Below are 144,179 nucleotides of genomic sequence, written 5' to 3' on the forward strand. Positions count from 1 at the left end.
ACCATGGGTAAATCTTCAGTATACCACAGCCACGTCATCGGTTATTGCTGTGTTATGAACTCATTATTGCATACACTGACTTTTTTGTACACGTGCTCCTTTACTATGGACATGACCAGCTGAAATCTATCCTGTAAAGTAATGAAGTGTCTATTACATTTTCAGATGGTGTTTTCTCTTCTTCCCTAGTTACCTCAGCAATGTCAAGCAATCTTCTTAGATGCCTGATTTATAAAAGTTCAAATGTAGTAAATGCATTTGAGGTGTCAGACGTCACTCAGACTGTATGCAGTAAGTAATGTAACAATTGGTACCAGTTTTTGCAATCTGCTTTGATAATTTTTCTTAGCGTGCATTTCAATGTAGGTCTCTGGGCAATAGACTGACATCTGTAACCGTTTTACTTACAACTTCTGCCGTATCCCATACAGTATCTTTGACATAAGTTGCATGCTTTAGTTAAGTATTTCTTTATGGATACCCAGTCTGAAGAATAACAGCACTATTTTTCTTTTTTCTTTTTATTTTATGCATTTGTTAACTTGGTAAACCCACCAGCCACAACTTCCCTTTTCTAAGACAAGCTGAAAGCACCACCTTCCTCCCCTCCATTCTCGACATTCCTGGGGTACTCACCTGGCATGCTACCACCTGCTTACTTCCCATTTTCATCTCCTTCCTATCCTCCCATTTCCAACATCTAATCTTGTCCAAAACTAGATAAAAACAGCCTCCACATCATCACAAGTAACTTATAAACACAAGTAACTATTTCTGTAGTGATCTATCGCATAGTGGCTGACATAGAGCATCATTGCCGGTTATCGATGAGCAGAAGGTAATGGTAGTTGCCATCCTATGGCAGAAAAAAAACAAATCCTACACATGCACCAAGACTTTGTCACTGATCGTGCACCTGAGATGACTGCCAGTGTGTGTGTGTCACTAATCAAATCTGACAGAAATAAAAGTAATATACGGTGATTACATCTTCACTATCTTTTTCCATGGCTCAAAATATTAATGATGTGAGGAATTTATTCTAGTGCACCTATTACCGGTACATAAGAACAAACAAAATAATCAGAGAATCAGGTACAAGAGTCCTTTTTATTTACTTTGACCACTGAAAGTGCTTTAGTTCATGATATACCCTGTTTAACTAACTAATGGGTAACAAATACCAATATTACAGATTCTTCAGAATGTCTTTGGAGGAGTTAGACATGTTTTAATAATGCCAGTGTTTGTGGACTTCTGTATGCATGAACATACATTCTTGCAGGAATGAGTTAAAATGGATTTTGCAATCCTGTTCTTTGTTTAGGGTACCCATAACAAGTTCTGTTGATGTGCAAGTGTCGGTGATAGGGATTTCTACTGTCATTGTCTAATTTTCCATAAAAAAAGGTGTCAAGCCCATTAAAACTCTGCAACAAACAACCCTCTTGACTATGCAATATCATGCTTTGTGGCTACTGCAGTTTCAGCTAAACATTGGCTGCACCTACCCATTGCTATATTAATGTGTCAAGCTTGCTAACACTTTGCACCCTGCAAGTCTCCCGACTGTGGGATATGAACTTTTGCAGATAATGCAATTTCACCTAAACCTTGTCTGCTCCTACCCATTGCTACATTCATTGCTATATTAATGTGTCAAACCCATTAACACTCCGCACCCTGCAAGCCTCCCAACTGTGCAACATCAAGTTTTGTGGCTACTGCAATTTCAGCTAAATTTTGGTTGCTCCCACCCATTGCTGTATTAATGTGTCAAGCTCATTAACATTCTGCCAAAAAATAAAATAATGTCATAAACCAATAAGACTAAACAGATCCGCGACTCTATAAGAACAACAGCTTTTATTCTTAACTAAAAACACACTGACTTCATGCTTTCACCCATAAAATTGGGCTTCTTCAGAGTCAGTTAAACAAAAGCAAATCAGAACATTTATATAAATTTCACAACCAATCAAACCATTAAAAAGCGTCAATAAATATAATTAACCCATTAACACTTTTACACATTTAAACATACCCACTGCTGCAAAAGGCAAAACCTACCATCAAATACCTTATTTAATCCACTTCTAAAACAATATAAAACATTGTAAAAGTTAATAATTAGATATTTCCTATAAACATTTAGATAATGTTTCACAATAATTAATTAACAAATTTGATATACGTATTAAATAAACTAAGATTTGTGTTTCAAAACACTAGCTATGGAAATATTTTCATTGATGCCTGGTGCTGTTGTTGCATCCAGGCATAACTGCCATAAACATTCTCTCATCTCAAGAAAAGTTTTTTTTTTTTTATTTTTTTTTTTTTTATCAAGTAAAGTTTTGACATCACCTCCCATATCTTTTTTAGGCACCCTATCAATTACAAAAAATAAAAACTTTTTATAATTAACACAATTCTTACTGTGACTGAATAGGGCACTTATGGACTTCTTGTTTTTATATCCCTGTTGTGCTCCAAAATGCATAGCCTTAATTTGCGCGTGGCCATTTCCACATAAAATGCCAAACATGATAAACATGTGGCAACATACACCACCATGTCAGTGTTGCAATTAGAGTACCCTGGGCATTTTAATGTGCTTTTATAACTATTAACTTGCATATAGGGCCCATCGTTAATAAATTTGCACAGACTGGCATGTACCACACTTTCCCATCTGTGAGATATTCTGATAAGTGGCCACTGAACCTCTTTGCAACAGATCTTTCAAATTTAAACCCCTACTGTTGATAAACCTCAGACTGGGACCTAATATATCTTTTAACTCTTCTGTGAATACACTATCCCATACTGTCTGAATAATAATCTTAACTTTTATTCCTGTGGGATTGAAATCCAACACCATTCCCATAGAGTTATTTGAACTGGGTGTGTTAATATCACTAACATTAGACAAAGTAACATTTCTACCTACATCCAAAAGAATAGTTCTAAAATCACTACACCTTCTTTTCTCAATATATTTATTAAGCATTGTCAATAAATCTATGGGGTACTCTCTATTTTTAAACATGTCAATAAGCTTCAACAATTCAACTTTAAAACAGTCTTCCTGACTAATAAGTATTAACAGTCAAATCATCTGCCCCTTGACCAAGTTTTTCTTTTGAAAATGGGGGTGACAACTCTCACAATGTAAAAAGGAGTTGCTGTATGTTTTTTATGGAAAATATTCGAATGAATGTGACCATTTTCTTTGTAAAGAATATCCAAAAATTCAATTTTGTCTCTATCAATGTGACTAGTAAACTTTAGAAAAGTAGTCGTGTCTCCCAAATCAATAAACTCTTCCAGGTCATGCTTTGAGCCCTTCCACAAAATCAGTATATCATCCAGGTACAGTAGGTATGTCATGATTTTTGACATATAGACATAATTAAACACATATTGCTGTTCCCATTCTGCTATCACCAGGTTAGCATAAATGGGAGCACACCTGGCACCCATCGCAACCCCAGTCATCTGCTTGCAATGTTCCCCATCAAACAAAATGAAATTGTTGAACAATACCAATTCCAACAAATCCACAAGCAGACCTCTTTTTACTTGCTGCAAAGGGTGGGAGGCTGGCATAATGGTTAAGGTGTTTACCTTATGTACACAAAGTGCAGGGTTTGATTCTCACAGGGGGTAATTGGCTAGGCTTAGAATAACCCACAAGGGCAGTTAGCCTAGTACTAACCTACAAACACCTATGAATTGCTGTACGTAACTAGTCTACTACTAAAAAATTCTAATCCAATATGGATTTTGGAGCACAACAGGGATATAAAAGACAAAAAGTCCACAAGTGCCCTATTCAATCACAGTAAGAATTGTGTTAATTATAAAAAGTTTTTATTTTTTGTCATTGATAGAGTGCCTAAAAAAGATATGGGAGGTGATGTCAAAACTTTACTTGAGATGAAAGAATGTTTATGGCAGTTACGCCTGGATGCAACAACAGCACCAGGCATCAATGAAAATATTTCCATAGCTAGGGTTTTGAAACACAAATCTCAGTTTAATACTTATATCAAATGTGTTAATTAATTAATTATTGTGAAACATTATCTAGATGTTTATAGGAAATATCTAATTTTTTAACTTTTACAATGTTTTATATTATTTTAGAGGTTGACTAAATAAGGTATGTGATGGTAGGCTTTTGTCTTTTGCAGCAGTGGGTATGTTTAAATGTGTAAAATTGTTAATGGGTTCATTATTTTTATTGATGCCTTTTAATTGTTTGATTGGTTGTGAAATTGATATAAATGTTCTGATTTGCTTGTATTTAACTGACTCTGAAGAAGCCCAATTTTATGGGTGTGTTTTTAGTTAAAAATAAAAGCTGTTCTTATCGAGTCGCAGATCTGTTTAGTCTTATTAACATTCTGCACCCCACAAGCCTCCCAACTGTGCAATATCAAGTTTTGTGGCAACTGCAGTTTCAGCTAACCCTTGGCTGCCTCTACCCATTGCTATATTAATGTGTGTGCAACTTTAACTGAGTTTTGCAAAACTTGAGTCTCCTCTGGTCACCTACAGCACATCATCAAAATGCTCTTGTATTCCCCACCCCTTCCTACACTGCTCTAGTATTCTAGTATCTTTCTGTCTCTTTTTTTTATTTTTAGTACCATATGTTTTTAGCTGTAGCAAATAGTTTGGACTCCTGCTTCTTATTGGCCTTTAGCTCTCAGCCACCCCCTATTTGTACCCTTAAGCCATTTCTGTATTATCTTCACCACATGTAGTTTTCTGATTACATAGATGTTACCCTGACACTTAACTCTTTCTGTTATTTATCAACATCTATCTCTTTCCAACACAGTTACCTTGTTGGTGTGCTCTTTTGAAAGTTTTCTTTTGTTCAAACACTCTACCATCTAATTTACTATCTCATCACTTTCCATTGTATATTTGTTTTAGTTAGAGGTTTTACATCCTATATTCTGCTTTGAACAGCTTCATTTTCCAATCAGCCTAGTATGAGAACCTACATGGCAGCATAACTGGAGGTTTTAGTAGCTTCCTGATTGTTCCTGACAGTTGCCTTTAGAGTCCAGGTCCTGCCTCACTCTGTTTGCCTGCATGACCCCTATACTACCCCCAATTCCCACACACCCCAATACTCCTTTACTTAAATCCTTTAACCCCACCCACTTCAAATTAGCCAGTCATATCCAACATATATTTTACTCTCTTCCTATTGACAATTCAACTATTTCTCCAAATGGCTCCGTCCACCTCGCATGTACTTTTCCTATCTCATGCCAAACTACTTCCATTTCTTTTACTACGTCACTCCTCACTCAACTCAACCTTATTTATTACTAAGCATACACCTGTAACCATCTTCCTATCAACTTCATCTGAAAGCTGCTCAGAAATATCACCCAGTCTCTATAAATTAACTCTGCTACTCTTCTTCAAAGTGCTAATTCTCCCTACAAAAAATTATATTCTTTTTATTAATTCAACCCTCTCCCCGTCTTGACACGATCAGCTCAGGCTGACTACAATATTTGTCTCCATTTCACACTACTTTCAGTATCACCCCTCTGTGGTGACATTCACCCTGATCCAGGTCCCACTTCCACCACCCTTCCAACTCCAATAATTCTTGTAAATCATTACATATTGTAACTTTCAACTTATAAAGTATTTACAACAAAACTACTGATCTTCATGCCTGGATAGCTCTTAATAAACCTAATATCATTGATGCCACCAAGACCTGGCTAAAGACAAAAAGGATTCAGAATTCCTCCCTCCTGGCTACAATGCAATAAGAACTGATAGAGCTCACAAAAAAGGAGGTGGTATAGCACTCCTTTTCCCCAATATCTGTAATATATTCTCATATAACAATAGCATTCCACAATTCACCAGTGTTGGAATTCTTGTTTCCATCCTTAAAATAAATAAATCAAAAAAGTATGTATCATAGCACTTTACATGCCCCTGGCAATAATATACTAATACTGGAAGAAATTCCATCCGGGGTCTGTTACACTATTCAAAATGAAACCATAATTTTTTGTGATGTAAACGTCAACTGGTTAAACTTTTGTTCTAAAATTCCAACCATAAATATTAATCTATTTCACTTCTCTCACCTTATCAGCTCTCCAACTAGATTTAATAACAGCACTAAAGAATGTTCCATCCTACACTGGATACTAGTTTTTGACCCTGTTAAAAATTCCTCCATCAGTACTCTCGCTATCGCTATAAGTGATCATCTTCCAGCTTTTGTTCATTGAACAGCACCCTCCTGCCATAAACAGCATCATTAAAAACATATTAGGAATCTTACAAATGTAACCCACAGTCATTCAACAACACTCTGAAAAGTATGAACTGGACTAACTTAAAATGTCTACCCTCTAGATGACACACTAGGGTACTTTAACACTAACTTTTAAAAACATTAGACAGTCTTGCACCCCCAGAGTAAAAAGGGCGAAAGCCAGCTATCCTCCATGGCTAACCAAACCCACTAAATAACTAATGCTAACTAGGGATGGAAACGATGGCAAAAACATAAACAAACTTAGACCTATTGAAATTCAAACAACTCTGTATTCAAGTGAAAAGACATGTATCCAAAGATAAAAAAAAGACTATTACTTAAAACTTCAAACAAATCATCTGAACAATCCTAAAAGATTTTGGTCATCCATAGGATCACTTTTAAACGCTGGCACAAAAAGCAACCCATGCCCATACCTAGACAAAATTCTTGAACAAATAACCATTCTATTCAACTCCTACTTCATAAATTCTATAGCTAATATCACTAACTTTTCACAACACCACTCTACTACAAATTATACCAGTATAGCTATACTATCCCATCTCTCCCAGTTCCTTTCCTCTTCTACCTCACTTTCAGATGAATCTACAGTAAATGCTTCACCCACATTTTCATTCACTACATTCCCAACATCGACTGTAAAAAGGTTACTTCTCAAACTTAAACCCAGCACTAACACAGCAGACAAGCTACCCACTGAATATCTAAAACTTGCTGCAGAAGCCACTGCCTACCCTGTTAGCATACTCATTAACAGATCCATTCAAGAATCTTATATCCCACTACTCTAGAAAAGAGTCTTTATTCTATCACTATACAAAGGTGCCAACTCAACCGATATCTCAAACTTGAGTCCCATAATCATTTTATCTCCCATCTCTAAACTCCTTGAAAAATGCATACATATTCAACTTCTGCACTTCCTGCTCAATCACCAAATCCTGTCTCTGACTTAACATGCATTCAGACCAGGTCATAGTACAACAGCCTTAATATCCTTCATGGGCACAGTCAATAAAGCCCATGACTCGGAGGAATATTGTATCCACCCTATTTATTGACTTAACAAAAGCTTTTGATACAGTCTCTCACTTAATTCCTCTATCTGAACTCTCAAATATTGGTCTATCACTTCCCTCTCTTAGCTGGTTTTCCAGTTATGACAGAGAACAGGCAGTTAAATGGCAAAACTCTCTGTCATGATGTCTTCACACTTCTACTGGAGTTCCCCAAGTTTCTATATTAGGACCACTCCTTTTCAGTATCTTTACTAATAATCTACACTCCTTCAGTCAGGGATCTCTCATACAATATGCAAACAACTCTGCTATTATATACTCTTCTGGCACTATATCAGATCTACAACAAATCACTCATTTGCCATTTACTTCCATAGAAACGTGATTATTCAATAACCATCTGCCACTAAATCTTCACAAAAGCAAACTTATCATATTTATCCCCAAGAAAGGTACTCTCATAAACAGACCTGAGTTCAATATTCTTTCCCAGAGGAACACAAAAAATGAAGCTGTCAGCCACATTAAACTGTTGGGAGTAGCAACTGACAAAAGCCTAAAAGTCAACCTTCACATACAGCACAACATTAATAAAATACACTAAAAACTAGGTATTCTGTACAGGCATAAATATTTCCTCTCTTCTGCCACTAAACAACTACTTGCTACCACTTATCTGTGTCTTATCTATGGTGCCCTCTTGCTTACTAATCTGTTACCTTCCAAAAACAAAACTTGAAATGTGTTATAATAAAATCAAAATGTTCACAATAAATGCCATTCTACACACTACTGCATATCCCTGTACTCATTAAACTGACTTGAGCTCCCACACTACCTCACCTATCTGCAATTAACTACCACCCACAAAATAATTTCTAAACCCTTAGACTGTCATACTTTTAGTTATTTATTTACCCACTATATTCCCAATAGGTTTCCTAGATCTGTAAAACAGTACCTTTTACATGCACACAAGCCAAACCTACCTACAGGGCAATTACAGTACTCTTGTGTGGCAACCCAAGCTTGGAATGCTCTTCCATAATCCAAACCACTCATAGTTATGGCTCTTTCAAACTATCTTTAGAAAACTACCTCTCTGCCAGTGGGATCTGCACCTGCACTATGCCTCCTCCCTCCATAACTTGACTATCTCCTTGTTTATACTCATTTTCCAAATTACTCTATCAGGTAAGTCTTTGTATATACCATATCTGCACTTCCTTAATATACCCTCTTTCACTCTTTTACCTTTTCTGTATCCCTAATATTGCATTTACTCTGCTCACACCAAATTCTTATCTACCTTGCATTTATTGTTGTGTAATTTTACATAGTTCAATGTTCTGTAAATGTTATATTTAATGTAGTTTTGCTTGAGCTATATACTTTTTATGTAAATTCTATATAGTTAATTTTTTTTGTAAAATTTTATTTGTATAACTTTTCATAATGTTAATTCTGTGTTTTCTTTTTTGGAGCTTTTTTCCCAGGGTGTCCACTAAAAATGGGCTCTTAATGGCTCAGTGTTTTATCCTGGTAAACAAGTGCCACTAAATTAATAAATGCATAAGTAAATGAATAATTCTTCAGTAGGTGCAGTTTCTGAAAGGTAACTAGGCACAACTCAGAACTATAATTGTCCCAGATTTGTGGTGGAGTAAATCAACAAAAGAAACCTGCACCGATGAACATAACAGTGCTGATAATGTTGCAGTATCCACTCATCTTCAGCATGTATATTCCACAGTTATGACCTTTGGCCTGTTTCATCACTGTTGTATTATGTTTTCTTCATTCTTCTCACAGCATTCCAGATGCTTCCCTGGTCACCTACACAGAACAGTTTCAAAACAATGTTCTAACTTCCCTTTCTTTTCAATTACTCCATTTCCAGGAATTTGGAAATGACATATTGTCCATGGCTGATAATGACCACTGCCAACAAGGCTTAATGTAAATTGATTTCTGACCATCAGTTTCAAGCCAGAAAGTGGGTGGCCACGATGGTGCAGCGGTTAGCATTGCTGCCTCACAGCAAGAGGTTCTCCAGTTCAATCCTTGGCTGGGGTGCCTTCTGTGCAGAGTCTGCATGTCCTCCCTGTGGTCTCTTGGGTTTCCTCCCACATCCCAAAGAGATGCTGTAGGTGGATTGGACACTCTAAATTAGCCTAGGTGTGAGTGCGTGTGTGTGTGTCTTCTGTGGAAGGCTGCGCGCCGGGCTTGCAACTCAACACTGTAAAACTCCACTACCAATCATGAGCGGACAGGTGATCCGTTGTGGTGACCCCGAACAGGGAAAAGCCAAAAGAAGAAGTTTCAAGCCAGAAAGTGATGGTTGGTGTTACATATTGCCAATGATCACCAGACAACCATTGGCTAACAGCATGAAAAATGGATTTAAATATCTCCACCATTTTAGATAAACATGCATGCAAACACACATGGACACTATTCTCTTTTTATCTAATCATTCATAAACAGCCTTAGACTATAACCATGCCACTCATCTCTTGCCAGTGTACTACTGTTATCAGTTGCAGGCATAAATCTATACTTGGAAACCAAAACATAGCCCCAGAACTAGGTCACGGAAAATATATCCACAGTTAAAACATTCTTCTCAGACACAGATGACCAAAAGTACGAGTCTAAAAAAATGCCTCTATATTTATTAAAACACTGCAAGCAAGTAAAATTAAGTGCTTTCTTCCAAGATAATCAAAGATTTCATCAGAAAAATGCCATGACATCATCAAAGTAATTGATCAATTAATTGACAATAGTCAATTTTAAAAATGTCTTATAATTTAAATTGTTTTAATTTCAAGATTAATTACAGGACACTTAAAATTTTACTTTAAAACACATGTAAACACCTGTACTTAGGAAATGATTGCATTTAATGTGTCCTATTGTCAATTCATTAATTGATCAATTATTTTGATGTCAAACTATTTTTTATATGTAAAACCTAAACTCATCTACATAATTCATTCTGATGAAGTTCTTGATTAAAGCACTTATGGCATGATTTGAAGGCCCTAGGTTCTCTTGGTTAGAAACCTCTGTGATCTCTCCAGTTGCTTCAGGTGTGGTACATACAGAAGGGAGCATTATACTAAATTAGTGGCGTGATAATTGTCAAGTACAGCAGTGCTATAACCTTCCATGTCTTGGAGGCAATAACCTTATTTATGAGATGCTCAATGTAGAATGCTTTTCTTACCACTGTGGATACATGGTGATCAAAGTTCAGATTGCTGGCAACCTGTATCCCAAGTCTCACATCACTGAGTTTGAGCTTAGAGGGGTGTTATCTATATCATAATTAGCAGAAGCCACTTCTTTGCCAAAGGGGATAATGAGGCATTTTTTGTGTTAAGTTTTAGTCTGAGTTTGGCACAAATCATTTGTTTTTATCAGTTCTTTATAGGTTCATAGGTTCATACTAGGCTATCTGCCCAAGGGCATTTATAAGCCTAGCCCATAGTTATTTGGCTTTCGCCACCCCTTTAGTTTGAATAAAACTATGCCTATTATTTTGCTGTGCCTCTGTCAAGCAGTGACACTGAAGTAATCCCTGTGGTATATCATCTGATCCCCATCCATTGGTCAAGATTCCTCTTGAACAAGAGTCTCTGGGTGATGAATCTGTCCCTCCAGCACATTCTATTAATAACTGTCAAGGTTTAAGTCTCCCCTTGTGGTTCTGAGGGATATAGATTTTTGAGGTGAAGCATATTCATCAAATCAGGGTTTGACATGGCCTTATATGTCAGGCACAGGTCACCTCTGAGCGAGACTGAATAGAGCTGAGTTCTTTCAGTTGGGCAGCATAAGACATATTTTGAGACCCTTTATCCTTTTGGTGAGGAACTTTTGGGCCTTTCCAGCTGCTGCAGGTGTCAATCATAGGTCTAATGAGTGATGAGTACAGACGATGACCTCCCTTGATCTAGATGTGAATCCCTTCATGATCAGGTGGGCAATGTAGAAGGTTTTCCTAACCACTTTAGCAACATGAGTGTCAAACAAAGGCTACTGTCAACCTGGGTCCCCAGATCCCTGATGACTTCTTCTGTGCTCAGTGGATTGCCACCTATATGGTAGCTAGGGGTAACCTTGTTTTTCAAGGGTATGACTATGCATTTCTTGGCATTTAACTTTAGGCCATGGCTCTGGCACCAGTTATCCGTTTCTGTGAGGCCCTTCTGAAGGATATCTGTGTCAGATGTGCGACACTATGGGCCCAGTTTGCAGTCATCTGCAAACTTTGTCAGCCATAACCCTCCTATGTTTGCTTGTACTTCAGAAAGTAGATGCTGAACAAGAGTGGACCCAGGACTGAGCCCTGTGGGACACCACTTGTGACAGGCTTTGAGTCTGACATGGCTCCAGCAACTCTGACCCTGTGGGTTCTGTCACTTAGCCAGTTTGCAACCCATCTTGTGATGTATGGGTTTACATTCAAGCTGATGAGTTTTTCGATGATACCTGAAGGCCTTTGCCAGGTCAAGGTAGGCTGTATGGACTGCCTTTCCTCATCAATGGCCTTGGTGACTGTCTCGAAAAAGTCAACCAAGTTTAAAAGGCATGATCTGCCTTTGACAAAGCCAAACTGGGTTGGATCCAAAGTAATATGTAATATATTAATTATATAATATATTATAATATGTAATATATTAACATTGTTGGGGGCCTCTGTGTCTTGACTGCTTCCAGTTTACAGTCGTCTGCAAACTTGGTAGGCCACAGACCATCTACCTTCACCTGGACTTCAGAGAAATAGATTCCAAACAGAGGGCCCAGCACATCCCTTTGTGGTACCCCATTGGTAACCAGTCTACTGCTAGAGGTAGACACCCCAACTTTGACAGTGTGCATTCTGTCAATGAGTCTGCTACCAATCTAGTCATGTATGAGTTAATCCCTAGCTGAGAATAGTTTCTCTATGATACCTGGATGGGGGATTGTGTCAAAGGACTTGGCTAAATAAAAACAGGTGAAATGTACTGTTTTGCCCTCATCCAGGGCTCTGGTGACATTCTCAAAGAAGTCCACTAGGTATAATAAGCAAGATCTACCCTTGATGAAACCAAACTAGGTCAGGTCAAGGATTTGAAGATTTCCTATGTCCTTGTTGAAAAGGTCCGTGATGATTCTTTCCAGGGCCTTGTAGATAAGGCTGGTTAGGCTTATGGGTCGATAGTTCCCAAGGTGAGTTGATGGACCCCTTTATGCAAGGGGATTACTATTTCTGTTCTCCACTCTGCCAGGACAAATCCAGTTTCTCAGGCTATGATTAAAGAGAGTGCCGAGTAGCTCCACTAGGTCTTGGTTTTAGATTGTTTAGTAAGCAGCCTGGGATGTTATATGTTCCCATACAGGCCATGTGTTTGGCCTTGGAGAGAGCTTGTATGACCTGTTCTTCAAAGATGCTCGGTAGAGGACTGGTGTCAGCAATACTTTGTGGTGTGTCTGCTGGGGACAAGGGGGGTGAAGTTATTGCCAAATCTGTCGGATAGCACGTTGGCAATTTTCAAAGGTTAAGTGGGAATGGTACAGTCCACTATAAGTTTGCCACACAGCTGGGCATTCCTTTTTAGGTTTCAGATGTAGCTAAAAACTCCTTATGATTGTCTTTAGCTAGGGATATTCATTTAGAATTGTAGCTAGCCTTAGAGGACTTAACAAGATATCTGATTTGCTTGTTCAAGCTGGGGAGTGTATTCTTCCTCTGGTGACTAAGTTCCCTCCTGTTCTTGGATATCAGTTTATTTCTTTTGACCTATAGCTTATTTATACTTACAGTCCACCAGAGTGGCTTGTTTTTTCAGGAAGACCTGGTTTTGTTCTTTTTGGGTACAGTTGAGTCAATGCATTTGTTTAAGTGGCTGTATAGGGCATTTCTGTATTCCTCTACAGAGGAATCATTGTTGGCTATGTTGACAGGGGCTTTGAATTTTTTTATACCACCACTTTATGGAAAATGGTTTGCTTTGGAGAAATGTTTCAATTTTTTTTTACTCCTGTGGGGGCAACAGGTTTGATCGTTAGTTCAAATGAGTCAGATTTATAGTCTGACCTTAGCAGGCAGGGAAACACAAAGGGGTAGTTTAGTGATCCCCCCCATGTTGCTGAGCATCAGTTCAAGGATATTTGAGCCCCTTGTGAGGGTGGGAACCGATTGTTCCAGGGCATTTGAATTAATAAAGTCCAGGAACTTCATAGTGATTGTGTTTGTGCTCATGTAAGTCACCCAGTCAATGGAAGGATAGTTGAAATCTTCCATGACTAAGGTGTTTTTCTCTATACTGAGTGACTCTAGCAAGTCCAGGTAGGTGGTGTGCTTCCCCTGGTTCATGGCAGGGGACCTGTAGCTAGCTATGATGTGGAGGGATATTTTCCTATAGTTAGATCTGGAGCAGCTCAAAAGAGTCGTACTGTTTCACCGGTCTTGTTGTGTATTTGGATTTAATTAAGATGGATAGATCTCCACCTCTGGTTCATTCATGCTCATTTTGAGGTCTGAATGTGTGAAAGGCATTGTAGCCTTGTATGTCTGGGGTGCTGTCAGTGACCTTGGACCAAGTCCGGTGACTGCACAAACATCAGCATCTTCCAAGGTAAGGAGTGCTTCCAGGGAGTGCAGTTTACTGTTTAAGCTCCTAGCATTAAGAAGTATGACCTTGAGTTTATCTTTAGTGGATTTGTTTATGTCGGAAGTTTTGTTATTTGGATATTGCCTAAAAAAGACAATATGAGAGAGGCACTCATGTTTGCTAGTATCTGAAAGCCTTGAGGGGACAGGTGAATGGCATCTCTGGCAAAGCAGTGTGGACTGTTGACCATGCTTCCCATGCAGACAGATACTGGATCCACCTGGAGTGACACCAGAATGTAAGCCAATTATCGAAATAAATCATTTTTTGTCTGTATTGTGGCATCATCCTAGGTTAAGGTAGAATGCTGCTTAGGGCTAGGGACATACCTGCCTGGGACACAATCTGAGAGTTTGGTCACGTCTCTTCATATAGTCCAGAGAGCAACATCTGAAGTCAATCACACCAATGTGTACTATGACAGGGCCATAATTTCTAATTTTTGCTGAGCAACTTGAGTGCATTTGTTTGTAGGTTGATACGTTCATAGTTGTTTACTAGGCTAACAACCATAAGGGAGTTTTTAAGCTTAGCCATGCATTCCAAATCTCTGACAAGTTCGGATACCCTTGATAAGGGTAAGCGTGGGCCAGGGAGATGAACCATTTACAGGTAACCTGTTTGCTTTAGGACTGGTCTGGGATGTGATTTGACAGATCCTGGCATCTGACCATGATCTTCTCCATGTTCAGTCTGCTGAGGGGGACATCAGTGCGTTTCACTATTGAGTCACCTATGATTAGAACATTAGGTTTTGAGGTGTTTTGCCTTAGGAGCTTAATTGTTGAGACACTGATATTTGTCTTTTTATTTAACATTTGTTGACTGGGAAAGTCCGACTAGGTTCCACAGATCCTGTTTTCAGTGGAGGCCTGGGGAGAAATGCTCCAGAAGCATGTCTTTAGAATGTGGAAGGAAACCGGAGTACCCGGAAAAAACCCACGCGAATGCAGGGAGAACATGCAAACTCCGCACAGAAGGCACCCCAGCCGAGAATCGAACCAGAGAACCTCTTGCTGTGAGGCGACAGCATTAACCGCTGCACCACTGCGCCATCTTGGTATTTATAGTGGTGGGTTCTGTTCATATATCAGTATGTGTATGCCTGCTCTTGGGAGGTCTCTGGTCTTTTGGTAGGGTCTTAGTGAGTACCTCTGCATATGTCTTTGTGTCTTGACCTTATCTTGTGTGAGAGGGGAGATGCATGGGCTGACAACCTGTTGTATGTCTTGTATACTGTTATGTGAGAGAACTGATTCTATTTTCAAGATATAATTACATCTCTCACATCCTGTGTTTGTTTGCTTTAGGAGCAAGTGGTTGTCAATATACTTCAGGCAATTACTACATTGCCTCAGGATGCCCATGTCAATCAGGTTGGCTGGAGAAATGGTGGTAAACTGTCCATCCATTATGAGAGGTACATATATTGTAGTAACTACTGGGATGGACTAGATGGACCAGGGTTTGCTTATGACACTAACAAAGGAGGCTGTTCTGTGTTGGGTTAAGGGTGGTAGACTGTCAATATGTCAGAATACATAACTGAGTTGCTGGCTAGGTAGCAATGCACAACTGGGTTGCCAACAGAGATGCAATGGAGCCAAGGAGGGTACTCTAGCAGATATCAAGGGAAAATTGTCTTTCTAAGCATTTGCATCTATACACTGCAGCACTAAACCTGCAGTGTGGTGTTCAGCTATGCATAAATGTGGGTCTCAAACATAAATGAAGTTAAACAGTTTTAACACAAGTTCCCCTGCCCGGTCTCTATGATATGTAGCTGCCAAATTCAGGTAATAACAGTAAAGATGATACATTAGCATATGAATGAAAGCAGGTACTTTATTGATTGAACGTGTGTGTTTGTATGTACACATGCACTTATCTTAAAATATTTAGATACCATTGTATAATAAGTCAATGTGTCTCATTTCTGAATGCACATGCTTTTATTAACGATGCTATCACATTTACACATTTTCATATCCTATATGCATAATAGACTTTATTTCTTGACTTGTGACAGCAAAATAAGTTTATAGAAAAAAACACCCAGCCTTCCATTTTTTTCAAACCTCACAGAGTCTAACAAACAAGGCAGAAGTTACTTACAAAAGAGTCCAATCCTTCTTTTCTGTTTTGGCAAGAAAGAAGAATAAATGTCCAAAACATGGAGATACTTTCCTTTAAAGTATCTCACTCTGGATTCCTTCTCAGGAAGATGCCCAGGCCTTGCCAGAATAGTCCACAGTGATTTGTCTACACTGTAACAACTTCAAGACCCTGTTTTAGGAAAACATTCCCCCAGTATGACAGAGCAACTGTAGTACTTTTGTACTTGGTAGGGGTACAGCCCAGTCCTTTATGCACTGTTTAATTACATGGACTGAAAAACAAACCACCAATAATCATTCACAGAAAATATTTATAGTAAACTCAGTCTCATGAAAATGAAAATGATGTTATCAGTGATGCTATAAGATCATATAACCAAACACATAAAAATACAACAATAAAAATGAATAAAATATTACAAGTAAAAAATAACTTTAAATTTCAGAACTGTATATAGAGATAAAATAATTAAAATTACGTATTTTCCTGTGCTGAGTCTTATTTGCCAAATCAGTTGTCTGAACTCAGGTTTTAAAATAGAGAACAGCTAAGTTATGAGTTATTTTATATCTATTTATTTTAATTTCTCTATATTTGGATATTTGTTTATGTGATTATTTTTACATAAAGGTTCTGCATCTGGAAATTTGGTAGCACAGTCCACAGTGATTAGTACACACTGAAATCCATTTTAGGGTTTTACTAATGGTCCCATGATGACTGCAGATTTAAATAAATTACTTAAATGATAAATGATAAAATAAACAAAAGAAATGCTTACCACCACCATGATGGCCACTACGACTGCCACCAAGATCTAATTGTCTCATAGCCGTTTTCAGAAAACCTAGAATCATAAACAAAAATAGATTTATTGATAAAATAAGACAATTTAAATTTAATAAAATTTTATATTCTGGATATTTTCTGATCTCTTGCAATGTAAGAGTATACATTTAAGTCTAGCAGGAGATAAACAAAGAAGATAAGGTAATAATATTTTTGCTCCAGTCCACCACTGGTTATTGAGCTTTCCTTCTAACCTGCTTTATTTTCCAGGTCACTCGCTCTGGGCAGGAGGCCCATGGGTTATTCATTCCCTGTAGATGACAATAAAAGGGTGAAGTATACCAAGATAGATGCCACCATTCTGTGTTTTAGTTGCATCACTGATGCCCCATGAGTGTTCACTAGTAGCCAAGACACTGCTGTGCAATGTGCCCTTGAGTTGCATACATCGCCATGTGATATTAATTAGCTCTGCCCAGTTGTAAACATACACCTCAGTATGATGATTCCTGATCAAATCCAATCATTCTAGCATGCCAACTGTGACAAAAAGCACCTTCCCCTGCCCCAAAGAGAGGTGAGCAGGCTTAAGTTTCATAATTCTTCATTTCATTGTGGTAGGTTTAACAAACCACCCAAGGTACTGCTCAAACTTGGGTCACCTGGGTCCTAGTCAAGGCTTCACCTCTCTGCACAACGTACCTGCAAAATTCAGGTAATAATACAAGAGATGTTACATAAGCACATGACTGAAAGAAGGTACTGTATTGTGTGTGTATGTTTGTGTACACACATGCACTTATGATACAATATTTAGATACCGTGGTATACTAAGTCAATGTGTCCCATTTCAGAATGCACGTTTTTATTTATGATGCTATCACACTTTCACATTTTCCGATACTAGATGCATAATAAATTTGATTTCCTGACTTGCGGCACCAAAACAATTTTATGAAAAAAATGGAAAAAAAAACACATAGACTTCCATTTATTCAAACCTCATAGAGTCCACAAACAAGGCAGCAGTTACTTACAAACTAGTCCAGTCCTTCTTTTTGTGTTGGTAAGAAGCAGGAATAAAAGACCAAAGCATGCAGATACTTTCCTTTAAAGTATCTCACTCTGGATTCCTTCTTAGGAAGATGCCCAGGCCTTGCCAGAATAGTCCACAGTGATTTGCCTGTACTGTAACATAACTCCAAGACCCTACTGTATGTGTAAGTAACCATTCCCCGCTGTATGAGATGTCAGCTGTAGTACTTTTGTACTCAGTAGGGCTATAGTCCAGTCTTTTATTTAATTACATAGACTGAAAAACAAATCTCCAATAATCATTCAAAGAAAATATTTACAGGAAAACTCAGCCTCACGAAAATGAAAATGATGTTATCAGTGATAGTATAAGATCACATAACCAAACAGACAAAAATATACAAATAAAAATGAATAAAATATAACAGGTAAAATTAAAATATTTCTTATCTGCTCTAAATTTCAAAACCATATATAGAGATAAAATAATTAAAATTAGGTATTTTTCTGTGCTGAGTCTTAGTTGCCAAATCATTTCTCTAAACTCAGGTTTTAAAATAGAGAACAGCTAAGTTATGAGTTATTTTATATCTATTTATTTTCAGTGTTCTATATTTTGATACTTATGTGTTTATTTTTGCATAAAGGTACTGCCTCAGGAAATTTGGTAGCACAGTCCACTGTGACTAGTATGCACTGAAATCCATTCTGGAGTTTTACTAATGGTCCCATGATGGCTACAGAAATAAATGAATTACTTAAATGATAAATAATGAAAGCAAATAAAATAAATACTTACTACCCCCAGTAACTGCACGAAAACTGCCACCAGCACCTAGTTGGCTTATATCCCTTTTCTTCAGAAAAACTAGAATCATAAACAAAAATAGACTTGTTGATAAAACAGGACATTAAGTTAAATTTAATAACACGTTTTATATTCTGAAATTTTTCTGATCTCTTGCAATATAAGAGAATAAATTTAAGTCTAGCAGCAGATAATCAGATGAGATGAGGTAATATTTTTTCTTCTAGTCCCCCACTGGTTATTGAGCTTTCCTTCTAATTTCCAGTTCACTCCCTCTGGGCAGGAGTCCCATGGCCTACTTATTCCCTGTGGATGAGAATAAAATGGTCAAGTGTAGCAGGAGAGGTGTCACTATTCTGAATGTGTGCAGGATTTTTGGTTGCAGCCCTGATCACCTGTGCATGTGTATTAGCATCCAAGGAGTTGGCATGCAATGAGCCTTTGTGATCTATACGATTCCATATGAAGTCATTAATTGGGCCTTTCAAATTGTTGACCTGCACCTGCATGTGATTCCTAGTCTTCTCCATGGATTCTAGCACGGTAAGCCTGTCCACAGGCACACACCCACCACAAAGAGAAGTGATCAGGCTTAAGCTTCTTCACTTATCTCCTCCTTTTGCCAGCTCCTACAGTATCCAAGCCACTTGCTGAACTTGGGTCACTTGGTTCGTAGTCAGGGTTTCATCCCTCTATGCTAATGTAGCTGCACAGATCATCTAATATTAGTGAAGCTGATATATTGTCACATGATTGAAAGCAGGTACTGTGTGTGTGTGTGTGTGCGCTCACGTGCATGTGAATGGACACATATCTTAAACTACTTAGACACTTTAGTACAGTAACAAAATCAATGTATGCCGTTTCTTCATGTACAGGTTTTCATTTCTGATGTCATTACAGTTTGTTTGTTTTTTTCACATCCTACGTACAGATTTAACTTGTGGCACCAAAATAAGTATATGAAATAAAAACATATAGTGTTTCTTTTTTAAAAGTCCAAGAGCCCAACAAACAGGGCATTGGTTACTTATAAAAGAGTCCAGTCCTTCCTTTCTGTGTTGCAAAGAAGTAAAAACAAAAGTCCAAAGCATGGAGGTACTTTCCTTTAAAGTATCGCACTCTGGATTTCTTCTCAGGAAGTTGCTCAGGCCTTGTCAGAGTAGTCCACAGGGATTTGTCTATACTGTAACATAACTCTAAACATTAGGTTCCAGACAACTGTTTCCCTGTATAACTACTCAACAGTAGTAGTTTGGTAGGATTACAGTCCATGCTTTTATGCACCATTTAATTACATAATCTTAAAAACAAACCACCAATAATCATCCACAGAAAATGTTTATTGAAACTTAAGTGCATTTATCCTTTACTGTGGACTACATCAGAAAAAGTGGGAACCAGTGAACAAATAAAATTTATAGGAAAACTCAGTCTGATGAAAATGCTGCAATGAAATCACACAACCAAACATACAAAATGCAACTAAAAATAAATAAAATATAATAAATAAAAACAACTCATAACTTATTTGTTCTAAATTCAACTTACTGAGTAAATTGTAAAACACTGCATATTGAGAAAATCATTCAGCGCAGGTGTTTTTCCTGTGCTGAGTCTCATTTACCAAATCAGTTCTCTTAACTCAGGTTTTAAAATTAAGAACAGCTAACTAATGATTTTTTTTTCATTTTTATTTATTTTTATTTTTGTATTTTTTATGTTTGGCCATATGACAATATATGTATAAATGTACTGTCTCTGGAGATTGGGTGGGACAGCCTGTTATGACTATTACATTCTGATATCCATTTCTGGGTTTTATTAATGGCCCCAAGATGCTATAGAAATATGTTCACTTGGTACATCTATGGCACATATAGACATTCTGATTCTTTTATGTCCAGGGTGAGGTGCTGTCTTCTGGCATTCTGTACAGGGAGCATAGTTGTCTTTCTCTTTCTTTATGGCTGGTCATTAAAATTTGGCTGATAATATTCCCTTAGTTCTATCCTCCCCAAGGTAATTGCCTATAATCTCTATAGACTGGCTTCATTACTAATGTCTTGTAAGGTTTTAGTAGTAGTAACAGATGCAACATGTCTTTCCATTCTTTACTTACTTAATGTAAGACGTTAATGTTTACTCAGATAGGATTAAGAAGTTACTGGAATATCTTGTTCACTATCTTTCTCTACAAATTCAGTTATATTTCTATTGCCCTAGTAAAATATAATTTTCTCAATGTGCCCTTAAGGTATAGCTCCTGCCTCTCAAAAACTGGCCTTGCAGCTTCTGCATTCCCTCTGTAAAGGGTCACTCCAAACAAAAAGTAATTTTCTTCTTTACTTTCCTCGCTGTTAGTACAAGCCTCTTGAATAGGATGTTTTATTTTAGGTTGTTCTCCCTCTGCCTTATTGTGAATGTAAGGCAATCTCACACTTTCTTTTCCTTCCTTATGTTACCCTTTCACTACAAAGAGTATTCAGGAATAGTTTTCCCATCAGTTTTACTTCTTTCCTGTATTGCAGTACTTGTGAAAAGTCTGCCTTTGCTTGCAGTAATATATTAGCTGAAATAGGCACAGAATTCTGTATTCCCATGCTTGTCTCAAATTCTGTTCTCACTTTGTCCTGGAAATCCTAACTCAGATGCCTCTCTCTATTTTTATGTTCCCATTCCTGTGCTAACACTTCTCATAAGTCTCAGTGACTAGATCTGTCTTGCAATTACAGTTATTTTAGTTTCCTACCAGTTCAACTCTAGTTTTTCTCCTGGTTTATAGGATTATTGAGTCATGCTTCAGGTAACATGCAGGATCCTTTTTACTGTCTAACCATAAGAAAACAGCAGCTTTGTAGTTTCGGTGCCAAGTTCTTCAAATGATCCTGGTTCCAGGTCTCTTTAGGAATGTCACTGTCTTGTGCTTCCCCAACATATACTGGCTGGTTTATCTGACCTTCCTCTTTCTTATCAATGGGATCTCCATCCGCTCACATTTTCCATAGTGTTTTGAAATTAAGAAAGTATCCTAATATTATATTATTAATTTTATCTTGGGTTGAAACTGCAGGATTCAGTTGTTTTCCCTGAAGTCTGTGACTTTATACATGTGTAAGGTGGTACACATTTCTATCACCATGACTGCCTATTACTTCTACTTTCTGGTGAATAGTAACCCTGTGTTTACAAGACAGGGGACGTTTATCAAGGGGAATCATGCTTCCAGAATCTAATAGTCCTTACATCTCCCTTAATTGTAAAATACATTACATTTTACTAGTGCAATTGTAAATCAGTTATGCAAGGTTGACTCAATTATCCTAGTTGTTGGCCAAACTCACATAAAGCCTACATTTCAGTTTTGACCATGGCCTTCTCTTTGGTAGCACAGCCATGGTGGTGCAGCGGTTAGCATTGTTGCTTCACAACAACAGGTTCTCCTGTTCGATTCTCACCTGGAGTGCCTTCTGTGTGAAGTCTGCATGTCCTCCCCACGGTCGAGTGACATTAAAGACATGCAGGTAGGTGTGAGCGTGAATGGGTGTGCCTTTGTTGAAGGTTGGGCAGCAGGCTGGCAACTTGGCACTTAAAAATCAACTGCCAATCATGAGCGGACCGGAGTTCCACTGTGGTGACCCCTAACCGGGAAAAGCTGAAAGTCTCTTATTCTCTTTAGCAGTACACAACATTGCAGTGTGATCCTGACCCATTCTTTCAACATTTTATTTTACAGAAGAAGGTTAATTTCTTAGGGAAGTTTTAGCCTTAAGAGTAAAGAATTCCTTTTTAAGCATTGTGTTGGATTCATAAAGGTTACATGAAAGTGTACACCTTGAGGTAACATTTTACAATTCAGAGACAGCTCTAACATGGTGCTTTTCATGAAAACATACAGCATCACATCAGGCTATCTCTGTGCCCATGCTGTGTACTAATGACGGAATCAGGAGAGACGCATATGCTAATTATTTATGTGCTCTCCCCCAAACAACTTCCTTGAAGTCATCTAATTGGTTAGACATCTAACTTCTTGCCCATGTAGTTTACCATGTATGATAATTGCATGTTGTGGTAGTGAACATGGCTAAAAGGTTATGTTTAATCATCATGGTAGAAGTAAGTACTAGAGAGTTTAGTGGTAAGGTAGGGCTAATAGGTACATGAATGAGCGCATGCAAGGGGATGCATGTGTGAGTGTGCGTCTGCCTGGGAGGTGTAGCAGCTGAGGGGTGGCGTAGGGTTACATTAGTGTGTGTGTGTGTGTGTGTGTGTGTGTGTGTGTGTGTCTATTTATGTGTCTGTGTGTCTCTGGTTTGATGAGTGAGTGTGTGAGTAAATGCCTAAATTGCTTTAAACTTTTTTTAAAATAATGCCTTCAGTTCTGTCCCACTATACATTGCCAATATTCTTGACAATAAATGCAGTGCCATCTTCACCCCTGAGAATTTTTCCCAAAACCCTAAACTGCCAAAATCCTTTATTCCCCTGATTATCTCTAAAGATCATTTATTAAAATTGCTAACCATGACCAAAAATACTTCCACAGGACCTGGCAACATACCTACTAGCTTAGTTAACAGTGTTAAATGTACTCTTGTAGATCCTTTTCTTAAACTGTGTAACCAACGTATAGCTACTTCTTGGATCCCTAATGTGCGACATACTGCAGTTCTGATGCCTTTCCATAAGAATGGCCTTATGACCAACCCAGGTAATTACAAACTTGCAAGCCTCATCTGTAAATTCATGGTATATATTATAACTGTCACAGACTACAATATCAAAAATCTTATTCTACTTGACTCCCAACAGTTTGGCTTTGCAAAAGGTAGACCTTATGATATGAATCTGATAAACTTCTTTTAAAGGGTTACAGAGTCTGTAGATGGTGGCCATTTGATGCACATGGCATATCATGACATGGCCAAGCCTTTCACCACCACTCACTACACTAGAATCACACAGAAGCTAAAGGAGATAAAAACAGACCCCCCCCCCCACTGAAAAAGGGCCACTTGCCCAGCTGGACATCCCTGATAAGCAACGGTAAAGTAAATATCTAGTAAAATGGAAAGCAAACTGGCTGATAAACAGAACCCACGCAGTGTCAGTTGCAGAAGCCTGATCAGAATGTATGGATGTGACCAGTGGTATCCCCCATGGCTCAGTGCTGGCACCTCTCCATTTTGTCCTTAACTTCTGATAGCTCCATGCAAACTGAGTGTTGTTAAGTCACCAACTGAGACACAAACCTTCCAGTAGGAACTCTGCATAGTAAACTCCTGTTATTGTAAAAATGGGCTCAAAGTAAATGCTAAAAAGAAATGTCTTGTAACATTCTTGGCACACAACCCCTGCTTTCCTTATACTGTATGGACAACATATCATTACAAAATTAAAATGTGATCAGAGACCTAGGAACTTGGGTTGATACCCCCCTCACTTTTAATCTTGTGTCATTGGTTTTCAGAGAATCATTTTATTTAGCATAAAAGCAGAAGCATTGTTGTCTTATCTACCACCTTGTGCTGACCCCATGACCTTGATTCACACACCCCTCATCTTCAAGTGAAGAACAAAAAAAGGACTTGTGCTTACAGCAACTAATCCATGTGCCCCCATCCCCAGCTGTTCAACTGATGAGCAAAAAAAGTCAGTCAATCCAGCAATCACACCCCACAAAATCCAGGTCCACCCTGATCTCGACCATAAAGCATTGGCTACTTATAATACAGAAGTCAAGACAAGCTGCCCCAGATAAAAAGAAAAAAAACTCAAGTGACTTACTGGCATTTCTGTATAGAAAACTACTGCACAGTTCTCAGTTGTGTCCCCTAACACATTGCACATGGGGCAATTTCCCCTTCACCCCACCCTTACTATGTTACTGCATAAAAGGAATATCTTCTTGGTCTAAAGAGGTAATAACTCCCTTATACTCAGCATTGATCAGACCAGTTAATGAATATAATGCTGCCTTTGAGATAATCTCACTAATTGTATTCAACAATAACAAAGACCTCAAAAGTTCAAAACTGAAAAGATCACATGCTTAAAGTCCTTGAGTTGTCAAGAATGACTGGAAGATGTATCATTTTATTTAGAGTTTTATAGACTTTTTAGGGGAGATCTGTTATTTTTACCACTCCATCTGAGACTCAGTTGTCTTGGGCTTCTGCCCGTATTATGTACACACACACACACACACGTATGGTATAAAAATATATGCACATAATACATACAGACAAACACACATACACTATATATATATATATATATATATATATATATATATATATATATAAATATATGTATATATATATATATATATATATATATATGTATATATGTATATATATATATATATATATATATATATATATATATATATATATATATATATAGGTATAGATATTGATATAAATGGGTACAAACTACTTCTAATCTCTTCCCTACCTGACATCACCCATTTTCCTTTATGAAATCTTTAATTTATTTCTCACATCCATTTATAGAACCAAAAATAGCATACCCCATATTATCTCATTTACCTGTACATGAAATCCTATAAGGAAAGCTATCATTTTTTTCAGTGCCCAAATTCTTTTTTTATTTACACTTATACCACAGCTCTCTTCCCCCCTTTTTGCATCCAAACCTAATGTTAATTATCTCTACTTTTTTCAATCATATTTTTCCTTTAAAGAATATATTTATCTATTCACTATAATTTCTTGTGCTGTATATTCCCTATCCTCGTTGCTATCATAAATCCCACAATCCCATTTTTCATGCGGTCTTTACACATCTCATTCACTTACATACTTTCCCTTCATTTTTTTTTTCCTCCCTTACTTGCTTCGTCATTCTTTTCAACTACATTATTCTACTGCCTCCTTTTCCATTTAAGTAGATTCCATCTGCATCCCGTACTGACTCATCTCTCATAACCAGCTTATCACTACCATTGTGGGATCTGATATGTGAGCCTGCCACCCCGGCTATCTGGAATTTTATAAATAATCATATGTCATTTGTGAATATTAATATGATCCATAAGCTTGTCTTACAAATGTAAGAGAACTATATGTTATGTGGATATTAAACTACTGGTGCAGAAGTGTGTGCTGAACTGTATGTTATGTACTGAGCTTCAAGAATGTAACCACAGTGACTCGCCCTAAAAAAGAGCAGAAATGTGTATAAACTATATACCTGTGCCGATGTGTGTTTTAATGGTAGAAGCTGAAACATACAGAGTTAACTTGCAAAACTTCAAGAAAATAAGTTAAAAGTGTTTTATGATGTGCTACAAAAGTTAGTTTCAAGGCGGCAAGGAGAATGTCTAGAGCTAGGAATTTTTTTTCTATTGTCTTGAAACAGAAATAATTAATAGGTTTAAAATGTAAATGTGTTTAACTGTTTTACGACTTCCATTTCTAGGCAAAATCCTGAGAGATATGTACTTCTCATACAGAGATGCTAAAAATTCTATTGGTATCTGTTATCCTGGGAACTGATGACAGGTGACAAATAGTGATGTCATACAGCTTAACCAGCAGTAATGTTTTGATATTAATTTGGGAACTCTCTCAGAGACTGTGCATTTTGTATTTGTCTTTGGACCTTGAAACATCCATCTTCAGCACTTCTGCATTGCTAATAGTAAGCAACTAGGGAAAAGTATATTTTAGATATAGATGGGAATATAGTAAAGATTAGTTTAGATGTTTTCTGTATTTATTTGAGACTGTCCTGCAATGTTTTAAAATATTTCCTGTGATTCTGAACTCTGTAGACATTGTGCAGAGTTATTGAATATTGTCTTGTTCTTTTACTGTTTAGCATTAAATATATTTAAACATTGTAATTGTGGCTGGTTTGCTTAGAGATATTTAAGCTCTTAGACTACTTGCATATGTGTTTGGTGACACTGTATAGGCGACTCCTTAATAGCCTTGGCCTTGGCCACACTTACCATTTGGATAATAGTAACATCACACAGTAGGATTGGTCACCCTTTGTGAAGGGCCTTATATTAGCTGATAAAGAGCTGGTTGGTGTCAGTGATAACTACATTTTAGTCTGGACAGAAGGTGCATAGCTAGTAAACCTGTGCCAGCCTTTCCCAGGAGTGTGTGTGTGTGTGTGTTTATAAATCAAATCTCAGTGTGTTTGTCAGCTACTTGGGCAGGGACACGAAGCAGTGTTTGGACAGAGAAGGTGCTGGAGGTTTTGGCTTGACCACTTGGTTGAGATCTTAACCCTATAGCTGTGCCAGTGTGGAGTCTTATTGGGAGTCTGGAGAAAGAGGGAGAAACCAGCCCCAGACTCACTGCGATCGCTGTGTTCTTAAGGGAAATTGTACTTTCCTGTGTGTGTGGACTTGTCATCCTCCCAATGTGTATGTCCTTCACTAGTGCTAGTGGTGAGGACTGAGGCTCAATGATTACTCAGCTTCTTTGCGAACTCATACAAGCCAAAAGAAGTCACAAAGGCTGACCTCTCCCTCTCTAGCACTGGGAGTCAAGGGCACCTGCCAGTAACCCTTGGTAAGATACTTAGCCCCATTCAGCTGCTCTAGGGCTTCATCTGTTCCAGGCATGGGGTAAGTATCTGACTCTGTTTGACTATTTAATTTCCTGTAGTCCACACAGAACCTGGTGCTGCCATCCTTCTTTGGTACCAGCACCACTGGAGAGACCCAGAGACTGCTGGACTCTTGAATTACCACTAGTTCCAACATTTCCTGTATCTCCTCCCTCAGAATCTGTTTGACTTTCTCAGGCACCCTATAAGGGGCCTGCTTAATAGGCCTTTGGGGTCCTGGGTGGGGGATATCTGCTGGGACATTGCTACCCCTTCCGCTGAGGTGTCAGTCCGAGCCTCGCTGAGAAGATTAGTCACCAGATCCCCCTCAGACTTCTACTGCAAATAATCAACAGAAGGGTCTCCCAATCATGGTAAGGATTTATAATGTTATCATAGTACAATTTCTGCCCCTGCTTCCTTCCTAGCAGTTCTACCATATAGTTAACATCACTGATCTTCCTTGCAACCTTGTAGGGTTTCTCCCAAGCTGACTGCAGCTTGTTGTGTCTGACAGGAATGAGAACCATTACCTGTTTTCCTACAGCATACTGTCTAGCTCAAGTATTCCTGTCATACCAGACCTTTTTCTGCAGTTGGGCTTCTACCAGGTACTGCTGGGCCAAGCCTATGGGCTCCCTGAGCCTTGTCCTGAGCTTTAGGACATATGCCACAACAGACTCCTTGTTGGATTCACACACCCTCCCTCTCATCTTGAATCAAATCTAGAGGTCCCTTCACCCTATGCTATAGCTATAACTCAAAGGTTGAAGAAGGGTATGACCTTCTTTCCTTGTTCACATTTGGATGTTGCTAGAACTTTGATGAATTTGAAACGGTTTACTAGACAAATGAACTTAAAGGTGTTTTTTAAAGACAGAAATGTACAACAGTCTGAATGTTTGTCTCTTAGTCAGAAAAGTACTTTTATACCTCCAAACAATATTGAAATTGGTATGTTTGAAAGACTATGTGAAAAACGTATACATACATAGATTTTTAACAAAAACAATGACAATAAAAATTCAAACAAAAGTACAGTTAGCCATAATTTGAGCAAGGGTGAAAAATCAACTTTTGCGGTCTTTGGCTATGGATAAAAACCTTAGAATTATGACCCCAGATAAAGGAGGGGACATAGTTATTATACGTCATATTGATTATGTAGCCAGGATGGAGCAGTTATTAAATGAATAGTCTACATATGTAAGGGCATCTAGACACGAAGGTAACAGGGCATATTCTTGGATAGATATAGTTTTATCACAGGAGCATTTAGAAGGACGTATTACTGACAAAGAAAAATAATTTTTAACTGTAGAAAAAATGGGTTTTACCAACGGTTTTTGGTATTCCTAAAACTAATAAATCCATTTCCGATCCTCCTTTTAGGCCAATAGTGTCTGTGAGGGGTTCAAAAACTGAACCCCTATCAGCTTGGATTGATAATAAATTGAAATACCTGTTAAATAAAGTTGACCATGTTATAAAAGATTCATGACATTGTGTGAGCAGGTTGGCTAGATTTAGGAATTTAGAAGAATTAGATTAGTTTTCTGACAACTGATGTTGTCAATTTTTCTGTGATCCCACATGAAAAGGGTACCGAAATGTTTCAGAAGAGTATTGCCAGTTTGGGGGTAACGGATATGGCAACACTTGAACTATTGGTTGATTTTATGGAGATTGTCTTAAAGAACAATTTTCTTACATTTGAGGGTGAAATTTTTCATCAGATAGCTGGTGCAGCGATGGGGGCCAAATGCGCCCCCATTTTCACCAACCTTGCGCTATTAGACTGGGAAAAAGAATGTATTTTTAAAACGTGTTATAATCAAATAATTTTGTCCTATGGTAGATTTCTTGATGACATCCTTATTCTGTGTAAGAGGGAAGAGCAGGAAGCTATTGAATTTGTGGAATATCTTAGCAGAACCACTGATTTCCTAAAATTTACTAGTACCTGGGATAAAAACCAGATAAATTATTTGGACATTTGTTTAACAAAGAAAGTTAACATTTTACATAGTACTATTTACAGGAAGGCTTCCTATTCAAACACCTTGTTGCATTTCACCAGCAACCATCCACACTTCCAAAAACAAAGTGCGGTTAAAGGACAGATGGTAAGGGTGTCAAGACTTACCAGTAATGATGAACTTTTTCACAGGGAAATTTATAATTTAATTGGAATATTTTTGGAAATGGGGTAACCCTTGAAACTATTAATAAACATTAAAAAAAGAGGTTATTAAAAAGAGGGGATCCACTTGTATACCAATTCTATCATCTAACTGGCGGCCTAAAAGTAAAGATATGATTCATGACAGTAGCAAGACCAGTGCCATGGTCTTAGAATACAATGGGGCTAGTTCAAAAGTTGTAGATATTGTCAACCAGTGCTGAGAACTTTGTTTCCAAAAGGAGATGTTAGCTATTCTAGGATTAAAACCTCAGGTAGTTTTTATTAGGGGAAGGAATGTTAAAAACATTCTTGAAAAGAAAAGCAACACTCCAATTTATAAATCCTGTATGTCCAAATGTGGAAGTTGCAATTTATGTAGATATATAAATGATGGTCCCTATCTTTACATTCGAGGGAATGATATTTCTATTCCATGTCCTGGTAGATGCAACTGCTGTACTACACATGTTGTGTATGTGGCTACTTGTTTATCCTGTCCCTGCTTCTATGTAGGTAAAACTATTCAGAGGTTAAGGGACAGGATAAGTGAACATGTTAGGGCTATAAAGAACAAGGACATTCACAATGCCCTTTATATACATTCAGACAAATGCATACATTTTAAAAAGTTTGTATTTTTTGTGATAGACAGGGCTTCTACTGATGAGCGAGGAGGTGACATGAATTTAAAGTTAGAAAGTAAAGAATCCCTCTGACAATTAAGGTTAAATGCATCCGTGGACCCTGGTTTGAATGATTTTATTTCCATCAAGCCATTTTTGAAAATCAGGCATAATCAAATTGTTTAAACATATTAAATAGTATATTAACATTTTGAATGAATTTTTCAATTCAGCAATTCATAATTCTTTTTTATATAATATCTTTTTACAAATGTTATTCATTAATTGGTATGTTAGTAAGTATTTGATCATGCATTAAGGTACTGTCTTTTTAAGAAAGTATACACGTTTAATATGGAGGGTAGGTGTTTGTATTTTAAATCTGATTTGTAATAAAAAAGCAGTATGGGTAGAATGTTTGAACAACTCTGAAGAAGCCTTTGGTTATTTTGGCAAAAGCGCTTAGTTGTTTGATCTGAAAATAAACAGTCCACTTCACTGGTTTTGGTACATGTGTTTGTTATTTTATCATCAAACACACCTAACTGCTAATTTCCTTTTCCACCCTCCCAGTCAAGGTGAACCCTAGCCAGTGGTATTTGGAATGGCGTCCCTCCTAAAGCTCTGACTGGAGTAGACTGCACAAGCAAGTAGTGCTCCTCTGTAACCATTGCAGGCTTCACAATGGTTAGGTCAGAGGCTGTGTCTCTCTTAGCCATGGCCTCTTTCCCATTTGCTAAGATAGGATATAACCCCTTGTGATAGTTTGGTACACTTGTTGTCTCAAGATAACCTGCTGTTGGTATTTTGTCATTCCCACTTACTGGCTCTCCCACCTTTTCTTCCCCACCTTGCCTAGATCGACATCTATATGTTACATGGCCCAACTGGTTGCATTTAAAACCTTTAACCCTTGGTCCTGGACATGTACCTGGAATAGTCCTCTTAGACCCATGAGCAGCACTGGGTGTGTCCCTTTCCTGTGCAGTGATGCCCTGTTTGCTAGGTATAGGTCTCCCTTCTTTCCCAACTCATCTGCAGTAGTGCATTGTATTGTAACCAATGCAGAAATTCTTATCTCCAAACTTCTTATTAACAATGCCAAATCCATCTATATCATTTGTATATATCTACCTCCTGGTAATAACATAGCAACCATGGAAAATATACTTTGCTGGCTATCCCAAAACCTGCCTCAAGAAACCATCATTCTAGGTGACACAAATATTGACTGGACCTGCTTCTGCAGCAACCTCCCCTCAAGCCATATAAACCTATATGGGTATTCCCAAACTGTTACCTCCCCTACAAGGATAAATAAATCCAACAAGAAATCAAGCTTATGAGACTGGATTCTCATTAACCATCTTCCTCATACTTATGACTCAGGAACCCTCCCTGATGATTTAAGTGACCACTCTCTTACCTATATCATCAGACATAAAACCAACTTTCCCTCTCCAACATCCATTAAAACATCAGATCTAAAAGAACTTTAACCCTGAACTTTTCCAGATGGAACTAAAAGCATGTAACTGGTCACCCTTACAAAACCTACCTTTAGATGAAGCCGTTAGTTACTTTAACTCCAACTTCCTTGCCATCCTGAACCACCATGCCCCTACCAGACAAATCAGAGCTAAAAACAAACATGCTCCATGGCTCTCTAAAGAAACCAAACAAAAAAATCAATGCTAGAAACAAACATTGGGCAAAATGGAGAAAAACTCAAAACCCTATACACCAACAAACCTTTAGACAACTAAGAAACCAAACTAAAAAAGCTATAAATATCTGACAAAAAAACCTACTACCTCCTATCCCAACAAGCCAGTCAAAACAAGCCAAAGAAATTTTGGTCTAGTATCAACCAACTACTTCATCCAGGGCAATCCACCACTCCTAACCCTCAAAACACTGAACACAAAACACCAATAAATATAGCCAATGATTTTAATACCTTTTTCACTGACACTATACAAATACTAGCTAGTCAGCTCTCACCTAACAACTTTACTTTACCTACTAATAAAGCAACCTCTCCTCCTTCTTTTCACTTTCAACCCATCCCAACATCATATATACTACCCCTTCTTCAGAAATTGAAACCATGCTCTCCCTCAGCAGACCAACTACCTGCTGAATTCCTACAACTAGCCGCTAAAGCTATTGCCTATCCAATATCTATCCTGATCAATAGAACTATTACCGAAAGTTATATCCCTACTTTATGGAAAATTTCCCATATTATCCCCCTCCACAAAGGTGAGCAATCCACTGAACTCTCCAACTATCGTCCCATTGCCCTCCTCTCACCTCTGGCAAAGATCATGGAAAAATGCATTCACAGACAACTACTTCACCATCTAACACAAAATAATTTACTAGCCAACTGTCAGCATGGTTTTAGACCTTCACATAGCACCACTACTGCCCAGATAGTATCAACAAACACCGCAATCTAAACAAACTCTCTTCTGCCCTATTTATTTACCTGTCTAAAGCTTTTGACATGGTAAATCACCAAATTCTCATCACAATACTAAAATCCCTGTCACTTAATACATCCTCAATAAAGTGGTTCCAGTCTTACCTTGACAAAGGACAACAGGCCATACTATGGCACAAGTCTTTCTCTACTCACTTGCCAGTCAACCTTGGTGTCCCCCAAGGATCCATCCTTGGACCTCTACTTTTTTCCATTTTCATCAATGACCTTCACCTTGCCATCCCCCAAGCCACATGCATACAATATGCAGATGACTCCACACTGATATGCTCAGCCCCCTCCTCTTCTGAACTTCTCTACCTTACCCAACAAGTCTTTAACACAGTTGAGCAATGGTTCACACATAGATGCCTTCTCTTAAACCCCAAAAAGACTAAACTCCTCCTTTTCTCTCCTACTAGAAACCCCCCCCCCACTGGATTTCTCAGTTAACTCTACCAATAAAACTATTATATCCCCTGAATCTACCACCAAACTATTAGGAGTCACCATTGACAATAATCTAAACTTTGATATCCATATAAACAATACTATAAAAACTGTCAACAAAAAGTTAGGCTCTCTATATAGGATAAAATAATTTCTCTTACCTTCAGCTCGAACCACAATAGCACACACTCATCTAATCTCTCCTCTTCTATATGCCTCACCTATTTTTACTAAACTATCTAAAAATAATCTCAGCAAACTGGAAATGTCCTACAATAACATCGCCAGATTTGCAACAGGTAACCCATTTAGAACCCATCACTGCCTTAATATAAAACAGCTACGATGGCTTGAACTACAAAATCTAATTAAATACCATCAACTAACTATAGCTCACAACACCCTTTACACACCTTCCAAAACACCTATTCTTTCCACACTAATCATTCCCTATAAAAACCTAGATTCCTTAAGGTCTTCTCAGAAACTCCTAGCACATACTACTAAAACAAACAACAAGGCTGGTGACTCACTCTTTTCTAATATAGTTGGAAAAGCCTGGAATCTCCTACCAAACGAACTCTCCACACTTCCCTCACTTTCCTGTTTCAAAAACAATCTGAAAGTGCATCTCAAAACTCACTGGCTATGCCCATGCTCTAAACCTGACTAGCTCAAGAGTCACTAAATACTCTGTTCTTCCCATCCCATCTACTCTTCTAAAGAAACTTCTTCCTTATAAAACTAGTTATACTAACTATCTCTAGAACACCTAATCTATATTACTTTCATTTGCTATGACTGTATTCTACACTGTAAATTTTGGGATTTTAACTGCATCCTTTGTTATGCCTGTATTCTACACTGTTATTTTTTTATTTTTTTACTATGATAACCTGTAATTGGCACTGTAAATCGATTTATTTGTCTTCTATATCCGTAGGTAGAATTTTGTTAAATTCATTGTCTTACCTAGGAGCTTATCTCCCCGGGCCTCTACTGAAAATGGACATGTATACAGTTAAACTAGCCTGGTAAACAAATGTAAAATATATAAATAAAATAAATTGGCTATCAGCTAACCAGATTCTCATCTCCTCAGACAAAGTGTTAAGTGCTTGTTCCCCCACCAAAAGGTCTACCAGCCTTCAAACATGGTGACCTGACATCCACTCACCCACCTATGAAAATAAGTGCTTAGTTCCGCAATATATTCACGCGCACTTTCATCTGCCTTGCATCTATGCTCGCAAAACATTTTCCAATAAGCTTCATCAAAAATATAGTACTTCAATATGTGGTTTATAACAGATTGAATGCAACATAAGTCTTTTGTTGATTAATTCATTTGTAAGAATAAAGTGTAACATATTTAAATCCACCACGGAGTCTATCCGAACGGATATAAAGTTAAAGGATGTTGTAATTCTTTAGCTTATATTTGTAACTATTTGATATATTTATACAGAATGTCGTTGTTTAAAAATTTTTAAAGAGTTTTTATCACAGGAAATGCCCTCCATATAAGGGTTAGATTCTAACTACCAGTGACAATTGATGATTCTTAATGGTTAATTGATAATCTTCCCGCTGAATTCTTAATTAATTGGATGTATAAACTAATATATAAGATGAATCTATGTCATTTACAATTTGTAACCTGATGAAGCGCATTGTTAGATGCGTGAAAGCGCTTGTTTTGTCTCAATAAAATAATATTTACTGCTATCGTGGAGGTTTTGGTGATTTGTTGAACCAATAAGCTTCATGTGTTATCTTAAAAAATTCTAGCAAACACTTCTTTACAACATTACAATGTATACAGTCAGTATCAGGAAGTTTGAAAATAACAGTTACAGCTTTACCATGGAGTAAGGGGGTCAGAAACCATACCCAGAGCTCTTGGTTAACATTATACTCTTTACACACCCTCTCAAGCATATGAATGAAACTATCAAAATTCTACCCCTCTGTAAATTGTGGAACAAATTTACTGACATTTGTTGCTTCTGGGATTCGGTTACTCCCTTCTCCATTACCTTCATGACTCTGGTGAAGAGTCAACATCTTGTTTTCATGTTGCCTCTTCCTGTCACTCTCCCCAGCCTGCAGATGTCACAGTTTATCATTTTCCTCAACCTCCAGATGTCTTGGTCTCTGCTGCTTCTATTTCCAAATGCTTGGCCTCCAACTCAAGTCTCTTTAATTCCAGATGGATTTTTTTAAGTCCTCTGTGGAAAGTTTGAGCTGTCCATTTTCTGAGAGTTGTACATCTCCACAGTCAGTCTGATTGTCCTCCTGATTGCTATTCTGTGATGCAGCTGTGACTAAGGCTGCAATCTTGTCTGCTTTAGTCAGGTGGAATGCACCAGTCCTTTAGCATGGCACATCTCAGCCAAATGGCTCCTTGTCAGCTTGCCATACTCCTCTGCTGACGTGCTTTCCTGCTCTCCCTGACTAAGCTAACAAAAAAATAAAACAATTGTGATATGAGCTCTGAATATTCACAGCATGGCTGATGAGAGTAGAAACACCTTCAGTGACCACTGTACACAGGCTACAGGAATTCAATATCCACACCACTACAAGCCAATTAATATGTGATGTGGCTAACTCACCACTGCTAATCAATTATTATGCGATACCCATGCACTGGCCCAGTAATCAAGAAGCCTCTGTCCTCACTACTAGCACCAGTAAGGAATGCACACATTGACAGGATGTCAAGTACACATACAGTAAAGTACAATTTCCCTTAAGAGCACACAGAGATCAGTCAGTCTGGGATTGGTTTCTCCCTCTTTCTCCAGGTCCCCAATAAGACTCTCCACTGGCACAGCTATAAGGTTAAGATCTCAGCTGAGTGGTCAAGCCAAAACCTCCAGCCCCCTCTCTGTCCAACCAGTGCTTTGAGATTTGATTTATATGCAAACACACATTCCTGGGAAAGGCTGGCACAGGTTTACTAGCTATGCCCCTTTCTGCCCAGACTGAAAGGTAGTTATCACTGACACCAACCAACTCTTTATCAGCTACTATAAGGCCCTTCACAAAGGGTGACTATTATCCAAATGGTAAGTGTGACCAAGGCTTTAGCTATTTAGGAGTGGCCTATACGGTGTCACCAAATACATATGCGAGTACTCTCAGTGCTTAAATATCTCTAAACAAACCTGCAACAATTGAAAGTTTTAAATATATTTAATAATAAATAATAAAAGAACAAGACAATATTCAATAACTCAGCACAGTGACTACAGAGTTTAAAATCACAGAAAATATTTTACAACAACATTGCAGGACAGTCTCAAATAAATACAGAAAACATCTAAACTAATCTTTACTATATTCCTATCTATATCTAAAAGATACTTTCCCTAGTTATTTACTATTAGCAAGGCAGAAGTGCTGAAGATGGATGTTTCCAGGTGCAAAGACAAATACAGAATTCCCAAATTAATATCAAAACATTACAGGTGGGTCAGCTGGATGACATCACTATTTGCTACCTGCCTTCAGTTCCTAGGCTAACAGACACCAACAGAATTTTTAGCATCTCTGTGTGTGAGGTACATATTTCTCAGAATTTTGCCCAGAACTGGAAGTTGTAAAACAGTTAAACACGTTTACATTTTAAACCTAGTAATTATTTCTGTTTCAAGATAATAGAAAGAATCTCCTAGCTCTAGATATCCAGTCTCCTTGCTGCCTTGAAACTAATTTGTATAGCACATTGTAAAACACTTAACTTATTTTCTTTAAGTTTTGCAATTTAACTCTGTATGTTCCAACTTCTACCATTAAAACACACATCTGCACAGGTATATTGTTTATACACATATCTACTCTTTTCCAGCAGGGGACCTGTGCTTACATTCTTGAAGCTCAGGACATATCATACAGTTCAACATACACTTCTGTACCAGTAGTTTAATATCCACATACTATATAGTTCTCTTACATTTGTAAGACAAGCCTATGGATCATATTAATATTCACAAATGACATATGATTTACAAAATTCCAAATAGCCGGCCTGGCAGCCTCACATAGTAATATCCTTTCAAAAATATCTACTCCTTCTAGCTGCCCCAACTCTTACATCATGAACTAAAATTCTGTCCAATCTACTGCCTTGGTTGTATTCATCTCTGGAAAAGGTACATCCCCTTTCTTCCCATATTTTTCCCACATATCAAGAATACATAACTCCTCCAAACCTCTCTGCAGAAACCTTTGGTTCATTTTATGAGACCTTGCTACTGTAAACAATCTGTCCATTCTAGTTTCCAGTACCATAGATGTCTCATCCCAAATTATCCTGTCTCCTTCCTTATTTCTTTCACATGTTTCATCCAAACATGCTCTTAAAACCCATTCTTTGGCTTCGATGGTCTCATAATACAATCAGTATCCCTCTCTCACATACTATACTTACACACCACCCACATACATTTTTGTCTAACAAACATCATTTACAGTCACATCCCAGATCACAGATTGGTTTTAAACATTGAACTGCCTTGACTGTTTCCCATCATTCACATGCTACCCAGCCCACCCGTATTGTATCCTTCTGAAATTTATTTACTCCTTAGCCTTTAATTTCATTTTGTGCATCATATCCATACCTGCATCCCCTCTCAAAGCTTCACAAGTATTGTTTCTCTTTAATTGGAATGATCATTTTCTTAGGTGGCATTTCCTATTATTGACAGATGTGAAAAACTGAAAGACTGCCAGCCTAGCTGGATAGAATTTTGTAGATAATTGTATGTCACTGTAAATATTAATAAAATCTACAGACCATTTCACAAATGTAAAGAAAATTGTGTTAAATGTTGAACTTCAAAAATGTAAACTGTGCATTGTGTTGGAAGAAAGCTGATAAAGTATAGCATTTTATGACTGTTTGATCTCAAAGCTTGGAGATAGAATGTCTGGACTAAGGAATTCATTTTATTGTTTTGAGATCAGAGTTAATTGCTAGATTTTGTATGTATAATGTCTTATATTGCTTTGGTTTCCTGGCCAGATGCAAAACTCTGAGTTTCTGTCAGCATGAGAACCAGAGAAGAATGTTGTAATCTAAAATGAGTCAGCAGTGATGTATTACCAATTTAAGAGATCTCGGAGAGAAAGAGAAAGCATTTTGGATTTTGTCTGAAGAGCATCCACTCACCAGTGGTCTGCATTTGCTCTGTATGTAAGTATGATCTTAGACTTTAGTGTTTCTCTTAGAAATAGATAGAAAATAGTAAGTTTAGTCTAGCTGTTTTCCATATTTGTCAGACTATTCTACAGTATTATTTTAAGCATTTTCCTGTGATCTCTGAACTCTTGACTAGCACTGTGTTGAATTGAGGAGATTTGTCTTGTGTTTTTATTATTTATTATTAAATATGTTAAACCTTTCATATGTGGCTGTTTTGTGTAGAGATAATTTAAGCTCTAGAGTACATTGCATGTATATAGTGATACTGTACAAAGCCACTCCAATAACCCTTAAAAGTTCTGGTGACACTAATTGGATAATATTGCACAGTAAAATTGGACACCCATTGTGAAGGGCCTTATTGGTAGCTGATAAATAGGGGTTCTGGTGGCAGTGGATTACTACCTAATAGCCTGGACAGAAGGTGCACATCTAGTGAACCTGTGCCAGCCTTCCCCAGGAGTGTCTGTGTGGTTGTATATAAATCATATCTCAAAGGGTGTGTGTGTGTGTGTGTGTGTGTGTGTGTGTGTGTCTGTGTGTGTGTCAGCTACTTGGGCAGGTACACAGAGCACTGGTTGGACACAGGGAGTGCTGGGAGGACTTGGCTTGGAACCCTGGCTAAAGACTCCACTCTATAGCTTTGCCAGTGGGGGGACTTATTGGGCATTTGGAGAGAAAGGGATAAATCAGCCCCAGACTGACTGTGATCTCTGTGTGCTCCTAAGGGAAATAGTACTTTACTGTGTGTGTACTTGTTATCCTTCCCAATGTGGACACCCCTGACTGATGTTAGTGGTGAGGATTGATTACTGGAACAGAGCACGGACATCACATATTAATTGTTTGGCAATGGTGGGATATCCACATCAGATATTAATTGGTTGGCAGTGGTGGGATACCCACACCACATATTAATTTGTTGGCAATTGGCTTGTAGTGGTGTGGATAGTGAATTCCTGTAGTTTGTCTACAGTGATCACTGAGGGTGTTTTTGCACTCTAAATCAGCCATGCAGTGAAGATTCAGAGTTCAGATTACAATTGTTTTATTTCTTTTGTTAGCTTAGTCAGGGAGAGTAGGCAAACATGTCAACAGAGGAGTATGGCAAGCTGACAAGGAGCCAGTTGGCTGAGATGTGCCAGGCTAAGAGACTGGTGCATGGAGACCTGACTAAGGCAGACATGATTGCAGCTTTGATCACAGCTGCAACAGAAAGCAGCAATCAGGAGGAGTATCAGACCGGCCGTGGAGATGTACAACACTCAAAGAATGGTCAGCTCAATCTTTCTGCAGAGGACTTAAAAATCCATCTGGAGCTAAAAAGACTTGAGTTGGAGGCCAGGCATTTGGAAACGGAAGCATCAGAGAGACGGAGATGTCTACACTGCTTAACACTGCTGAGGAGAATGAGAAACTGCTATGCCTGGAAGCTGAGGAGAAGGAGAGGCAGAGGCAGCATGAAAAGGAGATGCTGACTCTTCACCAGAGTCATGGAGGTAATGGGGTAGGGAGTAACTGGACCCCAGAAGCACAAAGGTCAGTAAATTTCTTCTGCAGTTTAGAGGGGGACAATTTAATAGTTTCATTCATATGTTTGAGAGGGTATGTAAACAGTATAATGTTGACCAAAGGCTCTGGGTATGGTTCCTCACCCTCTATTATCTGATCATGATTTTTTTTTATTATACTGCTAAGAATTGTTTGTTAGAATTTTTTAAGCTAACACCTGAAGCTTATAGGAAAATGTTTCATGAGCATAGACGCAAGACAGAGGAAAGTCTGTGTGAATATGTTTCTGAACTGAACACTTATTTTCATAGGTGGATGAGTGGATGTCATGTCACCACTTTTGAAGTGCTGGCAGACCTTTTAGTGAGGGAACAAGCCCTTAGCACTTTGCCTGAGGACATGAGGATTTGATTAGCTGATAGACAATGTACTACTTCAGATGAGTTGGAGAAGAAGGGAGACCAATACCTAGCAAGCAGGGCATCACTGCACAGGAAATGGACACCCAGTGCTGATGAGGGGTCTAAAGGAACCTATGGTGGGTAGCCAAGGCAGCCCATACAGAATCTGACAGTAGTAGTGGAAGCCACTAGTCCAGTTACACATCCAGGACCTAAGGTTAAATGTTCTGAATACGTGGGGCCATGTAGCATACAGATGTCCACTGAGGCAAGGTGGGGAACAAAAGGTGAGAGGCGCAGTAATTGGGAAGACAAAATGCCAATAGGAGGTTGTCTTAAGACAACAAGGATACCGAACTACCATCCTGTAGATGTCCTAATAGGGAAGGATTTTGATGAGGCAGTACCATGTGTTAATACATTTACACACAGTCAGGCTAGGAGACAAGCATGCGAGTCTGGTAGCATGGGGACACCCAGACAGACCGCACACTTGCTGCCAGGAATGGTGAGGTGGTTACTTTAGTGAGGGAGCTACACTGCAGGAGTGAGACTGAAGGTGAGCCACAGCTGCTTTGGGGTACTGATGGTCCCTTGGACAGAGTGACTGCAAAGGTAGAGGTGAGTAGTAGTAGTACCCAGGCTGATAGAGAGGCACTGCTTTCAGAGTATGCCAGACTTCCTGTGGAAGGGGAGCTGGGAGGGGTTACAAAGGGATAGTTGAGACAGGCTCAGCTCTTAGACCCTACATTGCAAGGCCTGAGGCAGGTAGCTAGTGATGCACCTGATTCTCAAGGGAAGGGGGATATGTATACTGGGATAAAGGGTTACTGTATAGAGAGCAGACCCCTGAGGGAGGGCTAGAAGGTGGGAGAATACAGCAGTTGGTAGTGCCTAGAGCCTACCATCTAATGCTTCTAGCCATAGCCCATGATATTTCCTTAGCAGGTCATATGGGCATAAAATGTACAGAGAGCCATATTATGCAGAACTTCTATTGACCTGGAATTTCCAGAGATGTAACAGGGTACTGCAGGACCTGTGACCAGAGCCAAGAGGTAGGCAAGGCAAAAGATAAGGTGAGAACTCCTTTGATGCCTTTGCCCGTGATTGAGGAGCCATTTCAGAGGGTAGCTATCGATATTGTGCGGCCTCTGAATACCCCAAGTTGCACAGGGAAAAGTTATATCCTAGTGGTAGTATATTATGCTACAAGATACCCTGGGCAGTGACTTTGTCCTCCATTGAGGCAGAAAAGCTGGCAAATGCTTTGTTAGAGATTTTCAGCAGGGTGGGCTTTCCAAAAGAAATACTGACTGACAGAGGTGCCAATTTCATGTCAGAGCTGCTGGCTTGTCTGTGGAAGTATTGTGGGGTGAAGCACCTGAATACCACCCTCTACAATCCTGAGACTAATGTTCTTGTTGAGAGGTTAAACTCTACAATCAAGTCCATGCTACAGGCATTTGCAGACCAGTTTAAGAGGGAATAGGACAAATATTTTCCTTATCTGTTTGCTTACAGAGAGTTTCCCCAGGAATACACAGGTTTTTTACCCTTAGAGTTGTTATATGGGCAAAGAGTGAGGGGCCCTCTGTATTTAATTCAAGATGAGTGGGAAGGTGAGTGTGAATCCTACAAGGAGTCTGTTGTGGCATATGTCCTAAAACTCAGGACAAGGCTTAATGAACTCATGGGCTTGGCCCAGGAGAACCTGGCAGAGGCCCAACAGCAGAAAAAGGTCTGGTATGACAGGAATGCTCAAACTGGAGAGTATGCTGTAGGCAGTAGGTAATGGTACTCATTCCTGTCGGACACAAGCTGCAAGCAGCCTGGGAGGGACCCTACAACATGGTAAGAAATGTAAGTAATGTTAACTACCTGGTAGAACTGCTAGGCAGGAGGCAAGGGCACAAATTGTACTATAATAACATGATGAAACCTTACCATGATAGGGAGGCCCTTGTGCCGAGTATTTGCAGTGGATTGCAGGAGGAATCTGACGGAGATCTGATGTCTGATCTCCTCAGTGAGACTTGACTGCCACCTCAGCGGAATGGGTGGCAGTATCCCGGCAGCTATCTCCTACCCAGGTTCGAGAAATCCGAGCAGTGTTACGTTAGTTTGGGGACATGTTCACTAGGAAACCAGGTTGCACACACCTGGTGCAGCACCAGGTGGATACATGACCCTAAAGGCCTATTAGGCAAGCCCCTTATAGGGTGCCTGAGAGCGTCAAACAGACGCTGAGGGAAGAGATACAGGAGATGTTGGAACTAGGGGTAATTCAAGATTCCAACAGTCCCTGAGTCTCCACAGTGGTGTTGGTGCCAAAGACGGATGGCAGCACCAGGTTCTGTGTGGACTACAGGAAACTAAATAATCACAGAGTTAGATGCTTACCCCATACCTAGGACATATGAAGCCCTTGAGCAGCTGGGTGGAGCTAAGTATCTTACCACCATTGATCTTACCAAAGGTTAATGTCAGGTGCCCTTGACTCCCAGTGCTAGAGAGAGGGGTCAGCCTTTGTGACTCCTTTTGGCTTGTATGAGTTCACAAAGATGCCCTTTGGGATGAAAAATGCCCCAGCAACTTTCCAGAGGCTGGTAGATCATATCCTAGCAAGAGCAGGAGGGTTTGCCCTTGCTTACCTAGGTAATATTACCATCTACAGCCATTCCTGGCAAGACCACCTTCAACATGTCACAGAGGTGCTGGGCAGACTACACAGGAGAGGGTTGACCATTAAGCCCACCAAGTGTCAGGTGGGTATGGCAGAGGTCTCCTACCTGGGACATAGAGTGGGGAGTGGTAAGATCAGGCCACAACCTGCCAAAGTGGAAGCCTTTCAAGCATGGCCTGCACATGTTACCAAAAAGTAGGTGAGGGCATTCTTAGGGACAGCAGGGTAATACAGTAAGTTTGTCCCCAGTTATAGTACCATAGCTGCTACCCTCACAGACCTGACAAGAAAAAACAGGCCAGATAAGGTAGTGTGGACCACAGCATGTGAGCAGGCATTCCAGAAGCTTAAAGAAGCGTTGGGGGGACCCCCTGTGCTAGCCAGTCCTGATAACAGCAAATAATTTGTTGTGCAGGTGGATGATTCAAACCATGGGGTTGGGGCTGTACTTAGCCAGATTTCTTCAGAGGGAGAAGAACACTGAGTGGTTTATCTCAGTCATAGGCTCCAACCCAGGGATGAATGCTATTCAGCTGTAGAAAAGGAATGTCTAGCTATAGTGTGGGCACTGCAGAAACTTCAGCCTTATCTGCATGGAAGAAAAGTCACTGTAGTTACAGATCACAATCCCCTAACATGGTTACACTGAGCCAGCCAGCAAAATGCCAAGTTTCTAAGATGGAGCCAAGGGTTGCAAGCATATATGTCAGTGCAGCACTGCAGTGGGGTTAGCAAAGCCAATGCAGATGGGCTCTCAAGACAGGGAATGGAATAAGGTATACTCAGACAGACCTAACCCTCTCAAGCAATGTTTCTCAAGGGACACTTTGAAAACTAGCTTGAGTTCTCAGGGGGAGGAAATATGAAAAACTGAAAGGCTGCCAATGCTGCTAGATAGAATTTGATAGGTAATTCTATGTCATTGTAACTATTAACAAAATCCACAGGCTGTTTCACAAATGTAAAGAAAACTATGTTAAATGTTGAACTTCAAAAAATTAACTACAGTGCATGCTGCTGGAAGAAACCTGACAAAGTAAAGCATGTTATGACTGTCTGATCTCAAAGCTCAGAGACAGAATGTCTGAACTAAGGAATTCCTTCTATTGTTTTGAGACCAGAGTTAATTGCTAGATTTTACATGTATAATGTATCTTATTGCTGTGGTTTCCTGGCCAGTTGCAAGATCGAAGAAATGTTAAAACCCTGAGTTTCTGTTAGCCTGGGAACCACAGCAGAATGATGTAATCTGAAATGAGTCAGCAGTGATGTATTACCAGTTTAAGAGATCTCAGAGAGAAAGCAAAAGCATTTTGGATTTTGTCTGAAGAACCTCCACTCACCAGTACTCGGCGTTTGCTCTGTATGTAAGTAGGATCTTAGACTTTAGTGTTTCTCTTAGAAATAGATAGAAACTAGTAAGTTTAGTCTAGCTGTTTTCTATATTTAAGTCAGACTATTCTACAGTATTATTTTAAGCATTTTCCTGTGATCACTGAACTCTTGACTAGCACTGTGTTGAATTGAGCAGATTTGTCTTGTGTTTTTATTTATTATTAAATATTTGAAACCTTTCAACTGTGACTGTTTTGTGTAGAGATAATTTAAGCTCTAGAGTACATTGCATGTATATAGTGATACTCTACAAAGCCACTCCAATAAGCCTTAAAAGTTCTGGTCACACTCACTAATTGGATAATAATATTGCACAGTAAAATTGGACACACTTTGTGAATGGCCTTATTGGTAGCTGATAAATAGGGGTTCTGGTGGCAGTGGATTAGTACCTTATAGCCTGGACAGAAGGGCCACAGCTAGTGAACCTGTGCCAACCTTCCCCAGGAGTGTCTGTGTGGTTGTATATAAATCATATCTCAGTGTGTGTGTGTGTGTGTGTGTGTGTGTGTGTGTGTGTGTGTGTGTGTGTGTGTGTGAGCTACTTGGGCAGGGACATAAAGCACTGCTTGGACAGAGGGAGTGCTGGGAGGACTTGACTTAGAACCCTGGATAAGGACTCCACTCTATAGCTGTGCCAGTGGGGAGTCTTACTGGGGATCTGAAGAGAAAGGGAGAAACTAGCTGCAGACTGACTGTGATCTCTGTGTGTTCTTAAGGGAAATTGTACTTGTATGTGTACTTGTTATCCTTCCCAATGTGGACGCTCCTCACTGGTGTTAGTGGTGAGGATTGAGATTCCTTGTTTACTGGGTCAGGGCAAGGGCATCACAACAGATACTCTAAGAAAGTTTGTCCTCCTTCCTCCCACCTCCAGCTACATATATGAGACAGAAAATTCCTCCCACTCCTGTAGTTTATAATGTGTGCGGACAGAGAAGTTGACTGAGAAAAAGAACCTACTAAAACATTTGATGCATTCAGACTAAGTGCCATGTTGTGAAGAAAGTTGTCTTCATTTTAATATTAAACTGCTAAGATCTGAGCCTCTTCTTTGTGGCTTTCTACTATCTCAATTTATTGGTGTCTTGCCTATACCAGTAACAACTTTACAAGCTGGTATGGCTTCTTAGTGGAGAATGTCTTTCACTCTCTCTCTCTGAAGCATAAAATGTTAAACAGCAGGAAGAGTTCCACAGATATCCTTTTGACCTTCTCACACTGCAGAGTTCAGCTTATTTAGTTATTATAGATGTATTCACAAACCTGACATTCAGGTGCTCCCATGCTCAGCTGCTGGAATTGCTTCTTTTACTTCATGAAGTTCAACACAACCAGCATACATTTTACCACTTTATGAATAAAACATATGGCAGGAGGGTGTGTCTAAAAGCTAGAATTTCAGCTACATGTCTCTGCAGCATCTCAGCACTTGAATAAACCCTCCTCTGCATTCTGCTGTTCAAAATGGAGAAATCATGTTCCACAAACATTCTGGATTCTAAAATTATAAGGTCATTACTAGACTTCCATAAAAATGAAGTTCTCCTTGAATTTTGTACATGTAAATCTAGTCAGGATCAGTCTAAATCACCTCTCAGCACCCCCTGGTTCCCTGTTAGAAAGTCAGAAATTAACACTCTCCAATTTGAACTCATCGGGGGAATTCTTACTCACTTGTCCAGGAAATCTAATAGGAAAGCCACACAGCCTCTGCATCCAGTTTTTTCTAGAGATCCACAGAAATGTATAATTTTCCTTTTAGCCTGATGTACCTATTCAGTTAATTTTTCTTGTAGCATCTCAGTCCTGGCCTTGACAGCTATAATCCTGATTTTCTGTTCAGTTAACTGCATAGTAATTACCGAACATCTGACTGCTCAGATTGCCTGACTCCTATTTGAAATGATAAATTCCTCAAAGCAAGTATTCATTTTAACAGACTTGTTTAGTGTTTTATTCATTTTGGATACTTGATTTCAGAAGGTAGATTGCTCACTACATGGTCTAGCAAGGAACTATCTTTAATTAACTTAGATTTTGTTTTTATCTTTCCTTTTGTGGTTGACTTGCACCTCAACCCTTAGGTCTGAAGTCAGTGGAGGTACTTATCACATGAATACAAATGTTTTTAATTATAAATACTAAGTGACTTGCAGAATTATGTTCTTGAGACATAAAGCTATGAGGAGGCTATGCTATCACTGTAGCACCATCAGAGGTTCATGGTGGCATCCCCTAATCTGGCACTCCCCAAAAGATCCTTGAACTTGTATTACAAAAGATCTAAAATGGTTCAGTTCAGACTACAAATACAAAATAAAAAAATAAATAAAGAAATAAGGCTCTTCTTTCAATTTCAACTGTAGCAAACTGCTTCCTACATTTTTAACAAGCAACTGCTATAGTCTATGCCAAACACAGAGCACTAAAGTGTTTCAGTTCAGTTGGCAAATGCAATACCAGCATTCATTTCTGAATACCATTAATGCACTGGAGATTGATCGGTATCTGCCAATCCTCACCCATAACACTAAAACTTTGGACCTGGGGCAGCTCCCACTTTGCCCACTCTAGCCTCTGGGTGCCATAAGTTTTGACTGAATTAAAATTGTACTCCCCCAGTTGTCTAGATCTTCTCTTGTTGCTAGTTATTATTTGTAATAAGACATTTTCCTTCTCTGTAGCAGGCATCTCATGCTGTATGGATCCTATGTCCATTTTGCAGTTATCAAGTTTATATATTATTATAACAGATCTTCATTCATCCTGATTCTAACAGACTGCACAAAAGCAACATTTAAAAGTACTAATCAGGCAAGCATTATATGCTCATCAGACAGTCTGCTGGGCTCTGTGTTGTGGCAGTTTCTGTTCTGGGGTGCCATCTGTACTCATTTTGAAATAATATGTACACTGCAGTAGTAAGTGTACATTTTAGATTTCAGTTATAAATGGTCTACTCAGGGAAGAATTATGTGCTCGTGGTAAATTTGCTGTACATTGTAGAGGTCTGTGCCCTACTATGCCAACTGCTTGTACTTATCTTTAAATGATATGCATACATCAGTCTTGGCCTTGAGAGCTACACAACAGAGGTGCATACCAGACTACAAAGTTAACTTGCAAACTTTCAAGAAAATGGCAGTTTCAGATACCAGCTATAATTGTCCTAATCAATTAGATATCATGAGCTCTACATTATAGTGGCCTGACTTCTACTATGGCAGCAACTTGAAGTGCCTTTAGCCCAAATGAGGAAGGCTTTCGTGGGTGCTCATATACTCAGCTCAGTCTTGGATTGCCTTATATTTGACAAGCCACATCTTATGATTCAGATTTCAAATTTCCTTCTACAGAGAGGCAGGTGGACTCATAAACAATGTGCCTTGGTAGCAGGTAACATCACCATGAACAGTCAAAACCAGCTTTCGTGGTTCTGATTGGAATGAGTCATGTTAAGGTCTAATGAGAGGCAGAAGGTGAACTAAGCAGGTCATGTGAGCATGAAGAAGTCTGTTCCTGTAGTTAAAGATTATGCTGCTCAAGGCAGACCTGCACTTGAGGTAGGCCATTGGTCATCTATGGGATGAATATTTGGTGGAGAGTTTACAGGAATGGTATTACATGCACAGTTAAGTTTCATAGTTTGGTACTAGGCTATCTGCTCTGGGGCATTTATAAGCCTAGCCATAGTGATGTGGCTTTCGCCACCCCATGTAATGGTACAAAAGTGTACAGTATAGATTTAGAATACTGTGCCTCTGTCTAGTAGTGACACAGTGAAGACCCCCTTACATAATAGAATTGGTTTACTGTGCCTCTGTCTAGTAGTGACACAGAGATGACCCCTGGGGTAAACCTACGATCTCCCATCCACTCGTCAAGATTTCTCTTGAAGAGAGTCAGTGAGGGGCTCTGCCTAACATGAACTGGGACTCTGTTCCAGAGTATGGCAAGCCTCTGAGTTATGAATCTGTCCCTCCAGCATGTCCTATTCATATTTGTGCTGAGGTTTAATCTTTAGCTCTCGTGGTTCTGATGGATTTGGATTTTTTGAGGTGGAGCATGTCCATCAGTTCCTGATTGGACATGGCCTTGTACATCAGGCACAGATCACCTCTGAGCAGGCGGTATGCTACTGAATAGAGCTGGAGTTTCTTTAGTCTGGCAGCATATGACATATGTTGGAGACACTTGATCCTCTTGGTGAGGTACTTTTGGGGTTTCTCTAGCTGTTGCACGTGCCGGGTGAGGTACATACCAAATGGGGCATTGTACTCAATCATGGGCCTGATAAGGGAGGAGTATAGGGCTACAATGACCTCCTTTGATCTGGATGTGAATCCCTTCATGATAAGGTGGGCAAGGTAGAAAGTCTTTCTAACCACTTTGGCAATGTGGGTGTCAAATGAGAGGTCACTATCGACTTGGGTCCCCAGGTCTCTGATTCCTTTTTCTGTACTCAGTGGGTTACTGTCTATGTGATAATTTGTGGGTACTTTGTTTTTCCCAAAGGGGATGACTATACATTTTTTGGCATTTAGTTTAAGGCCATGACTCCGGCACCAGTTGTCCGTTTCAGTGAAGCCTTTCTGTAGGATGTATGTGTCAGCTGGTGTATCGACTATAGCGCCTAGTTTGCAGTCATCTGCAAACTTTGTCAGCCACAACCCTCCCATGTTTGCTTTCACATCTGAGAAATAAATGCCGAACAAGAGGGGTCCCAGGACAGAGCCCTGTGGGGCACCACTTGTGACTGGCTTTGAGTCTGACATGGCTCCAGCGATTTTGACTATGGGTTCTATCCTTTAGCCAGTTTGCCACCCATCTTGTGACATATGGATTTACATTTAAGCTGTTGAGCTTGTCTATGATGCCAGAGTGGGGTATTGTGTCGAAAGCTGTAGCCAAGTCCAGGTAGGCTGTATGGACTTCTTTGCCCTCATCAATGGCTCTAGTGACCGTTTCGAAAAAGTCAACCAGGTTCAAAAGGCATGATCTGCCCTTTACAAAGCCGAACTGGGTGGGATCAAGTGTCTGTAAGTCCCCAATGTCTCTGTTTGAGTTCCATAATGATTCTATCCATAGCTTTTCAGACCAGGCTGGTTAAGCTTATGGGGCGGTAGTTACCAGGGTCTGTAGAGGTGCCTCTTTTGTGGAGTGGGACTACTGTTGCTGTACGGCAGTGTTCAGGTACATATCCTGTAGTAAGGCTAAGGTTAAGTAGCATTTTTACGTGCGGGTTTAGCTCCTCTTGGAGTTCACGTAGCACGCAACCCGGGATACCGTCGGGTCCCATTGATGCTGTGTTTTTAGCTTTGCTGAGGGTGGTTCTCACCTGGACATCTGAGAAGACAGGGAGGTTACATTCAGCTGGGATAAGTATTTCTTCTTTTGGGGGTGAGGGAGGGGAGAAATTTGCAATGAACCTGTCTGCCAGAATGTTGGCAATATCTGTGGGTTCAGTGTATTTTTTGTCATTGTGAACTAACTCTGAACATATCTGAGGGTTTCCACCCAGGTTTCTAACATAGCTGAGGAAGGCCTTGTGGTTATCTTTAGTGTCCATAGCGATTTTTCTCTCAAAGTTGGCCTTTGTTTTTATGAGAGAACGTAGCTTTCTACTAGTGCTGATCAGAGATGCCTTCTCTTTATGGGATTTTGCTTTGTCGTGCAGTAGCTTCCTTCTTTTGTTATACAATTTTATGGCTGGGGTCCACCAGACAGGACGCCTGCCCTTGGTGGAGAGAGTCTTGGTTTTATTTGGGATTGCATGATCCATGCATTCTTGGAGATGTCCGTAGAAAGCGATTCTGCATTATGGGATGTGGTTTCCACTGGCCCAGTGGGCTTAAAGGATACCATCTCAGTTTTAAGAAGTGTAAAGTCGGCTTTTGAGAAGTTTTTCACTGTAGTCTTTTGTGTTGGGGGTGGAGGTGGGATATGTATATCCAGGATGATTAGTTTGTGGTCAGATCTCACTAGTGAGGGGTATACGTCCGGTGTGGAGCACTTTGTCCCCATGTTTGTGATCAGGTCTAGTATATTATCTCCCCTTGTGGGAGAGGTGACTAGCTGTTCCATTGCATTTGAATTTATGAATTCCAGGAACCTTTGGGCTAGGGTGTTTGGGCTAGAATAATGCACCCAGTCTATGTTAGGGTAGTTGAAGTCTCCCAATATGATGGTGTTTGGTGAGACATTCATATCCTCCAATGTCTTCAGGAAGGCTGAGTGGGGTTCCTGAGATTGGGAGGGTGGTCTGTAACATGCTACCAGTTGTATAGCAGTTTTGCCTACGGTTAGTTGCACCTGGATGGTCTCTGATGCTTCATGTGTTGCCACTAACCTGGAGGTGTGGGTGTCCTTGATGAATATGGACACTCCCCCTCACTTTTTGGTTTTGCCCGAGTTTTGGGGCCGAAAAGCATGATACGAGGTATAGCCTGGTAGCGTTGGGGTGCTCTCAGGAGCCTTGAACCAGGTTTCAGTTACTGCACAGACATCGATGTTCTCCATACTGAGGAGTGCTTAGAGAGCCTGCATCTTGAGATTTAGACTTCTGGCATTGAGCAGCATTACCCTTAATTTGTTTCCATTTTTGTTTTCTAAGGAGGTGGGTTTGTCTTTTGAGCCTTGCCTAAAAAAGGCATTATGGGGGAGGCAAGAGCCTTAGCCAATATCCAGAAGCCCAGTGGTGACAGATGCAAGCCATCCCTTTTGAAGCAGCGTGGCTTGTCCAGCATGTCATCCCAAGCAGACAGACATTGGATCCCCCTAGAATGACACCAGTATTTGAGCCAATTATTAAAGCTGATCATCTTGTCTTTGTATTGTGGCATCATTCTTGGTGAGGGCAAGATGTTGCTCAGGGTCAGGGTCATACCAGCCTGGGCTACATAATCAGAGAGCTCCTCTATGTCTCTTTTCATGTAGTCCAGTGAGGTACGTCTCAGGTCATTCACGCCGGCATGGACAATGATGGAGTCATATTTGTACTTGCTTTGGAGTGACCTGAGTGTGTGTGTTATGTGGCGGATCCTAGCTCCCGATAAGCAGCTCACCGTTACCCTCTCCTTGTTCAGCCTGGTAAGCGGAACATCAGTGTGTCTGACTATAGAGTCACCTATTACTAGTGTATCAGGCATGGTGTTTGGCCTTAAGGGCTGTGATTGTTTGCCACACTGATTTATTGACGTATGTGTTGCATGTGTTATGTTTTGACGTGGTGGATTTTTGGGTGTCTGCTTTGGGAGCCTCTGTTGTTTTGATAGGTTTTTTATTAGAGCCTCAGAGTATGTCTTTGTGTTATTATGTGTTTGCTTTGCAGTTGTGGTAGGTCTATGTGGGACTGGGTTTGGTATGTGTGTGGTTACCTTCTCCTCCTGTCTGGTCTTGCCAGTCCTGAGTTGAGAGAGTTCAGCCTCCAGTTTGGCTATATAGTTGCATCTCTCACATGTATTTGTGTTTGTTGGGAGGAGGAGAGGGTTGTCTGTGTACATGAGACAATTGTAGCATTGTCTCAAGATTCCCAGATTAACCAGCTGAACCGGAGAGGATGCTAGTAATCTACCACTCGACATGCTAGAATATTATAAGGGAGTGCTGTGCCTTTAAGGGAAGTGGGTACTCACAGGGAAGGTGGGTGGATGTAGTGCTTACTTTAGTTAGCGAGTGTTGTATCCTGTCCACACATATTCACGTGTTCACTAGATGTGGGCACACATAAACAGACACACACACACACACACACACACACACACACACACACACACACACACACACACACACACTCTGGCAGACTAGCACTTGCAAAGCTTGGTACATTCAAAATGATATCACATGCACTGAAATTAAAATATAAGCAGTTTCTTAACTGTAATTAGTGAGAGTGTTGATTTTGTTTCTGCAGTTCTGCAAAACTCTGTCAGATTGTCAGTGTGAGAGGCATCAAAGTGGATGATATTATTTTTCTCACCTTTCTGTCTAAATTATATTATTTTAATTAGCATTATAGGTTTTCTGGCGTACCTTCTGTGCGGAGTCTGCATGTCATCCCTGCAGCCGAGTGAGTTTTAAAGTCATGCAGTAGGTGTGTGTGTGTGTGTGTGTGTGTGTGTGTGTGTGTGTGTGTGTGTGTGTGTGTGTGTGTGTGTGTGTGTGTGTGTGTGTGTGTTTTCTGTGAAGGCTGGGTACCAGGCTGGCAACTCAACACCGTAAAACCTCCACTGCCAATCAATCTGCAGACCGGTGATTTGCCATGGTGACCCCTAATGGGAGAAGCTGAAAGGGCACTGGAGGTTTGCTTTGCTCCAGTTGTATATTTAAGATGTTTTAAGGAAATGGTTAGATGCAGAACTTGACAAGTCAGTGTTTTGGTCCATCCATTTTATAATGATCTATATATCTCTCTGACAAATACAGAAAACAAGCAAAAACAAACAAAAAATTATTTACCATGATTAGGGGCATCTACAAAAAACACAAATACTTCTCTGGAAGTGACCTTCAATCACAGAAAGTATACATTATTAAGAAATTTAAAGCAAAATAAACTAATTCAGTGTGTTGCAAATTCTATCATGTTCTGTAACCAAAGAATTCATAAACACAATCAGAGCAACAACATATTTTCAATAAAACAAAAAGTATGATACTGCAAGTAACAAATTACCACACCGCAATGATCGATATCTGAAGAAGATTGATGGATAATACCTACCTACCTTGCCAGAATGCACTGTATCCTGCTTAGGAATGCTAGGATGTTTGGAGATACAGGTCTGCATTTCTGTTACTTCTACAAATTACTGATGCCCCCCTGATTAGTACAGTAGGAACTGACCATCTGCAGCTGTTAATGTCATTGCTAATATGTAGAATAGTGCAGGTAATGAGCTACTTTATAGTGGCAACTGAGCGACTCCCTCAGAGACACAGGGTACATACAAAGAAATGAAGCAATTATATCCAGACACCTGGGATGATATTTCATCAAGCTGAAACTCTAGGTTTGCTTCTCATTTTGATAAGTTCAGTTGGTATGTTCTTTGAGACACTGATAGCCTGAATCTGTAGCTTCTTGAAATCAACAATCAACTGCTTGTATTTTGAAAAGTCATTTGCTAAAATCTTATATTTTATTTATGGTGGGGGTTATTCTATTGGGATTTTATTCTGCAGTTGTTATTCAAATGGCATGTCTGAAGAAATATGTGCAGGTGGTTGTCAGGAAGGTTTTGAGTAAAGACATCTGTCTCAGCCTCTGTCGTGTGTTCCAGTTTTAAATAGGAGGACCAAAAACATTTTGGATAAAGCTCTTACAGATACTGCCTTTACCTATGTCATTCATTATTAGAATGGAATGGTAGTTGAGAAATCCATAAACTAAAGATACATTTCATTTCATAGGTTCATCATTTCATAGCTTTATGGGGCGGCCACGGTGGTGCAGCGGTTAGCATTGCCACCTCACAGCAAGAGGTTCTCTGGTTCGATCCTCAGCTGGGGTGCCTTCTGTGCGGAGTCTGCATGTCCTCCCTGTGGTTATGTGGGTTTCCTCCAGGAGCTCCAGTTTCATCCCAAAGACATGCTGTAGGTTGATTGTACTCTCTAAATTGGCCCTAGGTGTGAGTGTATGTGTTTGTGTCCTTCTGTGGAAGGTTGGGCACTGGGCTGACAAGTCGATCCTGTAAAACTCCACTGCCAATCATGAGCAGACAGGTGATCTGCTGTGGCGACGCCTAACCAGGAAAAAGCCAAAAGAAGAAGATCATTCCATAGATTTGATAGTTAATCTTATGACCTGCTGGGCTCCAAAAACCCTGGATTCTGCAGCTCCATGTTGATATTTTCTATTTCCCAGATACTTATCAAGATCCATTTGAAGGAAGTTAATGATGGACTTCTGATTGTAAGGAGAATTTTTGTTTTAAAATCATATAAGGAATTTTGAAATTTATTTGCCAACCTTTTCTGTAATTGATATTTATATTTAGAATTAGGTTCCTGATCTGGCTTTAGCTTCCCAGAGTGCATTCCAGACATACATTTTCAAACACAGATATCCTGTATACCAAACAAAGGTCATCTTTTAGCAACATGAAAGAAAGAGAATATAATGTCAGCTCCTGAATGCTTTCTGAATAGTTCAAATTTCCCACCCTATGATTTTTCTTTTGAGGAATCACTGAACCTTTTCAAGGTAATGCAGGTAATTTCAGAAAGCTACAAACTGCAGAACTGTGCTACAATGATCTCCTTTGTAGTGACCATGTGCCTTTGGCTGCAAAATATACTTTTCCTCAGTCTGCTGAGATATTATAGAAACCTTCAAAATTCTTTCCACATAAAACAACTAGAGATGAGTTCTGATTTCTCAGTTGTATATAACCTGAAAAGGGCTGTAGCTTCCCAGTTCAGCCATGAATCTTTACACACAAGGTAATACTCTAGTCCATGTTTAATCATTGTAGTATGACTTTTGCTGACGAATAATGTATAATTAATTGTATGACTGCACAATCCATGACCCTTTGTAAGTTTTCTATATTACTGATTATGAACAAAAGTATACCAAGGATTCTCAATCAAAACGGACCCAGCTCAGACATAACTCCCAGCATATCAGAATACTTTTATTGCAGGTAATCACATCCTTCAAAGCAGGGATTGAAGGCTGTACCCCTACAAATCCTGTAATTTAAACAGTTAAACTTAGAAAATGTATTGTCAGTAATGCAGGCAACTTGCGTATTATCTATGAATTAAACAATTAATTCATTTTATTTTCCAGATTATACTGATTGAGACAAAAAGTCTTTTTGCAAAGACTCCCACAGTCAGAAAAAAAAGCTAAAGCTTATGCGTAATTATATAGATTATGCTAAGTCATACTTCACTGAGACAGCAGTGCATGGTGTGAAATATTTCAGCAGCAAAACCATAACTTACTCTAGGAATAAAAAGAAAAAAAAATATTTGAAACTATAAGAAATAAATGAAAGATTTTAAACAATACTTCAGACTTTGTAAGAATTGTAGATAAGCAACCTAGATTCACTTTTAAGAATAAGAAATATCTGAAAAGGTTAGTATGTTCTTAACACTGCACACCCAAGAAAACAATATATGGGGTAGGAAGGACACCATTTTAGTAGGACTTCTCCTATGTGCAAACATGCTAACATCAATGACTGCTTTGCTTATCCAATAAATGAGAATTCCATAAACATAACTTTTAAATAAATAAATGTCCATCTTTAAAACAGTAAACCACAGTCCCTTCCCCCATGACACATTTATGGCTTGTCCAGCTATATGTAGACCCTTGTAGTGCATGTTACATATGGCTGATGCAATATTGTCCATCAGTTATCCCTTCCTCTGTGGCACAGTGATGGCTGTTGCAGTTACTGATGGCTAATGCAGTGCTGTCCCTCAATTACTCGTAATCCCTTTCTATGTGACACACTGATGACAAGTGAGCTAAGTGCAGACACCTCTCCTGCCATGCACTGATGGCTGATACAGTAATACCCATCAGTTACCCATAATCTCTTCCTCTGTGACAGTGGTGGATACTGCTTCTATGTACAGAAACCTCTTCTGTCATGTTACTCATAGGTGGTGTACTTTCTGTAATAAATTACCCATAATCCCTTCCTCTGTGACAGTGGTGGACAGTACAGAAACCTCTTCTGCCATGTTACTGATGGGTGGTGCAGTATTTTCTGTCAGTTACCCATACTTCCTTCCTTTGTGGCACAATGGTGGCCAGTGCACCTATGTAGAGACACCTTTCTTGTCATGCACTGATGGCTGATACAGTATTGTCCATCAGTTACCCATAATCCCTTCCTCTATCATAGTGGTGGATAATGCTTCTATGTACCTCTTCTGTCATGTTTCTGGTGGCTGGTGTAGTTCATATATTCATAGGTAGGTAGGTACTAGGCTATTGGCCCTAGGGCCTATATAAGCCTAGCCAAAAAGGTACCCTGACTTTCGCCACCCAAGAAAACTATTTTCCTGTATCCCTGTTGAGCAGAGCCACAGAAGTGATCCCCGGAGTTAATTTCCTATCTCCCATCCAATCATCAAGATTTTTCTTGGAGTGCTTATGAGGAGCTTTGTTTGATATAGATAGTTACTTTGTTCCAGAGTATGGGAGGTGTCTGGGACAGGAATCAATCCCTCCAGCATGTTCTGTTTATTGTGTTGACAAGATTTAGGTCCCTAGAGCTTGTAGCTCTGAGGGAATGGGATTTCTTTAAGTGGAGCATGTCCAACAGCTCTGAGTTTGACATAGCTTTGTATGTTAGGCAGAGATTGCCTTTGAGTGGGCGATATGCGACGGAGTAAAGCTGGAGTTTTTTGAGACGGTCTGCATACGGCATCTGTTTGAGGGTGGTAATCCTCCTTGTGAGGTATTTCTGTAGCCTTTCCAGTTGTTGTAGATATCTTGTGAGGTACATACCAAAAGGGGTGCTGTATTCTATAATGCATCTAATGAGTGACGAGTAGAGGGGAACAATGACCTCTTTTTTCGTGGATGAGAAACCTTTTGTGATGAGGTGTGCCACGCAGAAGGATTTCCTGACTACTGTAGCAATGTGATTATCAAAGGAGATACTACTGTCCACCTGCGTCCCAAGGTCTCTTATCGCACTTTCAGTGTTAAGTAGACTACAACCTATGTGGTAGTTCATGGATACAAAGTTTTTACCAAAAGAGATGACAAATCACTTTTTGGCATTGAGCTTGAGGCCATGGCTTTGACACCAGGCATCTATCTCAGTGAGGCCCTTTTGTAGGATGTCCACATCGTTAGGAGTTTCAATTATGGCTCCTAGTTTGCAGTCATCTGTGAACTTCATTAGCCAAAGACCTTCTGTGTTAGCCTGTGCTTCTGAGAAGTAGATACCAAACAGGAGAGAATCCAGGACTTGAACCCTGTGGTACTCCACTTGTCACTGGTGTGAAGTCAAATTTGGAGTCTGCTACTTTCACAGTGTGGGTTCTGTCAGTAAGCTAGTTGGCAACCCATCTTGAGACAGGGATTTATACCTAGTTTAGTGAGTGTATTGATAATTCCAGAGTGGGGGATGGTGTCAAAAGCCTTGACGAGATCTAGATAGGCTGTGTGAACCACCTTACCCTCCTCTACAGCTTTGGTGACCACTTCAAAGAAGTCTATCAGGCTTAGGAGACATGATCTGCCTTTTACAAACCTGAACTGGGTGGGGGCCAGAGTTTGAAGATTACCAATGTCATTGTTTAGAAGTTCCATGATGATACATTCCATAGCCTTGCAGACCAGGCTCATCAGGCTAATAGGGCAGTAGTTCCCAGGGTCCCTGGTGGCTCCCCCTTTGTGGAGTGGAATAACAGTCGCTGTGCACCATTCAGTGGCACAAAGCCTGAGGTGAGGCTATGACTGAACATGGTACTTATGTGGGGTGCCAGTTTGTTCTGTAGTTCGTGTAGAACGCAGCCTGGGATGTTGTCAGGTCCCATGGATGCTGTGTTCTTGGCTTTGTAGAGTGTTTTTTTTCCTGTGCAGCCATGATTACAGGAACTTTGCATTCTTCCGGTATAGAGATGGGCCCTTTAGGGGGTGAGAGGGTGGTAAAGTTAGCACTGAATCTATCTGCCAGGATATCAGTACTATGGAATACAGTAGGATGTATGAATGTAAGCATATGCTGGCAAACCCTCTGTGATTCAACTTACAGCTTTCAAGTGGGTAAACATCCAAAGGTCTACATGACCCTCATATTTTATATATATATATATATATATATATATATATATATATATACATAAAAGGATCTTTACATTCTATGTTCTGTATTAATTAACTTTCACATTTCTAATCATGTTATCACACAGTTGATACAAATGTTTTCTTTCCTCTTTTTTCCTATTTTCCACTATTAAATATGGAGACTATGATGGAACAAATATATTCATGAGACAAACTATCCTATATGAGAAATAAAAGAACAAACAGGAAAGTACTTAACTGCATTATGAGACAAATAAACAGTTACCTCTATGAGAAATAAAAGAACTAACAGGAAACTACTTCCCTGGCTCAGGCATCACAAAGTCAACACATCCTTCCCTCTTTTGTATGTTTTCTATGGATTTGAAAAATAAAATGTAACAACACATATGTTGTCCTTTTTCTATAACATTAGAGTTTATAAACTTAAGCCCGACAGTGATGCAATCTGTTTCAAATACAGGAGAAACCGTGAGGATAATGAGTCAACACACTGAGAAAGGAAGTTCCTTCTAGTATGTATGTATATGTATATGTATATGTATATATATATATATATATATATATATATATATATATATATATATATGTATGTGTGTATGTATATATATGTATATATGTATATATATATATATATATATATATATATATATATATATATATATATATATATATATATATATATATATAATATATACATATATGTGTGTGTGTGTGTGTGTGTGTGTGTATCTATATATATATATATATATATATATATACATATACATATATGTGTGTGTGTGTGTGTATCTATATATATATATATATATATATATATATATATATATATATATATATATGTGTGTATCTATATATATATCTCACATCGATAGTTACAAGGCTTTTATAGTCCAGAGGGCTTTCGAGTAACCTAATCCATATTCCCAGTTTCTCTAAACAATGTCAGGTTAATGTTGTTTGTCTTTTGGCTTTTCTCAGTTAGGGATCGCCACAGCGGAACTCCGGTCCGCTAATGATTGGCAGTAGATTTTCACGTATGCAGAGGTGCCAGCTCGACGTCCAACCTTCAACGAAGGCACGCCCATTTACGCATATCTTTCGAACGCCCACCCAACCGCGGGGAGGACATGCAGACTCCACACAGAAGGCACTCCCTGCATTCCAGCCGAGAATCAAACGGGACAACCTCTTGCTGTGAGGGAACAACACTACCGCTGCACCACCGCAGATGATAAGCGATGTCTAGCTTAAATCAAGGTCACAGCAAGCATGTGAGGAAATCAAACACTGGTCTAAAGGAACTACAGCCACAGCCTTAAATCTCTGTGCTAACTGGCAGACAGTTTTTTAAAGATTTCTGTACCATACTACCACCACGCAGAATAAGTAGCTGTTTTTTGCTCAGTGGCATAGAGGTAAAAATACTTAATTATGGTGAAGACAAAAAGAGCTTGGTTGTTTGTAAAAGCTGGCCAGGGATGATGGGAACATGTGACTGCTACCAGGTGCTCATCCTGTGTAAAGAAGGAGACTCTTTCTTTGGCTGACACGTTGTGGTAGAACTGGGTTCTGCAACCTGCCTCTTGTGGAACTCAGAGATGACCGAGTCCACACAGTTCAGGTACATCTGCATTTGTACTGTTAACTAGCAGAAATCAATGTGTGGAGAAATATCTGTATGCAGAAGGCAGCAAGAGCAAGGGTTTGAAGAGCTGCTAATGAGGGAGGGGGTCTTCACAGGGGAAGCATATAGAGCACTTCAAAGGATCATCAGGCTGCCCCAGTACTGAACACCCAACAGAGAGATGATTGGGTTTTCTGGACAGGAAGGAAAGGGCTGTAATGCTCTCATCTAGCCAAGGGATAACTCACTCCCATCACCACAGAATAAATGGGTCATGTGGGCGCAGGCAGAAGAGCTATTGGTTAACCTGCTGCAGTAAGCAAAAGGAGAAATAATTGCAACCTTCCTTATCAGGTCTTCAGTTGTAATGATTATGACTTGTAATATGTACAGAGATCTTGTCTTGTACTTAATTAAACACACACACATGCACACTCAATTAAAGTTTAACTACACATGGATACTTCTGTCACACAAAACTGTCTAATGTGTGTTGTCTAGTAGGAGACACACACACACACACACACACACACACACACACACACACACACACACACACACACACACACACACACACACACACGTGCATGCACACAAACACACATACAGTAAAAGACTTACTACACATGGATACTTCTGTTGTCACACAGAACTCTCTAATGTGTGTTGTCTGTTAGGAGATACACACACACACAAACACATGCACACACTCACACACACACATCGACTCGCACTCACCTAGCAAAACCAAATGAATTGATTTGACACTTTAAATTCTTGTTTGCTAGCCTGGTTTATAGAAGAGAAAAGGCCACAAAAGATCAGTTCACCTACCAGATTGGCACAAATAAAAATGAAATAATGTAAATATTTTATTATCATGCTGTTCTGATCTACTGGGATACAGTGCAGATCTGGGTTCACTCTACTTTCCTGACTAACATGTTAAATAACAAACGTTATAACATAAATAAAACAAGAATACAGCTACTCACCAGGAGCTGGCTGTGAGGAAGCTAAAATTAAAAAGAAAAAGCATTACAACTGCACAAAATAAATCAGACTAAAATAATACAATATGCAAGGAATACATCATTAATAACAGCAGCATAGGAGATTATAAGATTAACCTTCACTGTGTGATAACAACACATTTCAAATGAATGGGTACTTTTCAGGATGACAAATTAACAGTCATTTGAAGGAGGCTGTCTGGCATGTTTTTGGGTTTATAATTTTTGTATCATACCACAAAACAAGCTCTGATGAAAGCAGTTTGATTAAGACAGCCTACAGTTTATTACTTCTAGAAGCTTCTAGTGGCACTGAATATGTATGTTGTTGCCTGGGGCTATTAATGAATGTTTGATAATGGGCTGAAGGTACAAGGATACCCTGCTGGACAACTTTATTTTCCAAAAGCGTTTTAATGTAAATGTAAAGTCCATTAAAAATGTCCACCACTTCATGACAACATATTAAAACACTGTGAAGCTTGCATAAATAAAAATATGTTCTCTGTCTTCCAATGCTTACTCAATGCAGCTGAAATGCCAGGGCAGTTAATGTGAAAAAAATAATAAATAAAAAAGGAGGATTAATAAAAGTAAATGCAACAGTAGTTACAGAGACCTGCTATTTCCCTTCTCCACATCAAATGTGGCTCTCTGAGTAGGGATTATCCTATGTGTAAACATGCTAACGTCAGTGATGCCTTTGTTTATCCACTAAAGTGGGCAGCACAGTGGTGCAGTGGTTAACATTGTCACCTCACAGCAAGAGGTTCTCCGGTTCGATTCTCGGCTGGAGTGCCTTCTGTGTGGAGTTTGCATGTTCTCCCTGTGTTTGCGTGGGTTTTCTCCGGGTACTCCGGTTTCCTCCCACATTTCAAAGACATGCATCTGGAGCATTTTTCCCCGGGCCTCCGCTGAAAACAGGCTCTGTGGAACCTAGTCGGACATTCCCAGTCAACAAATGTTAAATAAATAAAAATAAATGGGAAATACAGGGATTGAAAAGGGAAATAATTGCAACCTTTTCAGCGGGACTTATGATTTTGACTTGTAGTATGTACAATCATCTTGTATTGTTGTTACACACAAACACGCACACACACACACACACACACACACACACACACACACACACACTAAAATACATACTACACATGGCTACTTTTTCTGTCACCCAGAACACTGTAATATGAGCATTTGTAAGGGGACACACACACACACACACACACACACACACACACACACTAGTTTGCCACCCATCCTGTTTTCAGCACAACACTCATGGGTTGAGTTACCTCATCCCACTGCCCATTTTGTAAAGCAGTTGGACTTTAAAAGTCTTGCTTTTCAATCTCACCAAATCGCCATGGAAAACTTACAAATACTACCATTGTTTTCCATGGCAATTCAGTTTCAGTTACTTACGTCACCAATGATGACCAACCTGGACCCACAGACAGAGCTATTCCCTGTTAGGTCTGGATGTTGTAGATTGTGCAGCAATTGGTTGCAGTTCATGAAAGGGCTGGAGATTGAGCCAGGAAGAGTCCTACAAAGGTCGTGGCTGTAGAGCATTGTTTTTTTACCTGTACTTTTACAATCACTAGAAGACTGGGATGGGATTTGTCTTTTCTTTTTTACAGCCAGAACCAGCAAGCTAGCCACTGAGCTACTCCAACAGGCAGGAAACCAGCCAGCCACTCCAACAGGCAGGAATCTAGACAGCTAGCCACTCCAGCAGGCAAGCACTCAGGTACTCCAGCAGGCAGAAAGCCAGCTAACCACTTCAGCAGGCAGGAAGCCAGCCAGTTAGCCCCTCCAGCAGGCAACCACTCAGCTACTCCAGCAGGCATAAAGCCAGCTAGCTACTCCAGAAGGAAGAAAGGCAGCCAGCCAGCCACTCCAGCAGGCAGGAAGCCAACCAGTCAGCCACTTAACCAGGCATAAAGCCAGCCAGCCACTCCAGCAAGCAGGAAGCTGGCCAGCCATTCCAGCTGGAAAGCCGGCTAGCCCAGAAAAGAATGTGAAAAAGTACAAAGAGTATTAGTATTTTGTGGCTCTAGTTTTTTAAAATGGGAATATGTTTTATTTCAGTTTAACTTTTTAATGTTTAGAGGTAAATGGGGTGCACTGTATAGTATTTAAATGTGTGTTGTGGTTACTTTGATATTTGCAAGTAGTACTTTTGAAAGGTATAGAAGTGTGTGCATGTGTAATTTAATATATAATTGTGGTTGTTTTGGGATGATTTTGAAGCATTAATTTTTAAAGGTTAAAATGTGTCTGCAGAAGTTTTATTTTCTGGTAGGGGCAGTCATCAAGGATAAACGTAGTGTGATATAATTCTATTGTTATTGTGGCTTTTTCAGGGTATTTTGTGTTTACAGATGGAAATGTTTCAGGACAGTTTGTACCTTTTGTGTGGAAATGTATGCAATTTATTTTTTAATGCTGTCTTCAAGAAGTTAAGATATACTGCTTTGGGTATTTTTATAGTGTTAGTTCTTGGAAGTCATCACTAAACAACTTTTAAAAGAGAAAATGTGTATGTGTGTAACTTTTTATTTTTTGAGGGGACATGTTCATAGGTAAACATATGCATTTGGTATTCTACTAGATGCATGTTGTCATGGCTTTTTCAAGATAGTTTGCTTTTATAAGTCGAAATGTGTGTTTATTTTTTATGTTGTATGTTTGAAATATACTGCCTTGTTTATACTGTGAATATGGACATGCTGCTACTACTTGGGCCTGTTCTTCATTGCATCATTGTGTTGGTTAAATTACTGTTATAGGTTTAATTTTACTTTTATTAATTGCTGTGTTTGGAGGTAAATGGGGTCTACTGTGCATTGTAATTTATTTTAGACTAGCTCTTAAATGTTGTCTTATAAGAAGTACTTTTAAAAGGGAAAATGATTGCTTAACTTTATTTTTTTGTGGGGGAGGCATGTTCAAAAGTTAATGGACTGTATTTGGAATTGTGTTAAAACGTGTCATCCTTGTCTTAGGATACTTATTTTTATAAGTGGAAAGTGTGTGTTTTGTTTTTAATGCTGGCTTCGATAAATTTAAAATGTACTGCTTGGATTATAATACAATTATGGCTGGGGCTGCTGTTGGGCCTCTTCTTTATTGCATTGTTGTGCTGGGTAAATTACTGCTACAGTTCATAGGTTCATAGGTGTGTACTAGGCTAATGGCCCTGGAGCCTTTACAAGCCTAGCCCATAAGATTACCCTGGCATTGTGCCACCCAACTTTATTTTCCAGTGCCTCTGAGTAGAGCCACTGGAGTGACCCCAGGGGTGAACTTTCTATTTCCCATCCACTCATCAAGATTTCTATTGAAGACGGCTAGTGAGGTGCTCTGCTTGACATGTATAGGAAGTCTATTCCATAGCATGGGAAGTCTCTGAGTTATGAACCTGTCCTTCCAGCATGTTCTGTTGATTGTAGTAATGAGGTTGAGGTCTCTGGAGCATGTGGTGTGGAGGGATTGGGATTTCTTTAGATGTAGCATTTCTAACAGAGCTGGGTCAGACATGGCTTTGTAAGTCAAGCAGAGATCATCTCTAAGTAGGTGATATGAGACAGAGAATAGTTGGAGTTTTTTTAGTCTGTTCATATAGGACAAGTCTTTAAGGCCTAAGATCCTCTTTGTGAGGTACTTTTGCAGCCTCTCCAGTTGTTGTAGGTGTCTAGTGAGCTACATGCCAAATGGGGCATTGTACTCAATGATTGGCCTAATGAGGGAAGAGTAGATGGAGACAATGACCTCTTTCTTCCTGGATGAAAAGCCTTTAGTAATGAGATGTGCCACATAGAAGGACCTTCTGACCACACTGGCAATGTAGTGCTCAAAAGAGAGGTTGTTGTCAACCTGTGTTCCTAGATCTCTTATAATGCCTTCTGTGTTCAGTGGACTACCATCAATGTGGTAATTCAAGGGAACTGGGTTTTCCCAAGGGGATGACAACACATTTTTTTGGCCTTGAGTTATTTCTATTTTTCTTATAGATTGTTGTGTTCAGAGGTAAATGGGGTCCATGGGGTCTACTGTGCATTTTATTTTATTTTAGACTAGCTGTTTAGTGATGTCTTATAAGAAGTACTTCTAAAAGGGTAAAATGTTAGCTTAACTTTATTTTGGGGGGGGGGGCATGTTCAGAAGTTAACGCAGAGCATTTGGAATTGTGCTAAAACATTTCATCATTGTTTCAAGATAGTTTGTTTTTAATGCTGTCTTCAGTAAGCTTAAACGTACTGCTTTGCGTAGTGTTAATATGGCTGTGCTGCTGTTGGACCTGTTTTTTATTTCATAGTTGTGCTGGGTAAATTAGTGCTGTAGGCTTATTTATTTTTTGTGTGCTTGTGTGTTTTATGTAGATGTTTTAGTTTTCTTGTTTCAGAATAGTCTTGGTTAGTGTAATATGTAGAATTTGAGTTTTTTACTTTTTAACTAAACGATTATCTGTTTAATATGGGCAGTGCTTTTTTCTCTAAAGTTTGCTTAATGTTTAATTTGTGTTTTTGCAGTAATGCTTCACTTTTACTGTTAAAGATTCATGATTTAAATGGTTTGTAATATTTCAGTGTGCTGTAATAACTTCACACTGTTGTACCCATAACTCCATCTCCTTCACCACTCCTGTGGCGATGTCATGGTAAGGGGTCTGGTCAGGGTTGTGACACAAGGGGAATACTGCCAGCCCAGCTTGCTGGAATTTGTAAATAATTATATGTCAGTTGAGAATATTAATATGATTTACATAGAAATGTGACAAAAAGAGACACTGCCAGTCCAGCTATCTTGAAATTTGTAAATAGTTCTATGTCATTTGTGAATACCAGCATGATGCAATTGCTTGTGTTACCAAATGTATTAGAACTATATGTTGTGTATATTAAACTACTGGTACAGAAGTGTGTGTTGAAGAGGGTTTGTATAGTACTGAGCTTCAGGGATGTCTCCACAGTGTACTCTACTAGAAAAGAACAGAAATGTATATAAACTATATACCTGTGCAAATGTATATGTTTTAATAGTAGAAACAGGAACATACAGACTTAACTTGCAAAATGTCAAGAAAATAAGTTGAAATTAAATTGTTTTACGACTGTGCTAAAAATGTTAGTTATAATGCAGCAAGGAGACAGGATGTCTAGAACTAGGGTGTCGTCTGCATTGTTTTGTAAGGATTTTATTGTTTTATATCTTCTAGCAACTGCAAATATCTGAGAGATGTGTATTTTTCACAGAGATGCTAAAAATGCTTGCACTTTCCGACAATGGGGTAGCTTGGGAACTAAAGTCAGGTGACAAAAAGTGATGTTATCCAAGCTAACCCAGCAGTAATATTTGATATTAATTTAAGAACTTTATCAGAGAGAGAGATTATGTATTTTGCCATTGACCTAACAAGAACCTCCACCCATCACATCTGTACTTGCCTTTCTGTAAGTTAGTTTGAGGCATAGTAACTCTTTTAGATATAGTTAGGAATATAGTAAAGATTAGTTTAGATGCTTTCTGTATTTATTTGAGACTGTCCTGCAATGTTGTTTTAAATATTCCCTGTGATTTTGAACTCTGAAGATATTGTGCTGATTGAGTATTGTCTTGTTCTTTTATTTATTTTTAAATATATTTAAACCTATCTTTGTGGCTGATATTTGTGAGACATATTTAAGCTCCTAGAGTACTTGCATATGTATTTGGTGGCGCTGTATAGGCCACTCCTAAATAGTCTTGCTCTTTGTCAGACTACCATTTGGATTAATAGTAACATTACACAGTAGGATTGGACACCCTTTGTAAGGGCCTTATAGTAGCTGATAAGGAGAGGCTGGTGGCAGTGGAAACTACCTTATAGTCTGGGCAGAAGAGGGCATAGCTATTAACCTGTGTCAGCCTTTCCAAGGTGTGTGTGTGTGTGTATGTGTCAGCTACTTGAGCAGGGACACGAAGCAGTGGTTGGAAAGAGAGGGTGCTGGAGGTCTTGGCTAGGCCCCTAAGCTGACATCTTAACCCTATAGCTGTGCCAATGGGGAGTGTTATTGGGGATCTGGAGAAAGACGGAGAAACCAGCCCCAGACTAACTGTGATCTGTGTGTGCTCTCAAGGGATATTGACTTTACTATGCTTGTACTTGTCATCTCCCATTGTGTATGTCTCTCACTGTTGCCGGTGGTAAGGATTGAGGCTCCTTGATTACTGGGCCAGTGTTGGGGTGTCACAAGGGTCATATTCGCCACACCCATGTCCCACTGTGGTCTGCATAAAAGGTGTCAACCCTAATACACACACACATACACACTTCCAATTCCAGGATAGCCAGTCCTGACTAATATATCCAAGTGGAGTGGGATTGTGGTTATGCATTAAGTTGTAGATGAACAGTAGTTCGTAAATGTAACAAAGCTGCACTTTTATGCATTTAGTTTGAAACCTTTCTGTGTACACCAGAAATAAGGAGTTAATAATTCTCCTGGTCCACTGATTGCTGGTTAGAACACAACTGGATAGTAGCATCTCCTAGGGTTACAGGCTCCCTTCTCCTGGTCCACTGATTGCCAGTTAGAGAACAACTGGATAGTATCATCTCTGAGAGTTACAGGCTCCAGAATATTGAGGTAATAATTCTCCTGGTCCACTGATTACCGGTTAGAGAACAACTGGATAGTATCATTTCTGAGGGTTACAGGCTCCAGAATAAGGAGGCAATAATTATCCTGGTCTACTGATTGCCTGGTAGAGCACAACTGAATGGTATCTCTGAGGGTTACAGACTCCAGAGTATTGAGGTAATAATTCTCTTGATCTGTAGCTCACTGGTGAGGAACCACCTTTAATGCAGTGTTGGATTCTGGAGTGGGCAGTGAAAGTTTTACAGAAGGTAAAGCTGTAGGGTACCAAGGAGATGAATGGATGAAGGGGAGGACATATGAAAAGATACTTGGCTACAAAGAAGAAAGAGAGGAACATGGGAGCATATCCTGGATTTGCAATACTATTCAATGAGCTCATAAAGAATCAATGAAAAAAAGGAAAAACAGATGGATAAGTAGAGCTACAATCTCCAGATAAAGGGAGCAAACTTCAACTTAGTTGTGAGGAAATACTATTTTCCTATCAGCTAGGTGAGAAATGTAATAGCCTTACAGAATTGTTTGAAGGGTAAATCAGTGCAGGCAAGCAAGAATTTCTGAATAAACAAAGCAAAGAAAGGAGTGAAATGAAATGCACAGAGTGCACCCCAACATATGACCAGACTAGGATGAACAATAGACTTCATGAGCCCACATTTTTATGGCTTTACATTCTCCAACATTCAGTGGATATTGAAATCCATACACTTCATGCTCAAAGCTAACAACTAAGGCATTTCTCACATAGGTTTCAGTTTATTGGTTCACCTTAGCTTTTGTTTCATCAGCCAAAAGGCACTAAAACTATCATGTAAAGTGCTAAATTAATACTCTTCTCACCGAGTTCAGATTGCAAACTGTTCATTGCTGATTTCTGCCCTGGACTAAAGAATGAGTATGATTACAATAAACAGCTGTAAGCATTTGCCTTTCAGGCAACAGGTATATTACTTGTTTATATACTTGACTAGGGCACCTTCTCCTTCTGAAATCTCCTGTTGCTGTTTCCCCATCCTACTCTCCCTTGACTTCACTGTTTCAGCATTAAATAAAATAAATATAAAATGTGTTTTTCTATTTAAAATGAAATACATATGCAATTCCAAAAAAGAAAGAAAGATGGAAGCTGATGCTGAGAAACATTTATACAACTGTAGGATATGTCAAAGCAATGGTAGCACATTTTTAGTTATTCTTAGTGGCTCAACCCTCCCCCACGTTATAATATATTTTTGTAGAAAATATTTGGAAATATTTTCTTTACTTTATCAAGGCAATAATTATGAGGTTCAGTCTCCAAACTGCCTTAGGGGGTATATAAAAAGTTCATCTGATACCCAGTCTTATCTGGCGTATGACCGACCTAATCTAACATATAGTTTTCATATCCACGATGAGGTAGAAACAATCTGGCAGCAGGTTTGGGAATATATAAGAATAAGAAATGGCCTCACAAAATAAAAGCATCATATTTTGTACCTGCAAGCCTGCATTCAGACAATTTTGATTTACAAAGTACGAGAAAGGACTTTATTTCTATACACTGAAAGCTATAACCTCAAAGCATGTGCACCCAGATATTCCTTTAGCTGTTTGCTGAAATAAAACAGTTAATGAAGTTTTGAAAGTCAAATTAATATCGATAAAATTTAGTAAATTAATTGCCAGAATCAATAAATGTGGGTTGGTGGTTTGGGTCTTCAATTTGCAACACGAGAAATATTCCTATCTTGAAGACTGATAGCAAATGTTTAGGACCCATCTCTAATGTCTGTCTGTCCATTGTATCTCCTAACTAACTAGAAACTTCCAATCTTTGTATTTTTAGACGAGGGATTGATCTGCTCTGTTTTTTTTCTGTGCACTGATATTTCTGATTCCTACAAAGCGTTAATCCTGTTACTTTTATCCAAGTTGAGAGAATAAATTCAGAATTTACTTCATCTTTTGTTTCACAAAATGAGCTGATGTGAGCAAACATTTACCAGTTTCAAGACATCTGCAGCATTCCTACTCCCCACAATTTGTTTCATTTTTATTTACTTCACGCTATATTTCAAGTCCTGATTTATTATTAATTGTTTTGCAGTCAATGATTTCCTTGCACATGTGGAAAATATAGTTAGTATATACTTGGTTAAGCTCTCTGCCTCACTGCTGCAAGTCACTCTTAGAGTTAAGTTCTCATGTTCTTCCTTTCCTGTGTAGATTTTCACAGTTTTCATCCAACCTACCAAAACCGCACTGGACTGAGTTTTATTAGTCTTAATATTATATATGTCATGCTTCAAATCTAATGTTCTGTTAACTTTGTAAGTGGACTAGGGAATTATGCAAGTTTGCTATTGGTGTCTAGAGTTCCCCCCATACATCTTTCGGGTCTATATTAGATAAACAAACTTTTGAAAGTTCGACTGTCATATGGTCGACACCATATGATCGAACTTGCAAAAGTTCAAATATCTAATAAAAATAAATTACACAAAACACCTACCTGAACATTTTAAGCAGGTGGGCAAGCACCTCTGCAGCCCACACCCCCCACTATTTAAATATACCAACTCCGACCATTCCATGATGTATAGAGATCTATATTACAATGTTCTAACATTCAAAAATCCAGTCATATGGTGTCGACCATTTGACACTCGGAATTTTGAATGTTTGAATATTTAGTATAGAACCACATCTCTCATGCTGCACAACTTGTTCTATTTATATTTGGAGTAACTTAGGGCATATATTTAACTGCCCCTGGTGTCTGCCTCCCCCATACATCTCTCATGCTGCACAACTTGTTGCTCTATTAATATCTGGAGTGACTTGGGGAATATATTTAACTGCCCCTGGTGTCACGTGTTCCCCCATACAGCTCTCATACTGCACAACTTGTTGTTTTATTAATATCTGGAGTAACTTAGGGAATATATTTAATTGCCCCTGATGTCTTGTGTTCCCCATACATCTCTCATGCTGCACAACTTATTTTCTATTAATATCTGGAGTAACTTAGGGAATATATTTAACTGTCCTTGGTGTCTAGTGTTCCCCCATAAATTTCTCATTCTGCACAACTCGCTGTTCTGTTAACATTTGGAGTGACTTAGGTATATTTAACTGTCCCTGGTGTCTAATGTCTCCCAGTATTACAGGATTTGCTGATTAGTGAAGGGGAGTTTAGGTATGGCAGCCACATCCCTCTCACCCAATTACACTCACACACTCTCCCACCCATTCACCTATATACACACACACACACACACACACACACACACACACACACACACACACACACACCCCTACCATATATAAACACACACCTACCATATATAAACACACACACACACACACAAACACACACACACACAAACACACACACACACACACACACACACACACACACACACACACACACACACACACACACACACACTACATTTTTTTGGGAGATGGTTGTATGTTTTCTCCCATAAGACAGGTCAAGATCAGCAAGTTATACAAACATTTTAGTGTGATGACTATGGGTGCTAAAATATAATGATTTTATACCCCATATGTAATGGATTTCTCAGTAAAATTATGGCTTGACTAATTAAATTAAGGTCTCCAATGGTAGCCTAAGTGGCACCCAATAAATGTTTAAAACTTGAAAGGATTTACAGACTTTCATGTCACATTTATAAAATACATTGGAATGTTTGAAAATATAATTAAGATGATGTTCTTTACAAAATGGTGGACAGAGACTGCAGACGTAAAATATGCAGTGTTGTATTCCCTAGCAGAATATTCAGTAAAAACACAGCTTAGTTTGAAAAAAGGTCTACATCACTGGAGGAAAAACAATATGCTATAACAGGTGAAATATAACTCTTAACAAAGCAAAGGTTTTACTTGAGATGAGTGCACATGCCAGTGAGATACTACAGACTATAACTATTTTTCTTACATTCCTGAACGCCATTCTTTATTCTTTGTTTTCTTAACAATAAATGATGACTGCTGAAAACTAAAAGCATTCCTGGAAAATCATTTGAGAGTACTTCAAGTACAACACAATTCTTCATTATTACATACGCATATGTTGCACTTAACAGGATCATAATAGTTGCAATGTAAATGAGCTGTAAGGCCTTTTCCTGCTTGCCGTCCCCTCCCTTCCTTTTCAGGGAACAATTTTATAAATACCCAAAAGGCAGACAATGTCTCACACTGCTTAACTTGAAGAGGATCCTGCCTTTTGAACCTGGTTGACTTTTTCAAAACAGTCACTAGAGCCATTGATGAGGGCAAGGCAGTCCATACAGTCTACCTGGACTTGGCTAAAGCTTTCAACACAATACCCCACTCTGGCATCATAAAGAAGCTCAACAGCTTAAATGTAAATCCATATGTCACAAGATGGGTGGCAAACTGGCTAAAGGATAGAACCCATAAAGTCAAAATTGCTGGAGCCATGTCAGACTCAAAGCCAGTCACAAGTGGTGTCCCACAGGGCTCTGTCCTGGGACCCCTCTTGTTCGGCATTTATTTCTCAGATGTGAAAGCAAACATGGAAGGGTTGTGGCTGACAAAGTTCGCAGATGACTGCAAACTAGGTGCCATAGTCGATACACCAGCTGACACATACATCCTACAGAAAGGCCTCACTGAAACAGACAACTGGTGCCGGAGTCATGGCCTTAATCTAAATGCCAAAAAATGTATAGTCATCCCCTTTGGGAAAAACAAAGTATCCACAAATTATCACATAGACAGTAACCTACTGAGTATGGAAAAAGTAATCAGAGACCTGGGGACCCAAGTCAATAGTGACCTCTCATTTGACACCCACGTTGCCAAAGTGGTTAGAAAGACTTTCTACCTTGCCCACCTTATCATGAAGGGATTCACATCCAGATCAAAGGAGGTCATTGTACCCCTATACTCCTCCCTTATCAGGCCCATGATTGAGTACAATGCCCCATTTGGTATGTACCTCACCCGACACTTGCAACAGCTAGAGAGACCCCAAAAGTACCTCACCAAGAGGATCAAGGGTCTCCAACATATGTCATATGCTGCCAGACTAAAGAAACTCCAGCTCTATTCAGTACCATACCGCCTACTCAGAGGTGATCTGTGCCTGACGTACAAGGCCATGTCCAATCAGGAATTGATGGACATGCTCCACCTCAAAAAATCCAAATCCATCAGAACCACGAGAGCTAAAGATTTAAACCTCAGCACAAATATGAATAGGACATGCTGGAGGGACAGATTCATAACTCAGAGGCTTCCCATACACTGGAACAGAATTCCAGTTCATGTTAGGCAGAGCCCCTCACTGACTCTCTTCAAGAGAAATCTTGACGAGTGGATGGGAGATCGTAGGTTTACCCCAGGAGTCATCTCTGTGTCACTACTAGACAGAGGCACAGTAAACTAATTCTATTATGTAAGGGGGTCTTCACTGTGTCACTACTAGACAGAGGCACAGTATTCTAACTCTATTCTGTACACTTTTGTACCATTGCATGGGATGGCGAAAGCCACATTACTATGGCTAGGCTTATAAATGCCCCAGGGCAGATAGCCTAGTACTAAACTATGAAACTAAACTATGAATGTAAACTCACATATTTGTTATGATTCTTCTGTGTCCTTGTGCTGTGATTGAAATGGGTTGCTCTCAATCAGTAGACTACTATAGTTAACAGACTTAAATAAATACATAAATACTTACATACATAAACTAACAAATAAATGATCACCCAGCTGCAGGGTAGGAAACACACACACAAAATTAAAAGAGTACAAAAGAGACTGAGATATAACATAAAATAAAATGTTAAATTCAGTCAAGGAACTTACCAACTGCAAAAAGCAGGGAAGCCACAAGAACTGCCAGAAGAAGCCTCATTGTCAGGGACTGTTTGTTGGCAGGGTACTAGGACTACTACGTACACTTGACGAAACTTCAACTGATATCCAAGAGAATTTTCAGTCTCAAGGGGATCTTACCCTTGGGTACAACAGTCAACAGTCTGAAAAAGACAACAAAACAGATTTGGCAGAATAAATTTACACATAGTTCATAGGAATAGTTCATAGGTTAGTACTAAGCTAACTGCCCTTGCGAGCCATTTTAAGCTTACCCACCCTCCCAACATGTGTATATATATATATATATATATATATATATATATATATATATATATATTCACTTCGGAAGCTCGAAATACTGAAATCTCGAATTTCAGTATCTCGAGCCCAAGAAGGTGAATCCACAAAACAACGAAAACTGAAAACTGCAAAATTCAAAACCTCGAATACCGGAGGTTTTGAATTTCGTGGTTTTACTACATACACAGACACACCATCCACCACACAAACACACAATCACTCTACTGCACCCCCCCCAATTAAATATTCTCACTCTGAGGTCGCACTACATACAAACACACACAAAACACCATCACACAATCTACTTTCTCTTCGCACACACACATCACAGAAACAAACACACTGACAAACACTACAGCCCCTACCCAAACCTCTTAACACACACTTACCTCAATACATGTCCATAGTGGAACTTTAGAAGCGCGAAATTCAAAACCTACGGTATTCGAGGTTTTGAATTTCGTGCTTCTAAACTTTCGCTATTATGTGGATTCGGCTTCTTGGGCTCGAGATACTGAAATTCGAGATTTCAGTATTTCGAGCTTCTGAAGTGAATATATATATATATATATATATATATATATATATATATATATATATATGTATGTGTGTATGTCTGTATATACCAGTTACTGAGTGACACAGTCTGTCTAGTTCATCCATTACATATTCTAGTTCTCTTATAATGAAGTACCATTTCAGTATGAGCCATATAAGGTAGGTACTCTTACCTGTGCTAGTAGGTAGATGCACTGAGTTTTTCCATAACCACATGCTATATTTATATGTGAACAAATTGTATGCAATTGTATAACTCCTTGTCACGTGGCTTACTCATAATGGATTATAGACCTAATTATTGAAGACTTTATTTGTTTGAGTAAATAACGTACAGCTATGTTAATGGAAGGAAAAGAGACAACTATTAGCCAAACCTCTATTGTGTTTGGCTTCTCAGAATCTCAAAACCATTAACTATGACAAAGAACTGTCACTAATTATACTATATTATAAAAAATAAATAAGTGAAGCCCGTCTCTTAGGGAACACTATCTGTTTGTCTGATAGACAAAGGTACTCATTATTTTGAATAACCCAGAACTCTTTAAGCTCAAAGAAGTATTGCTTCTTGTTTTTATTGCTTGATTCTGAGAATGTCTACTGTGCTTAGCTGACTGTCTTTAAAATACCTACAAAAATACAGCACTGGATTACTTCAAACAAAGAGTGTTTTCATTTTGTTTTTACTTTTTGGTCCTGGGGAGAACCCGACACTCCACAGGGTTTGAAGAGGGTATAAGGGACCTACTGCATGATAGGTAGCTTATATTTTGTATTGTTATCCCTTAGGGAACAGGGTCTTGTACTAAAAAGTGAAATCAGACAACAGCAAGAAGACTTCGGGGTATCCTACCCATTGTCTATTTGGCATCTATGCTTCTTCATTTTATATTTATCTTCAGAATGTTAGTGTTCCAAGTAAGATTTTACTGAGAGCATGTTATTCATACAGTTTTCTCAGACATTGTTTATGACCTATGTTGAGCCAAACTCATACAGATGTTTGTTGAGTGATCACTGAAATGAGAATTTTCACTGTTAATAAGCAGCTGAGAGAGCTCTTTAGAGAACATGTGGAAGGGCCAGTCAGTTTTTTACTGAATGTAGTAATGAACTCTGATGTATTACTTATATTTTTGTTGCACACCAGAGATAACCCCTGTCAGGATAGAAGAAGCCCCCCTCCCCCTCTTGCTGTGATCCTTTCCTTGCACAATCCATTGATTTGTAAATCTACTGATATTTAGAGCTTTCACCTTATGTGTAATAATGTTGAATGCTTTAACACAATCAAGATAAGTGTTATACATTTTCAATCTTTGATAAATTGCTGTTATTCCCTCTCCACAAATGTAACAAGAGGAAAAAACATCTTACCATAGGTATCTAAAAGAAATAAGACTTCTGTGTTGGTTCAAATTAGCTCTGCAACGACAAGTCATTTTTATTTTCAAGCAAATAAAAATATTGCAGATACAACATAATCTAACTTCTAATTCATAAACAGCTATATACATATATTTGGCCTGCAGGAAAAATCAATAAATGAAACATGTTTGATTCAAAATACATAGACCAACATCACTTATGTAAAGCATTTACAGTAATCGGAGAGAGGCACAGTCCACTTGTAGATTGTCAGTAAGATTTAGTACCTTTCTCCAGTGATTATTTGTTAATGTGTTAGGATAGCTTCTTAGTTCTTTAATCTTGATCTCTTTCTGTGCTGTGTCTTTCATTAAATGTAAAAAAAATTCCATGGACAGTGGTGAAGTGGAGTTCCATTTCTGCATTATGCACTTTCTAGCAACTGCTGGAATGATCCACAATAAATAAAGATTGTCTGTCTTCAAATTAGGACCTTCATTTATACTCAGTAAAACTAAAGCTTTAAATAATATAAACAAAGCTGTGAATAGAGCTTGGAAAATTATTAATACCATTTCAGAATTGTTTTAAACTAGTACACTCATAAAAATATGTATCCAGTCTGCTCTGCACACTTGAGAACATCTCCAACATAAAGCATTATTAGAAGTACTAAACTTTGGCTATTTTATATGGTGTTAGGAATGTTCTATGGAGAAATTTCCAGGTATAAATTATCCAATGTTGTGACCAAAAGGTTAATTTAACATAAAACAAGAGATTATTTTTAATTTCTGTAGTTGAAGATAAGGAATGCCCCTTTGTAATATAATTCCAATATTTTTCTTGAGGTTTTGTTTAATATTGTTTGCTTGATGTGATCAGGTACATCTACAAATTGTTGCCAATGGGGATTAGATAGGGTTTCCTTCACTCTGTGTAGAAACATCATTTCATTCTATATTGATACTGTTACATTTATAAAACCTTCCATTCTATTTTGTACTGTAATTAAAGAATATTTCATTCCTGTGTTTAACTATTGAAACAAAGATGGGGTCATAGCAAAATCTAGCAGCTTTGATAATGTTGTCTCCTAACAGAATTACCTTGGCTGCTGGGAACAGCATCCCGGCCTGTTTTTATGAGTATGTGATTTGCTGCATCATCAATTCCATTGGTAAAGTCTAGGAATAAGGATTTACTTATGATTAAGTTTCACTTTAATCTTAATTAAATATGATGGGTTTGTGATCTATGCTAATTATGGAGGGTTAACCTATGGAAATTCAGGAGAAAGATCCTAGATTTGTCTGTATGATAACCCTGATGTTACAAGCCATTGCAGGAGTTTGTACTACCTGTTTCAAAGTAGTTTGATTAACATAGTCAATTAATATTCAGTACATTTATTTTACATTGAATAATTAATTTATTCAGTAAATGGGTAGTTAAAATCCTTCATATAGACTATATTTTCATTGATTTTAGATTATGGAGTTCAACCCCTCATGTCTGTATGTGACATAGTGTACAGTAAATTCCTATAATGCATTATGTCTCACTGGTGTTAGTTATTCTGTACAACTGAAATTAGTTATTACATTTCTCCCTCAGAATAAAACTTGTAGGCATTATAACTTAAAATGCAGCTATTCTTACCACCATGTTAACCCTGCTGCTTTAGTAGCTTAATGAGAGCTGGTTGCCTCTGGACCTGAAGTCCATGTTTTAGCTGTGCATGAAATGATTATACCTCAACAAAAAGTGAGGTTAGAAGAGTAAACAGGTAGAGATTTGATTCTGGGGTTGTGAACCCTGAAACAGAATGGGGAGGGAATGAAGATTCTTATAAAAAGTATAGATGGATACATGATTTTGCTCTGTAATTCTTGGAATCAGGAAAAAATAAAGTGTTGCATGACAAGCTTTTGAGGATGGGAGATAACAATAAAGTGGGCATAGATGAGACATAGTTATACATCTCTAAGGTAAGAGAGGATGTAGGCATCTAAGGTGGGTAACAGTGTATATAAGTGATAAAAGAATGGGGTAGTTTAGCCTGGAATGAGGTAACAGTGTAAGTAAGGGATGAGAATTCAGGTTGTGTAGCATTTCTCATAAGGGTAGTTTGAGATATGAGCCAGAGGAGAATAGTTGGCTGCTGTTAAGGAATACTGAAGTATGGGGTGCCTGACATTTGGTGGATTCATGCAGTGTACAGGCCTCATGGCACTGGTTAAGATAAGAATGAGATGGTGGCTACTAGATTAAGAGATAAAGAAGGAAAAGGAGATGGTTATCTGTTACTGATTTGAATCTGACAGAGACTACCCAGTCAATTCTAAGTCCAAGGAAGGATATAGACAGAGATCAGACTGAGATATCACACACAAGGTTTTGTCATCTGGTGAAGCAGTACAAGAAATGGCAAACCAGTGGATGTGGTGTTGTAAAGGATTAAAGGGTGAGGGGAAGTAGGGTAACAGCCCCAGTAACAAATAGTGCTTAAATAACATTTGTTAAGTTAGAGTTTTAACTGATTTGTCCTTTTCTGAATATCGGAGCATAATCAGCTCACTCCATGCAGAACATTGCATTTAGCGACCCTCTGTTTCTGTTTTGTGTTGCAGTTAAAGAATACGTCATTACTGTGTTCAGCCTTTGAGACTAAGCTGCATTTGTAACTATATGTAGAACAATTACTGATGAAACACTAAAGTAGTAATAGTCCAGGCTTAAATAAGATGAAAAAACTATTTCACATGTTAACTCTTTTACATCTTTTTTTTCTTTAAATTCACTGGCAGTTTGTCAAGGTGCACTATAAAGTTTTTAATATTACATTATAAATCCTGCCCAATCAGAGTGAACTAAAGAGAATAAGCTATATAGGAAATTGACCTTTAGTAATTCTTGCATTCATGCTAATCATACTCAGCCTATGTTTATTAGAAAAATATAACTGGGGATTGGCAGGTCAAGGATCCGGGCTGTTGTTTAATGATCAGGATTTTGAACAAGTGCTGATCACATTAAGAAACATGTTTTTGGATGGGGGATAAACATTGCCTACTTTAAGTAGAATATCTGATAATGTTAAGGAACTAAGTACCTTGTGCATCTGTTAACAAATACACATACCAGATATTGATAGTGAAATAATAAAATAATAAGCAGACATTCACCAAAATGTTTCCCTTGACTTTTCAGCTGATACTTGCATGATAAAGACAGTCTATTTACAATACCTGGAATATTTTACAAGACCAACAACAAGTTTTTGACTAAATAGGAGCAATCTGTATATAAACACAGGACATGCTTTCTTGCCATTTTTCAAAGCAATTGGAAAGCAACTTTTGGGGGTCAGAATCTTGCAAGTAAAAGAATAATTTCACTTGCAAACATTGTAAATATTTGGATAACAACCCTTTATTTGTATTTATTTTATTTATTTTATATTTGTTGACCGGGCTAGTCTAGCAGGATATATGTCCATTTTCAGTAGAGGCCCAGGAAGAAAAGCTCCAAGGGTAAGATTACAAGTATAAAACAGACATAAACAATGGTAACACAAGTTTTACAAAGAAAGCAACTAAGTAGGCAACAATGATTTCAACATAGCAAACCAAATATAATGTATATATAAGAAAAAAATGGTTAATATATATATATATTTTTCCTTTTTTTAGCCAAAAAGTATTCATACCCATACACCAAAGTGCACAGTTATAATGCAAGTTTAGATTCTAGTAAACATTTTGGTTGTTTAATTTATGTGGTCTGGCTGGTTGAGTGTTTGAAGCTGCTGCTACTTACACTACTTTACATGTGGTGAAACCATCTAGAAACTATCACAAGGTGTGTATCCACATCCATACCCTTTAAAAGCAAAAACAAGAAAAACACCGTTAACACTGTAAAAGATTTCCAGCAGGCTTCAATAAAATCTGTGTAGGCTCCATCTGGAGCCTACATAGAATGTACCCATGTACACAGCCACAGTTCCCCTCGGCAATGGACCATGCACATTTATCATGGCATGGCTGCCAAGGGAGATCACAGTAACACAGATATTGAATCTGTGCAAGTAGTAGTATAGAGGATGTTCTGTACATGTGGTCTGTCCAGAAAAATCCTGGACAGATGGTATGCACAGGACAATAATCTTTTAAATGTCCTCCACTACTGTATAAATAATGTTTTAATTTTTTTTAATCTCCATGTTTGCGAGGCACCGTGCAGTGCTTAGTAATGCCAGTCTGGGCTTATACATACAAAGCTGACATCTGACATAAATCTAAAAATAGAAATTGGATGTAATCCATTAATGTTTTTTAAATCTCTGTTTGCATGGTACAGCGTGTTGCTTAGAGATGCTGATCTGTGATTGCACATACATAGTTGATACCTGCCATAAATCTAACAATAGAAACAGGATGCATTCAATTTGTTTTTTTCTTCTTTCTATATACACTGCCTATTTGCATGGTGCTGCATGGTGCTTAGCAAGGCTAACAGGCACCTTAGTAATATATGTAAAGGTAGACCGGCTGTCTTACTATGCAACTGGCTAAATAGGTTGAGTCATGACCTATAGTGTAACAGGTCCTGGGTTTGAGTCCTCAGCAGTCATACATTTTTACTTTTATTGCTGTAAAAATGTGTGAGGTGACCTAAAGGGAGATTTAATTCAAACCTCAAAATTGTTACATTTAGAAAATCTGACCGATGCTAAGTACCTTAAACATGGTCAATGTCTATTCCTGTTTGTGAGTTGCTAAGCTCTGTTTAACCACAGTTTTGTGAATTTGTGCAATGTGCAGCTTTGGTAAAATGATTTGAGCGATGCTAAGCAATGCAGCACGTTTTTGAAAGTTACAGTATGACGTGTAAGGGCAGAAAAGCAGCCATATTAAGGCCAATAGGTGGGAATTCCACACCATTCATTGGAGTTCTCACTTGGCTATTGATATGCCTTTTGGTTTTGGAGAGGGACCATGCTTTTGGGTTCAGAGGTGGGATGTGCAGGAATACAGAGCATTTGTTGGACTCCTGGTGAAAAACTACAAACCCAAGCTACTGCAGGGTGATTTCCAGGGCTTGGAATGTAAATCTAAGGCCTGGGATCAGTTGGCTAGAGAACTTACCAGTGCTACTGGTATCCCCCACACTGGTGAGCAGTGTCATCACCACTACAGGGACCTGAAGACTAGGTAACTTACCAGTGCTACTGGTATCCCCCACACTGGTGAGCAGTGTCATCACCACTACAGGGACCTTTAGACTAGGTAACTTACCAGTGCTACTGGCATCCCCCACACTGGTGAGCAGTGTCATCACCACTACAGGGACCTGAAGACTAGGTAACTTACCAGTGCTACTGGCATCCCCCACACTGGTGAGCAGTGTCATCACCACTACAGGGACCTGAAGTCTAGGTAACTTACCAGTGCTACTGGTATCCCCCACACTGGTGAGCAGTGTCATCACCACTACAGGGACCTGAAGACTAGGTAACTTACCAGTGCTACTGGTATCCCCCACACTGGTGGGCAGTGTCATCACCACTACAGGGACCTGAAGACTAGGTAACTTACCAGTGCTACTGGTATCCCTCACACTGGTGGGCAGTGTCATCACCACTACAGGGACCTGAAGACTAGGTAACTTACCAGTGATACTGGTATCCCCCATACTGGTGGGCAGTGTCATTACCACTACAGGGACCTGAAGACTAGGTAAGTTACCAGTGCTACTGGCATCCCCCACACTGGTGAGCAGTGTCATCACCACTACAGGGACCTGAAGACTAGGTAACTTACCAGTGCTACTGGTATCCCCCACACTGGGGAGCAGTGTCATCACCACTACAGGGACCTGAAGACTAGGTAACATACCAGTGCTACTGGTATCCCCCACACTGGGGAGCAGTGTCATCACCACTACAGGGACCTGAAGACTAGGTAACTTACCAGTGCTACTGGTATCCCCCACACTGGGGGGCAGTGTCATCACCACTACAGGGACCTGAAGACTAGGTAACTTACCAGTGCTACCGGCATCCCCCACACTGGGGGGCAGTGTCATCACCACTACAGGGACCTGAAGACTAGGTAACTTACCAGTGCTACTGGCATCCCCCACACTGGGGGGCAGTGTCATCACCACTACAGGGACCTGAAGACTAGGTAACTTACCAGTGCTACTGGCATCCCCCACACTGGGGGGCAGTGTCATCACCACTACAGGCACCTGAAGACTAGGTAACTTACCAGTGCTACTGGTATCCCCCACACTGGTGGGCAGTGTCATCACCACTACAGGCACCTGAAGACTAGGTAACTTACCAGTGCTATTGGCATCCCCCACACTGGTGACCAGTGTCATCACCACTACAGGGACCTGAAGACTAGGTAACTTACCAGTGCTACTGGCATCCCCCACACTGGTGACCAGTGTCATCACCACTACAGGGACCTGAAGACTAGGTAACTTACCAGTGCTACTGGTATCCCCCACACTGGTGAGCAGTGTTGTCACCACTACAGGGACCTGAAGACTAGGTAACTTACCAGTGCTACTGGTATCCCCCACACTGGTGAGCAGTGTCGTCACCACTACAGAGACCTGAAGACAAGGTAACTTACCAGTGCTACTGGTATCCCCCACACTGGTGAGCAGTGTCGTCACCACTACAGGGACCTGAAGACTAGGTAACTTACCAGTGCTACTGGTATCCCCCACACTGGTGAGCAGTGTCATCACCAATACAGGGACCTGAAGACTAGGTAACTTACCAGTGCTACTGGTATCCCCCACACTGGTGATCAGTGTCATCACCACTACAGGGACCTGAAGACTAGGTAACTTACCAGTGCTACTGGCATCCCCCACACTGGGGAGCAGTGGCATCACCACGACAGGGACCTGAAGACTAGGTAACTTACCAGTGCTACTGGTATCACCAACACTGGGGAGCAGTGGCATCACCACTACAGGGACCTGAAGACTAGGTAACTTACCAGTGCTACTGGTATTCCCACACTGGGGAGCAGTGGCATCACCACTACAGGGACCTGAAGACTAGGTAACTTACCAGTGCTACTGGTATCCCCCACACTGGGGAGCAGTGGCATCACCACTACAGGGACCTGAAGACTAGGTAACTTACCAGTGCTACTGGTATCCCCCACACTGGGGAGCAGTGGCATCACCACTACAGGGACCTGAAGACTAGGTAACTTACCAGTGCTACTGGTATCCCCCACATTGGTGATCAGTGTCATCACCACTACAGGGACCTGAAGACTAGGTAACTTACCAGTGCTACTGGTATCCCCCACACTGGTGAGCAGTGTCATCACCACTACAGGGACCTGAAGACTAGGTAACTTACCAGTGCTACTGGCATCCCCCACACTGGTGAGCAGTGTCATTACCACTACAGGGACCTGAAGACTAGGTAACTTACCAGTGCTACTGGCATCCCCCACAGTGGTGAGCAGTGTCATCACCACTACAGGGACCTGAAGACTAGGTAACTTACCAGTGCTACTGGCATCCCCAGCACTGGTGAGCAGTGTCATCACCACTACAGGGACCTGAAGACTAGGTAACTTACCAGTGCTACTGGTATCCCCAGCACTGGTGAGCAGTGTCATCACCACTACAGGGACCTGAAGACTAGGTAACTTACCAGTGCTACTGGTATCCCCCGCACTGGTGAGCAGTGTCATCACCACTACAGGGACCTGAAGACTAGGTAACTTACCAGTGCTACTGGTATCCCCCACACTGGTGGAGCAGTGTCATCACCACTACAGGGACCTGAACACTAGGTAACTTACCAGTGCTACTGGTATCCCCCACACTGGAGAGCAGTGTCATCACCACTACAGGGACCTGAAGACGAGGTAACTTTCCAGTGCTACTGGTATCCCCCACACTGGAGAGCAGTGTCATCACCACTACAGGGACCTGAAGACTAGGTAACTTTCCAGTGCTACTGGTATCCCCCACACTGGAGAGCAGTGTCGTCACCACTACAGGGACCTGAAGACTAGGTAACTTTCCAGTGCTACTGGTATCCCCCACACTGGTGAGCAGTGTCGTCACCACTACAGGGACCTGAAGACTAGGTAACTTTCCAGTGCTACTGGTATCCCCCACACTGGTGAGCAGTGTCGTCACCACTACAGGGACCTGAAGACTAGGTAACTTTCCAGTGCTACTGGCATCCCCCACTGGTGAGCAGTGTCGTCACCACTACAGGGACCTGAAGACTAGGTAACTTTCCAGTGCTACTGGCATCCCCCACACTGGTGAGCAGTGTCTTCACCACTACAGGGACCTGAAGACTAGGTAACTTACCAGTGCTACTGGTATCCCCCACACTGGTGAGCAGTGTCTTCACCACTACAGGGACCTGAAGACTAGGTAACTTACCAGTGCTACTGGCATCCCCCACACTGGTGAGCAGTGTCTTCACCACTACAGGGACCTGAAGACTAGGTAACTTACCAGTGCTACTGGCATCCCGCGCACTGGTGAGCAGTGTCATCACCACTACAGGGACCTGAAGACTAGGTAACATACCAGTGCTACTGGCATCCCACACACTGGTGAGCAGTGTCATCACCACTACAGGGACCTGAAGACTAGGTAACTTACCAGTGCTACTGGCACCCCCCACACTGGTGAGCGGTGTCATCACCACTGCAGGGACATGAAGACTAGGTAACTTACCAGTGCTACTGGCACCCCCCCCCCACACTGGTGAGCGGTGTCATCACCACTGCAGGGACCTGAAGACTAGGTAACTTACCAGTGCTACTGACATCCCCCACACTGGTGAGTGGTGTCATCACCACTACAGGGACCTGAAGACTAGGTAACTTACCAGTGCTACTGGTATCCCCCACACTGGTGAGCAGTGTCATCACCACTACAGGGACCTGAAGACTAGGTAACTTACCAGTGCTACTGGTATCCCCCACACTGGTGAGCAGTGTCATCACCACTACAGGGACCTGAAGACTAGGTAACTTACCAGTGCTACTGGCATCCCCCACACCGGTGAGCAGTGTCATCACCACTACAGGGACCTGAAGACTAGGTAACTTACCAGTGCTACTGGCATCCCCCACACCAGTGAGTAGTGTCATCACCACTACAGGGACCTGAAGACTAGGTAACTTACCAGTGCTACTGGTATCCCCCACACTGGTGAGCAGTGTTGTCACCACTACAGGGACCTGAAGACTAGGTAACTTACCAGTGCTACTGGTATCCCCCACACTGGTGAGCAGTGTTGTCACCACTACAGGGACCTGAAGACTAGGTAACTTACCAGTGCTACTGGTATCTCCCACACTGATGAGCAGTGTCGTCACCACTACAGGGACCTGAAGACAAGGTAACTTACCAGTGCTACTGGTATCCCCCACACTGGTGAGCAGTGTCGTCACCACTACAGGGACCTGAAGACTAGGTAACTTACCAGTGCTACTGGTATCCCCCACACTGGTGAGCAGTGTCATCACCAATACAGGGACCTGAAGACTAGGTAACTTACCAGTGCTACTGGTATCCCCCACATTGGTGATCAGTGTCATCACCCCTACAGGGACCTGAAGACTAGGTAACTTATCAGTGCAACTGGCATCCCCCACACTGGTGAGCAGTGTCATCACCACTACAGGGACCTGAAGACTAGGTAACTTACCAGTGCTACTGGTATCACCCACACTGGGGAGCAGTGGCATCACCACTACAGGGACCTGAAGACTAGGTAACTTACCAGTGCTACTGGTATCACCCACACTGGGGAGCAGTGGCATCACCACTACAGGGACCTGAAGACTAGGTAACTTACCAGTGCTACTGGTATCCCTCACACTGGGGAGCAGTGGCATCACCACTACAGGGACCTGAAGACTAGGTAACTTACCAGTGCTACTGGTATCCCTCACACTGGGAGCAGTGGCATCACCACTACAGGGACCTGAAGACTAGGTAACTTACCAGTGCTACTGGCATCCCCACACTGGTGAGCAGTGTCATCACCACTACAGGGACCTGAAGACTAGGTAACTTACCAGTGCTACTGGCATCCCCCACACTGGTGAGCAGTGTCATCACCACTACAGGGACCTGAAGACTAGGTAACTTACCAGTGCTACTGGCATCCCCCACACTGGTGAGCAGTGTCATCACCACTACAGGGACCTGAAGACTAGGTAACTTACCAGTGCTACTGGCATCCCCCACACTGGTGAGCAGTGTCATCACCACTACAGGGACCTGAAGACTAGGTAACTTACCAGTGCTACTGGCATCCCCAGCACTGGTGAGCAGTGTCATCACCACTACAGGGACCTGAAGACTAGGTAACTTAACAGTGCTACTGGTATCCCCAGCACTGGTGAGCAGTGTCATCACCACTACAGGGACCTGAAGACTAGGTAACTTACCAGTGCTACTGGTATCCCCCGCACTGGTGAGCAGTGTCATCACCACTACAGGGACCTGAAGACTAGGTAACTTACCAGTGCTACTGGTATCCCCCACACTGGTGGAGCAGTGTCATCACCACTACAGGGACCTGAAGACTAGGTAACTTACCAGTGCTACTGGTATCCCCACACTGGAGAGCAGTGTCATCACCACTACAGGGACCTGAAGACGAGGTAACTTACCAGTGCTACTGGTATCCCCCACACTGGAGAGCAGTGTCATCACCACTACAGGGACCTGAAGACTAGGTAACTTTCCAGTGCTACTGGTATCCCCCACACTGGAGAGCAGTGTCGTCACCACTACAGGGACCTGAAGACTAGGTAACTTTCCAGTGCTACTGGCATCCCCCACACTGGTGAGCAGTGTCTTCACCACTACAGGGACCTGAAGACTAGGTAACTTACCAGTGCTACTGGCATCCCCCACACTGGTGAGCAGTGTCTTCACCACTACAGGGACCTGAAGACTAGGTAACTTACCAGTGCTACTGGCATCCCCCACACTGGTGAGCAGTGTCTTCACCACTACCGGGACCTGAAGACTAGGTAACTTACCAGTGCTACTGGCATCCCGCACACTGGTGAGCAGTGTCATCACCACTACAGGGACCTGAAGACTAGGTAACATACCAGTGCTACTGGCATCCCGCACACTGGTGAGCAGTGTCATCACCACTACAGGGACCTGAAGACTAGGTAACTTACCAGTGCTACTGGCACCCCCCACACTGGTGAGCGGTGTCATCACCACTGCAGGGACATGAAGACTAGGTAACTTACCAGTGCTACTGGCACCCCCCACACTGGTGAGTGGTGTCATCACCACTGCAGGGACCTGAAGACTAGGTAACTTACCAGTGCTACTGACATCCCCCACACTGGTGAGCGGTGTCATCACCACTACAGGGACCTGAAGACTAGGTAACTTACCAGTGCTACTGGTATCCCCCACACTGGTGAGCAGTGTCATCACCACTACAGGGACCTGAAGACTAGGTAACTTACCAGTGCTACTGGTATCCCCCACACTGGTGAGCAGTGTCATCACCACTACAGGGACCTGAAGACTAGGTAACTTACCAGTGCTACTGGCATCCCCCACACCGGTGAGTAGTGTCGTCACCACTACAGGGACCTGAAGACTAGGTAACTTACCAGTGCTACTGGCATCCCCACACCGGTGAGCAGTGTCGTCACCACTACAGGGACCTGAAGACTAGGTAACTTACCAGTGCTACTGGCATCCCCCACACCGGTGAGCAATGTCGTCACCACTACAGGGACCTGAAGACTAGGTAACTTACCAGTGCTACTGGCATCCCCCACACCGGTGAGCAGTGTCGTCACCACTACAGGGACCTGAAGACTATGTAACTTACCAGTGCTACTGGCATCCCCCACACCGGTGAGCAGTGTCGTCACCACTACAGGGACCTGAAGACTAGGTAACTTACCAGTGCTACTGGTATCCCCCACACTGGTGAGCAGTGTCATCACCACTACAGGGACCTGAAGACTAGGTAACTTACCAGTGCTACTGGTATCCCCCACACTGGTGAGCAGTGTCATCACCACTACAGGGACCTGAAGACTAGGTAACTTACCAGTGCTACTGGTATCCCCCACACTGGTGAGCAGTGTCATCACCACTACAGGGACCTGAAGACTAGGTAACTTACCAGTGCTACTGGTATCCCCCACACTGGTGAGCAGTGTCATCACCACTACAGGGACCTGAAGACTAGGTAACTTACCAGTGCTACTGGTATCCCCACACTGGTGAGCAGTGTCATCACCACTACAGGGACCTGAAGACTAGGTAACTTACCAGTGCTACTGGTATCCCCACACTGGTGAGCAGTGTCATCACCACTACAGGGACCTGAAGACTAGGTAACTTACCAGTGCTACTGGTATCCCCCACACTGGTGAGCAGTGTCATCACCACTACAGGGACCTGAAGACTAGGTAGCTTACCAGTGCTACTGGCATCCCCCACACTGGTGAGCAGTGTCATCACCACAACAGCGACCTGAAGACTAGGTAACTTACCAGTGCTACTGGCATCCCCCACACTGGTGAGCAGTGTCATCACCACTACAGCGACCTGAAGACTAGGTAACTTACCAGTGCTACTGGTTTCTCCCACACTGGTGAGCAGTGTCATCGCCACTAAAGGGACCTGAAGACTAGGTAACTTACCAGTGCTACTGGTATCCCCCACACTGGTGAGCAGTGTCATCACCACTACAGGGACCTGAAGACTAGGTAACTTACCAGTGCTACTGGTATGCCCCACAGTGGTGAGCAGTGTCATGACCGGGACAGGGACCTGAAGACTAGGTAACTTACCAGTGCTACTGGTATCCCCACACTGGTGAGCAGTGTCATCACCACTACAGGGACCTGAAGACTAGGTAACTTACCAGTGCTACTGGTATCCCCACACTGGTGACCAGTGTCGTCACCACTACAGGGACCTGAAGACTAGGTAACTTACCAGAGCTACTGGTATCCCCCACACTGGTGACCAGTGTCGTCACCACTCCAGGGACCTGAAGACTAGGTAACTTACCAGTGCTACTGGTATCCCCCACACTGATGAGCAGTGTCTTCACCACTACAGGGACCTGAAGACTAGGTAACTTACCAGTGCTACTGGTATCCCCCGCACTGGTGAGCAGTGTCATCACCACTACAGGGACCTGAAGACTAGGTAACTTACCAGTGCTACTGGTATCCCCCACACTGGTGGAGCAGTGTCATCACCACTACAGGGACCTGAAGACTAGGTAACTTACCAGTGCTACTGGAATCCCCCACACTGGAGAGCAGTGTCATCACCACTACAGGGACCTGAAGATGAGGTAACTTACCAGTGCTACTGGTATCCCCCACACTGGAGAGCAGTGTCATCACCACTACAGGGACCTGAAGACTAGGTAACTTTCCAGTGCTACTGGTATCCCCCACACTGGAGAGCAGTGTCGTCACCACTACAGGGACCTGAAGACTAGGTAACTTTCCAGTGCTACTGGCATCCCCCACACTGGTGAGCAGTGTCTTCACCACTACAGGGACCTGAAGACTAGGTAACTTACCAGTGCTACTGGCATCCCCCACACTGGTGAGCAGTGTCTTCACCACTACAGGGACCTGAAGACTAGGTAACTTACCAGTGCTACTGGCATCCCCCACACTGGTGAGCAGTGTCTTCACCACTACAGGGACCTGAAGACTAGGTAACTTACCAGTGCTACTGGCATCCCCCACAGTGGTGAGCAGTGTCATCACCACTACAGGGACCTGAAGACTAGGTAACTTACCAGTGCTACTGGCATCCCCAGCACTGGTGAGCAGTGTCATCACCACTACAGGGACCTGAAGACTAGGTAACTTACCAGTGCTACTGGTATCCCCAGCACTGGTGAGCAGTGTCATCACCACTACAGGGACCTGAAGACTAGGTAACTTACCAGTGCTACTGGTATCCCCCGCACTGGTGAGCAGTGTCATCACCACTACAGGGACCTGAAGACTAGGTAACTTACCAGTGCTACTGGTATCCCCCACACTGGTGGAGCAGTGTCATCACCACTACAGGGACCTGAACACTAGGTAACTTACCAGTGCTACTGGTATCCCCACACTGGAGAGCAGTGTCATCACCACTACAGGGACCTGAAGACGAGGTAACTTTCCAGTGCTACTGGTATCCCACACACTGGAGAGCAGTGTCATCACCACTACAGGGACCTGAAGACTAGGTAACTTTCCAGTGCTACTGGTATCCCCCACACTGGAGAGCAGTGTCGTCACCACTACAGGGACCTGAAGACTAGGTAACTTTCCAGTGCTACTGGTATCCCCCACACTGGTGAGCAGTGTCGTCACCACTACAGGGACCTGAAGACTAGGTAACTTTCCAGTGCTACTGGTATCCCCAACACTGGTGAGCAGTGTCGTCACCACTACAGGGACCTGAAGACTAGGTAACTTTCCAGTGCTACTGGTATCCCCCACACTGGTGAGCAGTGTCGTCACCACTACAGGGACCTGAAGACTAGGTAACTTTCCAGTGCTACTGGCATCCCCCACACTGGTGAGCAGTGTCGTCACCACTACAGGGACCTGAAGACTAGGTAACTTACCAGTGCTACTGGTATCCCCCACACTGGTGAGCAGTGTCTTCACCACTACAGGGACCTGAAGACTAGGTAACTTACCAGTGCTACTGGCATCCCCCACACTGGTGAGCAGTGTCTTCACCACTACAGGGACCTGAAGACTAGGTAACTTACCAGTGCTACTGGCATCCCGCGCACTGGTGAGCAGTGTCATCACCACTACAGGGACCTGAAGACTAGGTAACATACCAGTGCTACTGGCATCCCACACACTGGTGAGCAGTGTCATCACCACTACAGGGACCTGAAGACTAGGTAACTTACCAGTGCTACTGGCACCCCCCACACTGGTGAGCGGTGTCATCACCACTGCAGGGACATGAAGACTAGGTAACTTACCAGTGCTACTGGCACCCCCCCCCCACACTGGTGAGCGGTGTCATCACCACTGCAGGGACCTGAAGACTAGGTAACTTACCAGTGCTACTGGTATCCCCACACTGGTGAGCAGTGTCATCACCACTACAGGGACCTGAAGACTAGGTAACTTACCAGTGCTACTGGTATCCCCACACTGGTGAGCAGTGTCATCACCACTACAGGGACCAGAAGACTAGGTAACTTACCAGTGCTACTGGCATCCCCACACGGTGAGCAGTGTCATCACCACTACAGGGACCTGAAGACTAGGTAACTTACCAGTGCTACTGGCATCCCCCACACCAGTGAGTAGTGTCATCACCACTACAGGGACCTGAAGACTAGGTAACTTACCAGTGCTACTGGTATCCCCCACACTGGTGAGCAGTGTTGTCACCACTACAGGGACCTGAAGACTAGGTAACTTACCAGTGCTACTGGTATCTCCCACACTGGTGAGCAGTGTTGTCACCACTACAGGGACCTGAAGACTAGGTAACTTACCAGTGCTACTGGTATCTCCCACACTGATGAGCAGTGTCGTCACCACTACAGGAACCTGAAGACAAGGTAACTTACCAGTGCTACTGGTATCCCCCACACTGGTGAGCAGTGTCGTCACCACTACAGGGACCTGAAGACTAGGTAACTTACCAGTGCTACTGGTATCCCCCACACTGGTGAGCAGTGTCATCACCAATACAGGGACCTGAAGACTAGGTAACTTACCAGTGCTACTGGTATCCCCCACATTGGTGATCAGTGTCATCACCCCTACAGGGACCTGAAGACTAGGTAACTTACCAGTGCTACTGGTATCCCCCACACTGGTGATCAGTGTCATCACCACTACAGGGACCTGAAGACTAGGTAACTTACCAGTGCAACTGGCATCCCCCACACTGGTGAGCAGTGTCATCACCACTACAGGGACCTGAAGACTAGGTAACTTACCAGTGCTACTGGTATCACCCACACTGGGGAGCAGTGGCATCACCACTACAGGGACCTGAAGACTAGGTAACTTACCAGTGCTACTGGTATCACCCACACTGGGGAGCAGTGGCATCACCACTACAGGGACCTGAAGACTAGGTAACTTACCAGTGCTACTGGTATCCCCCACACTGGGGAGCAGTGGCATCACCACTACAGGGACCTGAAGACTAGGTAACTTACCAGTGCTACTGGTATCCCTCACACTGGGGAGCAGTGGCATCACCACTACAGGGACCTGAAGACTAGGTAACTTACCAGTGCTACTGGTATCCCCCACACTGGGGAGCAGTGGCATCACCACTACAGGGACCTGAAGACTAGGTAACTTACCAGTGCTACTGGCATCCCCCACACTGGTGAGCAGTGTCATCACCACTACAGGGACCTGAAGACTAGGTAACTTACCAGTGCTACTGGCATCCCCCACACTGGTGAGCAGTGTCATCACCACTACAGGGACCTGAAGACTAGGTAACTTACCAGTGCTACTGGCATCCCCCACACTGGTGAGCAGTGTCATCACCACTACAGGGACCTGAAGACTAGGTAACTTACCAGTGCTACTGGCATCCCCACACTGGTGAGCAGTGTCATCACCACTACAGGGACCTGAAGACTAGGTAACTTACCAGTGCTACTGGCATCCCCAGCACTGGTGAGCAGTGTCATCACCACTACAGGGACCTGAAGACTAGGTAACTTAACAGTGCTACTGGTATCCCCAGCACTGGTGAGCAGTGTCATCACCACTACAGGGACCTGAAGACTAGGTAACTTACCAGTGCTACTGGTATCCCCCGCACTGGTGAGCAGTGTCATCACCACTACAGGGACCTGAAGACTAGGTAGCTTACCAGTGCTACTGGTATCCCCCACACTGGTGGAGCAGTGTCATCACCACTACAGGGACCTGAAGACTAGGTAACTTACCAGTGCTACTGGTATCCCCCACACTGGAGAGCAGTGTCATCACCACTACAGGGACCTGAAGACGAGGTAACTTACCAGTGCTACTGGTATCCCCCACACTGGAGAGCAGTGTCATCACCACTACAGGGACCTGAAGACTAGGTAACTTTCCAGTGCTACTGGTATCCCCCACACTGGAGAGCAGTGTCGTCACCACTACAGGGACCTGAAGACTAGGTAACTTTCCAGTGCTACTGGCATCCCCCACACTGGTGAGCAGTGTCTTCACCACTACAGGGACCTGAAGACTAGGTAACTTACCAGTGCTACTGGCATCCCCCACACTGGTGAGCAGTGTCTTCACCACTACAGGGACCTGAAGACTAGGTAACTTACCAGTGCTACTGGCATCCCCACACTGGTGAGCAGTGTCTTCACCACTACCGGGACCTGAAGACTAGGTAACTTACCAGTGCTACTGGCATCCGCACTGGTGAGCAGTGTCATCACCACTACAGGGACCTGAAGACTAGGTAACATACCAGTGCTACTGGCATCCCGCACACTGGTGAGCAGTGTCATCACCACTACAGGGACCTGAAGACTAGGTAACTTACCAGTGCTACTGGCACCCCCACACTGGTGAGCGGTGTCATCACCACTGCAGGGACATGAAGACTAGGTAACTTACCAGTGCTACTGGCACCCCCCACACTGGTGAGTGGTGTCATCACCAGTGCAGGGACCTGAAGACTAGGTAACTTACCAGTGCTACTGACATCCCCACACTGGTGGCGGTGTCATCACCACTACAGGGACCTGAAGACTAGGTAACTTACCAGTGCTACTGGTATCCCCCACACTGGTGAGCAGTGTCATCACCACTACAGGGACCTGAAGACTAGGTAACTTACCAGTGCTACTGGTATCCCCCACACTGGTGAGCAGTGTCATCACCACTACAGGGACCTGAAGACTAGGTAACTTACCAGTGCTACTGGCATCCCCCACACCGGTGAGTAGTGTCGTCACCACTACAGGGACCTGAAGACTAGGTAACTTACCAGTGCTACTGGCATCCCCCACACCGGTGAGCAGTGTCGTCACCACTACAGGGACCTGAAGACTAGGTAACTTACCAGTGCTACTGGCATCCCCCACACCGGTGAGCAATGTCGTCACCACTACAGGGACCTGAAGACTAGGTAACTTACCAGTGCTACTGGCATCCCCCACACCGGTGAGCAGTGTCGTCACCACTACAGGGACCTGAAGACTAGGTAACTTACCAGTGCTACTGGCATCCCCCACACCGGTGAGCAGTGTCGTCACCACTACAGGGACCTGAAGACTAGGTAACTTACCTGTGCTACTGGTATCCCCCACACTGGTGAGCAGTGTCATCACCACTACAGGGACCTGAAGACTAGGTAACTTACCAGTGCTACTGGTATCCCCCACACTGGTGAGCAGTGTCATCACCACTACAGGGACCTGAAGACTAGGTAACTTACCAGTGCTACTGGTATCCCCACACTGGTGAGCAGTGTCATCACCACTACAGGGACCTGAAGACTAGGTAACTTACCAGTGCTACTGGTATCCCCTGCACTGGTGAGCAGTGTCATCACCACTACAGGGACCTGAAGACTAGGTAACTTACCAGTGCTACTGGTATCCCCAGCACTGGTGAGCAGTGTCATCACCACTACAGGGACCTGAAGACTAGGTAACTTACCAGTGCTACTGGTATCCCCCACACTGGTGAGCAGTGTCATCACCACTACAGGGACCTGAAGACTAGGTAACTTACCAGTGCTACTGGTATCCCCCACACTGGTGAGCAGTGTCATCACCATAACAGGGACCTGAAGACTAGGTAACTTACCAGTGCTACTGGCATCCCCCACACTGGTGAGCAGTGTCATCACCACTACAGCGACCTGAAGACTAGGTAACTTACCAGTGCTACTGGCATCCCCCACACTGGTGAGCAGTGTCATCACCATTACAGCGACCTGAAGACTAGGTAACTTACCAGTGCTACTGGTTTCTCCCACACTGGTGAGCAGTGTCATCACCACTAAAGGGACCTGAAGACTAGGTAACTTACCAGTGCTACTGGTATCCCCCACACTGGTGAGCAGTGTCATCACCACTACAGGGACCTGAAGACTAGGTAACTTACCAGTGCTACTGGTATCCCCCACACTGGTGAGCAGTGTCATCACCACTACAGGGACCTGAAGACTAGGTAACTTACCAGTGCTACTGGTATCCCCCACACTGGTGAGCAGTGTCATCACCACTACAGGGACCTGAAGACTAGGTAACTTACCAGTGCTACTGGTATCCCCCACACTGGTGACCAGTGTCGTCACCACTACAGGGACCTGAAGACTAGGTAACTTACCAGAGCTACTGGTATCCCCCACACTGGTGACCAGTGTCGTCACCACTCCAGGGACCTGAAGACTAGGTAACTTACCAGTGCTACTGGTATCCCCCACACTGATGAGCAGTGTCTTCACCACTACAGGGACCTGAAGACTAGGTAACTTACCAGTGCTACTGGTATCCCCCGCACTGGTGAGCAGTGTCATCACCACTACAGGGACCTGAAGACTAGGTAACTTACCAGTGCTACTGGTATCCCCCACACTGGTGGAGCAGTGTCATCACCACTACAGGGACCTGAAGACTAGGTAACTTACCAGTGCTACTGGTATCCCCCACACTGGAGAGCAGTGTCATCACCACTACAGGGACCTGAAGATGAGGTAACTTACCAGTGCTACTGGTATCCCCCACACTGGAGAGCAGTGTCATCACCACTACAGGGACCTGAAGACTAGGTAACTTTCCAGTGCTACTGGTATCCCCCACACTGGAGAGCAGTGTCGTCACCACTACAGGGACCTGAAGACTAGGTAACTTTCCAGTGCTACTGGCATCCCCCACACTGGTGAGCAGTGTCTTCACCACTACAGGGACCTGAAGACTAGGTAACTTACCAGTGCTACTGGCATCCCCCACACTGGTGAGCAGTGTCTTCACCACTACAGGGACCTGAAGACTAGGTAACTTACCAGTGCTACTGGCATCCCCCACACTGGTGAGCAGTGTCTTCACCACTACAGGGACCTGAAGACTAGGTAACTTACCAGTGCTACTGGCATCCCGCACACTGGTGAGCAGTGTCATCACCACTACAGGGACCTGAAGACTAGGTAACATACCAGTGCTACTGGCATCCCGCACACTGGTGAGCAGTGTCATCACCACTACAGGGACCTGAAGACTAGGTAACTTACCAGTGCTACTGGCACCCCCCACACTGGTGAGCGGTGTCATCACCACTGCAGGGACATGAAGACTAGGTAACTTACCAGTGCTACTGGCACCCCCCACACTGGTGAGTGGTGTCATCACCACTGCAGGGACCTGAAGACTAGGTAACTTACCAGTGCTACTGACATCCCCCACACTGGTGAGCGGTGTCATCACCACTACAGGGACCTGAAGACTAGGTAACTTACCAGTGCTACTGGTATCCCCCACACTGGTGAGCAGTGTCATCACCACTACAGGGACCTGAAGACTAGGTAACTTACCAGTGCTACTGGTATCCCCCACACTGGTGAGCAGTGTCATCACCACTACAGGGACCTGAAGACTAGGTAACTTACCAGTGCTACTGGCATCCCCCACACCGGTGAGTAGTGTCGTCACCACTACAGGGACCTGAAGACTAGGTAACTTACCAGTGCTACTGGCATCCCCCACACCGGTGAGCAGTGTCGTCACCACTACAGGGACCTGAAGACTAGGTAACTTACCAGTGCTACTGGCATCCCCCACACCGGTGAGCAGTGTCGTCACCACTACAGGGACCTGAAGACTAGGTAACTTACCAGTGCTACTGGCATCCCCCACACCGGTGAGCAGTGTCGTCACCACTACAGGGACCTGAAGACTAGGTAACTTACCAGTGCTACTGGCATCCCCCACGGTGAGCAGTGTCGTCACCACTACAGGGACCTGAAGACTAGGTAACTTACCAGTGCTACTGGTATCCCCACACTGGTGAGCAGTGTCATCACCACTACAGGGACCTGAAGACTAGGTAACTTACCAGTGCTACTGGTATCCCCCACACTGGTGAGCAGTGTCATCACCACTACAGGGACCTGAAGACTAGGTAACTTACCAGTGCTACTGGTATCCCCACACTGGTGAGCAGTGTCATCACCACTACAGGGACCTGAAGACTAGGTAACTTACCAGTGCTACTGGTATCCCCCACACTGGTGAGCAGTGTCATCACCACTACAGGGACCTGAAGACTAGGTAACTTACCAGTGCTACTGGTATCCCCACACTGGTGAGCAGTGTCATCACCACTACAGGGACCTGAAGACTAGGTAACTTACCAGTGCTACTGGTATCCCCCACACTGGTGAGCAGTGTCATCACCACTACAGGGACCTGAAGACTAGGTAACTTACCAGTGCTACTGGCACCCCCACACTGGTGACCAGTGTCATCACCACTACAGGGACCTGAAGACTAGGTAACTTACCAGTGCTACTGGTATCCCCCACACTGGTGAGCAGTGTCATCACCACTACAGGGACCTGAATACTAGGTAACTTACCAGTGCTACTGGTATCCCCCACACTGGTGAGCAGTGTCATCACCACTACAGGGACCTGAAGACTAGGTAACTTACCAGTGCTACTGGTATCCCCCACACTGGTGACCAGTGTCGTCACCACTACAGGGACCTGAAGACTAGGTAACTTACCAGTGCTACTGGTATCCCCCACACTGGTGACCAGTGTCGTCACCACTCCAGGGACCTGAAGACTAGGTAACTTACCAGTGCTACTGGTATCCCCCACACTGGTGAGCAGTGTCTTCACCACTACAGGGACCTGAAGACTAGGTAACTTACCAGTGCTACTGGTATCCCCCACACTGGTGAGCAGTGTCATCACCCCTACAGGGGCCTGAAGACTAGGTAACTTACCAGTGCTACTGGTATCCCCCACACTGGTGAGCAGTGTCATCACCACTACAGGGGCCTGAAGACTCGGTAACTTACCAGTGCTACTGGTATCCCCCACACTGGTGAGCAGTGTCATCACCACTACAGGGGCCTGAAGACTAGGTAACTTACCAGTGCTACTGGTATCCCCAACACTGGAGAGCAGTGTCATCACCACTACAGAGGCCTGAAGACTAGGTAACTTACCAGTGCTACTGGTATCCCCCACACTGGTGAGCAGTGTCATCACCACTACAGGGATCTGAAGACTAGGTAACTTACCAGTGCTACTGGTATCCCCCACACTGGTGAGCAGTGTCATCACCACTACAGGGACCTGAAGAATAGGTAACTTACCAGTGCTACTGGCATCCCCCACACTGGTGAGCAGTGCCATCACTACTACAGGGACATGAAGACTAGGTAACTTACCAGTGCTACTGGCATCCCCCACACTGGTGAGCAGTGCCATCACCACTACAGGGACCTGAAGACTAGGTAACTTACCAGTGATACTGGCATCCCCCACACTGGTGAGCAGTGCCATCACCTCTACAGGGACCTGAAGACTAGGTAACTTACCAGTGATACTGGTATCCCCCACACTGGGGAGCAGTGCCATCACCACTACAGGGACCTGAAGACTAGGTAACTTACCAGTGCTACTGGCATCCCCCACACTGGTGAGCAGTGTCATCACCACTACAGGGACCTGAAGACTAGGTAACTTACCAGTGCTACTGGCACCCCCCACACTGGGGAGCAGTGTCATCACCACTACAGGGACCTGAAGACTAGGTAACTTACCAGTGCTACTGGCACCCCCCACACTGGGGAGCAGTGTCATCACCACTACAGGGACCTGAAGACTAGGTAACTTACCAGTGCTACTGGCACCCCCCACACTGGGGAGCAGTATCATCACCACTACAGGGACCTGAAGACTAGGTAACTTACCAGTGCTACTGGCATCCCCCGCACTGGGGAGCAGTGCCATCACCACTACAGGGACCTGTAGACTAGGTAACTTTCCAGTGATACTGGTATCCCCCACACTGGTGAGCAGTGTCATCACCACTACAGAGACCTGAAGACTAGGTAACTTACCAGTGCTACTGGCATCCCCCACACTGGTGAGCAGTGTCATCACCACTACAGGGACCTGAAGACTAGGTAACTTACCAGTGCTACTGGCACCCCCCACACTGGGGAGCAGTGTCATCACCACTACAGGGACCTGAAGACTAGGTAACTTACCAGTGCTACTGGCACCCCCCACACTGGGGAGCAGTGTCATCACCACTACAGGAACCTGAAGACTAGGTAACTTACCAGTGCTACTGGTATCCCCCACACTGGGGAGCAGTGTCATCACCACTACAGGGACCTGAAGACTAGTTAACTTACCAGTGCTACTGGTATCCCCCGCACTGGGGAGCAGTGTCATCACCACTACAGGGACCTGAAGACTAGGTAACTTACCAGTGCTACTGGCATCCCCCACACTGGTGAGCAGTGTCATCACCACTACAGGGACCTGTAGACTAGGTAACTTACCAGTGCAACTGGTATCCCCCGCACTGGTGAGCAGTGTCATCACCACTACAGGGACCTGTAGACTAGGTAACTTACCAGTGCTACTGGTATCCCCCGCACTGGTGAGCAGTGTCATCACCACTACAGGGACCTGTAGACTAGGTATCTTACCAGTGCTACTGGTATCCCCCACACTGGTGAGCAGTGTCATCACCACTACAGGGACCTGAAGACTAGGTAACTTACCAGTGCTACTGGCATCCCCCACACTGGTGAGCAGTGTCATCACCACTACAGGGACCTGAAGACTAGGTAACTTACCAGAGCTACTGGCATCCCCCACACTGGTGAGCAGTGTCATCACCACTACAGGGACCTGAAGACTAGGTAACTTACCAGTGCTACTGGCATCCCCCACACTGGTGAGCAGTGTCATCACCACTACAGGGACCTGAAGACTAGGTAACTTACCAGTGCTACTGGCATCCCCCACACTGGTGAGCAGTGTCATCACCACTACAGGGACCTGAAGACTAGGTAACTTACCAGTGCTACTGGCATCCCCCACACTGGTGAGCAGTGTCATCACCACTACAGGGACCTGGAGACTAGGTAACTTACCAGTGCTACTGGTATCCCCCACACTGGTGAGCAGTGTCATCACCACTACAGGGACCTGGAGACTAGGTAACTTACCAGTGCTACTGGTATCCCCTACACTGGTGAGCAGTGTCATCACCACTACAGGGACCTGAAGACTAGGTAACTTACCTGTGCTACCGGCATCCCCCACACTGGTGAGCAGTGTCATCACCACTACAGGGACCTGAAGACTAGGTAACTTACCAGTGCTACTGGTATCCCCCACACTGGTGAGCAGTGTCATCACCACTACAGGGACCTGAAGACTAGGTAACTTACCAGTGCTACTGGTATCCCCCACACTGGTGAGCAGTGTCATCACCACTACAGTGACCTGAAGACTAGGTAACTTACCAGTGTTACTGGCACCCCCCACACTGGTGAGCAGTGTCATCACCACTACAGGGACCTGAAGACTAGGTAACTTACCAATGCTACTGGCATCCCCCACACTGGGGAGCAGTGTCATCACCACTATGATGACCTGAATCGCAGGAAGAGGGGAACCTTGGACACCTGGGTCCAAGAAGCTGAGGCTGGGCAGATCCCACAGATATGCAAGTATGTTTGTCAGTACTTTACCAGCTGAAAATTTGCAAATCTGGTATGCATAAAGGTTTGCTTCTCTTTCAACAGCTACTGATGAGAGGGCTTGCAATGTCCAGTCCCATGTAGGACACCTGGTAAGAATGAGGTATGTGTGTGGTAAGAAGGGGAACATCAAAGTAAAAATGTATTGCATAATGTAATTTTATAATAAATTAGGGACAGAGTTTGCAGTCTTAACAGATGAGAGGGCATACCTGGGAAATATAACATGTGTAGTAATGTGTCATTGTATACCTGAAATGGTAAAGCAAGTTAAATCAAGTAAACATGCATTACTGTGTAGTATAGCTTCCAAACAGCAGGTGATGTTGGGGTCTACTCACATTAGCAGTCACTGTTCTGCTCATTGTGTGAAATATGCTGTAGGTTGCACTCAAGTAATGTCAAGGATATATGGGTTATGTCGTAGACACTCAAGTAGTGATGAGGATATATGGGTTGTTGTAGACACGCAAGTAATGAGGATATATGGGTTATGTCATTGACACTCAAGTAATGAGGATATATGGGTTATGTCCTAGACCCTCATGTAATGGTGAGGATATATGGGTTATGTCATAGACCCACAAGTAATGACGAGGATATATGGGTTATGTCGTAGACCCACAAGTAATGACAAGGATATATGGGCTATGTCATAGACCCACAAGTAATGACGAGGATATATGAGATATGTCATAGACACTCAAGTAATGATGAGGATATATGGGTTATGTCGTAGACACTCAAGTAATGATGAGGATATATGGGTTATGTCATAGACACTCTAGTAATGATGAGGCTATATGGGTTATGTCATAGACACTCAAGTAATGATGAGGATATATGTGTTATGTCATAGACACTCAAGTAATGACGAGGATATATGGGTTATGTCATAGACCCACAAGTAATGACGAGGATATATGGGTTATGTCATAGTCACTCAAGTAATGACGAGGATATATGGGTTATGTCATAGTCACTCAAGTAATGACGAGGATATATGGGTTATGTCATAGTCACTCAAGTAATGACGAGGATATGTAGGTTATGTCGTAGACCCTCATGTAATGACGAGGATATATGGGTTATGTCGTAGACACTCAAGTAATGATGAGGATATATGGATTGTGTCGTAGAAACTCAAGTAATGAGGACATATGGGTTATGTCGTAGATACTCAAGTAATGACGAGTATATATGGGTTATGCAGACCTCCCAACCATTCTGAATTACTCATTTTTACTGAGTTTTGGGTCCAAATGAAGGGGTGCCACGATTCTCATTTCCGATTTTTCTTTAAGAATTTTTGCACTGTCTGAGCTGACATCATCGCATGTGCAATGACGTCAGTTCCATCAGGCTACCAGCCAGTCGGAATTGAGCTCAAGGAGCTCGCATCATAATTTCCAGCTGGCTGGTTGTTAAGTTAACAGCGGGAATTAACCATGAAGCTGATACAGCACAACAACATGGGGACGTGGATACAGCGAGCCCTGAAACAGATGGCAGCAGCATGTGGGGAACAGAGCGTTGGGACATGGATACAGCGAGCCAAACGGATGGCAACAGAGCCGGGATTAATGAATTGCGGCAGCGGGATACAGCCAGCAGCATGAGGAACAGAAGAGGCCAAGCACTACTCAGGGTAAGTGTGTGTGAAAATGCCCCCATATAATACACTTGGTGGCTAGAGGTATTCAGGCTCAATTCCTGTACCTTTAGTACAGGGTAAAAAGAGTCTACTATCCCTAGCCACCACCATTTCTGACTGAGAGCTATGATGAGAAGTAAGAACACTTTTTTTTTTTTGCTAAGAGTTTACAGCTATGATAAGAAGATGACTGAGTTGATAGCTATGATAAGTAAGAACACTTTTTTTTGTGCTAAGAGTTTAGAGTTATGATAAGAAGTGAGCACACGATTTGTATTCCCCTAGTATTGTTTTTATGCTAATAGTTCAGAGATATGGTGATTGAGAAGTGAGAACTGAATTTGTATTCTCCCATTATTGGCTTTGTTCATGTTTTTTGTGTTGAGGTTAAGAGCTATGTTGAGAAGTGAGAAATGAATTCACTAAATAAATGATGGATATTAAGTTTCAGTCTTCCTATTTTTCAGGCAGCTGCTGATGTGGGATAGTGGTATGTTCTGAATGTAGTGCATAGAGTCCTGGGTTCAAAACCTGCCAGTGAAATGCATGATGGTAGCGCAACATTTTATTCTAGCAACTTTACAAAATTATACAAGCAATGTTTAAAATGTGTCCCTGGTTTTTGACCTTTTGCCCCCCCCCAAAAAAAAAATGAAATTGAAAATAAGTGTGAAACGCTGTTCAAGATGCCTATGGCTTACACTACTGTCATTCTATTTATAGTGTGGGTGTGGAAGCAGACTTTTATGATGGAAAAGTTCTGAATTAGGCAGTTTTGTCATTATTGGTTCATGTGTTTTGTTTCATTGCCTATAGTACAGATTACTGGTAAAATGTTCAAACAATAAATATAAAATGGGCTCTAACATGTGTGTTGCATTATACAAGGAATATAATTTAAAGTCAGGAAGGTGTATAAAGAAAAGAACACAAGTATGTTTCTTGTTTTGCGTGCAAGGGGCCAATGATTTGAAAATAGCCCAAAGGTAATTTTTTTATCCACCACTGGCCAGATGCATTTTCTTTGGATGTGGTGTGGGTTTCAATGCTGTTTCAATGAATGTGAGTTTCAAGGGCAAAGTTTAATGTCAAGCCTATTTTCATTGTGAGACAGTATTGCTTTGTTTACCAGATGATGTCTTTTAGTGTTTCTGCATTGTTGTGCTGTAAAATGTAAAAATAAAATTCAAATCCTTGTAGAAGTAAAGCAGTATGCATACATTAGTGTTTATGGTAAATGGGGCAAAATAGCCAGGTAACAGGACACTGGAATGGCTGCAGGGGGACTCTGGTCTGGTGCCATGTTTTGGTTGTCTGTTCTTTAATTTGCGTTCGAAAGTTGGTATCCCACAATTCCATTGGAGTGGGTGGGGTTGCATAATTATGTATGCAAATTATATGTTAATCAGCATACAGATTTGTACCTATTTTTCATGGGCCTTGTCCAGATTTTTGATATTTCCAGGTTGAGAGGTATGGGGTTATGTCATAGACACTCAAGTAATGACAAGAAGATATGGGTTATGTCATAGACACTCAATGACGAGGATATATGGGTTATGTCGTAGACACTCAAATAATGATGAGGATATATGGGTTTTGTCATAGACCCTCAAGTAACGACGAGGATATATGGGTTATGTCATACACACTCAAGTAATGACAAGGATATATGGTTATGTCATAGACACTCAAGTAATGATGAGGATATATGGGTTATGTCATAGACACTCAAGTAATGATGAGGATATATAGGTTATGTCGTAGACACTTAAGTAATGAGGATATATGGGTTATGTCGTAGACACTCAAGTAATGACAAGGATATATGGGCTATGTCGTAGACACTCAAGTAATGATGAGGATATATGGGGTATGTCATAGACACTCGGGTAATGACAAGGATATATGGGCTGTGTCATAGACACTCAAGTAATGACGAGGATATATGTGTTATGTCATAGACACAAGTAATAATGAGGATATATATGTTATGTCATAGACACTCAAGTAATGACGAGGATATATGTGTTATGTCATAGACACTCAAGTAATAATGAGGATATATATGTTATGTCATAGACACTCAAGTAATGACGAGGATATATGGGTTATGTCATAGACACTCAAGTAATGATGAGGATATATATGTTATGTCATAGACACTCAAGTAATGACGAGGATATATGGGTTATGTCATAGACCTTCAAGTAATGCCGAGGATATATGGGTTATGTCATAGACCCTCAAGTAATAATGAGGATATATGAGTTATGTCATAGACACTCAAGTAATGATGATGATATATGTGTTATGTCATAGACACTCAAGTAATGACGAGGATATATGGGTTATGTCATAGACACTCAAGTAATGACGAGGATATATGGGTTATGTCATAGACCCTCAAGTAATGATGAGGATATATGGGTTATGTCGTAGACACGCAAGTAATGATGAGGATATATGGGTTATGTCATAGACACGCAAGTAATGATGAGGATATATGGGTTATGTCATAGACACGCAAGTAATGATGAGGATATATGGGTTATGTCATAGACACGCAAGTAATGATGAGGATATATGGGTTATGTCATAGACCCTCAAGTAATGAGGCTATATGGGTTATGTCGTAGACACTCGAGTAATGATGAGGATATATGGGTTATGTCATAGACCCTCAAGTAATGACGAGGATATATGGGTTATGTCCTAGAAACTCAAGTAATGACGAGGATATATGGGTTATGTCATAGACACTCAAGTATAATGAGGATATATGGATTGTGTCGTAGACACTCAGGTAATGACGAGGATATATGGGTTTGTCATAGACCCTCAAGTAATGATGAGGATATATGGGTTATGTTGTAGACACGCAAGTAATGACGAGGATATATGGGTTATGTTGTAGACACGCAAGTAATGAGGATATATGGGTTATGTCATTGACACTCAAGTAATGAGGATATATGGGTTATGTTGTAGACACTCAAGTAATGATGAGGGCATATGGGTTATGGCGTAGACCCTCAAGTAATGAGGATATATGGGTTATTTCATAGACACTCAAGTAATGATGACGATATATGGGTTATGTCATACACACTCAAGTAATGACGAGGATATATGAGTTATGTCGCAGACCTTCAAGTAATGATGAGGATATATGGGTTATGTCGTAGACACTCAAGTAATGAGCATATATGGGTTATGTCATACACACTCAAATAATGATGAGGATATATGGGTTATGTCCTTGACACTCAAGTAATGACGAGGATATGTGGGTTATGTCATAGACCCTCATGTAATGACGAGGATATATGGGTTATGTCATAGACCCTCATGTAATGATGAGGATATATGTGTTATGTCATAGACACTCAAGTAATGACGAGGATATATGGGTTATGTCATAGACACTCAAGTAATGACGAGGATATATGGGTTATGTCATAGACACTCAAGTAATGATGAGGATATATGGGTTATGTCATAGACCCTCATGTAATGATGAGGATATATGTGTTATGTCATAGACACTCAAGTAATGATGAGGATATATGGGTTATGTCATAGACACTCAAGTAATGATGAGGATATATGGGTTATGTCATAGATGTCTGACTAAGCTATCCATGATGTACATGCCAGACTTGAAGGAACAGTAATCAGTAGAATTCAAAGAGTGATGGTGCTGTGATATGCAATGGTTTCACACAAATAACTGCTCACTATTCATTTATTCACTGCATGTATGTTCTAATCTGAGTCCAGTCAACTGTAAAAAATGAAATGAATAAAGAATACAGAAATAATTACAACCACAGAGTAACAATGAAAAAAGAAGCAACAAAAGTATCCACCACACGATTTATTATATCTCTCTGACGTCTCGGCCACAGCCTTCAAGGAGTACAAAAAGACATACAAATGCATCTCTATATATACATATATCAATGAATCTGTTGACTCAATCAATCTATTATTTAAAACAAACAATTAACTAATTTAGCAGCATTTTCCAATTAAAATCTTCATTCAAGCCTTCAGGGCACAAAGTTTTAAATTTAAGAATATATACAGCTTCTTTATCTAGCAATTGTTGTTTGATATTTAAGTCACCATATTTATCACATTTAATTTGTTCTAATACACAGCCTTTCAAACCTTTAGCATCACTATTATGAAAGTTCAAAAAATGCATGGCCACTGGGCTCTCCATTTTTTTATTATATATATCTCTTACATGTTCAAGCAGTCTGGTTTTAAATAACCTTTTTGTTTCACCAATGTAGAATTTTCCGCAGGGGCAACTAAGTGCATAGATTACACCTTCTGAGTTGCAACAAAAACTCTCTTTCACTCTAAAGGGCATATTATTAATATGTGGAAAAGATGCAATTACAAACTGACATGCTTTGCATCTGCCACACTGTTGTGTTCCAATGTTAGCCAACTGTTTAGAAATATTCGGTAGGGGAGGGCTAAATTTACTTTTAACTAGAAAGTCTTTAATATTCTTTCCCCTTCTATAGGAAAATTGTAAATTAACATTTAACCAAGACTGAACACTATTAAGGGAACAGAAATATTCCCAAAACTGAGTAAATATCTTCTTAAATTCTGGTGTAAAATACAGAAATAATTGTCTGATAAGTGTAGTGCAATACCCACAGTAAGGGTCAAGCCTTTGTTATAGTCATTTTTAGCCATATAATGCTGTCTATTCCTCCAACTCCAGGAACCAGGTATATGGATAAAGGTAGGCCATGTTCTGGGCAGATATCCCTATGTATAAGTGGCAGATAGTAAGGAACAATATCAGTAAAGTTTAAAGCATGATTGTGCTATGATATATCTGTTCAAATAACTGTGCAGTTTGGCTGTATTCACTGAATGTGTGTTCTAATCTGACACCAGTCAACTGTTAAATTAAGTACACATTTTCCCTGGAGTCACAGCTTGTGAGCTCTATTCCCATGGCAGCCAACTAAGACATCACTGGCTACCTAGTCTATATAATATACATGAACATACCTCTCAACTGTCATGCTTTTTCAGAATGTAATGACTAGTTCCCCATATATCTGGTCCATGATTAGCAGATAAATAGCATTACTTGGAATGCAAGATATTAGCAAGTCTGTTTACAGAACAACTTGGTAGTAATGTATGAGCATACTATGTGAAACAGTTCCTGTAGTTGTGTACCTGCATTTGTTAGAGCTTAACCCATACTGTCCCATGCTAACAGATTGAGAGGTATGTAAGTGAAACATCATCTATACAAGAACTGGAGTCACTGTACTCAAAACTGACACTGCACACCTGTAGAACTATATATTATTAGTCTTTGTAGTAATATCACCTGCAAGGTCACTAATGGTATGTTTTTCTCTCTCTCTCCCCACCCCTTATCTTCTTTAATTTATTAATGTTATTCATTATTATGATTTGATATTAATAGTCTGTTAAACTAACTGTTATCTTGGCCTTATGGGTTATTTCATAGTGGTTTGCTGTTAACATACTTACTGTTATGTAATTTATTATTGTATTCCTCATAATATACCTAAATATGTATTTTGATGAATCAAAATTATCTTCCATTATGTTAATACTAGCATTTGTTTGGTTATTACTTATCTTACCATATGATTATATTTAATTCACTACAGTGGGAAAAGGTAGGCTCGTTCCATGAGATCCACCTAACTTGGCTCCCCTGTCCATGGCATCAGGGTCCAGCACATCTAGACCTCAGCCTGGTGGTGGCCCCTCTGCAGTCCCTGCACTACCTGTGGTGTCAGGTAGTTCTGCCCCACAGGCCGGGGATGGGCACCCCTCTGGTAGTGGAGGTGGAGGGGTGATTTTGTCACCCATCAAGAACTGCCAGGAATGGTGCACAAGGTGCTCCATTGAACTGTTGATGCACGGCTGCACTAGATGGAGAGCATGCTCACCATCCTGGTGGGGCAACCTCTCCTTGGATGACAGCCTCCACCACTGCCACTACAGGGGCAGTGAAGGAGCAGTGCTGACAGTCCCATGGGTAAGGACTTCAGCTACACTGCTACAGTATGGATGCTCATGAGACTGGATTCCACAGCACCCTCCCCATACAAGGTGTTCACCCAACTCGTATCACACACCAACCCTGTCTGCTGTCTTGTCTGTCTGCAAAAGCTTCTTCACCTTCCCAACGTACCTCCCCGACATGTACCTATGTCCCTTTCCCAGCATTCAACTCTCACCTTAATAATAAAAAAAAGGGGCACCTGTCTCAAAACAAAAATGTCATCCCATATATAGCTCTCCATTTTGCACATTTCCACTGGGCACACTTAACTTGGTCCAATTCGCTTGACAACACAGTTAGGTTGTCATCACCCCTCTCTGAGGGTGACAGTCCAAATACAGCTAAAAAAAATCTGTGACAGTGCACAGTTGTTGCTGATGAATAAATGGATAGCTATGGTTCTTTCCTATATCCATCCTGTACATCCCTACCTGCTTTTCACTGTTTTTTCTCCCTGCTTGCATCCCTTTTCACCACTGTCCTATCTGCCATTTTTCTTTTCTTTGAGGATATTTTGCAAGACACAGCACTGCGCCCATTGCTTAGCTATGCTAAATATTGCTATACTTGTATATGCTTTTGTAACAATATTAATCACATTCAAAAAGTGCACCTGCACCCTATTTTGGGCCAACGACCATTGCACCTGTAGCACAGTAGATCAGCCCACTAAGCCACACAGCTGCAAACAAAAACAGTGTTTTAAGAAAAACATACTAATGCTGCAGTTCCCCTCACTAAGCATGTTTAAACAGTGCTCTGCATACTGCCATACCACACAAATCAGCTAAGAGATTAATACAAAAATAGTACTGTAATAAGCACTCTAGTACACAAATACATCACTATAAATGCTCACACATAAGCTTAGATGCAATTGAGGTATTTAATAGCAGGTAACCCTGCAATTATGTCTATAACATGTGAGAACACACTTGCTAAAACATTAATGGAAAAGAAATAACTGGGACTCTGGTATACATATGCAGCACTCTAAAGCCATAGACATAATAGATTTAAGTGCGGTATTTAACAGCAGATAACTGTGGAATGATAACTAGAGCATGTAAAACGTCAGCTAATATAGCAGTGACTCTGTAGCTGAGTCTGTAAAATGCATTGAAAGCATAACTTCTTGGTACACATGGTACTGGGTTCAAGTACAGCTGCATCTACCAATGAAAATACATGCATGTGGCCAGCAATATATATATATATATATATATATATATATATATATATATATATATATATCTGTCTCATCACCTATTTATCCACGCAAAGCAGCACATTTGGAATTTCTGCATCTATATTATAGAGGGTAAAGGCCTACAGATAGGACCACTCTCACTTACTCCTAGTACAACACTATAAAATGCAGAGAATATCAGGTAATGCAGTAGCCTGGATTCCCAAAGGATGTTAAAGTGTGTACTGAAATAGTTGCCCAGTAATATCACATGGCAGCCCACAATGTTTTGTTGGTAATTTCAGACAACCACAGCTGCACAAGTAACATACATATATGGATGTTGAGCTAGATGCAAGGGTTGCCAGCGCACACTCAAAAGGGGTATACCATGATATAACACATTTATTTATTTTATTTATTTATTTTACATTTGTTGACCGGGATAGTCCGACTGGATATATGTCCATTTTCAGCAGAGTCCCGGGGAGAAAAGCTCCGACAGGGTTAACAATGACAGATAGTTACAAAGACATATAGACAATTTACATAGTTTACAATGAAAAAAAATTTTTACAGTAGCAACTACAATTGGTTACAGTTCATTATATTCACGATAATTAGCAATTAGTAGAGTAGGACAAAATGGCCTAGTCTAACACATGACACATGACTTTGCTGTTGTCCAACTGTGTGACATAATGGTTAATGCACACCTACCTGTTATCTAGGACACACAAAGCATTTTGCCTTGCATTGTTTTACTGATACCATTGACTGACGGACTTACCTGACACACATACCTTACTTCTCAGTGGGATGGATACACTAAATATGGCTCTGCCTATACAACAAGGCTACCACGTGTCCCACACTTGTTGTCCTGCAAAGTGTTCACTCTTTCTGCCTATGCCAATTCTCTGCAGCATCACTTTCAGCTTTAGCCTGTAGCACACACATTTGTATGTAAATAGTAGCTACTGACATTTTGTCTGCCATGACTTAATGTCTGTCCCCCATTGTTTTCCAACCCAACATAGAGAAAGGGGTTGTAATCTACATTAAGGCCTTATATCTTGTTCACTAGTTGCATGGGATTGGCTGATTATACTGCAAATCAGCTGTGGTGGCTGCAATTAGCATTTCAGAAGCACAGATTGCCTCACTTGCTAATAGAGATCCATGTTAAAAAGGCAAACAGCTAGCTAGGGAAAACATTATGTATGAGCATTACTTTGCATGGTCAACCCATTGGCACATTTATATATCTGTACCGTTTAACAGAGGAGAATTTTACTGCATCAGGTATGTAACCATTTTGTTTCCAACATGATGCATTTGTGTCCATGTACTTAAGAGGAATGGGGATTACAGCAGTGTCTTCCGTGGAACTGTACTACTGACATCCCATCACTCTACAGAGGGGTTACACCTACAGAGGAACTAGAGTACAGTATGAGTAGAATGTTCTTTGTTCAATAGGTATAACACTGTCCTGGAAATTTCATGTTGATAGAGGTGGTAATACTGCACTGCTATTTGTGTGGCACTGTTTGTTTTAGATATTGTAAGGGGGGATTACAGATGGGATTACAGATTCAGGTCACAACTTAATGGACTTTTGTGTTGGTTGTGTGACCATACAACAGTATCTGTCATGGCACAAGCAGGAATAGATGACTACTGCTACTATCCTACTCACATCTACACCCTCACTATGTTTACATGGTGTCAGATATGAGATGTCTAACCAAGCAGTGACTACTGGTAGCCATCTATTATTGCTGTATCTCAACATGCTATACTCCCACGTATGTGATCCTGATGTATGTTCCCATTTTCTTGTCTTTCAGGAGATACGTATGTATCCCCAGTGCCAGGGCCCTTTTACAGAGGCAGAAAAATGAAACTATCCTGGATGGCCTGCATCAACACTACCAACGTCCGCTGTCCAGGGGGAAGACAAGCAGGGAAGAGTGGGCAGCATAGTTGGCTGACCTGGTTCGCAATGCCAATGCAACTGGGCATCAGAGCAGGACATATGAGCAGGTGCAACACCATGGTACTGATATTATAAATGCCACCCACAGAAGAGCAGCATATGTGGCCAGGGATTGTGGTGTCACTGGTGGAGGGCCTGCAGTGGAACAACTACTGTCAGCCACTGTGGAATTCCTGGCAAACATAGAAACACAGGACAGCTCCCAGACATCCATCGCACAGTATGTCATGGATGTGCGTGCCACTGTTCCCACACAAGAGGAGCATCCAGATATGCTTAGTTGGATAAGCATTAGAATACTGTAGCACTCAGTGTGTTATGGTGTACATACTTTTATGTGGGTGGCAGGCATTTTTATGGGGGGGGGTTAGTTGCAGCATGAATCTCATTCCCAGATTGTGACCAACACACTAATTAACATAGTATGTACTGTAAATGTGAGATATTTGGACATGTTAGCCTGTCATAGTGCAACATGGGTTGCTGTTTACATTACCTCTCCCTCAAATTTCACAGAACCATCTAGAATCAGACACAGCAATGGTCCTGCTCCTGGTAAGCATAACACTGTTGTCTTACAGATGTAGATTGGTGCATTGTATTCACTAAAGTGTCATCCCAAGCCTGCTGGCTGGGTTGATGTACTGTCTGCATTAATGCCAACTTCTCATTGTTTTACCAATGGAACACAGTTTATAGTCATACCTATGCCGTGTAGTTGTGGCCACACTGACACATTTGCAGTATTTGCAGGAATGTACAGATTGTCTTGTGTGTCAACTGTGTAGAATTTTGACAAGTGTCAACAGTGTACATAACTGTTGCTCATGAGATTTACAAGCAACTACAGAGGTTTTTTTTAGAAAATCATGTCCTCAGGTCCTGGTATATGAGGTTGGGGATTAAACAAGTCTGTAATACTGACAGCATTGCATACAGGTGAACATATATTGCAAGATAGTACTGTAAAGCACAGTAGTGCATGTATTAATGTACCGCTTTTCCCTTTTTATCAGAGGTAACCATAGGGGGGGGGTTGGTCTCTGTCCCCTTCACAACCTGATGTCAGTGTGTCTTCAGACTGATGATGATGGTGGCCAAAGTGAGGCTCAGGTGGGGGTTTCAGAAACTGAATCTGTCAAAGAGGCTGATATCCTTCTGCCCTCATTATCACCATTCACAGTCAGCATGCCTACACATACCCAATCTCCTGAGACCACAAATATTGGACAGTCAGTGTGTGGGGATATTGAACAGGAATGTGTGGGTACTATGGCTACTGTGACTGATACTGGTCATAACCAAAGAGATGGGGAGGTTCCACACAGGTAAATTGATAGGGGTGCTAATAGCAGGCCTGCTGTCCTTCCACCACCTGTTGCAGGTGTCTCGTCACATGTCACTCAGCATATGTTTAGGGCCATCATGGAGGCACAGACACTTTCCAAAATGACCTCCAGATGAATGTTCAGGGTTATGGAAGCAGCACAGTCTGACATCATTGATTGCCTCCACCAGGTTCCTGATACCCTGGATGGGTTGACTGATCCAGTGGAAAGAAAGTGGTCATAGAGAGATTGCAGAATATCTCTCTTGGTAAGTTCATTGTCTGTGATGGAACATCTAGTTGGAGTCAGCCAGACTTGTGGTCATAGGTCACCAGCTACATCTGCTGAGGGTCCATGTGGCCATGCTCACTCACGTTCCTGTAGTGGCACTACCATCCAGAGCCTCAGAAGCAAGTGTGCTGTACACACCAACATGTGGCAAGCTATGGGCTCATGGTCCTGGGTGTTCCCATGGAGGGCATAGTCTCAGCAGACAGCAGTCACCCTCAGGTAGTAGTGCCACTTCTGACCTTGGGCATAGAGGTGCCAGTGCAACTCTTGTCAGAGGCAGTTCCTGTGTTCAGGGGTGGAGATGGTGAATTGTCAGCTCAACCATGCACAGTTGGCATGCACAGTTCATATATGTCCAACATACAGTCACTTAAGGCTAGCACTGTGCTTGACTGTGTTCCTGCAGACACTCACACACCACTGTCACAATAAGGTCATCTGCAAACACACATGGCACATTCCATGGTCCATCTTGCCTACTTTCCTTTCTGACTCACACACACTTCCCAATCTATTGGGTCAGCCTAGGCCTCCTGCACCATTACATAACACCCTGTGAAAGTGATGAAACCTGTGCCACATCCCTGTCATCCTTGTCATTGATGGAGGAAATTTAAGCTATGTGTTGGAAGCACAGGGTGACTACCTAAATTGCTATGCATTTCTTTAATCCACTGTTGCCTTTCACATGCCACTTGTACTGGTCACTGACAGATATTGTCTGCTGCCAGTTGTAATGAGTAAGCCACATTATGTTGTGTAGATTAGGTTGGATGATGTTGCAATGGCTGTATACTTACACAATTAATGGTGTCTCATAGAACTGTTTGTTTCAGATTCAGAATTGTTTGGGACACACCTATGGGTACACTGCTACAATAAACCAGTAAACATCAGAGCACAGGAAGGAATGTCAGCACAGACGCAAAATGTCTTCACAAACGTAAAACAGTATAGGTGCATGGCTCCATAGGTTCATATGTGTATCACAGGCTAACAGGGACAATGACTTCATGCAGCCTACTCCTACATCCATATTCTCTTTCATGGTGTGGTTCCCTTGATAAGTGTAAGCAAGGTTCTGGGAGATGACACATCTACAAGTTGTGGCATAGGAGATCCACCAACTACAAACCTGTGTCCATCACAGATATTTGTCCTAAACCAGTTACGATTGCCTTGTTCCACATCCCATTGTGTAGCTTCCACATGATGTGCATTACAACAGAAGTGTGCTTCACATGGATGGGAAGCCTGTTACATGTAGTGTGTAGTGTCACAGTTACATACCTATTTCTCCAGCATGCCCTATTTATACCACAATCAAGGTACAGCTGTGTAGAACAAGTATGTCTTGTGCTAGCCCTTTCTTAGATGTGAAGGTGGTACATAGTGGGATCTGACACATCCCTGTATGGCAGCCATACACCTCCCCTCCAAAGCATGTAGGAGACAGAATACACAGTTATGGCCTTGACACAGTCTGCATTGGACATGTTATGTACACTGTGTATTGGGTTACTGTGGGACTCCACTGGCTGTTACAGGTGTCAGATATGCCTGTGTACTTACATACCAAAGGTGGCATTGCACTCGATGATAGGTGTGAAGAGTGACACATACAGCGTAATAATGACATTCTGGGATTTACATGCCATACCTTTCTCTATAGGTTGTGCAACAGTGCATGAAGCCCCACATGTTACTGACCAGTGAAAGTCAAAGGCTAGATCACTGTAGGTGTCCATAAGTCCCTGCCCAATGGGTCAACTGTTGGAGGTGTGCTGACAAAATGATATTGTCCAGAGGGTGGATGACTGCCAAAAGTATACTATTGTGCATACCTTGGCATGTAGTGTTTATCAATGGCTCTAACAACAACTGAATGTGTCTGTCAGCCCATCCTGGGCAACTGTTGGTTCTGTGTGGGAAACATTGACAGTTTCTTATTTGCAGTCATCTGAAAATGTAGTCAGTCTGAGGTCAGTGACAATGTCCATGACTGCAGAGAAGGGAATGGCTAGGAGGGGTAGTCCCAGGAATGTTGTGTGTGGGTAATCCACTGTTGACTGGCCTCATTGTAGCACTGGTCTACACAATTCTACCTTCTGAGATAATGACTATCAGACACTTGGCTATCCAACAGCTGACATACGAGTTTGTAGATAACCTCTACAGTGTGTCCACAATGTCTGATGGCCTAATCTAGTCAAATGCCTTCTCAAGCCATGGTAGGTGGAGTGAGTCATTTTCCCGTCGTCCATCACATACTATAACAATCAATTTGGTCCAATGCTTAGGGTATGGTATGATCTGACCTTGAACAAAACAAACTGGGTTTGGGCCAGTGTCTGCAGATGCACTACATTGTTAATGATCATTTCCATGATAACTCTTTTCACGGCTGTGATTGTAACACTACTGAGACATCTGGGGACATGGCTTGTGACTGCATGCTACTTGTTCTGTGTGCAACCATGTATTGACTTTAATTCCATCATGGTTTCCAAGAAGTTAGTCTGCCAACATGTCTGTCTGTAGAAAGTAAAGGTAAGCAGTGGGTGGTGAAAGTCATACGTACACCCTGAGAAAGGTAAGGAGGGAGTCTTTACACAGTTATCCTGAAGTTGCACACCACTCAAGCAGTGCACTGTGATGATAAAATTACCTTGTGAGGAATGCTAATAAGAGGAGAGTCCCCTGAATTGGTGGTGCCTGACTGTTACAACTGCTGGTCTCGGTACAACCACCCTCACCTGGGATACCATGCTCCAACACTTTGTCTCTCACTAAAAGCAAAACCTTAGTACCAAACTCCAAATGAGGAGCAGGCCACAGCCTGTTTGTTCATCCACATAGTTGTCCCACTTCATGTAAGGCTCGGAAGCCTTGACATACCCTTTTCCAGGTAGATGCCTTGAGTAGCTATCAGAGCAATCATTGCAGTGTGGCATGTATTATGCCTAGTATTCCAGGATTTTTAGGATTTCAGTAGGGTAATGAGTGGATTGTGAGTCAGAGAACAGCTGCAGTGTCACACTATGATGTACAATGTCCGGTTACATAAATGTGCAAGGTTGCATAAAGTATATATTATATGGTTTACTATAGTTTGTGTGAACAGCAGTCTGTCAGCAGCACTGCTGCTGAAATCAGAATGTCGTGCACAAAACATAAATGGATGGCATAGTCAAACACATGTATGCAAATGCGACTATCTGCATGGAGATCACAACACAGTGGGGATTGGAAATTCATCCATATACCCACTGTAGTGCGATCTTGGAGTTCGAATATATTAGTGGGGGTATGGGGGTTGAAGGGGGCTTGCCCCAATGCAAAAACATGATATGTCATATAGGAGTCTGATTTACATCAGCTCCTATATGGCTTTCACGTGATGATTTCGGCCACAATGTCGACTCAAATGTGTTGATCATTTGGGTCGACATTGTGGCCGGTCGGAATGTTTGTTTTTGGGTTTACTTTTCATTGTTTTGAATGGCAAATATTTTGCCATTCGAACAACAATAGTAAACCATATTATATGTGTGTGTGTGTGTGTGTGTGTGTGTGTGTGTGTATATATATATATATATATATATATATATATATATATATATATATATATATGTAGAGCTACATATAGTTGTACTGATGTAGATAAAAATACCCAAATCCTGACATTAACAAAGTTGACACTGAAAGATCATCTTTGCAATGCTGACACACTACTATGCATGCATCAATTGACAATATCTGTGCACACAAAAAGTTGAACAGATGAAAATATAATTTTTATTGAGGGGGATGCACCCCCACATTCCCTGTTAATTATAGATACCATGTCAAAGATTTCACAATTTCAGGAATACAGCATATTTCCCTACTCCTAGACTTGCATGATCTCACACTCCTGTCAATCATATTTAGTTGGTCTATTTTTATTAGCTAAATAGATGTTGACCTAAGGTCGAATCAACTATATATATATATATATATATATATATATATATAAAATATATATAGATATATATATATATATATAGATATATATAGATATATATATAAAATAAATATATATATATATATATATATATATATATACATATATATATTTGTGTGTGTGTATGTGCATAGGTGTACTAAATTTAATTGAAAGACCCCAAACATTGAAATTCAAAAATGTCAGCATGCTTCTTTACACATGCCAGTGAATAACTGCAATACATGCAAAACAAAAATGTGATAAAACAGAAAAAAAATTATTTTTTGCAAGAGAGCAAGTCCACCTCCACATCTCATGGGCGGTGGGGGGGTGGGGTTGCACTCTGAGATCATACAACGCTGGGGAAAGGGTATTTTCCCAACTGCAATCATTATGCAAGCCTCACATACCTCCACTAAGATGCCATACATTCAGGTCTGCAAGCTGTACTCACCACCAACTTAACAAGGATGACCCAATGAAACAAACATTAGGAACAAAAGATAAAAAAACGACACCGCATTGATAATCAAGCAGCTGTTTATTAAATATCTAAGCACTTTCATCCTTTTAAAATGAACACAGAAGCTCATCAGAGATAAAACTGAGAAATCACTTCCTTATATAACTTAGCAACAGGAAGTGCTGACATCTGTAAAACATTTAAACATTTAAAGTGACAGTGCATTATTAAATAGACAAAATGCAAAATCAATCTGTTATACATAAACATTAATACACTGATCAATAAACAAACTAAATTAATTAGCACTAAAAGATTATACAGCATAACCTATAGATTTCAGTTTTAATATGGGTGATATAGAGAGAGCATTACTGAGATCACTGAGTCCAGCAGCATCTAATGAAACCTGCCAAAATACCTCTTTCATCTCTAACTTGTATTTCCATTGTCCTCCCCTTATGTCTGGTGCCACAATATCCAAACCAAACAACTGAAGTATATGGCCATCATTCTGCAGGATATGCTTCCAAAGAGTATTAGTCTGGTTCTGTTTTTTAACTGCATACATGTGCTCGTATATCCTCTCTTTAAAACATGTCTCTGTCCTACATAAAATTTGGAAGTCATCTGACATGTAATAATATAGACAACCCCTTTGAAATTATGGTTGACATAGATATCTAATTTAACATAACCATAGACCTTTACTTTCAAAACATCAGATTCTAATATAAGTGAACAGTGGGAACATCTAAAAGTCCCTTTCCTATTAGTACTATATTGTAGATTGGTACTTGTGGCCCCCATTCTTTCAGTGTAGTTTCTGAGATATCCCAATTCATTCAGTGTAGTTTTTGAGATACCAACCCCTCCTAAAAACAAAATGGGCTTGTTACCTACTGCCTCCTTATTAATCTACTGGAGTTCAAAAATCTTCCAGTTTCGTCTAAGGATTTGAGAAATGGTCTCACTGTCCCCATTATAAGTTACCACTAAACTGTGATTTAAATCAGTCATTTTATTACTATTGTTCAGGTCACCATTGGGGGGGGGATACACCTCCTAAAAGAGGAAAATACAACTGATTCTATTTTTTTTGTCCCAACCTCCATAAAAATAGTCCCTAAAAATCTTCAGGGTAACCTCTTCTTTGGATCATACACAAAAGTTTGTCAGTTTCTTGTTGTAATAGAATGGGGTCCAAAATCATATAGCATAACCTCACCAATTGCCCTTTAACCAGGGCTTCCTTTTGGTGCTAAGGGTGATAACTATCGAAATGTAGTAAGGTGTTCGAATAGATGGGATTTCTATAAATGTTCGATACAAATCCCTTTTTAACAACATCCTTAGTGCTCTGGACATCCAAATAGTTTAGAGGTGTTAGAATACTCCATGGTAAATATAACGAATTAAGGGGTAGTGCTGATTACTCAAAGAATTCCATTAATTTTTCTTTGGTGTACTTCAAAAAAAATGACCAAATCACTAAGATAACAACCATACATGGTCCATACCTCCTTGTATCTCAAGTTCAAAACAAAACAATGCTCCCCATAGGCCATTACAATGTTTGCAAACAGTGGAGCATAACTAGAGCCCATAGTGACACCATTCTTCTGTTTGTAAATAATCCCATTGAAAAACAAAAAATGGTTATCTAAAATAATTTAACTTCGAGTACATCAATCAACTTACTGTCTATAGATTTGTTTTCTATAGGATAATTCAAAAACCATTCAGTTCCCAAATCATGTGGAATAACCCAAAAAAGATCTTTAACATCAGTTGTTATCCAGATCAAATCAGCCAAATAAAATTCTCGTCAAACATTCTTATGAAACTCACACAAATCCAAATATATATATATATATATATATATATATATATATATATATATATATATATATATATACATATACATACATAATATTTATTTATTTATTTATTTTACATTTGTTGACCAGGATTGCCTGACTAAGCTGAAGAACTCTTTTTTAGCAGAGGCCCGGGGAGAAAAGCTCCAACATATTAAACAATTTTCATTTTAATTAGCATTAAACAGCAATGTTACAGGATTATTACAAGGCATTAAGTAGCAACACAGTGTTATGCAGTGTCAATAATCAGGAGTATAGCAAAACCATTTCAAGATGAATAAAAATAAATGTCATTAAGATGAATGTAGTTTTTGGGGTAAGCGGTTACAAAAGCCCAGTTTTATCATAATGTAGTTGCATGAAGGCAAGACAATTACAACAGACTGTTTCTCTGAGGTGATTTGCTTAATAGATTTTAGAAGACAGTAGAGAGAGTAGTCAAGGAAGATTAGAGAGAGCTAGTGAGAAGAGTGAGTTAAGGGCAGAAAGTAGATTAAGGTATGAGAAGGAGGGGATGTTAAGGAGGGACAGTGCAGTGGCAGGACCAGTGACTTTTAAAGTGCTCTCTGGTGGCTATTTTAAATTGCTTAGGATGTGTAAGGGTCCTGATTTGTAGTGGGAGCCTATTTCAAGCAATAGTGGGGTGATAACTGTACATGTTGCGTCCAACTTTAGACTTGGGTTTGTAGATTTGTAGTAGGTCTTGGTTAGAGCTTTGGAGATGTCTGGAGGGAAAATAATGGAAGATGAGAGGTGATAGTGCTGGGCAGTAGGAAGGCTGGTATAGGATAGAATGGATGATCTGGAGCTGAGAGAGAAGCTGGTGGGGTAATTCATGCCAGTTTTGGTGTTTGAGAGAGAGACAGTGATGGGACTTGTAGGTTTGATGGGCAGCAAATTTAACAACCTTGTTGTAGGTCGATTCAAGTTTGGTCAGAAGTGCTGAGTTTAAGATTTGTGAGAATTTGAGAATAGTACATTAGACTAGGTAGAAGGTAGGTGAGAGAGAGAGAGAGAGTAATCGTGGCTTCAGTGGTAAGGAATTACCTGTTACAGTAAAGGATCCCTAGTTTTGAATGAGTCTTTTTGATACAGTTATTAACATGCAAGTCAAATTTAAGCTGATCATCGATGGTTACGCCTAAGAGCTTAGTGCTGGATTCTACCTGAATGGGAGTGTTATTAAGGGACTTTATGGAGAAGGAGGGTTTAATATTGTTGAACGTTTTAGGTAGGAAGAATAACAGCTTTTTTTTAGGGTTAAGGATGAGCTGGTTGCTGTAGAGCCATGTTGCAACTAAGTTAAAAGATGCTTGAGTAGCTGAAAAGAGACTGCAGAGTCATCTGCGTATTGCACTAAAGATGACTGAGGACAGGAGGTATAGAGCTGATTAGTAAATATATTAAAAAGTAAAGGCCCTAGGATAGACCCTTGAGGTGCACCCATTTTTACAGGGAGAGGAGGGGAGAGTGCAGAGTGCCATCTCACTGATTGAGATCTATCAGTGAGATAGCTGGAGAACCATGCAACAGTATCAGAGGAGTAGTTAAGGTTATGCAGTTTGTGTAGCAGAAGAGAGTGTGAGACAGTGTTGAAAGCTTTTGAGAGGTCCAAGAATAGGAATTAAATAAGTTTATGGTCGTCCATGGCTATAGAGACCGTGTTGAAGGATAATAGAGCTGTAGTGGTGCTATGTTTGGGTCTGAAGCCATGCTGAGAGGGTGTAAGCAGATTTTCCTGTATTAGATACTGCATAACTTTGTTTAGGAATACATTTTTCTAGTACTTTAGAGAGAGTGAAAGGATGGCGATAGGTCTAAAGTTGGAGATATCAGAGGAGTTACCTCATTTGTGTATAGATGGAGTATACCATTGTTTCTAGATGGAAGGGACTTTAGATTCAGCGGTAGAGCGATTGATTAGGATAGATACAGGGAGAGCAAGAGAGTCAGCTGCTAATATAATAAAAGTGGAAGGAATATTGTCAGCTGATGCTGAGCTTGGTTTTAACAAACACCAATCACAACCAAAGTGTCACACAGTTCACAACACCAGTGTGCTACCCAGCAACAGCCCCTAAGGCAAGACAACGTACCTAACACTTTAGTCATAGGTGACTCTATAGTCTGGCACACTGATGTCCCACTCACCAGGTTGAACAAGGAGAAAATTACAGTCAGCTGCCTGTCGGGTGCCAGGATTTGCCACATAACGCATGCACTCAAGTCACTCCACAACAAGTACAAATATGACTCTGTCATTGTCCATGATGGAGTGAATGACTTGAGACATACCTCCCTGGACTACATGAAAAGAGACATGGAAGAGCTCTCGGATCATGTAGCTCAGGCAAGTATGACACTAGCCCTGAGTAGCATCCTGCCTTTGCCCAGAACGATACCACAATATAAGGACAAAATGATTGACTTCAACAATTGGCTAAGCTTCTGGTGTCATTCAAAGGGGATCCAGTATCTGTCTGCCTGGGATGACATGATTGACAGACCACGATGCTTTGACATAGATGGTCTGCATCTGTCGCCCCTGGGATTCAGGTTAACTGGCTAAAGCTCTTGCCACCCCTATAGTGCCTTTTTTAGGCAAAGTTCAAAGGACAAAACCACCACTGTAACAGGTACAAGCATGCAAAATCTGAAGGTAAGGCATCTCAATGTTAGAAGCCTAAACCTCAAAATGCACTCTCTCTAGGCACTCTTAAAAATGGAGACCATCGATATCTGTGCAGTAACTGAGACCTGATTCAAGGCTCCAGAGAGCACCCTTGCAATACCAGGCTACAACTCTTATCACACTTTTCAGCCACCAAACCAGGGCAGAAACACTAAAGGTGGAGGAGTGTCACTATTCACCAAGGATATTCAAACCACCAGGCTAGTTGCCCAACACAATGCATCTGAATTCTGAATTTCTCCAGGTGCAACTAACACTAGTTAAGACTGCTGCAATCCAAATTGTAGCTTGCTACAGATCCCCCAGCATACCCCAAGATTCTCACTACACCTTTCTAAACATATTGGAAAATATTAAGATAAAACCAAATACCCTAATACTGTATGATTTTAACTACCCCTCCATTAACTGAAAAAACTAATCATGTACCAATGGTTCTTGGAATTCATAAATTCCAATGCACTGGATCAACTAATCCATAGTCCCACCAGGAGCTCCAGTATCCTAGACCTGGTCATTACCAACATGTGAAATTGATGCTCCACACCTATGGTCACCCCCTCGTTAGTCAAGTCTGACCATAAGCTAATCACCCTTAACATCCACATCCCACCCCCACCCCCCAGTAAGGAAACCTCCATAAAAAAATTCTTCAAAGCCAACTTCATGCTACTCAAGACAGAAGTGACAAACTTCATGACACCCATGCAGATGGGAACTGAAAGTTCAACTGCTGAATCCTATACTAAGGCACTGTATGAGCACATCCACTCATGCATGAATTGTGCCATCCTAAATAAAACCAAAATGCTCTCATCCTAAAAAAGGAAGCCAATCTGGTGGTCCCCTGCCATATACAAACTTTACAACAAAAGGAAGAAACTGTTGCAGAAAAGAGGAAAATCCCAGGATGCAAAAAACTCCCTTACCAGCCTCAGTAAGAAACTGAGATCCCACATAAAAACCTCCAAAGCTAGTTACGAAAATAAAATTGCCAAAGATTCCAAAAACAACCACAAGGCATTCTATAACTATATCAAGAATCTAAATGGCAATGCTCAGATTTGCTCTAAGCTAAAACAGAATGGAATTAAATGTACTGATCCCAAGGATATTGCCAATATTCTGGCAAATCAATTCAGTGCCAACTTCACCACCCTCTCACCCTCTAAATGGCCCATCTCAATACTGGAAGATTGTCAAATTCTGGTAATAACGGCCACACAGGTAAAAAACACACTCTCCAAAGCTAAGAATACAGCATCCATGGGACCAGATGACATCCCCGGCTGTGTACTACATGAACTACGATATGAACTGGCACCTCACCTAAGTGTCATGTTTAATCATAGCCTCACCTCAGGTTTCGTGCCCAGTGAGTGGCGCAGAGCTACAATTATCCCACTCCACAAGGGAGGATCCACCTTGGATCCTGGAAACTATGGTCCCATTAGTCTGATGAGCCTTATCTGCAAGGCCATGGAACATATTATCATCGAACTTATAAACAAAGACATTGGCAACCTTCAAACACTGGACCCCACCCAGTTTGGGTTCGTGAAGGGCCAATCCTGTCTCCTGAACCTGATTGATTTCTTCAAATCAATCTCCAGAGCAATGGACAAGGGTAAGGTGGTCCACACAGCCTATCTAGACCTTGCCAAGGCCTTTGACACCATCCCCCACTCTGGAATCATAGATAAACTTACTAAGCTGGGCATTAATCCCTATGTCACCCAATGGGTTGCTAACTGGCTTACTGATAGAACCCACACTGTAAAAGTAGCCGACTCCAAATCCAGCTCCAGACAAGTGGAGTACCTCAGGGTTCAGTCCTGGGACTGCTCTTGTTTGGCATCTACTTCTGTGAAGTACAGGCCAACACTAAGGGACTCTGGCTAACAAAGTTTGAGGATGACTGCAAACTGCGAGCCATTATTGAATCCCCAAATTATGTGGATACTCTACAAAAGGGCCCTACAGAAACAGATGCTTGGTGCCAGATCCATGGGCTCAAGCTCAATGCCAAGAAATGTATAGTTATCCCCTTTGGGGAAAAACATGTATCCGTGAATTACCATATAGGTGGCAGTACATTAAACACCGAAAGTGTGATAAGAGACTTAGGGACACAGGTTGACAGTGGTCTTACCTTCGATAACCACATTGCCACAACAGTCAGAAAATCCTTCTATGTGGCACACCTCATCACTAAGGGCTTTTCATCCAGAGAAAAGGAGGTCATTGTCCCACTGTACTCACCCCTCATTAGACCCATTATAGAATACAATGCCCCATTTGGTATGTACCTCTCAAGACATCTTCAACAACTGGAAAGGCTGCAGAAATGCCTCACTAAAAGAATCACAGGCCTAAAGCAGATGCCCTACACTGACCACCTTAAAAAAACTCCAGCTATACTCTGTCGCATATCATCTACTCAGAGGCGATCTCTGCTTAACATCCAAGGCCATGTCAAACCCAGAGCTGTTGGACATGCTACACTTAAAGAAATCCCAATCCCTCAGAGCCACATGCTCCAGGGATCTAAACCTTGTCATCACAATAAACAAAACATGCTGGAGGGATAGGTTCCTGACCCAGAGACTCCACAGACTCTGGAATAGATTGCCCATACATGTCAAGCAGAGTGCCTCTTGGCCCTCTTCAAAAGGAACCTTGATGACTGGATGGGAGAAAGGAAATTCACCCCGGGATCATGTCAGTCACCCTGCTAGACAGGGGTCCAGGGAAGTAAATAGTGTGTAAACTGGCTATACAATAGAGCACAGGCGTAATATATTTGCTGTGAAGGAAAGGTTAGTTTGCTTTTTATTTGTATTTTGTATTACTTTATTGCCCTTTTCTGTTTTTCTATACTGTGATTTGTTTTCTTTACACTGTGTTTTACTTGTATTCTGCTTTAAAATGCACATTAAAATTTGAAAAGAGACCACAGCTCTGTCTCTTGTGAGTCAGACAGACATTAGTACAGTCAATTAAGGAGTCACACATAAGCTAGAACAGGTCAATTAATGTTAACCATCTGTGAACTGATGGGGTGCAGCTAGGAACTAAACCTTCTTTTTAAGGGATAATTAGAAGATTTCAGAGCTTTACTGGAAAGGGTCACCCAGACTCTGCTATAGTTTGCTGTGAAGGAAAGGTTAGTTTGCTTTTTATTTGTTGTATTTTGTATTACTTTGTTGACTATTTCTATTTTGTATACTGTGCTTTGTTTTCTTTGCACTGTGTTTTACTTGTATTCTGCTTTTAATTGCATATTAAAACTTGAAAAGAGACCACAGCTCTGTCTCTTGTGAGTCAGACAGAATTTTTTCCCAGCATCCCACCTGGTTACTGTTGTGTTCTTAAATACCACTGCCTTTCTACTTGCCTGCCCCTTATGTTAATTTTACCATATATTTCTCTTCCTCTCTGCTTTTTCTGGCTGGTGTGAGTAAGCACAACATTCTAATTTTATGAAATCACTCCCCTTCAACTATTTAAATTTATTGGCCAACCTACTGTATTCTATAGTACCTGAATACAAAAGTGGCCACCCCCTTTCAATCTATCTTGCTTTTTTAAAAACAGTGATTCTCCGCTAAAACTTAACTTTTTAGACAGGTAAAACGTAAGTTACCTACTTTCACATCTAACTCCTCTAGTGCACACTGCAGTGTTTAGGATAAACCATTTTTTCATCTTACCTTTAAGCATCTATTGCAAGACCACCCGTTATTGGAGAGCCCATATTTTGCCTCTCAGTACTCATCTTGGGATTAGTGCTTCTGTTTTCTTCTGGTGAGAGAAGGAGTGCAGTTACATTATTTCCTGAAGACTGCTAATCTCCAGAAAGCTTAATAACTGCTTTATAGGTGACAGCTTGGAATCTGTGCATATATTCTGATCCTGGTGAGAGTAGAAGCAGAATGCATTGATTCCTGACTCTTTCTGGTTGGATAGTGAGTGTCTGTGCTTAAAGTACCTGATTGGTCTGGTTGCTATTCGATGCATCTACCAGAAAAAGGCTACACACCTGTAGATCCTTGCATCATCTGGGACAAGACTGTAGATCACCAAACAGACCGTGGCCTGCTTCTCTTCTTGGGATTGGTGCTAACATTTTGCTTCTGGTGTGACAAGAAGCAAAGGAGTATTGTATCCCAACAGAGTGAAGCTGTGCTGAGACCAGCATTAGTAGTAGCCAGGCAGTATCCATTCATACGACTTCCCTCTTTTCATAATTTCTTGACAAGCTAATTCTTTATTTTTCAGTAAGTACTGCTTGATTTCTTTCTAACTTCAGAATATCTGCCTAAATTCTTCATCCTTAAATTTTGAGGGTCTGCATATTAGTTTCCCCTCAAGCGTTTGGAAGTTCCCTTAACAGACTCGGACACCTTGCATGACATTTTCCTTTAAAAGGAATATATAAGGAAACAGCTCCAGTACTTAGTAATAATGACCGTCCCTCCTAGCATGTCTAAAGGTTATTTCCCTTGCTTTCTCCTATTAACCTGGTGAACATGGGCATTCTGAGGCAGTGTAGCAACTGCCTCATGTACACAGACAACCCTCAACTCTTATCTCCCAATACTCAGACTTGTGAGAGATGCACTTATATATCCAAATTGGAAGCCATGCACTCTCAAGCCAAGACCGGAATAGCTGGTCAAGAGGAGGTCAACACCTGCACCACACCACATGCAACACATAGCCCTCCAGAATACCCACCATCACAGCTCTCACATAGAATCACAAACCACACACCCAGCTTCATTGAGGCTCTCAGTAGAAATCTACCCAGACAGTAGAAACCACCAAGGCAGAAACGCACTCTACCACCACAACAAAGCACAAACCACAAGACACATAGCTCACCTACACAGTGTGCCCCTCAACCTAAGCTCCTAAGGCAAAACAGCTTGCTCAATACACTAATCATAGGTGACTCTATAGTGAGGCACACTGATGTCCCACTCACTAGGCTGAATAAGGAGAAGGTAACAGTCAGCTGTCAATCAGGTGCCAGAATCCGACACAACACATGCACTCAGGTCACTTCATAAGTACAAGTATGATTCTGTCAGTGTCCATGTGGGTGTGAATGATCTGAGACGCACCTCCCTGGACTACATGAAGAGACATGGAGGAGCTCTCTGATTATGTGACCCAGGCAGGTATGACCCTAACCCTGAGCAGCATCCTACCATCACTAAGAATGATACTGCAGTGCAAGCAGAAAATAATTGACTTCAACAATTGGCTAAGTTTCTGGTGTCATTCTGAGTGGATCCAGTATCTCTCTGCTTGGGATGACATGATTGACAGACCTCGATGCTTTGCCAGAGATGGTTTGTATCCGTCACCCCTGGGTTACCCCTATAGTGCCTTTTTTAGGTGATGTTCCAAAGACCAAATTACCACCATAACAGTTATAAATAAATGCAGTCTGAGGGTCATGCTGCTGAACAGCAGAAGTCTAAATCTCAAGATGCACTTGCTCGAAGCACTCCTCAAAATGGAGAACATTGACATTTGTGCCGTAACAGAGACCTGGTTTAAAGCAACAGAAAAAACCACTGTGCTACCATGCTATAACTCATTCCACACCTTTCGGCCCCAGAACATAGACCAAAGCTCCAAAGGCGGTGATGTCTCCATATTCATAAAGGATATGCACATCTCTAGACTAGTAGCCCAGTATTACACATCTGAGATACTTCAGGTACAACTAACATTGGGTAAGATGGCGATTCAGGTTGTAGCCTGCTATAGGCCCCCAACCATGTCCCAAGACTCTCACTCATGTTCCAAAGCACCCTGGAAACTATTAGGGTCCAGCCCAACCTCTCATACTAGGTGACTTCAACTACCCCTCCATCAACTGGGAAAACTACTCATGCACCAATTCACTGGCCCAATGCTTCCTGGAATTCATCAATTCCAATGCCCTGAACCAGCTCATTCTTACCCCCACTAGTAGAAGCAATATCCTTGACCTAGTTATTACTAACAAGGGCAACCATTGCACTACAACAATAGTCAGTTCTTCCCTGGTTAGATCCGACCACAAACTAAGCACCATGGAAAGCCACATCTCACCCACACCCCCCCGCAAAGGTAACCACCATGAAAAATTTCTCCAAAGCTGACTTTGGGCTCCTAAAAACAAAGGTGGCTAACTTCACAGCATCCATGTCAATGGAAATTAGATGCATGACTGCTGAATCATGCACTGGTGCACTGTACGAACATGTACATAAATGCATGGAACTAGCCATACCCAACAGAACCAAGACTCTCTCCTCCAAAAAAAGGAAGCCAATCTGGTGGTCCACTGCCATTAATAAACTCTACAACAGAAGGAAGAAACTGTTGCAGAAAAATGTGAAGTCCGAAGACTGGAAAAACTCAACTTATTAGCCTCAACAAAATTGCTGCAGACACTAAAAACAAACACAAAGCCTTCTTTAGTTTTATCAAGAATCTCCACAGTAATACCAAGGTTTGCTCTGAGTTACTGCACAATGGTACCTCCTATACTGAACCAACAAATATTTCTAACATACTGGCTGACAGATTCAATGCCAACTTTGCCCCTCTTTCTACCCCTAAAGGACCAAACAATACCGGAGGAATGCCAGGCACTGAGCATTACTGCAGCATAGGATAAAGCTACATTGTCCAAGACGAAGAATACAGCTTCCATGGGACACGACAATATCCCTGGATGTGTTCTATATGAACTACAAATTGAACTGGCACCACATTTGTGTGCTCTGTTCAATCACAGCCTCACCTCAGGCTTTGTCCCTATTGAGTGACACACTGCTACAGTCATCCCCTCCATAAAGGGGGAGCAACTACAGACCCTGCGAATTATTGCCCCATTAGCCTGCTGAGTCTGATATGTAAGGCTATAGAGAGCATCATCATGGACCTAATTACCAAGGATATATGGAATTTCCAAACTCTAGATCCCAAGCAATTTGGTTTTGTGAAAGGTAGATCATGCCTGCTCAACCTGGTTGACAGTCACCAGAGCTGTGGATGAGGGCAAGGCAGTTCATGCAGCCTACCTCGATCTGGGCAAGGGCTTTGATGCCATTCCCCACTCAGGAATTATTGATAAACTCAACAAACTAGGCATCAACCCCTATAGCACTAGGTGGGTTGTAAATTGGCTCACAGATGGAGTCCACTACTTTCACACTGTGGGTTCTAAGTCAGACTGCTAATGAGTCATGAGTGGAGTCCCACAGGGATTGGTCCTGGGTCCTCTCCTTTTGGCATCTACTTCTCAGAAGTCCAGACCAACATGGAGGGACTCTGGCTGATCATGTTCACAGATGACTGCAAACTGGGAGTCATTATTAACTCCCCAGTTGATGGACAGATCCTACAGAAAGTTGAATGGTGTTGAAACCATGGCCTTAAGCTTAATGCCAAAAAATGTGTCGTCATCCCCTTTGGGAAAAACTCAGTTCCCACTAATTACCACATTGATGGGAGCCTTCTGAACACTGAAGGTGTTATAAGAGATCTGGGGACAGGTTGACAGCAACCTCTCCTTTGACCACCACATTGCCACTATGGTCAGACAGTCCTTCTATGTAGCACATTTCATTACCAAGAGTGTTGCATCCAGGAAGAAAGAGGTCATAATCTCTCTCTCTACTCTTCCCTCATTAAGCCAGTCATAGAGTATAATGCCCCATTTTGCATGTACCTCACTAGACACATGCAACAGCTGGAAAGGCCACAAAAGTACCTCATGAAGAGGATCCTAGGCCTTAAACATATGTCCTACATGGACAGACTCAAAAAACTCCAGCTATTCTCTGTCTCATATCGTCTACTAAGAGGCAATCCCTGCTTGATGGTACAAAGCTATGTCTGACCCAGCTCTGTTAGAAATGCTACATTTAAAGAAATCCCAATCCCTCCATAACACACAGTCCAGAGACATCAACCTCATTACCATAATCAACAGAACATGCTGGAGGGACAGGTTCATAACTTAGAAACTGTCCATACTCTGGTATAGACTTTTCATACATGTCAGGCAGAGCACCTCACTGGCCCTCTTCAAAAAAAATCTTGATGAGTGGATGGGAAACAGAAAGTTCATCCTGGGGATCACTCCAGTGGCTTTATCTGATAGAGGCACCGGGAATTAATGCTGGGTGGCATGATTCCAGGGCACTTATATGTGCTAGGCTTGTAAAGGCTCCAGGGCTATTAGCCTAGTACACACCTATTATCTATATATCTATATCTATTTTTCTTGGTCTAACACTCCCTTCAAAATGTTTGGGATGTCCCCACTCTGGGCCAGTAATTAAAGAGACTAAATCCTAACCACTAACACTGGAGAGGGATGGTCACTTGGAACAAAAGTGGATGCACTCAGCAATTCCAGATGCAGCTCTCTGCATCAAGCACAATTTCCCTTAAGAGCACACAGGGAATATATTCAGCCTGGAGTCTACGTTTCTTTGTCTGTCTCTCCCTAAGTCCCCAGTAAGGCTCTCCACTGGTACCACTGTAGAGTTAAGCCCTCAATTGAGTACCCAAGCCTCATACTCCACTTTGTCTCCCTGCTCCAAGTAGCTGACACACACACACACACACACACACACACACACACACACACACACACACACACACACACACACAGTGACATTTGATTTTCACATGCACACACGCACACATACACACTCACACATACACACACACACACACACACACACACACACACACACACACACACACACACACACACACACACACACACACACACACACACACACACACACACACACACACACGCACACACATTATCCTTGGAATGGCTGGCACATATTTACCGCTGTGCCCCCTTCTGCCCAGACTATAACGTAGTTAACACTGCCACCAGGCACTACAAAGCCAGCTACCTAAGGCTTTTGCAAGGGTACCCAATTATGACAGGTAAAATTAATACAAATGGTAGGTTGAACAACAGGAAGGCTTTCAGGAGTGGCCAGAGTTATCACAAAATAAATATATGCAAATACTCTCAAAGCTTAAATATTTTCTAAGAGGAACAGCCACAATGTAAAGTTTAAATATATTTAATAAACATGAAAATACTAAATATCTACTTACAGTAAACAGCTGAGTTGCAGTCACAGGAAATAGTAAAAATAACACAGCTGGAAAGATTTGCACAGTTACAGAAAAACAATACTCAACTATTCTCATTATATTTTCCTAACTGATTTAGAAAATTGCTACCCCTGGTCACTTGTTACAGCAAAACAAGATGAAGTAGGTGAGGGATCCTTTTATGTCAGATTCCAAGAAACAGACTGCTCCTGAGACTTCTGTCTCACCTAATATTAAAACATTATTTCTGTACAGAATGACATCACATACATCCGGTCATTTGACTTCTAGTTCCCACACTAGAAGCTGCCAGGATTTTAAGACCTATGTGTTACCATACACTGACATAGAGCTTTACTCAGATCTGCTGCAGCTCCTAGAAGTCATAAAACAATTTCAAACCTCTGCCCTTCTAGAGTAGCAATTAGCACCTTGCTAGAGTCAATACAGAAGGCTTCATAATACTTGGTTTCCCCAGACATTTTTTCTCTGGTTGTAACCAGAATTGTAAAATACAATTTTTATGGCCTAATTTAATTTCAACTATTTTTCAAAGTTAGCTAGGACTTGGATTAACTTCTTCTCATCCAGTATTCTCTGTTACAATATATACATTTAAACAATTACAACAATGCATGTACTTTTCTTTACTTCCCAGCAGGGTATACTGTTTTTACATTTTTTTAAAACTAGCAGCTTTACAAATACATTTTGAACCCATGCATCTGTACAAATTCGTTTGATATTCAAATAACATATAATTCTTTACTAAATTCTACCTAGCTGTGCTGGCATATGTTACACATCTACTTCCCTACTTTTACCAGCATAGCTGGCAGTGCCTCCTATCGTCACATCATTGTCTAGAAAATTGGCCATGCCGGAGGTCTTTGACCCCTTGGCATCAACAATAGGCCTTAACAGTGGAGCCATAAGATTTTTATGAATTTTTGGAATCCCAAATATACCTGGTAATTTGGGGTATTCAACGCAGACAGAATTATAGTCAACAGATATAATCTGATCTTGCATCAACAAATCATGCAAAATCCAATCTATTCTACTATAGACTATATTTAATTGATTGCCACAAGATTCCTCATATTGGTTAGTTAGTAATAATGTCTCAGTTTCCATATTACAATCAGAAGGCTTCATGATAACCAGACCAACCCCCTTATCTGGTTTTATTAATTGTACAACTTTGTTTCTCAATATATTTGTTAATGTCAGTTCATCATCTGTTAAATTGAATTGTATCGATCAATTATTATTCCTCAATACATTGTTGTGACAATGATATGTAGTCCCAGCTGTGCCAGTGAGACTAGGGCAGTGCAAGTGTAACATATGCCAGCATAGCCAGCTGGAGTTTTGTAAAGAATTTTATGCCATTTGACTATCTCACTGATTTGTACAGATGCATGTGTTACAAATGTATTTGGGAAGCTGCTTGTGTTAAAAATGCATCAACAGCAGGTCCTGCTGGACAGAAAATAAATATACATGTATGTCAGATTGTATTAATGTAACTGATTAAATGTATATGTTTAACAGAGAATTATGTAAGGGAAGAGTAGAAGTTTTCAAATTGTTTTATAGTTTATTGTGTATTGTACCAGAGTCAGGTGATCACATGTGATGTCATTCAATAACCAGCACTGAAATGACTTTTAGATATTAGTGACAGATGTAGAGTGACTCGCATAGCACTTGGTTTTTTGGAACCTGACAAGAAAAGTCCTTACACACAACACTTCATCTTCCATTACTGTAGTAAGTAACTTAACTAGGGAACAGTAATTCTTTAATCAGTCAGGAAAATATAGGATTAGTTGACTAGTGTTTTTCTGTATCTGTGTGACTCTATCCATGCTGTGTTATTTTGTATAGCTCCTGTGATTGAAACTCTGGTGTTTCAGTATTCTCATATTTTCTATTTTATTATTTATTAAAAAGTTCTGCACCTTTCATTGTGGCTGGTCTTTTAAGGAATGTTTTAACTCTTAGTATTTATACTGATTTTATTCAGACTGTTTCTGCTCCTGAAAGTCTTGCTGCATTGGTCAAATTCTACCATTGGTATTAGTATAAATTTTACTCAGTATAATTGGGTACCCTTTAAAGAGCCTTAGAGTAGTTGAATGGTGGCAGTGTAACTACCTTATAGTCTGTGCAGAGGGGGAATAGCTGGTAAATCTGTAGCAGCCTTTCGTGTGTGTGTGTGTGTGTGTGTGTGTGTGTGTGTGTGTGTGTGTGTGTGTGTGTGACAGCTCCAAAGTGGTCAGTGTGGAGTCTTGTTTGGGGCCTGGAGGAAGGCAGAGAGAAAAAGTCCAACCTCAGGATTGGAGCGTGCATTTTCTGTGTGCTCTTAATGGAAATTGTGCTTGGTACAGTGAGCTGCATCTGGAAATTCAGGATGTATTTGTTTTTGCTCCAAGGGAACATACTTCACTGGTGTCAGTGGTGAGGATTGAGGGTCCTTGATTACTGACTCAAAGGAGGGACATCATATTATTGGTGGCAGCCGTGGGATATTAATTGAACTTCTGTCGCCTATAGGCAGTTGTCAGTGAAGGTGTGCGTACTTTTAGCAGCCACAAAGTAAACATACAGAGTTTCATTTTCACAACAGTTTTATTTATTTATTTATTTTTTTAGTTTACTTTAGTCAGGGAGAGCAGGCAAAGATGTCACCAGAGGATTATGTTAAGCTGACAAAGAACATGTTGGTCAAGGTGTGTGAGGCCAAAGGACTGGTGCATGCCAACCTGATTAAGGAGAAAATTATTTCAGCCTTAGTCACAGCTGCAGCATAGACCAGTAACCAGGTGGATAACCAGTCTGGCGATGGAAATTTGCAGCCCTCAGAAACAGGACAGTTCACCTTTTCCTCAGAGAACTTAAAAACCCATTTGTAATTAAAAAGGCTTGAACTGAAGGTCAAACATTTGGAATTAGAATCATTGGAGAGACTACAGCAGGCAAAACTTATGAAATTAGTCAGCAGGGAGACTGTGGCATTTGGAGGTCAAAGAAAATGCAAAACAATGCCAACATGAGAGGGAGATGCTGACTAAACCAAAATAAAATACCACGGTCAAGAAGGCAAAAGAACAGTCCAAACAAATAGCGTACTAGAATTTATTGTCCGCTTTCGTCCAAAGACTTCCTCAGACTACCTCTTGACCGTGGTATTTTATTTTGGTTTGGTTTGGTTGAGCATTTATATATTTTTTTTGGGAGATGCTGACTCTTCATCAGGGTCATGGAGATAATGGGGAAGAGAATAACCAAACCCCAGAAGCAATAAAGATCATAGGAAGTTACTAGGCTAATGGCCCTGGGGCCCTTACAAGCCTAGCCAAGAATTTATCCTCAAAAAAGAAACTTCAGTCAGCACCTGTCAATGAGGGACAAAGGTGGAATCCCTAGGACAAATTTGTGATTTCTCATCCACTCATCAAGGTTCTGCTTGAAGAGGATCAGTGAGGTACTCTGTTTGACATGTATGGGAAGTCTATTCCAGAGATAGGGCAGCCTCTGGGAGACAAACCTCTCTCTCCAGCAGGTTTTGTTGATGTCGCATATTAGATTTAGGACAATCGAGTGAATAATGAGCGAGGAATTAGACTTATAGATATGGAGCATCTCTAGTAGAGCAGGGTCTGATATTGCCTAGTAGGCAGGACACAGATCACTTCTGAGCAATCTGTATGATACCGAGTAGAGTGATAGTGATTTGAGCCTGTCCACATAGGACAGGTGTTGAAGGCCATGGATTCTCATTGTGAGGTATTTCTGTGGCCTTTCCAGTTGGTGCAGGTGTTTGGAGGGATCTAGGACTATTGAACGAAAGTTCAATAGTCCGACTCTACAGTCACCGAACATGTTAACAAAAGTGCTTTCACTGAAAAAGCGCTTTCGTTGAAGTGTGTTTAAAAAAAACAAAAAAAACATTACTTTTACGTTTTTGCAGGGGGGTGAGCCCTCCTGCACCCCCCAACACCCCCCCCTACTTAAATATTCTCACTCTGAGGTTACACTACAGTGGGGAAAAGGGAATTATCCCTTATCCCCACTGTAGTGCGATCTCCGCAACAGGCATACTTACGCAAAAGTGCCTTTCGGTGAAAAGCACTTTTGCGCAAGTATGCCCGGCTGAATCTGTTTCAGTTATGTTGCATTTTGGTGATCTGTACGGATCCCATTTGGAGAGGCACATGCCAAATGGGTTGTTACACTCAATTATAGGTCTAATGAGGGAGGAGTACAGAGAGGCAATAACCTCTTTTTTTTCTGGATGCGATCCCTTAACTTATGAGATGAACCAAGTAAAAGGCTTTTCCTGACCACTGCTGTCTCATGATGATCGAATATTAGATTATGTCAACCTCAGTACCCAGGTCTCTCACCACAGGTTGTGTGCTTAGGGGGTTCCTGTTGATATGGTAATCAGCAGTGGCTGTGTTTTTTTCCAAATGGTATGATAATACTTTTTTGCATTTAACTTAAGGCCATGACTTTGGCACCAATTACTTGTAGCTGTCAGACCCTCTTGCAGTATGTTAACATCATATGGGGAGTCAGTAGCAGCACCCAACTTACAGTCATCTGCAAACTTGGTCAGCCACAGGCCCTTCATCTTTGCCTAGACCTCTGAGAAATAGATGCCAAACAGTAGGGGTCCCAGGACAGACCCCTGGAGAATACCACTAGTGACAAATCTGCAAGTCAGAGGTGGTGGTGCCTATCTTCACCTTGTGGTTCCTATCTGTGAGCCAGTTGGCCACCCATCTGATAAGATAGGGATTAATACCAAGTTGTGCTATCTTTTCAATGATGCCTGAGTGGGAATTGTGTCAAAGGCCTTGGCCAGGTCAAAGTAAGCTGGTTGTATACTGACTTTCCCTCATCCAGGGCCTTGGTGACAGTCTCAAAGAAGTCAACTAGGTTAAAGAACCAAGATCTGCCCCTGACAGATCTGAATTGGGTGGAGTCAAGTGCTTGGAAATTGCCTGTGTCCTTGTTTGAGATCCATAATACACTCCATGGCTTTACAGATCAGACGTGTCAAGCTAATGGGGTGATAGTTTCCCGGGTCAGTAGTGGCACCAACTTTGTGCAAGGAGATAAGAATGTCAGTTCTCCATTCTACTGGAATGGCTGTGGTTGAATAGGGTGCTCAATGTTGAAGCTAGTTCTTGCTGGAGATTATGCAAAATATAGCCTGGGATAATATCGGGTCCCATAGAAGCTGTGCCCTTTGCCTTGGATAGGGCCCTTAACACTTCATCTATGGAGATTTAAGGTGTGGAACAAGTATCCGGGATGTCGACTAGGCCTTTGGGGGCTGATAAAGGGGTGAAGTTTGTGCTGAACCTATCTGCTAGCAGGTTGGCTAAGTCAGCAGGATCAGTGTAAGTAGTACCATTAAGTACTAATTCAGAACAACTGGAGATTCCTAATGTAACTGAAGAAGGGCTTGTGGTTTACCTTTGTTTTTGAGGCTAGTTTCAACTCATAATTGGCTTTAGAGGTTTTCACTAGTGATCTAATTTGTTGTTGAGGCAAAGGAGGGAGTTTTTCTGATTTGGAATTTCTTCATTTTTACCCTTGGACAAATGTTTATTCCATTTATTGTAAAGGCTGTTGCTAGAGGATATCCACCAGACAGGTTTTTGTTTCCTTGAGGAGCAGGTTTTAGTTCTATTGGGTATGGCTGAGTCCATGCAGTTGTACTAATGCTTGTATACTGCACTGGTGTACTGCTCAGCATAGTTGTCTGCATACTCTGAAGAGACAGTGGTGTGAAGCTGCTGATACCCTCCCTTAGGAGGTTGTGGTCAATGTTTGAGAGTTTTTTAGCCTGGTTACAGCTGGGGAGGGGTTGGGTGGGATAGAAACTTCAAATGAGACATAATGATGATCTGATCTCGCCAGGGAATAATATACTATGAGAGTGGTGCAGTGGTCGCCCATATTGTTGAGGACCAAGTACAGTGTGTTATCTCCCCTTATGGGGGATGGGACCAGCTGGTGTAGTGCATTAGAACTGATGAAGTCAAGGAATCATTGGGTGAGTGCATTAGTGCAGGAATAGTTCACCCAGTCTGTGGTGGGGTAGTTGAAGTCACCAAGGATCAATGTGTTAGTGGGTACCTTGATGAAGTCAGGTAGGTCCAGGTAGGAGGAGTGGGTGTCCTGAGTCATGGAGGGGGGGTCTATAGCTGGCTATAACTTGGATGGGTGTCTTGCCAACTGTCAGTTGCACCTGGAGTAATTTCAGTGTCATGCTGGTAAACACGTCTGGAGGTGTGCCTGTCCTTAACAAAGATAGAGACTCCAACACCTTTAGTCTTTCCAGCCTCATTTTGGGGTCAGAAAGCGTGGAATGAGGTATTGCTTGGAAAGGCAGGGGTGCTCTCTGCAGCCCTGAACCAAGTTTCTGTGACTGCATAGACATCAGCGTCTTCCAATGTGAGGATAGCTTCCATTGAGTGCATTTTCAGGTTAAGGGTCCTAGCATTGAGCAGCATGACCTTTCATTTGCTTTTTGAAAGATCTTTTATGTTACAAGATTTGTCTTTGGGACATAGCCTAAAAAAGACACAATGGGGGAGGCACCAGCTTTGGCCAAGATCCAGAACCCCAGGGGTGACAGATGGAGGCCATCTCTGGCAAAACATCACGGCCTGTCAGCCATATCATCCCAGGCATGCAGATACTGGATCCCCTTGGAAAGACACCAGAAACTAAGCCAGTTGTTGAAGTCAATCATTTTTTGTTGGTATTGTGGTATCATTCTTGGCGAAGGTAGGATGCTGCTTAGGGCTAGAGTCATACATGCCTGGAGCACATACTCTGAGAACTCAGTCATTTCTCTCTTCATATAGTCCAGGGTGATATGTCTCAAGTCATTCACACCAACATGGACAATGACTGACAGAGTCATACTTCCACCTGTTGTGGAGAGACTTAAATATATGCGTGATATGGCAGATTCTAGCACCTGACAAACAGCTGACCATGACCTTCTCCTTGTTGAGCCTGGTGAGGGGGACATCAATTTGTCTCACTATTGAGTTGCCACTGACTAGTATGTTTGATTTATTGTTATGCCTTGTGGGCTGCATTGGTTTATTGTTATGTCTAATGGGATGGTTTGTGAGACACTGGTGTGTTGACTACTGTATGTGATGTGATTGCTGTTGAGTGTGGAATGTTTGTGAGTGGGTTTTGGTGGTCTCTGTTGTGTAGTTAAGTTTTTGTTGAGGACCCCTGCATAGGTGGGTGTGTAAGTCTGTAATGTGGGTGGTGTGTTTGTGCTGGTAATCGCCTCTTTGACAGGAGTACTGACTGGTGTGAGACAGCATGGATTCCAGCTTACTGATGTAGATGTGTTTCTTGCAAGTAGAAGAATTATGTGCTAGGAGAAGGGGACTGTCCGTGAACATGAGGCAGTTGCTACACTGTCTCAGTATGCCCATGTTGACCAGGGTGGCAGGGGAAACTGACAGGAATTTTCCATGCATAGTGTTCTGAATACTTGGCAGACTTATGGAGAGCAGTAGATTTCTTCCACAGTTTTCAGAAGGTGATAATTTTGATAGTTTTTTTTCATATATTTCAGAGTCTATAAACAGTACAACACTGACCAAGGGCTCTGGGTATGGTTCCTGACCCCCTTACTCCATGGTAAAGCTGCAACTGCTGTTCCTAAATTGGCTGATACTGATTATTTAAATTATGATAAAGTTAAACAATGTTTATTGGAATGTTTTTAAGTTAACACCTGAATCTTACAGAAAAAAAGTTTCATGGACATAGATGCAAGGCACATCAAAGTATATCTGATCATTGTGCTGAGTTAAGCACTTGTTTTCATAGATGGGTGAGTGGGTGTCAAGTCACTACTTTTGAAAGGCTTGAAGACCTTTTGGTGAGGGAAGAAGCCCTTGGCACTTTGCCTGAGGACATGAGAATCTGGTTGGTAGACTGAGAGTGTAGCTCTGCAGATGAGCTGGGGAGGAGAGTGGATCTCTACTTAACAAGCAGATCACCACACTGCAAGAAGGAGCTACCCAGTGCTGCACATGGATATAAGGGAACCCAAGGTAGGCACCCTGAGACATCCCAACAGAGTCTACCAGTAACAGAGGAAGCCACTAGTTCAGAAAATATAATCAAACAGGTGATGTAGCATACAAATGTTCACTGAAGCAAGGTGGGGAACAAAAGGTGAAGGAGCCAGCAAGTGGGAATAACAGCATGGCAGTGGTAAGTTGTCTGGAGACAACAGGGGTACCAGACTATCACTGGAGCTTGTATCCTATTGTAGTACATGGAGGACAGACCACTGCTAAGAGAGACACAGCCTCTAACATAACTATTGTGAAGCCTGTAGTGGTTAAATAGTAGTATTTGCTTGGGCAGTCCACCCCATTCCAAATGCCTTTGACCAGATTTTACCTTGACTGGGGGGCAGGGGAGGAAGCAAGCAAGTAGGTGTGTTTGAGGATATCCCTGCAGATGTCTTCATAGGTAATGATTTTGCTAATGTGGTACCTTGAAAGCATGCAGTTACACACAGCCAGGGTTGGTGACAGGTATGGGGGTCTGGTAGCATGGGGGAGATCACATAGACTCTACACCTGAAGCCAGGGCTGGTGATGTGGCTATTTCAGGAAGGTTGCTACTTTGTTGCAGTGAGCCTGAAGATGAGCTACAGCTGCTGGGAGGTACTGATGCTCCCTTTGATAGAGTGACAGCAAGGGCAGAGGTGAAGGGTAGTACCCAGGCTGATAGTGAGGCACTGTTGTCAGAAGATACCAGACTTCTTGTGGAAAGGGAGCTGGGAAGGAGCACAAAAGTAGACAATTTTGGACCCCACACTATGAGGCTAGAGGAAGGTAGTTAAGGAGGCATCTGATTCTCAGAGAGGAATCTGTGTACAGGAACAAAGGGTTACTGTATAGACAGTGGACCCCTGAGGGAGGGCTAGAGGGTGAGGTAATTTAGTAGTTAGTAGTGCCCATAGCACTACTGTCTAGCATTTCTAGCCATAGCCCATGACATTTCTTTTGCAGGACATATGGGCATAAAGTGTACCAAGAGACATATTATGCAGAACTTTTATTGGCCTGGGATTGCAAGGGATGTAACAGGGTACTGCAGGACATGTGAGCAGTGCCAAAATGTGGGCAAGGCAGGAAACAAGGTCAGCACTCCTTTGATGCCTTTAGTTAAGGAGCCATTTCACAAGGTAGCTATGGGTATTGTGGGGCCTCTGAGTAATTCAAGTTCAACAGAGTAAACGCATATCCTGTTGGTAGTAGATTATGCTGCTAGATGCCCTGAGGTGGTGGCTCTGTCTTCCATTGAGGCAGAGAAGGCAGAAATGTTTTGAGGGATATTTTCAGCAGGGTAGGTTTTAAAAGAGAAATACTGACTGACAGATGGACCAATTTCATGTCAGACCTGCTAGCTTGGTTGTGGAGGTGCTGTAGGGTGAAGCACCTAAAGACCTCCCCTACCAGCCCAAGACTAATAGTTTTGTGGAGAGGTTAAACTTTATGCTAAAGACCATGCTATTGGCATTTGCAGACCAGATTAAGAGAGAGTGTGACATGCATTTGGCCCATCTGCTGTTTGCATACAGAGAGGTATCACAGCAATCCACAGATCTTTCACCTTTTCAGTTGCTGTATGGGTGGCATAGGGCAAGGCAGTCTTTGTGTGATTCATGATGAGTGGAAGGGTTAGTGTGAACCCCACAAGGAGTCTGTTGTGGCATATATCCTAAACCTCAGGACAAGTTTTAGGGAGCTCATGAGCTGGGCTCAGAGGAACCTGGCAGGAGCCCAACAGCAGAAAAAGATCTGCTATGACAGGAATGCTTGAGCAAGAAAGTATAGGTTCATATGTTCATAGCTGTGTATTAGGCTAATGGCCCTGGGGCCTCTAAGCCTTGCCCATAGGAATCCCTAGTATCATGTCAACAGACATTAGTTCCCATTGCCTCTATCTACCAGGGCAGCTGAGGTGATTCCCCAGGGTGAATTTTTTATTTCCCATCCACTCGTCAAGATCTCTTTTGAAGAAGGCCAGAGAGGAGCTCTGCTTGATGTGGATGGGGAGTCTGTTCCAGAGCATGGGCAGTCTCTGGGTAAGGAACCTATCCTTCAAGCATGTTCTATTTAATGGTGTCACTAGACTGAGGTCCCTGGAGCATGTGGCATAGCAGGATTGGATTTTTTTTTTAGATGTAGCATGTCTAGCAGCTCTGGGTCAGATATCACTTTGTAGGTTAAGCAGAGATTGCCTCTAAGGAGGCAATATGAGACTGAGTATAGCTGGAGGTTTTTGAGTCTGTCAGTAATGGGTATGTGTTTAAGGCCTAGAATCCTCTTGCTGAGATATTTTTGTGGCCTTTCTAGCTGTTGCATGTGTCTAGTGAGGTATATGTCAAAAGGAGCATTGTATTCTATAATAGGTCTAATGAGGGACGAGTAGAGAGGGACGATGACCTCTTTCTTCCTAAATGAGAAACCCTTTGTGATGAAATGTGCCACATAAAAGGATTTTCTAACCACAGTGGTGATGTGGTTGTCAGAGGAGAGATTGCTATCAACCTGTGTTCCCAGATCTCTTATAACACCTGCTGAGTTAAGTGGAACACCATTTATGTGGTAGTTCATGGGTACAGAGTTTTTCCCAAAGGGAATAATGGTGCATTTTTTGGCATTTAGTGTAAGGCCATGCTTCAGGCACCAGTCATTGGTGTCAGTAAGGCTGCTTTGTAGGATGTCTACATCAGTTTGTGATTCTATAATGGCTCCCAGTTTGCAATCATCTGCAAACATGGTCAGTCAGAGTCCTTTTGTATTGGCTTGAACTTCTGTGAAGTAGATTCCGAACAGAAGGGGACACAGGACAGATCCCTGTGAGACACCAATTGTGATGTGTCAATAGTCTGATTTGGAGTCTGCAATCTTCACAATGTGAGTTCTATCCATGCGCCAGTTAGCAACCCACCTTGTGACATAGGGGTTAAGGCCTAGATTAGTGAGTCAATGATTCCCAAGTGGGAAATGGTATCAAAGGCCTTAGCAAGATCAGGATAGGCTGTGTGTACTACATTGCCCTCATCCACAACTCTGGTGATGGACTCAAAGAAGTCTACCAGATAGTTCAGATTTGTGAAGGGTAGATCATACCTGCTCAGTGTGGGGTCCAGAGTCTGGAGGCTTCCTACATCCCTATTTATAAGGTCCATGATGATATTCTCCATAGCCTTGCATATCAGACTAGTCAGGCTAATGGGGCGATAGTTTTTGGGGTCTGTAGTCACTCCCCCTTTGTGGAGTGGGATGACTGTGGCCATTCGCCATTTGGTGGGTACAAAGCCTGAAGTGAGGCTATGATTGAACAGGGAACTCGGGTGTGGTGCCAGTTCATTTTATCGCTCATGTAGGATGCATCCAGGGATATTATCGGGTCCCATGGAAGCTGTTTTCTTGGCTTTAGACAGTGCGGTCTTAACCTGAGCAGCAGTAATATTAGGAACTTGACACTCCTTGGGAATTGCAATTGACCCTTTGGGGGGTGAAAGGGGGGTAAAGTTTGCACTGAACCTATCAGCCAGTTTGTGTGAACTATGTATTGCGCGGTTTGTACCATGGTGTGGTGGTTGCTTGCATGTCTGCCTTGGAGGTCTCTGTAACACAATAAGGAGACAAGAAGAGCTTATTGTATGACAATTCTTCAATGTTAGCTTATTTTAGATTTTTATATTTTAATGTAGGCTATTTCATTTTATCTAGTTATGCACATTTCTTTTTAATTATTCAATGCCCTATTAGGATTTATGTATGTGGGATTTATTGTTTAGTAATTTTTAACCCATATTTATTAATAGTTTTACAATGTTTCATGTTCTTATTTGTTTAAAGATAGTTGTTGCTGAATTTAGATTAGTATAAGGTACTTGATATCATATATATTTGCATATTTATCATGGTTTTAGATCATTTCGATTATGGTCATCTTTAACTATGAACTTGTGCCTTTAAGAACCTGCGGTACGGTAATAGTATTTGGCGGGGAGTATATATATATAGTTTTTATAAATTAACTGTCATTGTTTGTGTTTTATTCTGAGGAAGTCTAACCATTGTGTTAGATGAAAAACGTTTGTACTTTAGTGTTTCAATAAATTTTGCAGTTTCTCAAATAGTACGGATTTTAGCGGTAATTTTAAAAGTTGTTTTCATTTTCATCTGTAGCAGCATGTTTTGCCACGTTATCAAGTAATTGTAGAAAGTTAATCTTAGTGTAGTTTCTGAACATTCTGGAGTTAACTGGAGTTCTGGGTTTTATTTTTACTTAAAAGGAGACCATTTTGTGGTGTATCTTTACCAGAGAGGACATTACACTAGGGGGTATGCAACACTCTCTCATATTAGTGAAGACCAGATCCAATGTGTTTGTACCCTTGCATGGGGTATTGGCAATCTGATAGAGAGTTTGTGTTTAGAAATTCCAGAGATCTCTGTGCTTACATAAATGGTATTCTATGTTACTAATGGAGTATTTAAAGTCACCCATGAGTATGCTATTGTGTTGAATGGTGAGTGTTTACATTAAGCTGAAATACATATTATGGGTTTCCTGGGTCTTAGATGGGAACCTATATCTTGCAAAGAAATGGTATGGGATTTTGCCTATAGTGATTTGAACATGGACAAGCTCAAGTGCATTGTCCTATTTGAACATCCTTGAGGTGTGTTTATTTTTAATGTAAATTGAGACACCTCCACCTTTAGTCTCTGTGTATATATTAGGTGGTCTAAGTGTGAGGAAGGCATTATAGCATTGCACTACTGGTGATGGCTTTCAACCACGTCTCAGTGACTGCACAGATGTCATCATTCTTTATAGTAAGGAGAGCTTGTAAGGAGTGGAGTTCCTTGTTTAGACTGCTAGCATTGAGCAGTATCACCTTTAGATTTTCTTGGTTTTGATTTATGTCAGAAGTACTTTCAGTTTGGCATTGAATAAAAAAGGTAGTGTGGGGAGGACAATATTCAAAGGCCTACAGGAGAAACCATCCATGGCAAAGCAGTATGATCTGCTGACCATTT

At 41.5% G+C, this 144,179-nt stretch overlaps 1 long non-coding RNA gene across 1 annotated transcript; it reads right to left on the minus strand.

Annotated features, from left to right (window-relative positions):
- Positions 1-16,919: 16,919 nt before the first annotated feature.
- Positions 16,920-74,338, minus strand: LOC122798902. The gene is made up of 5 exons (XR_006364337.1): positions 74,303-74,338; positions 73,260-73,432; positions 60,739-60,759; positions 18,769-18,837; positions 16,920-16,992 (listed from the first exon to the last, which is right to left on the minus strand). It is a non-coding gene; the product is annotated as an uncharacterized LOC122798902 (long non-coding RNA).
- Between the last annotated feature and the right edge of the window lie 69,841 nt (positions 74,339-144,179).

Source organism: Protopterus annectens, chromosome 3.part1, assembly GCF_019279795.1.
Source record: "Protopterus annectens isolate FY-2018-M chromosome 3.part1, PAN1.0, whole genome shotgun sequence".
NCBI classification, from domain to species: Eukaryota; Metazoa; Chordata; order Ceratodontiformes; family Protopteridae; genus Protopterus; species Protopterus annectens.